Source organism: Fistularia commersonii, chromosome 29 (genome assembly GCF_037954325.1).
Source record: "Fistularia commersonii isolate RoL2024-O1a breed Wild chromosome 29, RoL_Fcom_v1.0, whole genome shotgun sequence".
Classification (NCBI taxonomy): Eukaryota; Metazoa; Chordata; class Actinopteri; order Syngnathiformes; family Fistulariidae; genus Fistularia; species Fistularia commersonii.
Window position 1 is genome coordinate 6,001,293 of NC_141312.1, and position 136,934 is coordinate 6,138,226.

Here is a 136,934-nt window from a genome sequence, read left to right on the forward strand (position 1 = left end):
AGGAGCCAGGAGATGTGTGTTTGTGTGTGTGTGTGTGTGTGTGTGTGTGTGTGTGCGTGTGTGTGTGTATCTGCGTAGAGTAACCTGACCTTTTGTAAAGCTAATTTGAATGCATAACACTTTTCAGATGGGATAAGCCGCGGCTCATGTTTCACCAACACATCAGACTCAAGCGACAGAAATATTCATCTCATCTGCCCCTGGAGATCGCCATGGCAACATATTAGCTTTCTGAGTCACATGTTGATTGGACCGAATTGCATCATCGCGGAATTCAATGTTCACTTCTATGAAATCGTGATCAAATATATCTCCGCTAATGTAGCGGTGTCTCATGTGACGCGAGTCTTGATGGCCTCTGCCGCCACGGGCTGCAGCCCTGCAGGGCTACCGCAGGCTTCCACACAAGGATAGCAAGAGCGAATTGAAAATAGTGTTAAAAAGCAACTGTTAAGATTTCAGGGGCTATTAAGGAATGGTGACTGTGTGTTATAATGTAGTAGAATAAGAATTAAATGTGGAATTATCTCAAATAGAATTTCTACGGACCGGCCTGGTCTCACTTCAGTGGTTCGAAACCTTCTCTTTGGGAAAAACTTCTCTTTGTTTCGCAAACCGAGAGTTTTCTCCTTTCACTTGTTTTTAAGTTGTTTGCGCACTGAGATTCATATTTACTGTTGTGGGATTTTCTTATGCCTCGTCGGCCTTTTGATGGGATTTCCACTTCATTCCTTAAATCTTCAATAAAGAAACAACTGCAAATTCTGTATCCACAATTCAATGTATTATAATCCTGTGAATAATGATGCTAATACCGCTAATGATATGCGCAATGGTAATACATAACATTTTTAAGAAAAGGGGACTTGATACATGATCGTACACCCAGGGGAGTTAATACTCATAAATGCAAATAATTCAGCTTTAAAGTATTTCTTGCACAGTAGGATGTTCATGTCCTTTCCAGCAGTAAACCTGGAACCAAAACATTGTGCTCATCAAAACCAGACACTACAATCTCATTGGTTCCTCAATCACGTTCACGCGCCGCAAATATCATCTTCCTCGTGGGTCTCGTCTCCGAAACAAACAGAAGCCGTCCCTCCGCCTGGGATCTCCACCTTGGCCCCCCCCCCGCCTGCCCAGCCAGCTCTCCGGGACGCCCGGCTTCACCTTTGCATGCAAAACCGAGCCCACAACAGAAGCCTTCGGGTCCACGAACGCTGCAGAGACGCTCCTCCGATTCGGTGCAGTCTCTCCATAACTGCACAAATATCACTTCCCCGGAGTGACACGGAACTCATTAATAGTTTTTTTTTTTTTTTTTTTTTTTTTTTGCGAAATGCACTTCTTTGATCTGTGGTACGGATGAAAGTAACAAACAACAGCGCTCTGGTTTCAGCAGCGACTGACTTCTGGAGGCTTTGGGTTTCCAGAGGATGAGGAGGACACTTAAGACTCGGCTTCACTTCGTGTAATCTGAAAACACGTGTTTTTTTTTAGCGAAGCGGCGATGGAGGCGCCTATCGACTGCCGTGAGTCGTTTTCGGAAAATATTGGAATATCCTGTCCCGCGAAGGGTCTGCGGCAGCAGATGAATAGAAGGCGAGCGTTTCCTCAAGTGCTAACATCTCCCTTGTGGGAAGCAGCGCCGAGCCAGAGACCGCAGAGGGGGGGATCCTCGCCCGGCGCCGGCCAGTAAATCACCTCCCGCACGAGGCACCGGGAAGCTGAAAAACGGAGAATGTGAAGGAGCTCCACCTGCTCTCCTTTTTCACCCTCCATTCTCCACGCGCTGTCCCGCTCACCTCCATCTCCTCCCTTCAATTTCCTCCCTTTTCTCCTGCCCTTTTCTCATTCACAAGCTCAGCCTCCATCCTCTCAACCCCCCCCCCCGTGCTTGGCTTCAACACACACGTCACCTCACACATCCTCCACCACCTCCACCTCCATCCCTCCCCTGGGGATATATGAAAGGAGGTCAGCTTTCTAACAAGGCTCTCATTGCTTTTCCCAGGCAAAATTGGCGGGATGGGTTGTCGAACCCGCTGCGTGCCAAATGGAAATTAAAAAGTAACTAAATATATAACTAAATCCATAAATAATCAAAATGCAAAGTTACTAAACATTTCGGGGAGGGAGTTTAAATATGAATAAGATGCTATTAATAGTTAATATCCCTCCCTGTGTTTTGTGTCTTGCACTTTGAAAAGTCTTAAAACAGAAGGCTATCAGACTCTTTGTGTCTCCAGGGGGGGCGGAAGAACCGGCACGTCATTCCCTTCCATAAATTCCTGTAAGAAAATAAATCTCGCCGTCGTCGGCGCCTCCGCCTCACAGCAAGAAGGTCCCTGGTTCGATTCCAACGGGGTGGAGGGGTGGGATTTCTGCAGATTCGCTGGTTTCCGCCCACAATCCAGACACATGCGATTCGGAGAATCTAAATTGGCCAAACGTGCGAATGAGAGGGTGAACGGTTGCATGTCTTCATATGTGATCCTGTGACGGACTGGCGCTAACGCCGCTAACCGGTAGATACAAGACTCCTCGGGCGCCTGAGATGTGCCATCATCAATAGACCTCAATAGATTGAGATCTATTGAGAGTCTACAGAGGTTTTCTCGGGCTTCTGAAACGACGACAAATACTCCCGCGGAGTCCCTCAACCCCACCGCCTCGCGCCTGGAAACGAGGTTGACACAGCCGTCCAGAACGAATGAATGGATGAGCCGAGTAGGCAGCCATAAAAACCAAGATAAACACTCCCGCAGACTCGGGCGGGCCTGTTATTGTGGATGTTCGGGTGAGACGCTCCCAAGCGACGTGTGATGGACACAATGTGAAAAGTGTCGAGAATATTATCTAGCGCGGCGTTAGCGGTTTAAAGATCACAGAGTCGCCGGGTTGTTTCACGTAATTTGACGAACATCACAAGGGGAGCTTTTTGAAGTGAAATTAAAGGAGAAAGAGATAATGAAAGGGATGCAGATTGAGAACCATTAATACTAATGAGCCAAGTGTAATTAAGCAGCATTGTGCATGTATGTGTGTGTGTGTGTGTGTGTGTGTGCTCATACACACTTGTATCCATTCAGAGGGAAATAAGGAGGCCAGAAGAAGTAACGCTTGAATCCCGACGGCGGGCAAAGGTCTCCTCCTGTGATCCGTTTAATATCCCATAATAAACCCGCTCCCGCATGCGCCAATAATGCTTTCATAAAATCGCTTTTTATTGGTCTCCATCTTTCTCGACGAGGCGCTCGTTACTCGCCGCCGCCTCGTGTCAGAGACAATACTGTGTGAAACAAAGTAAAACCGACACCGGACCCCGAGCGACGCGTCTCCTCATCTGTCGAAAGTTTGTTAATAATAAACAGGGAAGTGTGTGTGTGTGTATTCCCACGTGAATATACACACACACTGAATCTCATAACCTCCACCTGTCATACAGGGAAATACACACGGGTGGTCCGACCTCAATATCACATGGTGTCGACCAATCGTACGAGGCGTGAGGTTTATGTTTACAAGCGAGGGAGAAGTGAAAGACGGGTTAAAATACACACCTCAGCAAAAGTCCTGCTCGCTCTCTCGCCGCCATAACACTCCAAAACATCCGGTCTTCGGGGACAAGTCACGATTTTTCACGAATATGAATGTCGAACCGGAGTCAGGTGACTCAAACACACCGGTCAGTGTGAAAATGGCGCACCTCGCAAAGCTAAGCTCCACGATGTGAGGATCCACGTCAGTCGGACGAATTTTGTGGGCGTAGGAGGAGGATCGGCTGCGGCGACCTGTGGAGGGAGCAGCCGAAAGGTAAAGAGGAAGAAGATCCATATTCTTTTTTTGTCGATCATCTTTTTACAATTAATTCCCAGCCAGCTCGGCAGGGCAATCGTCCAGCCCCCGAGAGAATGGGCTAATTACGCGTGTTAGCCGTAACTACTGTGTTTTCCCTTTGTGAGCAAAATTTAACCTGACTTGAGTGATAACGCCACAATTACATCTAATCCTCTATAAATCACAATCGCGACAATAAATCAGGAGTCGTCATCTCAGGAGATCAACACAGTCTCTCTCGGTATCGGAGGGAGGAGACGCATGAAGGGTGAGGCGTTCAGGGTCGAGCTCACCTTGACTTTGGACAGCCAATCAGGGGCCGGCCTGTCGGCTCATCAGCTCTGTAAAAAAAAAAAAAAAAAAAAAAAAATAGAACACCCCAAACATCCAGGGAAGGAAGGCTCAGATATAATCTCATGTGTCACATCACCAACACACACACACACACACACACACATGTACCTGCAATCTTATTGCCAAACAAAATGCTGACAACCTCTTTTCGGCAGCAAGAGTCGTTCTGCAGGGAAGCGACTCCCAGCCGGCGTCTCGACGTGCGGGTGTCCTTGCCGTTGACGCCGTGCTCGTCAGCGATGCATTCATGCAAGTGCCTTCGCTATTGATTGGGCGACAGAATGATCAAATACCTGCGGGAGTAAAGACTTCTTGTGAACAAGCAGGGGTCAGCTTGTAGTTCTACACAAAGCTTTGCATTCTTAAATGACGCCGCTTGTGTTTTCTTTGATATTTGTCGGCTCCGGTCACGCGGGGGCCTGAGGTACGAGGAATGTGAAGGGCAGCTTGGAAATGTGTGAAATGACGCTGGTGGTGGTGGTGGTGGTGGGGGGGGGGGGGATCGGGCATCAATCACTTGGTCTTTTCATTAGATCAGCCTTAAATGGAGCATGTGAAGAAAGAAGGCACCGGGGTTTTTTCCCCAATTACAATGTTGCCGGTGCCGTGAAAGGAAATAATGAGGGTTCCGTCTGAAGTCTTTCTTTCCGCCCCCCCACCCCACCCCCATTTCTTTTCCCATTTCGTCTGTTTTCGTCTGCCTATTAGCTCCATCATGAAAGAGAGAGCGCGTGAGCGGGAAATGTAATGTGTCGGGGAAGGAAAAACGATGAGACGGCAAAGAGACTGGCCAGGCTGAGTGAATGAGACGTTTGGACGTGGGAATATACAAAACAGCTCTCGTGCCACACACACACACACATACACACGTGTGTTGCATGCATGTTTGTGTTTGTGCGTGTAATGTGATTGCGGACCGCGTCTGTTGGAGGACAAAGGGATCAAGGACACACTTAATATGGAGAGGTGCCCCCCTATTGACATGACAGCTAAACACATGGGAAGAAGGACTCGAGCACCTCAGTGCCTCTCCAACTCTCATTCTGCTTTTCACTCTTCGTCCGCTTAGAACAGAACAAAAACAAATGTCAGCCATGCATTTAGAACACGTCAACTTCTGTAAAATTCCAAATGAAGTCAAAATCACGCCTGTTGGTTGTTAGCGCCGGCGCTATTACATAATTCCTTCAAACTACTTCCTGTATTTCAACCTTAAAAAGCAATGCTTACGAGATATTTTGGACTTGACCTAATTTCTCTATCCTGTCTCTGGTTGTACGGAAGTAACTCGAAGGAAAACGGCCTCATAAATGAAAAGTTAAATATTACCAGAATTGCTGACTGAAGATGCTCGCCATAATCATTTTAAGTGAATTTGAATATTGTCGCCTTCTTAAAATATTTATTTTCCGAGATTTTCAGAAAATGAGCCGAACTCTGAATTAGGACTTGAGTTAGAAAAATAATTTTAGTCAAAAAAAAAAAAAAAAAAAAAAAATCACCTCAACAGTTATTTAAGAAGGTTGAGCGACGCTATGTTGCATTTTTAGACGTGGACACGTGTCACATGACACCATAATCCTCATCCATCCATCCATCCATGAACGTGCCGTAGCTCTGGACTGGAAAAAAAATGAAGCAACGCTCGCCTCACGCCAGCGGGGTCAAAGTTCACGAACGCACTCACATTGACGAGACTCCGGGACGCCGAGTTCTCTCATCGTCCCGCTGAAGGTGAGCGGCGAGTCGGTTCATCATGCGGTTACAGAGAAGGTTATCCATCCCCGAGTGTCATGTATGGATAAAAAATACACGCCTGAGCTGAACTATGGTCTGCGATTACAAAAATGTAATATCTACATGTGTATTATTACTGGACGTTTTATTGCCATTGTACACCCACACAATGGAATTTGAGTGGAAACTGCTTAATATCAGTAAAAGAGCCTTAATGATGATTCTCATCAAATGTGTGTAGTTACAAAGCTTCTTAAACCTACAGAGAACCGTACTTAATTGGAAACCAAACAATCGGGCTTCCTGCGCAATGTGCACGCACAGGCTTGAAGACGTTAACCATAATTAGAGGTTTAGGGTGAATGAAGTGAATGTATTATTGTGAATAATGAAAAGAGGTATCTATTTATTCAAGCAAATATATTCTTCTGTGTTCATTGTGCTAGGTCCCTTCAGCAGGCAAACACACACACATACACACACACACACCAGAGGCATTGTTCGCTAATTACTGACAGGAGGATTCTCGAGGGATAAATGAAAACAGCGAGTTGCCCCTAAGCATCCTGGGACCTGTAGTGCCCCCTGGCATCAACGGACCCGTGCTTCTTCCACTAAATCATCGCCGCAGCAAGTGCATCACATGATCAGAGAGGAAGTAGGCCAAAGCAGAAGGGAACTGCCGGAGAATGAGAGAGGGTATTGTGTATGCATGTGTGTGTGTGTGTGTGTGTGTGTGCACATTTGTTTGACCAAAGCCTTGCCATAGTCTTGGTATTTTTTCCCTACACACATTCACACACTATACACACCTATATGATAGGTAAACTTGGAAAATCTCAGTTGAAGGATTTTAACAACACACACACGCACACACAGAGGGACTAACACATTACATGCTCAAAACTGATACCAATGCCTGTAACTGATTTTAAAACCTTCATTTATCAATCATTTGCGCTTGTTTTTTTCTAAATAAATGCTCCCTTCAAACTGCTTATTCTATTGTCAAAAATATGAAACATACACTGCTTGTTTCCTGTTATTTTAAACTGAGGTCATGTTTAGATTTTAAATGCAGTGTAAAAAAAAAACAACATTTTTTTTTATGTGATTTCACACGGCTCAGTAATGGTGGATGAACTGCATCTGGAAAAGATCCGTGAAACACTGTTGCACAAGGTGTCTCATTAACTCCCCAGTTCTGCTTTCCTCTGCCCTATCGATCGATCCTCACATCCACGACGTCTCCTCACATTTGTGAACAGGTTAAAAAAAAAAAAAAAAAAAAAAAAAATTTGATTTAATATTTGTTGAACGGACAAAGGCAGATGACATGAGGCATAGGACAGTTATTAACACTCACTTCCCCCGAGGTCTGTATATCAAAAAGAACCACCTGCACTTCAAAATAAATAAATCAATCAATAAGAAGTCTGATTAATTGATGATGGGAAGCAAAGGCATCGCACCCGAGCTCATGTGCACGTCCTCCTGCACACGATTGGATCAATTTCTAATTCGACACTGCGGTGCTCTGCATTTTGCTGGCTAACATCACAAGTGTGTGTGTATGTGTGTGTGTGTGTGTATGGCTTTCTTTAACATGGTGGAGAAGGGGGAGAACATGATGTAATGGTTCCGCAGAAGATACAAAGGGTGGATGTATAGAGATCGGCCTCCATTAATGTTATCCCATTGAATATCCAAATGAACGTGTAATATTAAAAAATATTAAAAAAGCGGAAACAGGCAACAAAAATGACGACCATACATGGAAACACGACGTGCACGGCGAGGATACCGGGATTCACCAGGCTGGGTTTGACTTTCGCCCCCAACACTGATGATGAGTGAAAACACTTTAGATTTTATTTTGTATACGCGTGCATGTATGTGTGTATATATATATGTGTGTGTGTGTTCAAGTGTGACGCAGCAGCCCAGTTCTGTTGGCTTTTTCCCTTTTAGTGCTGCATGGATTTGCATCTCATTGACAAAGTTTATCAGCAAAAGGAGCTGCTCTCTCTCACTCTCTTTCTCGATCTCCCCTAAGTTGCACTAAAAGCGCAAACATCAGTCCATTAAAACCAACATGAAAATATGCAGTCGCTCTGCATCAGGTCATAAGCGGAGGAATGAAAAGAAAAGATAAAGTTCTAATTTTGCCTCCTGGTTTTGGCCCTCTGAGGCTGCTTTACACAGCGGGTACCGTGTAACAAGGATCCAAACTTATTCATTCCTAGAAGTTTCTAGCGGATAAAAATATCACACGCACACAAACTTTTACACACACACACACACACACACACACAATGCCCTTGATCCAGACTTTCCGACAGTCAAGTTTACAGCTCGTCATATGAGACGAAAGCAGAGAAAACACCGTGATCAGACATCCAAGGCTTCAATGACCTATTTTAGTTAAGAAACAAGCCTACCGTCTTCAGCATCATCATCATCGATATAGTTTTAGGAAATGGAAATATTTCTGGGATATTATAGGTGCTGTTTATACCAGTTGAGGTTTCCAATAAATATAGTGTGATAAAGTGTTTATCGAATGAATCTTCATATTTAAAGGCACTTGGCAATGGTTTTTGGCGATCTGCCTTTTCTTTGTGCGATGACCTGATGCCAGGTGGTAGACAGATCCCGTTTAAGGATCTGTCCTCACGATTATTTCTCTCACACCGTTTTTCTAACCGTGCAGACACTGTTAGCTTCTGCAAAGAATGTGAGATCAGACTGGAAGGGATGAGCAAAGAGACAAAGTCCCAGATCCCGAGGAAACATTTTCCGTCGCTAACGTAGCAGCTCAGATTTCAGATCCGATGACCCGCTACAAAAGTTTGTAAGGATGGGATGGAAATAGAAATCGGGGTCAAAGCAAATATTGAAAACCTAACTTTTTTTTCCCGAACAAAAGCGGATTTTTCTCTATTTCCTGCATCATTTGGTTGGCAGCAATGATGACAATTTTAAAAATGTTTAATGGATATACTGCCAAGGAAATCTGATGACCTGCGATGTACGATAATAAAACACTAAATGATTATATTTTGGGATGTATGAGGTTGTTCCTCCAGCTATTCAGTGCTGCTTTTTTTTTTTTTAAATCGTCCTCTCGTCTGATTCCACGCTCTGGCTAAAACTCCGAAGTGAGCAATGATCCGGTTTCTTGCCCGTCCTCTCCCTCCCAGCGATTAGACCGAGCTCTCCGGTACAAAAACACCCGGGTCGACGTTCCTCCCCGGACCGCACCCCATAGGAAGCGCTCTCCATGATGTGGATTAATTTGAAAATACCTCTGGACGCGTTCCATCGATTCCCACGCAGGCGTCGAAGGTCGATATCGACATCAGATCTCACCTGAATAAAAAGGTAAATCAGCCTGTTGGTTAAGAAAAGTTCAACTATTCCTGTTGATGATTCCAGACACACACACACACACACACACACTCAGTCAGTCCCCCCACCCCTTAATTACATCGTGAAAAATAACAAGGAACAAGAAAAACTGATGTTCGACGGTTGAACACAAATCACGAAAATGAGCGGATAAACCTCGGTCAACCAGGATTAATTGGGTGAGGATGAGGAGGCACGAGAGGAAATGATGAGATTCCTGTCTTTTTTTTTTTTTTTACTTTCCCCGCTGTTCATTCACTCATTCATTCTTTGCCAAATGTGATGGATACCAAGAAAGCTGGGAGGGGGGGGGGCTCACTTTCATCTGCAGAGGAACAGTTTCACCCGGAGACGATCGATATCTCAGAAGAAGCAATCCAGATCCCTGGAGGAGGAGGAGGAGAAGGAGGAGGGAACGGCTTGGCTTCCTCCCAGGACACAAGTCTCTGCGGGGGGGGGGGAATAAAGAAAAGAGTCCTTTAATTTGAGGTACAATAAAAACACAGGTTTTGTTGGGAGGCGTTAACCTCCCACACACACACACACACACACACACAAACACTAGAGAAAGAGGCTCTCTGGTCTTGATCAGCCCCGGAGAAGGCAATCTTTCCGGAGTTCAAGCATGAACACTTTTCAATCTGATGCTATTCTGACACAGCGACAGGAGCCCCTGGATCCAAGGTAGGGCGGAGGGATCCACGCTCCTCTTCCCCTTATCTCCTTTACTCTTCTTGGAAAATCCTTTTTTGCACGTGGTCATAATCTCATCCAGTGTGTTTGGGAGGCTCCGTCATCGCCATCCAGACAATTTCGGAAGCAGGAGGTGTTTCCTGCGAGCTCCAAGAAGAGGGGTTAGAGACCGGCCAGACACCGAAATGCCACTCCCGAAACATCAATTTAAGCAGAAATGCAGATTTAGCCTGGATTTACACCACAGGCATATCTTGAGATTATCAAACTTCCCACCGTGTGTGTGTAATTAAAAAGAAGCGGGGAGGAAATTCTAGGAGTTTTACTGAAGTCGCGCCGCGCTCCCGTCGTTAGGTTGTTAAGTATAAGGTGATAATCTGAACTGTTTCAGATCGTCTTTTCCTTGCCTCGGGTTTAAGATAATATCAAATGGTTTGATATTATCGCAATTCTGTCAGTCTTTCTGGTGATGTAACACAATCAACAACCAATAGATGAGCTCCAACAAAACCAGAAACAGGAAACCTGGCAGACAAACAATCACCAGAGCAAAAATTCACGGCAGAGATGGTATTTATTGGCGGTAGGGATGAACGGGAAGCGAGGATGTCCCGATCAGTGTGGAGCGTCCATAAAGAGGAGAGGATGGTGGAGCTGTGGGCAGAACGGCCCAGCGGGTGAGATGCCAATCCTCCAATATATCACAAATACTTGGTGGAAACATTGAACGGTGGGAAAATTGCTGAAAGATTCTAGTAGTCTTGTAAACCTGTCAGATTGTAGATTGATATAAAATCGCAGTCTTTGTAGAATCTCAGTCTGAGACAAGGCTGCGACTAAAAACTTGTTTTTTGGATGCCATTCCAAATATTCTGATGTATAGGAAGAATAAATTTGGATGTACAGGTGTTAAAACATTACACCTGACTCAATGAATTGTCCCTGTAAAATCCAGGAGGGATTTCTTCGCCGAAGAGCCCGAGTCGGGGCGTTTGCTGCGAAAGGAGGGGGCGAGTTCCAACCAGAGGTCACTCGGGCCCTGAGACGTATAAATAAAAAATCTCGGTCGCGATTTTTTCAATGGGGTTTTATCCAAGCCTGAATTACAACAGTGACAGCCGGAGGACATCAGCGCACTCCCTGCGATCATTCATGAGGTTATTATTACCAGGCAGAATCCAAATAAGTAAGATTTAGAATCGCATTATTTGGCGGGCATGTCGGCGGCTCCTAATGGATCACAGTGTAGCCGAAAATTAGGGTAAAAGGATTTGCGAGGTAGCACGTCACACAAACACACACACACACAAACACACACACACTATCTTGTCGTGAAAAAAGAAACACTGAAGGATCTGCGTGATTATCACACATTTACCAGCAGTCAGGTGAACGTCATCACCGGCCCCCGACAACTACAACTAAACTAAACAGGAAACAACAGTGGAAATCATATATATATATACAAAATAATTTGTTACCGTGATTACATGTGATATTCTTGTTTTGTTATATTCGCTTACATTTTGATCATTTCATGATGCCACTCCTTGCTTTAGTCCCACAATCTCACACAATTCCTGGTATAAATTCTGCACAGTACAAATATTCATTGAAAGTTGCCGGTGCCCGTTGGGCAAAACAGCAATAAGTGCTTTTTACATCATCGTTGGGCGGATCGTATGCCTGAATTTTTCTGCTATAAAAGTGTGCGAGGAAAAAAAAAAAAAAAAAGAAAAGATAAATGTACATCGTCAAAGGGTTTCTTTGAGCACATGAATTTCAGTTGAAAGGGCCATTCAGTTGCGACATACGGCGATATTTTTCAAAGGGCAATAATATCATATCAAGGCTTAAGTGTTATGATAGTGCAGTGTTTCATGGTTAAACAGCAGTCACGTTGTATCAGCGGTGGAGCAGATTCATTCACCGCCGGCATTTTTCTCCCCCAGAAACCATTAATCTTGGGCCCGCCGCTCCTCGGTCGAGCCTCCAAGTTCATTTTTGACAAGAGCAATAAACTCGCCGCCACCTCCCCCGCCGTCCGTCAGCGGCCCGACGGGCAGACGGCTTTAAGGGCTTCGCCCGTCGACCTCCACGATAAACTGACTTTGATTCCCCGGCATCTGGGAAATCCATAAACGCTGTCAAAACGCGGAAACTCTCCGCTCTCTCGCGGTCACACCTCTGACCTTTTCGTTCCTTCCAGATCTGACCCGACCCCTTTCTAACACAAACAATGTCTTGTTAATGAATGCAATACAAATTGCATATTATGCTAAATAGAGCTATACAGAGTCACGCTAAGTCCTGTGTGACACCGCGACCGCCTGCAGAGGTTGTGCCGGAGCGAATGACCCCTCTGACCCCTGTGTATCCACGCTAGGGAAGCGTCCATTTCCTTAGATCCACGTAATCACATATCTGCTTGCCGTTGCTCAGCTCGACAAACGTCCGACCAATAAAGTTACTTTATGTCACATTTACCGGCACCTCATCATACTTTCCCGCTTTCGGCCGCCGTCTGACTCTCCATCATCCCGCCTGAAGCCCCCGGCCCCCACCTCCCTTCATTACGAAAATGACTTTGGTTTTCCATCTCCCGACACACCGCTCCTCTCCCGCGCCACCTTATCGCCCCGATCTCTGTCAAGAGCCGTTTGTGCGGCGGTTCATCTCAAACCGCCTCGTAATAGCAGCCGTGATTGGACGATTTAAAAAAAAAAAAAAAGGAACCGCCGCGTTCAGGACTTTATTTTCACGGCAGTTGGGAAGGAGGAGGGGATTGAATGAAGACACAACTTGTGCGACACCGGTAGTAAAAGGAAAAAAGTGAAAATAAAAGTCCATATGCAACACTTTTTGCCGTTATTAAACCTCAGGGTTGTAAACAGGTCCGGGTGTTGACATGTTTAGAATTTAAAGTTTCCCTAATTAATAACAACTCAAACTGCACACTGCAGCATGTGTGTTTGGGCAAACTATAGAAGGCCTTAATCAGCAGAAAACGATGAAGTTGTCTCTTTTTCCTCACAGATATCCATTTTGCATAGTGGTGGAAAATACTGTTAATTGGAGCTTGTGAAAAAGAAGATTTTACTCTTTCATTTTGCCAAATATGGGACCACCACCTCGGGAAATGGGGGAAGCATCTTGTTGAAAATGAGCAAGAAATGTGTTTAGGAGAAATGCTTTCAGGAGGGAGAAGCTTCTAATGGCTCATATGGTCAGATTTTCAAAGCCATTTCGCTAAAAGTGAAATTAGAAATTCAATTTGCCAAAGAAGTTAGGGCTCATCCATTAGGGGTTGGGGGCTCCTGCCCACTGACAGGAAGTTTACAAGAACTGATAGAATTGATCACTTACTACAGCATCCTCCATATTGAAGTCACTCATATAAATTGAGATGGATTTACAAAATCACTCCATAAGATCTTTATTTAGTTTTTGTACAGAATCCTGATGTTTTTTTGTTTTTGCAACCAAGGCAATGTGTTTAAGGCACAGCTCAATCTCACACAAGCGGCCAGAATGGCATCGTTTTGCCAAAACATACAAAGCCAGGATTTCACTACATCATCAATAACTCGTGACATTGCGCGCGCGCACACACACACACACACACACACACACACACACACACACACACACACACACACACACACACACACACACACACACACACACACACACACACACACACACACACACACACACACACACACACACACACACACACACACACACACACACACACACACACACACACAAGCGTGCACACACGCATACACAGCAGCTTGACATTATGGACATGCCACTGTAAGCGCTGGTGTTATTGATTCATTTACTACAAAATAACTTGTACAAAACATCACATGCATGAGAAATTGTTAAAAACTTTGCCATAATTTTCTCCCTCTGGGTTCTGACTTTTGTTCTATTCTTTTTGAATACTTAATTTGAATTTGGCAGGACAGTATAATGCATGTTTCTTTGAAACAAGTCCCCCCCTCATAATAATACAATTCACCAATGTGTCAGTAATTTATGACAGAAAGAAATAAATATAGATTTGAAGAAAAAAAAAGAAACTGAAGCATTTGAGCGAAGTGAAATGAAAACACACATTTCCAAATTTGACACAATGTTAATAACACATCTATAACTAATCAGGGTGGCAATAACAAAACCAACAGTTTACAACCATTCACTTGACAGAAACGGAAGAGGATTAGCGAAACTTTTGAAGAAAAAAAAAAACTTTCAGAAAAATAAAGTCTTAGTTGTCTGAGAGGTTTTGCACTGGTTGGCGTCCACGGAACTGCATCATTGCCTTCAAGTTTTATCCTCCTAACTATTTGGGGGCTTTAAAAGCAATTTTCAAGTCCCGTGAAATGAGTATTTATTTCTTAATTTCTTTTCTGGAGGATAAATGGACTTGCGTTCGGAAGCAGTAGGGGGTGCAGGAATAATAGACACTGAAGGTGGAGGTAATGCAATGCTTTGGGGCGGCCACCAAAGCTGCTCTTAAAAAAAAAAAAAAAATACAAAGTCACAGCTGCAGCTCTCACCATATATTTAAAGTAATAAAACTCAAATAGTCTTTTTTTTCAGAATTTCTCTTTTTTAAAAAAAAAAACAAAAAAAAAACGATAGGGCCCTAACCCTCTTCTTTAAAACAGAAGTCAGTCTGATGGGTCACTTAAATTGCTTTTACATTTGACCTCTAAAGTCTCTGTTATTTGACAAAACTGTGGATGCAGATAAACAGAAATGTATTCCAACACTGCCGGAAAAAAAAAAACAAACTTCTATTACGTCATGAGTTCCTCCTCGCCAAAACAGAACTGACAGCTGACTGAAAACTTTGAGGGGGGAAAGAAATACTGAGATTCCACCTGCCGTGACAGTCTCCAACAGCAACCCTGAGACCCGCAGAAGCCGAGAGCCAGAAATAAAAATAAAAACAAAAAACCCTTGGCCTGGAAATTCACTCAGTTGAGTTGCCACGAACCCAATGCTCAGACACATTAGTACAAAAAACCAAAATGAAATGGCGATGCATAACAAAAATGTTCCATAATAAAAACCTCAAGGCACGTCCAAAGTAGAAAATACAACACTCGAAAAGGAAGATCTGGAGCTCAGAACAATTTCTCCAACCCGCTGCCACTGCGGGCCAGCGGCATGAATAAGGCACGTGCTTCTCGGAGAAGGCAGTTTAGAACCCTGGTAACGAAACACAGGGGGGTGAAAACTCCTCAGACACTGGCAAACAGCTGAGACACCATCAGTGTACTTGGCTGCTGCCTGAGAGAGCGATTATTTTCTAGTGTTTAAAACACAACTAGCAGGCAGACGTATCCCGAAGTGAACTGACACGGATCTTCAAAAGTGAGAAGGTCTTCGCTGAAAAAAAAAAAACAAAACACCGAAGCCTCCGTATGAACAAAACCTCCAGGGCTTTTTGCTCGTGTTCCTGAAAGGCATGTTTTTACCCCCTTACATCCAATGATATTGACTGCAAGATTATGTTAATGCACTCATCTGTAACCATGTTTCCCTCATTGACTCGTGAGATGTGACTCCCCAGACACAATCACGCGCTCGCGTTTGACTTCAGAGAGGTGAAGCACCGACATCCTGATGGGCAGTTAAACGAGTGGCAGCTTGCTGTGGAGAGCGAGTCTTTGAAATGGGCATTATGCATGAGTGTGTGTTTGTGTGTGTGTGTGTATCTGATCGTCCTGTCTGTCCATCCAGGTGAAATACAAACCATACAAACATATTTTAATTGTCTAAGACACATCGAGTGGCAAAGCCGACGCTCCCCCTCCACATCTTGGGTGGGCTTTGGGATCACACCTCTTCGAAGAAGGCCATCTGGGACATGTATGCAGAGTTTCGCTGCGTAAAAAGGAAAAAAGGAGAAGGATCAAGTTGTAGTTTATGTTCAAATGTCCATTGTAAATAAAAACATCACAGTTAGGGAGTGAAGGCTCCACCTGTAAACCTCAAGGGTAAGCTTGATCAGTCATAGCAGTGTGGGATTCCTCCACATTTGATCTTGGGAATGACAGAGCCTCCTGAATGATCAACAATTACCTCCTGACCTGCAGTATCTATCTGTGGAACGGTTCAAGTGCTAGCCTCTTTGAAGGTGACAAATTCTTTTTATTTTACTCCTCAAAGTCAGATTCCATGGGCAATACAGAGCCAATGAGGGTGACCAAGTGACGAGTTAAAGGTATCATCACGCAGTGTTTTGATTTGATCCGAAGGTCCAAAATATTTAGTAAATGAATGCATACGGTTTAATTTCAGGTATATGTCAAGGTGCAACATCTGGGGTTTGTGTTCCTCTTACAAAAGATATTCTTTGATAAAAGAAAAAGGTGGGGAAATGATTAATTTAAACCTCCCCCCATCGGAGTTCTGACACGTACGTTGCTGTGAGGGAGGTAGACCGGCTCCTGCACGTATCCCCTGGCCTCGCCGTGGAGGTTGTACACGCCCGCCTGCTGCTGCTGCTCCTCCAGCTTCAGAGACTCGATCTCTGACTTCAACTCCTTCAGCTGGTCCTGCAGGTGTTTGCTCTTCTCCATGTACTCCAGCCTGGGGGGGGCGGGGGAAGATGAGTACTAGTACAAGACCAGAAGTACTTTACATGTTGGGAAATAACCTTTACTTTTGTATCTTTGCGAGGCGTTTAAAGCGGAGCTCACCTCTCTCTCTCGATCTCCATTGACAACCTTTTCATGTCCGAGTCCTTGAAGTCGAGACGAGTGGATGCTGATTCATAAGCCAAATCGGCGGCTTCAGGCGGAGCGGGGGGAGTAGAGTATGCTGCTATGAGCTGGTAAATAAAAATTGGAATAAAATAAGTAAACAGACCCGAGGGGGTGACGTCGAGTCACACTTAAAATGACTATGTGCTGACACACAGTGGCAAAAACCCAGAGCACATTTCCCGTTTTTGGCGGTGATGTCATCAAATGCTGACTGACCTCCCTGCTTTGGATCATTCAAAAGAAAAATCCTGCTAAACCTGCAGAAAAACAGGATTTCACCAATTCTTCCTTCCTGGGGGTTTCTCTCTCGAACTACATATAACTCTCCAGAGTTCTATTTTTGTACAAAAACAGCGACCTGCCATCATCCATTCGTCGTGGAAACCGATATCCACCCACAGACATTTGGGAGCCGTTTTTATCCCAGACGTGACGGGTCACGGCTCCAACTTGCCGTTTGAAGCCTCCTTTGATTCGTAACAGACTCACACTGATATAATGCCAGAAAGAGGAAAAAAAACAGAGCAGCATGAATAATCCCCGCCGATAATGAGGAACTGACCGCTGTCACTTCAGAAGCGTCTCGCATGAAACCAACGTTGTTACCGAAGAGATCTCTTGTACGCCTCCAAAAATAAACGCTGGTCTGTCTTGTCATACTGGTTGCTCGTGTATTTTTTTTCTTAAATTCTGTTCCCATTGTGCAGCAGGGTAAAGGTCCAGACTATGAGCTCTGTCTGTAGATTTTTCTTTTTAACCTGGGTGAATGAGACACTTTAGCCAGGGCCGCTTTGAAACTCATTTTGAATCCGCAACATCATTAGCTGAGTCACTATGCAGAGACTTTGAGGGGATTTCTGGGCGGCCAATTGACTGTTCGACTCTCAGGTCACACGAACACACACGTGTGCTAGCGCACACACACATATAGACACACATGCATTCTGATAATGTCATGCAGCTACAGTCTTGGGAGTCACACGTGGAACATTACATTGCTCACATTTCTTACCAGCCTCTAGAGATTGAAAGGCCATGAATTCTCCCAACCTAAATTGCTCCAAAATGGGGAGATTTATAAGGGCTTCCACATCAGAACCCAACTCTTAAACCCAGGATAATTAGCAGCTGGTAACATTTTTACCAACTAAGAAATGTATTAAGATGTTGAATCTTTTACTGTCTTTGTGCTTTTCCCCTTTTTCTTTTTTACAACTATTCACCATCACTGCGACAACGCAACTGATGAAAATGTATTTCACGGCTGCAGGACCGGCTCCCAACAGGAACGCAAGGCCTCCCTTCAGCGGCCTTCAACTTGTTTTAGACTGATTGATTTAAAAATTTTACCTGACTTTTTAAGCTGTGCACTGCGTGGCACTGAGCTACTTGACTGAGCAGTAAAATGATTACCCTCCAGCTCATAGTCTGAGATCCTCCGATAAGCCTGCGCCTGATATTCCCTGGTCTGGGCTAAAGACCGGGGTTGACAGGCGGCTGCTGTCAGGGCTCCAACTCTGCGGAACTGCTTGCACTAAAAAACCTTGACAAGAAAATTCACAGCCTTCGGTCAAATTGTGTATCGAGAACAATTTCCCTTGTAACGCATTCAGGTTATCATTTCATCAACACTCATTCCACCTGCTCTCTTGAGTTAGTTTGCAGTTCTCAGGTTACATGTGTTTTGTTCATTTCATATGCTAATAATATATGAATGTGTTAACATTACAAGTAAATAGTCAGTATGGTTATTATCACTTACAATAATAATAGGTTTAATCATGTATCTGATAATGAATCGAATATTTTAGAAATGTTAAGGTATTCCATAATTTAAGATGAAGCTGACGTTTTTCTGAACACAAATGAAAAAGCATCAAACCAATCTGAGAAGGAAATGAACAGCGTACAGGATACGTTGTCTTGGTGATCTCGAGCAGCTTCTGTTTGGCCCGTCGCTCCGCGTCCTTGGCCTCGGTCAGGTCCTGTTTCAGGTGATCAGCCTCCTTCAATCTGGAACCAGAGGTACACGTCCTTCAAGGTATTTACAGACATCCTCACCCAGTTTACACTGGCATGTTTCCGAGCGCAACACCAAGCATGAGGTAACCACCCAAAATATTCAATAACTGCATTGATCTTTGACCACCGGTCATTGATCTTGCCCTTCATTCTTCCGATTTTGGGTCTCAAACTATTGAACACCCAAATATGTGTTTCCAGCTATCTATTAGGGTTACGTTGGTACCAACTCCGACTGACATCAGCCGAGAGGTGGGGGTACACCCTGGATCCACTGTCAGTTGATCACATTTAGAGACATTACCAGACACGCTCCTATTCACTGGTTTTTAGTCCTTGCTGCAGCCATGTGCTTATCATCCCCGCAAGGAAAACATCTCTGTTTCCACGGTGAGGCTCCTGGTCTGTTGCCAGGTGTTAGAATGGTGATTTAGTGATGGAGGGTCTGCCAGGGTTTTATTCTGAAAATTGACTGGAGCTTCAACGCACAGCAGATGGACCCGATGGGACAAGACGATACCTCTGGTTGCGCTGTATTGATTTTGTTTCCCCACAAAGTGAAAAGCTAAATCCACGGAGTACGTATGTACTACACTGCACGTACTGTGTGAGGCCCTTAAGATTTAAGGGTTCTATTTTTACGATAAAGTTATTGGTGAAACACGATGGAGACGAGCTGCCGTGGGTTGAAATGTAACGGTAATTCTGAAAAGTTGAAAGTGAACTAAGGTGCGATTAACGCCGGACTTTTAATGAGTTTAGTCACAAAAATTCAAGACCTCCTCTCAGACTGCTCCACCAGCTTTACGGCCAGCTGCTCCGCCTCCCTCATCTTCTGTTCCATCAGCCTTTTCTCCTCCTTGGTCTTCATGGCGGTGACCTCTAATCGCTGCCGCTCCTGCTCAGCTTCAGCAGCCTTGTGGGCCAGCAGCTTTGCTTCTTCCTCGGCAATCTGAGCCTTCTCCGCAAGCAGGTCGGCCGTCTCTTCGGATCGCAGCTAGAGAGAATGCACCAATTCATGAGATTTAAAGCATGACATGACACCCGATACTGATTTTGTTTTGTTTAGCCCCAATCAGCTTCAAATAGCAATATTCTAGATCTGCTTTTACAGGTTGTTTTGTCATTGTGTAGCTACAGGTGTTGCTATCTGTGTCGTGTACAGTCTCTATATATCCATGTCTAGTGGGGGATTAGTGTAAAGGGAACTGTTTACGATTCACAGACATAGAACCTTATAAATGAAAGGCACAGCAGGCGAAGGGGATTATGATGATTTCCACACAAGAAGGAGTATTTCAGTGCAGTTTAACACCAAACGGTATTCATTATTTAACAATATGAGCCCATGGCAAAATATTCAAAGTTTCGAAGACATAAGACAAATTTACTACATCTGTTACGTAACATTTCATTTTAAAATTGCTAGAAATGAATGGGATGAACAGTCTCACTTCGGGAAGAGCCATGTTTTGTGATGGCAGGTTCGAGGTAGGATTATTTGATCGGAGTATATGATGTTGCAGTGAAACAGATGATAAATAACGTTGAAACGTAGACTGAGTATTCAGCCCTCTGCTGGAATTAGGTTGCTGGGAGGGAGCAGCGATTTAATCCCCAAACTGCATATTCTGACTTCCTTTGATTCCATTTTTCAAGCTGCGGAATAAAGTTAATTAATTAATAAGTTCACGAACCATGGCATCTCAGCACTCTCTCTTCGTAGACTTTGAGTCATTTTAAATGAAGTGGTGGGGGTGGGCGCCAGGAAGGAGACACTAAACTTCCCACAACTGACGTAACAGCTGGAAATTGTAACATCTTTGGATTTGACAAATACAGCACTTCACACTATGTGATACTGTAACTGATTTCTTTTGTTTCGTTTTCTTGTTTTGTCGCTGCTGGGTCAAAACAGCCTGACCACTGGGCTGACACTGCATGAATCAATTGTAAGACAAATGCAGTGAGTTACTATTCATGTGGGGATTGCGGACATCGCTACCCTCTCACTTCATTTCCTCTGTGCTCAGAATAACTATGAATGTGGTGGTGATTTTATTACTGTATGTCAATCATGTGCATCTCTAATTCAACACGAATATTCAGGTCAGATTGTATGTTGACTTTTACCTTCATTGGAAGGTTATGTACATGCTGTATTCTGAAAATTTAAGAATGCATCACTGGTGTCTGCAGGTGCTATGGACAGATGCATTCGACTTAAAAATGTACAATCATTTCCATACGTATGAGGATGCGGCTGAGACACCCAGAGCGACCAGAATTCCTCCCACCAGTTTCATGAATTCCTTTGGGAAACACTAGTGTTTCAAACACACTCAAGTTCAATGGAGAACTCTGCTCTTTTGGCGTAACACTCTTTTTTTGAAGATTTGTCAGGAATACAGATCCAGAAACACGGATGCGCACATGCACGTCATTCATCCAAATTCCAAATTTATCTCAACTTTTCAAATTTTCACCTGTAAAAGCTGTAACAAGCATGCTGCTGTATCTTAGAATACAGCAACTCCATGCAAAGACTGCTATTTTCTTGCTAACATAAACATGATTTTGTTCTATCTTTACCTGAAACATTTCTGTGACTGGTAGATAATTGTACTGACAGAATTTTTCCTTTCCAATCTTCCTGTTGTCAAATTTTCTGAAGAACTGTGTTTGAGTCTCCACATGCACATGCGGATCACGCTGTGTTTTTCATTACATTACATTTTAGATGTACTGATAAATAATGTGATGGATTTTGCTGTTCTTCTACCGATGAATGTGTGCTTGTTGTTTTGTTACTTTGCTTTTCATCATGTAAATTGGTTTCTTGGTTTCAAAGTTGTCGTAAACAAAATAAACTGCCCCATAATATAATGGCAGTCGTATATCAAGGATTACTTTCTTGGGATAACACGTTCTAACACAATGTATCTCATATCAGGAATGAAGAGCTCACCAGAGCCTCATTGGCCAGTCGTGCTTCCTCCTGCAATTGGAAAAGCCTACGTTCCATCTCCTCTTTTTGCCGTTCTGCCTCCTCCCTCATCTGTTTTTCCCGTGCCAGGATCTGACGCTCCATCTGAGTATAGAGCAAGAAATCAACACATTACTGTTATATTACAAGTATTTTGGGCAGTTTTCACATTCTAAACATTGCTCAGCTCCTGCAATGTGTCAATATTCTCCTGTCTGAGGCCAGTGTTCCTGAAGATGGCAGACCTTTTTGCGGGCTTTCTCCTCTTTAGCCTGAGCCTTCATCTGCTGCACTTCGATGGAGTCCACCTTCCTTCTTCTCATGAAAAGATCGTGGTTCCCAATGCACAGTTGCAGGATCTGGAGACACGGGTGATACAAACAAGCAAAACATTAAAACATCCTTTTCTAAATTCTGTGATCTTCGAAAAGTAAAGCAGGCAGAGACAAGAATATACCAGTTTGTTGACACGCAGCTGAGACGAGTAGAATTTGAAAACATCTTTCTTCTTGTCAAGGGGCTTGATGGTGAACTGCAAGATATACATCATCTTTACGAACATACTACAAAAAAAAATACATGTTAGATGGCAAAAAATGAAAGCATAGCAAATAAATTAAATATTAAGTAATACCCAGTACATTTTTAGAATAAGAAAAGGGAGAGGAGCTCAAACACAATTTCCTTTCTTTAGTCCCCTGGGTTACTGGGTTTGGGTTTCATGATCTGAAAATCACTAGATGCCCAGACAGTCAGTGATTTTGTCAACATCCATAGCATCTGGTATTTTGCGGGATGAGGTTTCACACTTGAGTCCCATGCTTCAAGAATGCAGAGACAATAGTCTAAATTTCTCACTGTTGTGGAAGACCTAAAGTTCATAGCTTCATAACAGAAAGTAAAGCTTAACTTCATAAGACCAACCATTTTTTTTCCCCCCAATACATGAAAGATAGCCTTTCCAAATTATTGCTGAAAGGTCTGAGGATTCCTGAAGAGCCAGATGGTAAAGTAAAAATAATAAGAGATAACAATGAAGACTGCAAATCAAGCTGTGAATTTGTGACAATTTAAAAAAACAAATGTACTATTCCAAGAAATATCTTGAAAAATTGGTTGGATACCTCTTTTTCACTATAAGAGATGTTGCGGATGCCACTCCATGGAAACGACTTGTTAGGGTTGAGTTTACTGTTGGGACTGTAAATGTGAAGACCCTGAGCGTCCACTCCAAGTAACAGGTCTGTGTCCCTCTTATTTTGCTGGAGTTGGGAAGAAAAAAAATGGTTCTTAGGGCATTACCTTCTGATAATGTCACACACAGTTTTGGGCTTTGCTTTCATCCAAAGGTTATTCAAAGTTGCACAACATCAAGGGACTTCACTAAACTCACAGTGATGGAAAAGTAGCTGACACCATACATCTCAAGGTCCTGAGCAATCTTCAGGTACTCCATCTCAGCCTCATCCCTGTGCGACATAAATAAAACCCAGTATGCATTTATGCCACTTAATCTGCTAAACCTTGAATTACAATTTTATTCATTAAGATGTCAATTTCACTTTACATGCTGGATGTGAGACGCCCTCTAGGATCAGTCCTACCTGGCGATGCCTCTGTGCTCTGCATACCAAGCTGTAATCTTCTCCTCCCACATGTCTGCTGTCATTTGGTATTGCATCAGGACCTGTGATATGTGCACGCATGTGTATGCACGCACACGCACACGTACACGTACACGTACACACACACACACACACACACACACACACACACACACACACACACACACACACACACACACACACACACACACACACACACACACACACACACACACACACACACATTTGTATGCACCGACTTTTTTATATTAACTTACAGAAAGCTGAACTACACTTACTCTTTTTGGTAAAAGCTCATCTTGTGCTAGGAAGCCTGGCTTATGAAAGTTTGGATCATAGTCCCCGTACTGTGAGTTTGAGAAAGAAGGTTGTCAGTCTTGCATGATGCTGGTAGAGTGACCGAAAATAAACAAGATTTCGTGATGCGGGGGTCATACATACTGAAAGAACCTGAAAAGATCATTTATACTAGTATATTGGGTCTAGAGTTTAAATAAAGGAGACAAGAACAGATGCTCTTCTCTCCTTACCTTGGCTTGAACGGCATAGGATGCCAACAACACTGACGCTTCTGGTGAGCAGAAAATCTCCTCATCTAATATTTGTTTCTTCACCTAAACAGGAGTTTGAACACGTGTAAGAACACCATAACACAGATAAAATACTAAAATATCATTCAAAGAGACCCGTACTGCCTATATGTCAAAATGTATTAAAAAAAAAACAGGGTTATCTTGCTCTAGAATATTTTAATCAATATATCTTGTCAGAAAGTGAAGGCCAAATCTGCTGTGGGTGTGTTTTAATATGACTGAGTGCAAATACAGTGTAGGGATGGCGTTTTATAAAAAGCTTTTATGTGACTCAGGTGAACCTCTCAATGTGTATGTAGTGCTTGACACGGATGGTCTGCACTGTGCAAGAAACTTCTCACAAAAAGATTCAACCAACGGTCAAAAATATGGATAAGCTTTGAGAGTACAATGTCAACAGACAGGAAAATCTGAAAAGCAGTCTTTCATTAACTTTGTGATATTTTACAATGTAATAAAATAAGATGGATAACCTGTAAAAAGAAGAGGTGCTGCGTAATTTCTTGAACCAATTCTTCCTCTACTTTCTCTGGAAAGAATTTAGCCAAGAAATGAAATGTTATCGGCGAATCCTTGGGGACCTCCTGATCCAAGACCTGAGTGAAAAGAAGGTAGATGAGATTTCTGTTCAGTGCCTCTCCTGTGACATGCGGTCAACTACAGTCACGCAATGGACTGTAAGCTAGCAGGTGTGCTAGGGAGGTGTTAAAAGCAATGGGTGCTAGCATCACAAGTGTGTCTCAAGGTGTGATGCAGTTTAATATCAGTTGGTTCATTCATCCACTCACCCTCTTCTCTGGCTTCAGCCAAGCGTAGGTGTCTTTTACTGTGTATCTGAGTCCAAAGAACCAAGTCTCTCTCAATCCAACCGTGCGACAGACAAGATCAAACAGGTCTTTGCCCTTCCATTTGACCTGGGAAAATCAGAGGGTACAAAAAAAAATCAAAAGCTATTCAAAGCACGGTTTTCTTCTGTTGCTTCAATTCTGTACGAGTGCAAAATTGTTACTCATTGTCATCAATGAGGGCCTCCAGGAAACATGAACACCTATTAGAATAATGGAAAATAATGAATTCCACTTCAGTGATGCATTCTTCCACTCTTGATGATCTCTCAGGTATTTTTTTTACGTCATTCTCTTTACCTGCTGAATTTAAATTTTTTGGTTTTAAAAAATCTGTAGTTTTGCAAATAATCCAGGAAATAATACTGCAACGTGTTTCTTGTAAAATTCAGCAAGAAATATTGATTATCCACATTGAACAAGTCCACGCTTCAATTTCACGCAGGTTATGTGAAAATGGTGTTCCATTTTCACTTGGGGACGAAAATATAAAGTATCTATTATACAGCTTTACAAGGGGCTGGTCATTGGAGTGATATCTGGTCATTGCTGTGTCACAATCCCTACCTCACAGCTGAACTCCATCTCAGCATCCATGGTGATCACTTTGACTTTAAAAGTCTTTGGCTGCTTCTTTTTTAATCCCAGGATGGACATCTTAGTATGGCTTGCGCTATCAAGGTAACCTGGGAGGAGAGAACAAAGGGGAATGAAGGAGAAAAATCAAAACATGATATTTCGAGTCAGTGGGCGGATTCGACCAGCCACTAAATGTTAGGAAACCGTGATTCCTAAATGCAGCGGTTCATCGTTTACGGGTGCAATTCCAACAGATACATCTTACTCAATTGACTGCCGACAACTAAAAATAAGACGTCTCTGGCAATTTTTCATAAATACACATACATAATCTTGAGATAGACAAAAAGGTAGGTGACCTATAGATGAAGAGAATTTACCAGGAATGACGGTTTCGCACTTCAGATGTCCAGCAAGGTACAAGGGAGGCTGTGGCTTTTTGTAAGGCAATTCGATGCTAAGCTAATGTTATTAGTCAACGTTACGCTGCACTTATGCCACGAAAACCGAACAAAACAAACTATAAAAACTTCGCAACTTTTCCCCGAGCTCCATTATGAAGAAAGGACCCGATTAAGACACAGTTAAAGCTGTTTAACAGGACAGAGAGTCCGGTTTTGCTAAAGTTGTCGACGGCAAGAACATTAGCTCGTTGGTAGCCTCCAGCTGAAGTTGAGGACTTTCCAGAAGCTTTTTGTTTTGACTCTACAGGTGGGAACGGGAACGGCAGCTGCTCGGGATAGAGCCACTGCGCATGCGCACGAATTGGGCGGCCTCAAAGCCGCCCCTCTTAATATGAGGAAACTGTCGGCGTGGGAAGGCTGGTTTGTTTTTAACTCATGCAAGATGTCTACTATTTTACTTCAAGGGCTGTAAAGGCTTTAAATAAGACCGACAGTTTAAAAAAAGCAGAGGTGGGTGCTTTTTTTTTGTTAAGCAGAACAGCAGAGATAAGGACGGGGTGAAACTGCGGTGCCCGTTTCTGTCAGTGTACATTCCCCTCCGTTGGGGATCTCCACGGATCCTCCCTGATCCAGGCGTCCTGGTCTTACTTTAGTCCTGGTAACCTGGTAACCCTTTAGTCCTGGTAATAGTTTTGTCCTCTCTGCTGTGTGCAGGACCGGTGCCGACCCCTCACGACGGCACCGACAAACGACGGACAGAGCTACGAGCCCGATCACGGTGAGGGCACATGGCCGTGAAGCACCATAATAAACCATTCATATACGTTTGTTTCCGGCTTAGAATATTCAACAATTATATATATATATATATCAACGGGCACCGTGAATGAATTCAAAAGCAACAATGGTTCTATATAAGAAGATTTTTTTTCTTTACTCATTTGAGATATCTTAGTCTAACGTGGCCACGGACGGGAACTCACACACTAATGTTGTTTGAATAAAGCATGTATATTCTTATTCAAACACGTAAAAAATGTTGTGTTGTGCATTCATGTTTTCAGGAAATTTCATTTTCATTATTGAACATATTGCAATTTTTCCAGACAGATCAAAACAAGAGTTTACTGTATTGTTACACCTTTCATTTGAATAATAGTAATCTTTACTTCATTAATTAGTTTTTCGAGGCAATATTAATTTTCTGTATTTGACCCATTGTGGATGAACCCCGATCAGTTGTGTATTGTTCCAGGGATCCAGTGTCAAAAGGTTCTGTGGCCCGTACGGGGATCGAACCCGCGACCTTGGCGTTATTAGCACCACGCTCTAACCAACTGAGCTAACCGGCCTGTTTGCGCATGAGAAATTACAGCTTTTTATTTCTTCCTTCCCAGGAGTGGTCACAGTTAGTCAACCTTCTTCATCTCAACCTATTCTCTGGATTCTCCCCTCTCACAAAAAATTACCTTCATATCTTCTCTCACTACGTCCATAAATCTTCTCTTTGGTCTGACTCTAAACATCCAATTTCAACATCCGTCTGCCATTATATTCACTATCCCTCCTCTGAATATGACACGGCCATCTCAGTCTGTCTTCTCTGACCTTCACTCCAAAACATCTAACATCTGCTTTCCCTCTGTTGGACTCATTCCTTGTCCTATCCATCCTGGTCACTCCCAAAGAGAACCTCAACATCTTCATCCCTGCAACCGCCAGCTCCGACTCTTTTCTTTTTGTCAATGTCACTGTTTCTAAACGTTACTGCATCGCCGGTCTCGCCACTGTCTTGCACACCTTTCCTTTCATTCTGGCTGATAGTCTAAATAAACTGCAGGTCCTGGAATAGGGAGTCAGTTTTAAGAACATTTCATCCTTGCCAAGACACCGTCCACAAACCTTTGCATTTATAATAATAATCGGGCCAGGAAGGCGGCACAGTCCTCGATCGATTCGGATAGGGGCTGTGCTGAGCTTGCGTGTTGTCTCTGTGTCCGCGTCGGTTTGTTCTGGGTTCTACGGTTTCCTCACACCATCCAAAAACATGCAGCAGGTTCATTGGAGACCTTTAATTGCCTGATGATAGAAGGGATGGGCTGCAGCCCCCTCCCCGCGTCCCTGAGTGCACGATAAGGGGTATAAATAATGAACGAATGAGTGACCGGCCAGGACTGAGTATGGCTTAGTTTTCAGTAAAACTCCAAGCGGCATTACACTGGCTGATGTGTGAAAGTTATCTTTTTTTTGTCACAGGTTGAGAACGATGTCAGACGTCCAAAAGACATTTGAACACGTGAAAGCCGTCGTTTTGAAAGCTCATCACGGCACCACGTTGGCGGAAAAGATAACCTTTTACGACAGCTGGGCAAACAACTATGATCAGGTGGGGTTGGATATGAGGGATAACACCTCTCCGATATTTTGCCTTAAGGATTTTGCACATTAGCTGAACTCTGACGGCAAAGACTTAGACAGATGGCGTTATTGTGTGGATACAAGATCATTTATTTATGGTTGTTGTCGTTGCTGTTGTGACTCTGAGGAACACTTTCCCCCGACTTGGATTTCTTATATTGAGCGTTATTAATGACCTCTGCTTGAAGGAGGATTCATTTGCTTGATACGAACTCTCTATTGTGTGTTTAACACAGAAAATATCCAAACCTCTTTGCAGTGAGATTATTCCATCAATCTAAATATTACAGGGTATTCCCACCTCCTCTGCAAGCTCACACCACTGACGCCAAACTGCTCTCCTAAAACTCATTTGATCAGGATGTGGCTGTTCTTGAGTACCGCGCGCCGAGCCTGGCTGCAAACAGTGTCCATTCCCACTTTCGGGGTGACCGCGGCGCCGCTGCGGTGCTGGATATCGCCTGTGGCACCGGGCTTGTGGCCAGGCAGGTAAACAACACCTGCACTTACAACATATTTTACGCCTGTGACGTCACATTAAGTGTTTTACCATCAGTAACCAAATAATAGGTAATTATTCAGTTATTCGTTATCTTCAGTCAAAAAATAAGGGATAAAGACGGATGTTTTTATTTGGGGGGTTTGAAGCATAGATAATGGTGATTCCAAGGAATAAAAGTTAATGCTAACATCTATTGATTTGCTTGCTGTGACTGATCCACAAGTACACGTTTCCCTGTTGCACAGATGGAGAAACATGGATTTCGCTGTTTTACGGGTATCGATGGGAGCGAGGGGATGCTGAGGCTGGCCAGAGACACCGGCCTGTACCAGGACCTGAAGCACGCCGTTCTGGGAGAAAACCCGCTGCCTGTCCAGTGGGGTAATTCACTGCTCCATCATTCCTCCAGCATCATCAATCACCGTGATCAGAATCTGATAGACCAATTTTATTCTCTGTTCGTGTTCAGATCAATCGTCATCATCTATCTTTCTAAACATTTCAGTTCTGCTGACTCGATTGACACAGTTAAACCCTTTTTTGTGGTAGATTGTTCAGTTCTTTTAAAAACTGATCACAAAATGGACATTTTAAATAAAATTTATTATCATTATTATCATTATTGTTGTTGTGGTTGAAAAATAACCATGATGGCGTAAATGAGCCAATTCTAATGTGACTGGTTATTTTTATGGCTTCATTTATGCACTTGCCATTTAATCCTTGGTATTTCTTTTTTTTTTTTAAATTAACAAGTTTGGGAATAAATATATGTATGAGATCCCTGCAGGACCTTCTTTAAAACGTGTCTGCTGCTTTTTGCGGGCTGTGGCCGACCAAGAGAAGATAGTAATTACGCTTACGAAGGGTGTAGTGACTGATACACCGCTATTACACGTGTTGTTATTACCTTGCCATGTGTTATTCCTCTGTTTGTAGGGATGCAAAACAGCAAGTGTTATTTTTGCTTTATCAGGTCAAGGAACACTGTGTTTTGCATCTCATGTTTGCACTCTGCCAAACACAGTGGCACAGCGGTTAACCACAAACCCAAGGTACATAATGACCTTAAATTTTTTATGAACCTTTACTCCCTTCAATCTGCTGCGTCACTTAGCATCAGGAGGTGTTTGTTTGTGGGATTATTTGGGATCGACTCACTCGCGCTCCCCTCTCTCCTCACGCAGGTACGTTCGACGTGGTCGTGATCGCCGGGGCGCTGAGTGTCGGTCAGGTTCCGGTCGGCGAGATCAGGGACCTGTGCAGGGCCGCAAAACATGGTGAGATTATTTTAGCTGGCGACCTCGGCTGTGAATGAGCGTTCTCCGTTTTCACTCGCATCCGCGCTGTTTCCCGTTAGGCGGCTACGTTTGTATGACGACCAGATCTAACGCGGAAAACTTAGACTACAAAGTGGCGCTGGAGCGTGAAATAAAGCAGATGGAGGCCGAGGGGCTCTGGTCTTGCGTGGAGGTCACGGAAGTGCAGGACTGGGAGAGAGGAGTCTCCGAGGACGAGGACAGCTACATCACTGGTTGTGTGTTTCTCTGTAAGAAACTTTAACGATGCAGATGTTCCTCTGTACCGAAGTAGAAGACTGGATTATGCAAGAAGATAAATAAATGAATGAATGAATACGTAACTCTTGTCAGCGCCTCATGTGTCTCCGGTGTACCGGACGGTATCTGCCCAACACGTACAGGCACGGAAGGCGCTTATCATGGGAATGAAAATGATGCGCATTGCAAGGCAACACAAGATTAGGATCAATTCTACCTCGGGCGACACAGTCATTATTATGTCTCGTCTATTCAATGTAATTGTGACTCAACTGTCGGCTGACGATTCAGTCATTTCCACAAAATTGTGCCGCTTTCTCATTTTCAAAGTGCAGTATTAATATTGCAATTTGTTTTTGCAGAATGACAAAAATGAATGTGTTGTGTTACGTCTAAACGTGGGAAATCAGTTTTTATGCACATGTAAATCTACAGGTAGAGAGATAAAGATTATATTACAAATCCATTTCCGTTCCCTCACTTTGTCTTTTCTTATTCTCTCTGTCTGACAGACACCGCTTACACAACTCGCACAATCTCACACATGCGTGCACAGGAACAATAGAGCGGGTCTCGGTGATAAAAGGGGTCACGCTCAAGCAGTTGATGCGACACAAACCTAAAGAAGAGGTAACAATGGCAACAACCATTTATCCAGTGAAGCTAGAAGCAAATACAAGAAACAGACAACAATGTGTTGTTAACGTTTTAATGCAGGTCCTCACCGGACAGAAAAGTCATTCTAGTTTGTAATGTTGGATGCTCAAACTAGTAAAGCAGTTTAGTTCAACACAGCGCAGGATGAGAGGCAACCAAACCTGCTTTACCAACCTGAGAGTCATTGACCTTGTGGGATTTTTTCACAAACTACAGAGAAAGTAAACTCTCTTCACCTTGAATCGACCAGCTGAAGAGGGAAAAGGAGGTGATAAATGAATTGAACACTATATGTGTGTGCGTGTGTGTATGTGTGTGGTTGTGTTACAGTACTAAGAGTTTGGCTGCAGATAGATATATGGTATCGTGCAGAAGAAAATAGTGCACATATTGAACAATAAGTCATTTATCTCGTTATGATGCAAATACACAGATATTCTCTGACCTGTTTGAATGTTTGACCGCTTTAAAACTCTCCGAATGATGTGATTGTCAATGGTATTGTTTAAATTGATAAATAATCTATATGTTGAAATGATTCCAGTTCACATCTTCCAACTGTTGGAGTTAATATGTATGTAGCTAAACTGTAGTTACAGTTTGTTGGTTATTCCAACTGAAAAACGTAGAGCAACTTAATCCACACATGGAAGAGAAATACTGCCCTCCAGTGTTTTCACACCATTTTTTGAGCCAAGACAGGAGATACTTATCCATTCATTCACCCATCCAGTCAATCACATGGCTGCGTGTGTTGTTTTTTATTTTATTTATTTTTTTTTAATTTGGTAATCAGCAAAAATGGAATGTGCAATTTTTTCAGATTCTGTATTTGGAAAGCTGTAAATGTGAACAGGAGTTGACGAGAAACCAAAGTTAGAAGCACTTCTAATGTGTTTAAGAATTTTGAGAAAACCTTTATATACGTATACATTTAAAAAAACATAATCACATTCTAATGTATACCGATTATAAAATATCAGACATAATGCAATCTACTGAGCTTAAACCAAACTCTCCAGAATAGATGTCATTTAACCAAATCTGCGCGGACTGAATCCGCTCTGTGTATACAAAACACCTCGCCGCTTGAATTAAATTAGACATTTTAAAAAATATTCACGGCATCACCCGGGATATTACAGGGCCTCCGTTCCAAATGACATTTCCGAGACATCTGACTGAACTCATCCCCGCTGCTCTTGGGGCACAACTGTCACATCCAGCAGCGCTAACTGTCCATCACGCACAAATCTGTCTGACATTCAGACACTCTAATATAATGCTGTTGCCAGTGTATTCCGCAGAGGAGTAAGTAACAACCTTATTACCTTTCTCAGAGTCTATAGGAAGAGTGCGACGTGCCTGAGGGTGACCCCACTTCTAATGCTCGTTAGAGGGATTGCCAAAGTTGCTAAAGGACTGCGTTATTTAAACACACACCCCTGTGTATCCATATGTATGTATGTATATATATACTGTGCAGTGTGCATGTACAAAAAAAAGGATAAAAAACACAAACACTCTCCTTCTCCTATCTGCAAGATATTTAACCCCAAGTTGCTCGTGATGGCCGAGTTAACCCCTTGCATTGCAGCTCTGTCGTCATCGGTGTGTGTGTATGTGTGTGTGTGAACAGGTTACACTTTCTAGTGCAAAGTGCTTTGATACTGCAAGGTGTGAAAGTGTAATATATATTGACCTCAGTTATAATGAACATCATGAATTCACACACAAAGAACAAATAGTTTGCAGTTGGTGCAATTTTTTTATAATTTTTTTTTCAATTTTTTTATTTGCTTGCTTCTTGATTTGTTGTTGAGCTTTTGTATTGCTATAGGAAAAGAGTGCAAATTACAATGACCTTGCTGGTTGAGAGGTTGGTTATTCAGTAATGATATTGTTGTACACATGCAAAGCCAACAGACTTCAGCTTCTAAAGGTTTTGTTATTAAAATATATTGCGTCACACACGATTCCTGTTAAATCGGTCTGAGGACAGATCTAATGCGTCAGTTTTTGCCAAATGAATAAATTTGACCACAAGGTAGCAGTGTTTCCCTGATATGCTCTCACTTCATTCAAAACCCTTCTCAAGTGATGCAGTCCATTATTTAAATGATGTGATTATTGTATGTTATGTTTCTCTGGAAACATCAAAATCAATCCCCTTCCTAACCTTACATAAGGGACTTTGCTTGTTTCATTTTAATACTGTACCCCCTTTTTTATGTCTTTATTTTCTTGAAACTGTCTCAGTCTCTTTGCTATTAAGTAGGAATATTTACTCAACAAGCAGTAGTGGGATCTGATAAGATACTGGTAGTTTCTGATTGAAAATGGTAAGAGAAAAGTGATCGCGCGTGCAGGGAGCAGCAAAACAAAGAGCAAGTATTCCATGACTGCTGAAACTGAATTGGCATTCTTGACACACGCATTGTTGCTCTCAAACACACACATCCCCCTGTGAAGCCACACTCTCTGTCAAACCAGTTTGTCCTGCGTATTTTCCTCGCCACAAGGAACACTGGGTGGGTTAGGGGATCGATGCGCCCTTAAAAATAGGCTTTCAGCTCGTCAAATAAGAACAAAACAAATAACACAGATTAAATAAAGTTGAGTAAAAATGGGAAAACTGTTGAAAATAAGTATTTTATTGAATAGCAAATGCATGGAAACTCACATTCAGATTTAAGTGAATCACATTTCTCGGTCGAAAATTAAAATGTTTGCAGTAAATACATAACAAAAGGGATTATTAAAAAGGAAAAAAACGAGAAAGCGTAGCATATTCCATTTGTGTCCTTCATTTTCCTTAAAGATCGAGGTGAAATGTGCGATGAGAAAGTTTTTGTCTCTGAACAAAACAAAACAGGCACCCAGTTTCTGCCGGTGCGATGCATTGTAGTAACATGTCCATGCATTAGCATGCAGTATAACCCATACTCGTGAGGCTATCCTCCATTAGAAAAGTGCAATTTAGATATGTAAGACTTCACTTCCTTCTTTCCTCAAATTAAAAACATTTCCCAGAAACATGACCTCGGCTATGATGACTCATTTGCGGAAAAAAAAAAAATTTAAATATTTATAACTCATATTTTCACGCATGACCCTTCGTTAGTCTATGTGCTGCAGTTATTTTCATAGATAAGTTTTTGCTGGATTCAAGGACGTGTCCTCGTCAGTAGCCTCGGCTCCGGCAGCTAAAGTCTCTGCCATTTCGGCTCGTTGCAGCTTAGACTTCGTGGATGGAGCTTCGCTTTGGTCCGATTTAGTGGACTCCGGTCTTTTGAGCTGAGACTTTGCTGACGGGGCCCATGATCTCTCTGACTCCTGGCCCAAGTCCTGCTTGGACCAGGGGGGCCTTGAGTCCCTCAACTGGGATTCGGCGGACTCTCCCCCGTGGCTTTGCGACTTCGTCGGCGCAGGCATGGCGGGCTGAGCCTTGGCTGTTGATTTCCTGCTGTAATAATAGGCAGCCTGGCTGTTCCCGTTGGAGGAACGGACCATCAGGTAACGTGCAGAGAGACTTTTCTCCATGTTGTGCGATTTGATGGGGCAGGCCGAGCTGATGAACAAACCCCCTCCGAGAAAGAGCAAAATGGACGACCCCCAGCCAATGTAGAGACAAGCTCCTATCTCCCTCCGCTGCGCGTCGATGGACGCGCTGTAGAACCTCCTCACGACGGCTCCAGCCGTCCACGACGTGGGGATCAGGCACAGGAGTCCCGTGATGATCAACACCACCCCTGCCGTCACGGCCACCTTCCCCTTAGCCCCGGCCCCGTCTCCATCCAACAGTCGAGTGCACTTCCCGCCAACGAAGGCCAGAACGAGGCCGAAACCACCCGTGGCAATGGAGAAGGCCATGAGAGCTCTGGCGGCCTGCAGGTCGGAGCTGAGGGCGAGGAGGGACTCGTAGGGTTTGCACTGAATCTGACCCGTGCTCTGGGCCACGCAGGTCATCCAGATTCCCTCCCAGATGGTCTGGGAGGTGACGATGGTGCTGCCCACAAAGGCGGTGACGCGCCACATCGGCAACACGCAGCTGATGATAACCCCTATCCAGCCCAGGAGACACAAGGCGCTGGCCAGCATCTGCATCCCCATCGAGGCCATCCTGTCTTTGTGGTCAAAACGTCTCCGACGGCTTTTGAAAACGTCCGAGTTGTTTGTTTTCCTCTAGGTCGTCCTTCCCTCCGGGTCCTCTTTACTCTCAGCTTCTGTGATCCCAGGTGTTGGATTTCTCCATTTTTGCAGATTCTTTCAGTGCCTTCTTTTCTTCACACGGTTGCAGCTCCTGTGGCGCGCAGCTGTCTCCACTTCCCCGTCTCGCATCCACTCGTTTTCTCTTGACTCCCAGTCAGTCTCAGTTTGGACGCAGTTCATTTGTTTATTTCAACTCTGTCACCGACCCTCCTACTTTGCAGCGTCGCCTGCTGTTTTTTCCTTCAGCCCCCTCTCCTTCTCTCTCTCTCTCTCTCTCTCTCTCTCACTTCCCTCTAACTACTTCTGTCCCCGGAGAGCGAGAAAGCTGCCTCTACTGTCACCTGGGCCTGGGTGCTACTAGACAGGTGCACAAGCGCCACACCTTCTCTTCAGGGATGCAAAAGGGGAGGAGGCTCACAAAAAAAAAAGAAAAACTAGATTAGTGTAGAGATCAGGTTGGAGAGAGGGAGAAAGAGAGAGAAGTAGCGATGAAACTGCCTGTGACATCATGCATACCCTCATTCATGTAATATAGCTGATGGGCTTTTTCTGGAGGAAGTTAAAAATACATGAAATAATCTCTGCTCCCTTCGTATCTACGGGACTTATATATGAGATGACTTGAATTGACGAAAAGAAAATAAAGATTATGTCTCGTTGGAATGTGTGATACATGTGCGATGGTGTGTTTGACTGTAAAAGAAACACTTATGTTTATGCAGCCATATGTAAGCATGAAGAGTGAGATGAGTCATTGAAGAATGCATTCTACAGCTGAGATAAACCTGTTTTTACACACACACACACACACACACACACACACACACACACACACACACACACACACACACACACACACACACACACACATGCATACACAACCAAACCCTTCTCCACATTGCTCAGAGGGATGCTTCATTTCCATCACTCTTGCCCAGGAGATTAAAACTACCTGAAATATAATTGTTTTTTAGTTTTAGTTTTTTTTTAAAGGATACAAGTTTGACTTTTACAGACAAGACAAACAACAAAGAAACAAACAAACCGCAGGACGGGGGGGAGGAAAGTGACTCATTCAGCGTTGATCGAGTTTTCTTTGATTATGTCGCCAGGCCGGCACATAATTATCCCCCTGTGTGTTTGAAGAGACGTTTGTTCAGCGGCGAGGCCTCATTTATGTCACATAACCTGTTTGCAAGAATTATGTCATGAACACCTGAAAAACCAGAGCTGCCACTCTTTGCCGCGTCTCTCCGCATTTTTATCAGTCTTTTGTTTTCTTTTTGTGAGAAACAGTAGAAAGAACCCCATGAGGAAGAGTCATTTTACATCCCCGATGTTTACCTCTTCAATAGGCAAACATGAAATACTTATTCCTGGGACACGTTGACTGCATAAGCTACATGTATAATAGGTTATTGGAGATAAAAAATATAAGGTGAATGAAAAATATAAAGGCTAAACTTGAATACTTTGCATTAGATTGAAAACATAGCTGACATTGTCATAAAAAAGATGAGCGTTTGGGGAAATCAGTCAACAGGTCGAATAGATAGATAGATAGATAGATAGATAGATAGATAGATAGATAGATAGATAGATAGATAGATAGATAGATAGATAGATAGATAGATAGATAGATAGATAGATAGATAGATAGATAGATAGATAGATAGATAGATAGATAGATAGATAGATAGATATGAACAAGGTGATCTCAGCTTAGCAGTAAGTATAACTGCAGAATGAGATGGATATATGAATAAATACGTGGATAAACATGGATACATGGATGGTTAAATATGTCTAAATGCATATATAAAAACATATGCATACATTTGTATGTACACACACACATATATACATATACACATATATACATATATGTATGAATAGAGAAAGAGAGAGAATGGGACAGATATAATACTGTAGCAAGTCACGAATGTTGGGGTTTATGTTGATGCTTGTTTTCTGTGTCATTTTGGGGTTGCTGTGAATTATGTGTGTGTGGTTTGGGGTGCAATGAATTCTGTTTTTTTTTTTACCTGGAATTGAGCGGGAACATTTAGCTGGATTTCAGGCTTCTGTGGCGTGGCTTTGGCAAACAACAACTATTGGTCATTAAACAGACGTTTTACCGACAGCTGGACGCTTCCCTGACTAAAACACTACAATATAAATGTATAGAGTGAGATAGTCGAGTTAGTTTGAAAGTCGGAGGTGCCTCAGAGCAGCGAAAAAAAAAAACCCTCAACTTAAAGGGGGTAAAATTGTGAATAAGAGCCTTTTCTAAAGATTCTCAAGGTGCAAAATGATCTGCACTCAACATTTATTTTTCAGGATGCCTGAACATCACCCACCTTCATGGGCTAAACGCGGGTCCGTCCCAGACCTGTTTCCAGCTCAGAGTCCAAACGCAGGGCCTGTGGGTCCCAAGAGAGCCGTCCCCACTGTACATCACACCGTACCCGGCTTCATTTCTGCAGGAAGGGGCCGGGGGAGGCAGAGGGAGCCCTGCTGTGCCCACGCTCATGTAACATCTTTGCATCTTCACTCCTCTCTTTGAAGTTCATCGGGAACATTTCGTCAAAAAAATCCTGACGGGAATGAAGCCAACAGGTCGGCGATCGGGAAAAGCAACTTTATATATCTGCCAGCTCACCTTCTACAAAGTCGGCGCGCTTTCCCCAAACCAAGCCAAGAAAGAGCCTGGGGATAAAACAAATGGACAAAGAAGAATAGAGAACCTGGAAGTTTGTTCATTTAAATCACAAGCCTTTTTTTTTTCGTAGGCATCTTATTTCACCAGACTCATTCAAATTGCATGAAATGAATTTAGTGGCTTTCCAGCGAGGTTTTGTTATTCTGCTGGTACATTCTTTTTAAGACATCTTGTTGAATGAGTACATAAATCATCCCCTGAGTGCCTCTCCAGTTTGTCATTGCAGAAGACGCTCCCTGGTTAAAACCAAAACCAACACACCTAATACTTTCTGCTAAATAGAGTTTCTGAAGTTCCCTCGACAAAAATCCTGAAACATTCTCCAAATCTGAGCTCATGCAGGTGCTACATTCAGCCTGCTATCAAACCACTTATTGTTAACTGGGTCCATCTTTTGACTGAAATATAAAAATAATAACCAAAATGGTTTTTACACGTCGATGGACCCACAGAGCAACACGGATCCGGCCTTGGTGAAAAGAATTGAGAGGAAAAAAAATTAGAGCAAGAAAAACAAAACATGAACAAAACCGTCTTTTAATATCTTAAATGGTGACAGAAGAAAACGTGAATGAAAAAAAAAAGTCGAGAATCAAATATCAGTTCAAGTTGGTTAAATATAGAAATATATATCGTTCTGTTCGACCAGTCTAATTCATTCGGGTGACTGATACATGAAAACATAAATGTAAAATAAATCTATGTTTGAGGAATCATCATGAATTAACTAAAACTACGAAAGCATGCCGTCAACCGTAAAATTGAAAATTAGGGAGTTTCTGTTGACACACTCTCAACATCAGAGTGTACAGTAAGTGCACAAAAGTTGTTGTGGGAGAAAAGAAAGGGGCGGCTCTCTGATCTCTGCTGTCTCCACTGTTGCCGTTGAGCACAGTTTTCCAAGCCTTTAGGGTTTCCCTGAAAGATAAAGGCCCCAAAGTGTTTGCCTGTTCATGAATAGCAACTCCCCCGGCAGCCCCGAGTCGATTCCTGTCCGGAGTCGCTCCCGTCGGTTGAAACTGACAGAGTCTGGCTCGCCTTCTTGAAATTTACTGTCAGCGTGTCTGTCAGGAGGTCACTTCGGGCTTGAGACTAAACCCTTTCCCTCTTCTGATATCCGCAGTCTTACAGATCTACAAAATTACAAGTAACTCCTCCGGCAAAGGTTGTGGATGGAGTCTGAGCTGCTCTGAGTGGCGGAGCGGGACCATCAAACATCCTTGATGTGATGGAGAAGAGCTCAGTAGCGGCAGAGCCTGCTGCTGGGTCTGTCCAGCGGCGGGAAGATTTGGGGTCTTCCTGCAAATAAAGGGATTAAAAGCGTTGCAGAGCAGAAGCAGCATTGAGACAGCCTGATATATATATATATATATATATATATATAGAGAGATAGATAGATAGATAGATACACACATGTGTATGTGTGCATATGTATTTCTATACATATTATATCCATTCCATTCTGTATATATATATTTAAAATAGCCATAAGATAGCCATCTCATTCTGTATACATAATATGAATATATATTTATGTACGCCTGCTGATCTGTCACTTTTGGCTAATTATTAATGTGTGTGTATATTCATATATGTATAAGTGTCTATGTGCGTATGTGTGTATGTACACATATGGTTTTCTTTTGTAACCACTTCGTCTCTTTTATTGTTTTTACTTTTGCTGTTTCTTTTGGATTCTTGAGTGCCTTAAATCACATTCATTAATATATATAGATATATATACATTTATGTATCCATCTCACTCAGTAGTTGCTTGTGTCACTGTAAAAATCAAACCTAACCATATTTACCTCAGCATAACTTGTTGTTAATCATTCTTTTCTGTGACAAATTTTGTTCTTTTATACCTTGTGTCTTAGTGTGATGCTATTTCAATGTTCTGTTTATGTGAACGTGTGGTAGTATTGACAATAAAGTTGATGGATTTCATAAAATCAATTGGAAAAAAAATAGAAATAGCTTGTTTCCCATCGGCAGTCTATATTTGTGATGAACTGGCGACCAGACCAGGGAAAATCCTGCCTCCCTAATGACAGCAAGGACAGACCTCCTGAGTGCAGAATAAGTGATACAGATGACGAATGAATAATATTCAAATAAAGTCATTTTGGGACCAATTTTGACAAAAGTTGTATACTGAGATCTCAAAAACAGAATTGACAGATCAGCTAAAGTTACCTTTTTTGGCTCTGCATGTTCTCTTTAGAGGGGAAACCGACATCTGGGCTTTGTCTAAATCCAAACCCTGAATGTTTTCATGCTTTTATACACTTCTGTCTGGGAATGACATAACACAGAGGCATTTTAAAGGGCAGATAGAGTATCCCTGGTAAGTGGTCATAATAAATGATTTTTATCAAAAACATATGTACAACTGTGATCAATGGTTACAAATATGCAACTGCATATATGCACACACACACACACGCATTCAATATAAGAAAAGTTGTGTTTTGCAGCAATACGACTGAGAGGGCAACTAAAACAAAAAACGAGTAACTACAAATTACCAATAGTGGTGATCAAATCTAAAAATAAAATGACTTCAAATTACTTGCAACTGTAACCTAGATATATACAGCAAATGTTAGAAACAATCCTATTTACATCATGAATAAAGCTGCAGATTATGTATATTGTAATTTGCGACGATATTGAATATTTTACATTGAAAAGCAATTTTGACGACACGCATCACAGAGTTCGTCGTGCAACGGATGATACACTCCGCTCATCTTCCTCAGCATCTGTACGTGCTGCACAAGACTCCCCCACCAATGATGAGCAGCGCTCCGGAAACCCAGCCCAAATAAATGGACGGGCCGAGCTCACCTCTCCGCTCCTCGCTGGGCGACGGGCTGTAAAATCCCGTGATGATGCTGTGAGCCGACCAGCTGACGGGTATGACACACAGCAGTCCTGCGATTATAAACACCGCCCCCCCGGCCACACCGACGTTAGCTTTCAACAGCTGCTCGTGGCGAAAGAAGTTGGTGCAGCGTGCTCCGAGCACGGTCAGCCCGATGGCCACCACGCTGACGGCGATGGAGGTGCAGATCAGCGCCCTTGAGGCCTGCAGCTCTGGCGGTAAGGCCAGGACGGAGTCGAAGGCCTTACACTGCGAGTGTCCCGTGCTCTGGATCACGCATTTCATCCATAATCCGTCCCAGAAGACCTGAGAGGTGATGATGTTGGATCCAATGAAGGCCGTCATCTTCCACATGGGCAGGGCGCAGATGAGGATAGTGCCAAGAAATCCAATGATCGCCAAATACCTACAATTTGCGTCTGCATGATTTCAAAAGTCAGAAACAAAGCACAGATCTGGACTTGCCATTAACTCTCCGACGAGTTGTGGTTGTTTTTCCAACGCCGATCTTTCACAAGGAGGTAAACGCAGCAGTGTGGTTTTCCTGTACAGGTGGAAGAAAGAAGAAAAATATGGGAGGGACAGCAAGTTTGAAGATCAGGTTTCTCGCTTGTCCTGATTCCTGCATGATTTGAATGGGGAGGAAGAAGCAGGTGACAAATGCAGTGGAGAATGAAAAGTCGCTCTAGTGAACAGAAAGAATCAAGCACACATTTTGAAAACTGATACATTTTAGTTCAATAAACAGAAATACATAAAACCCTTCAGATCAAGCTGGTGTTTATCTTTAAAACGCTTGGGTGAAATAAGCATCTTGAAAGATGAGCAAAGACAAACACGCACGATGAATCATAACGTCATGCAAAACCTTGGGTTTAGTTTGAGTACAAAACCAAACGAGGGGCCTTGTGTGATTTGGGGAACGATAAAGTTGAAGAATTAAAGTCGAACCAGGCCATGTGGTTTAAATGCTGATGGAGAGCAGGGTCTGTCAGGTCACGTTGAGAGAATGCTTGATTTCAATTGAACCAGAGACACTAAAATATAACAGATGAGACAGCATCTGTGCAGTTAGAAAGTAAACCGCAGATGCATAGGCTTAAATTGCAAGATCAAGTTGCCGGAGCATCATAAAGATGTGCCAAGAAACCCTTGTCGATGGACCTTCAAAAATAAGACCCTCCAATTGATCTACTCAATAAAGAGTGCATGGCAATGGTTTATCCTGCAGGGTAACCTCCCACAGAACCTTGAAGCAAAGAGTCACTGACGGCCCACGAACAGCGATTGATGTATTGCACTAGTTTGCAGAGGACTTTTGGAAAGACAGGAACGAATTGTCAAACTGTTTAAGACTTCGAGCATTTGCTGAAGTCTTAGATTTATGCACAGCCCAGGATAGACAAACTAGATGTGACCGTTTCGGTTTCCACCCTGAGCCCCAAAAGTTTAGCAAAAATTCAGCCCAATCAAAGTTGGCGACAATTTGAAACTGAAAGTTTTGGAGGATGGACTTTGAATTTTAACTCCAGAACAAACTTGGGTTTTGTTGATATAAAACTTTTAATAAAAATCATAAAATCTAAATTAATAAAAACATTTTGGGGTCTAGTTCAGCTTCAGACGTAAGCTCCGCCGCTGGCCGCAGATCTTGGCGCAGAGTACTTGACAGAGTAGATGCCGTCTTTGCGCGACTGGCAGTGGCAGCAGAGAAGCGCGCCGCCGATGATCAACAGCCCAGCGGCGCCCCAGCCGATGAACAGCGATGCGCCGAGTTCACGCCGCTGAGCGTCCGTCACGATGGGGCTGTAGAAATTCCGGATGACCACGTGGGCCGACCAGGAAACCGGGATCAGGCACAGCACGCCACCCACGATGAAGAACACCCCGGCGGCAACGGCCACCCTGCTCTTCGCCAGCTCGTCCTCGATGCAGTTTGTGCACTTGCCCCCGGCCACCGCCAGCAGGAGCCCCATGGCCACAACCAGGATGGAGATGACCACCAGGGCGCGGGCCGCCTGCAGGTCCTGCGGCAGCGCCAGCATGGAGTCGTAGACCTTGCACTGCATCTGGCCGGTGCTCTGCTTCACGCAGTTCATCCACAGGCCCTCCCAGAAGATCTGCGCCGTCACGATGTTGTTCCCGATGAAAGCCGACACCTTCCACATGGGGAGCGCGCAGGTGATGATGTCACCCAGGAAGCCTATGGCTGCCAGGAAGATGCCAAAAATCTGGAGACCTGCAGACGCCATTTTTTGAGTTTCGGGAGAATCTTAGGCAAGGACTTTCTGCGTAACAGTCACTCTCCTGCAGTCTTATGACTCCCCGGAAAGCCTGCCTCTCTCCGGATTGGTCGTTCAGAATTGTCTAGATTGAAAACACCTATGAGCTCTAATTAAGTTCACTTGTGCTAATTACACCTAAGTGACTCCACAGACACACACAAATACAAGCAAACAACAAAACAGATATTCCGTTACTGTATATTTCCAGTGTCAACAATGAAAAGTAAGTTAGTGCATATAAAGATTTATCTCTAGAGCAAAGTGCTTCTTAAAATATTTTTTTTTTTTAGAAAGTAGGCAACCATACAGAGTATTGCTATGATTTATAATTACATGGAAACAATTGCGGGAACTTAATATCAGGCCTTGAAGGTTTCCAAAAGTACTGCTCTTGTATTGCGAATAACTAAATGTAAAAAAAAAAAATCCACATCTATGTGTTTATCATATTATTTGTAACATGCTTTGAATGTACTTTTACACATCCTTCTTCTATGGGTGAGTTTGAGTCAGTTTTGTAAAAAAAAAAAAAAAAAAAAATGACATTGGATTGTTTTGTCTTGAAGTGTCCCATTTGGGGTAATAATACTGTTTTATGTATTTCAGTGGATATGGTTCAAAAACACAGCTTGTCTGGCAATGGTGATTTTAAAAGATAATGTTCAACTACATGTTTTTTTTTTTTCCTCCCTCTGAGAGGCAGAGATAACACAGAGCCACTGTGCCAGGGAGAAACACTGACTATACACACGACATGATTGATGTTTATGTCTCAGCAAAGAAGCCAAAGCCCTCCCCGAGGAGGGGGGCCGCTCATGGTCATCTATGGGTCGTATAAAGGTCCTCGCGGCGGGAGAGCTTGCAGTCGGCCGTCCGGTGACAACCCGAAACGCAAGCAGAAAGCGGAGACGCGAAGGGCGATGGCATCTTTAGGACTGCAAATCCTGGGCGTGGGGCTGGCGGTGCTCGGCTGGATTGGAAACATACTGATCTGCATGCTGCCCATGTGGAAAGTTTCGGCCTTCATCGGGAACAACATCGTGGTGGCCCAGGCCATCTGGGAAGGGCTGTGGATGAACTGTGTGGTGCAGAGCACAGGACAGATGCAGTGCAAGGTGCACGACTCCTTGCTGGCCCTGCCTCCGGACCTGCAGGCCGCCAGGGCCATGGTCGTCATCGCCATCCTGTTCTCCCTGTTCGGCCTGCTGCTCGCCGTGGTCGGGGGGAAGTGCACCACCTGCGTCGGAGACGAAGTGGCCAAAGCCAGAGTGGCCATCGCCGCTGGGGTTTTCTTCATCCTGAGCGGGGCGTTGTGTCTGGTCACAGTCTCCCTGCCCGCCAACACCATCATCAGGGACTTCTACAACCCGATGGTCCCCGACTCCCAGAGAAGGGAGCTGGGCGCGTGTTTGTACATGGGTTGGGGGGCGTCGGGACTGCTTCTGATCGGTGGGGCTCTCCTCTGCTGTTCTTGCCCGTCCGGAGGCGAACGTTACGGCGGCGCCAGATATTCTCCTCCGAAATCCACGACTCCAGGGAAGGAATTTGTCTAAACCGCCGCGGTACACCAAGCAGTCGCTTTTAAACTGCCATCTAGGTCGTGACTAACTTCATTCAACTAACATAATGTGACTATTTTGTTCCTCAACAAACCAACACGTGTGTGACGATAACCGAGTTAATTCATATTATTGTGATTCAGTGTGACTGAATGAGCTCTTGTAATCTCCGATCCTTTGTGTGAAGTCCCTTCAAAAGAGACATCTGTCGATCCAGACGTGTTTGTCGGTTTTAATGTGTTTTGTTTTTTTATTCATCCATGCAATAAATATTTTGTCAACTTTGTCCTTTTTTAACTGGGCCAGCGTTCTATTTGTTCAGCTTGCATCAATGCTCAGACAAATGCTATTTGTTTTACTTGTTTTGATAACATGCTACACAACATTTTTTTTTCGTTTTTTAAAAACGTGAAGTGAACATCCCACAAAAGGTCAAATACACACATCTAATATTTGCTTATAGAAGGAAGAATTAGTATCATATAGCCCACGTTTATGTCAAATTTAAATATTCTTTGAAAATACCGTAAATATTAATTATTTGTAGCATCATCACTTAAGCTAATCTGACTCTGTGGCTAAGTAAAAAAGAAAATAGGGGACCCTGTGGTGAAAAATGGCCGAGGCCTATTATTGTGCCTGTCAGTGTTGTTTCTGTAAACAAAAGGAAAACCGTTAAAAAGGTATAGGATATATCAACCTGACAAGGCTTGGCAGGCAGATGTGCTCACACTAGGCAGGGTAAATATCCATCCCCCTCTGGAGAAAGAAAACAGTTACTTAGCAACGTGTATTCAAGCATACGCAGCGCACCGTTGTCTGCAGTGACAACTTTTTTTTTTTATTCTCTTTTTTTTTTTTTATCAATGGTACAAACTATAAATCACAGTGTGAATACCAAGCTTTCAGCCAGATACAGTAAATCCTCAGGGGACGAGTCCCCTGAATTCCTGCATACATTATCGCAGTTTTCTGGCGATTCATGAAATCTTCATCAAAGTTTAAGATACAAAATTTCATGGGCTTTTTTTCTCTTCTGTCCGGAAATTCGGCTTCGGCCCCTCAAGTTTTTAGCCCATGGACTAAAAGTCTAGAAGTATTATACAGAGAGCACACTGTACTTTTATGAAAATTAATTCATGATCTTTCAGATACATTCATAATCTACAGGTACAGGGGGTTGAAATCACCAGATACAATTCACTTGAAAAAAGACACTGAATCTGCTATAATTTGATGAAACAAAGAATAAGTACATCTCTTTGCAGGCATATAGTGCCTGACGTCTTTTGGGGGGGGTGGCTGTTGCAGAGGAGATCCATCCGAGGAGCAGCAGCCCAGAGGAACCCCAGACGATGCACAGGGCGACTCCGAGTTCCTTTCTCTGCACCGCCAACGACAGGGGGTTATAAAAGTCCCGGATCACCGCGTGAGGCGACCACAAAATCGGGATCGTGACCAGCAGGGCGGCTATGATGAAGATCACGCCCGGTGCAATGTCGGTTTTGGCTTTCAACACCTCATCCTCTAGGCAGTTAGTGCACTTCCCCCCGACCGCCGAAAGTGCAGAACACTCCTACCACCACGGAGATCACCACCACGGCTGTGGCGGCCTGCTGGTCCAGCAGCAGTGCCAGTATGGAGTTGTAAAGCTTGCACTGCATCTAGCCCATAGTCTGAACCACGCAGTTCATGTTTGCCCCGACGAAGGCGGTGAGCCTCCACATGGGCAGTGCGCTGGTGACGATGGTGACAAGCCATCCGATGAAGGCCAGCAACACGTGATCTGAAGGCCCTGAGATGCCATGACCGCGTCCGAGACGCGAGGGTGGCTCTTGCTGAAACGTCTTAAAAAACGCCGGCCGCAGTACACCTCAAAACGCAAAAGATAGTTCTGATCATTCAAACAGGTTTGGGGGTTTCCACCTCTAACATAAGGAAGCGTTTGCAGTGTTTCCAACACTCTGAAAAGACAATTGCCTCCTGATGCGGTTCAAACATATGAGGTGGAGTTTCTGTGCCTCCAGACAAAAGGGGAAAATTGAGACCTGGTATCTACAGCCCTTGCTTTCTCTCTGTTCATTGTCCTCACACACACACACACACACACACACACACACACACACACACACACAAGCTTCCAGATCTCATGCAAGGATTGGAGACACTGAACAATGGCTCAACGTCACACCTGCTGTCTCTCTCTCTCACACACACACACACACACACACACACACACACACACACACACACACACACTTGAACACAGATGGACTCACAGAGGTGAGGCCTGAGCAAACACAAGACCTCACAGTTTCACTTCACTCAGCTCGGGATCAAGAATGGGGATATCCTCAAAGAAATGCAAAAAGTAAACATGCGCTGAACACAGTTGTACGAAAAAAGAAATCTATTTTTCAATCTATTATCAATTTAAGACCAATGAGTGATCCTTTAAACTTAACTGCTTAAAAAGTTATGTGAGGCCTAAAGGGATGAATGCAATTTAAAAAGTGAATGATCAACTCTACCAAACTGATGTAGTTATGCATCAGTGTTTTTTGAATCCCTTTTTGAAGTACACAGATCGTCGCCTTTGGCCAGTAGTTAGAAGACAAATAAGTTTCCAACCCTTGGGACTTTTGGCCACACCCAAACCTGAAAAACCAGAAACATCAGACAATAGATGCCTCTTAGACCATATAGCGGCGTTTTCAAGGTTTGTTTATTTTCTGTTGTATATTAACATTTCTATAAAAACAATGTGTAAAATAAAGCATAATTTCCATTAAAAATTGTGACAAGATTTTGGAGGATTTATTTCAATCCTCAGTTAATTGAACTAAATATAAGAGATAATTGAGAGCCACACTGTGTGTGAAAAATAAAGGCAAGCATGTTTATTAGGTTTTTAAACAAAATATTTATTTACAACTTGTTACAACTGTATGTTGCAAAAAAAAAAAAAACGGCAAACCGAGAAGATTTTCAGAATAAGATTAATATAAGAGGATACTAATTATAAAAAAAATACAATAAAGTAAAAAAAGACAGGCAAACAACCGCTATTTTTGTTTTTATATTCAGGAAGTAAAACTCGAAATGAGTTTCACCCGCTGATAATGCTGTAATTTGAAAGCTCACAGCTCAAGTAGCACCAGTCCATCTGCCTTCAACAACAATAACTGCAGACATTTCAGACGTAGTCCTTGCTCGATGCTGGTGCAGAGGCATCAGATCTTGCAGCTTTGTATCTGGCGGTGTACGAGCCCTCGTCCTTGGGAGGGCAGTTGCAGCACAGCAGCCCTCCGCCGATGATCATCAGAGCTGCAGCCCCCCACCCGATGTAGAGCGCAGCGCCAAGCTCTTTCTTCTGAGCGTTGACCAACATCGGGTTGTAGAAATCTCTGATGACAGAATTGGCCGTCCAGCAGACTGGGATCAGGCAGAGGATCCCGGCTGCGATAAAGACGACGCCGGACGCGACGCCGACCTTTGCCTTGGATGCAGGATCCTTAACACAGTTGGTACATTTCCCGCCAGCCACGGACAGCAGAATCGCCATGATGCCCACCACGATGGCGATGACGGTCAAGGCCCGGGCGGCCTGCAGGTCAGAGCTGAGGGCAAGCATGGAGTCGTAAACCTTACACTGCATCTGGCCGGTGCTCTGGACCACACAGTTCATCCATATTCCCTCCCACGTCGTCTGCGAGGTCACGATGTTGCTGCCGATGAAAGCCGAGACCTTCCACATGGGAAGGGCGCAGACCAGAATGGCGCCAATCCATCCCACGATCCCGAGGGCCGTGCCAAGCATTTGTAGTCCGGTGGACACCATTATTGTAGAGAGGTTAGCCTTTGAGTCACGTCTAATGAAAAGTCTTGAAACGGTGTGTGTTCCCTTCTCCTCTGGCAACCAAACCTGTTATCTCAGTCCCAAAGGGAGGTAAGCCTTCCGGTGCACAGGTGAGTTTTCTAAATGGGGGAGTACTTGCAAGGGAGCTGGTACATATGACCGCCTCCCTGATTGGGGAGTGGCCAGCTCGTCGCTATCATTCCCCAGGTCATACATCCACCTACTTCCAACCACCCACACCTTCTTCACTCAACTCAAAACAAACAGAAAAACTTTAAAAACCGGATTTGCATCAAGCGACGCAGTCAAACGCATTTGAGAACAATACAAGCAAGTCATGAAAGATTTTTTTTCAAGGAACGGAGACTTCATTCTTTTTTTTTTTTTCTCTTTGGCATTACTTTGAGTGGGAAAAAGGTGAATACATGATTGTTTTCTTCAGTGATGACTTAACACGCCGATACCTCAGACCGACTTACCAAATATGGTCTTGGGCCGGCTCTTCGCTTTCTGGCATCTTGTGACGAAATGTTATTGAGCCACGCACAATTTTTAACATTTCAAACATTTCAAACATTTCATGTCATCTTGGTGATTCATAATCAGTGACTCAGTGATCAGGTTATTTATCAATCGAAACTGTGTTTAATGCAAATCATCACAGGATTACAGTTTGTATAGTTTTCTGTCAGATCATTGATCTTACTTTACTCCTGACTTCAATAGCCATGAAAGATTTGCCCAGGGACATTTGAGAGGACACATTTAAATAAAATGAAAAAATATGTCAACAGGTTAGCATGCTAAAAAGATGGTGATAAAAGAGACAACGACACACCAGAATTCAGAACACACTCAAATGATTCACACATCCTGGAGCGGTCTTGGAAAAATCATAAAATCAGCAGTATAGATAATGGACGAATTGATGAATAAATGAATTCCTCTTTTTTAGGAACAGCTGACAAGAAATCAGAAATATGACTGAGTTTTAACTGATATACAAAGATCCGCAGCTGGCTCGATGTGTGGGGTGTGTTTGCGTGGATCGTGACACAAAAAACATCAGCAGTACCGTCAGTATCAGCATAATACTGATAATGATATGATGATAAGAATAATGAAAAAAAAAAAACAATGACAACAACAAAAACAACAATAATTATATTAATGATAATGAAATTATTATAGTTCATTATTGGACACATTTAAAGTTGTCCATCTCAGTGCCGCTGGTTTATTCTTACACCAATGATGATATAAAAAGAATGACATTCTTAAACCAAGGCTAGGCATGAAAAGCGCCAGATGCAGTTCGGCACAGACCAGGGTTTTTTGGAATTGTTTGTCATTTCACACATCAATGTCGGAGAACAGAAGATTTGAATAAGATTTCCTAGAAGCGCACATTTTCTGTGGGAAGGCCGAGGTCGCCTTTGATGAACGCTCTCATCTTCCACCCATTTGAATTCTCCGAATCAAACTGAAGGCTGATTGTACTCGCAAACATATAAGGATTTTGTTGTTCACCCGAATTCATAGCGCAGGATCTTGTTCTTGAACAGAGGAGAGCCAGTGCAAGCGCAGTTAATATGATATACAACCTATCTGACAGGTCCGGCTTCTTTGCTGGGCCAACTTGGGCTTGAAAGTATGCTGTTCTTGGATCTGCCCAAAGGGAGGCAGCAACTTCTATTCTAAAACACATCAAACCAGGTGTGTACGTCCGTGTGTGTGTGTTAACACTCGTCTCATCACAATCAGAATTAATCACAAGGGGCGGTGGAATGCTAGTTTGGTTATTTGCGTGCGGTTCATCACAAAAACCCCGGGTTAGGTTTGGTCAGGGAGATGATGAAGGACGAGGGCTTTGAAAGCATTTGCTTCACTCTGTGTTCAAACAGATCTTAACTGCACTTTTTAATGTGTCCATAAATCTCTAAGCAGCCATTAAATCCAAGGCCCCAACTCTTTCAAGAGACTCATCACTTAGTAACTGAGTGCCCACTGAGTGCCTCGCAAAGCAACAGAGAAGTAGAGCACGCAGAATTCCCCTGCCCTAGTTAGACCGGTGTTGTTTGAAGTGATATAAAGATGCAAATTTAGCACATAACGTGTTGGTAAACATCAGTGGTGTGGAAACATAAACTTTTATGACTGTGATTTGCAGTATCAGGTTCTCTCATGTTAAGAATTCTGTCAAGCTATAATGATAAAAGTCATGTTTACTGAAGAGGGACACCTTCAATATTTCAGTTATTTGTGACCTCCAGTGAAGCTACAGATTAAATGCATGTTCTTGTCTTGGCGAGACCTTTGTTCTGATATATATACATATATACTGCTCAAAAAAATAAAGGGAACACTTGAACAACACAATGTAACTCCAAGTCAATCACACGTCTGTGAAATCATAGTGTCCACTCAGGAAGCAACACAGATTCATTTTGACTTGTTTTAAGGACATTACGTCAAAGTTGGATCAGCCAGGAGTTTGTTTTTAGACTTTAATTTTGAGTGTGATTCCTAATCCAGACCTCCATGGTTGATACAATTGATTTCCATTGATCATTTTTGTGTGATTTTGTTGTCAGCACATTCAACTGTATAAAGAGCAAAGTATTTCATAAGAATATTTCATTCATTTAGATCTAGGATGTGTTTTTTAAGTGTTCCCTTTATTTTTTTGAGCAGTGTATATACTGTAGATCCGTTTATTTACCAGTAGGTCCCAGGTTCTCCTGTTTCCTCCCAGAGTCTAAAAACATGCAGCGGTTCATTGGAAACCCTAAATTGCCCAGACGTGTGAATGAAAGGCCTTGCGTTCGCCTGGTGACCAGTCCGGGGTGAACCCCGCCTCTCGCCGGATGACGTCCGGGAAAGGCCGGGATCCTGGACCCTGCAGCCGCGCAAAGCCAGGAAAATTACGGCATACATGTACACTACTTGAAAAAATAAAGGGAACACTTAAACAACACAATGTCACTCCAAACTGTCCACTTAGGAAGCAACACAGATTCATTCTGACTTGTTTTAAGGACATTACATCAAAGTTGGATCAGTCTGTTGTGTATTTTTCCAAATCCAGACCTCCATGGGTGAATAAATTTCATTTTCATTGATCATTTTTGTGTGATTTTGTTGTCAGCACATTCAACTATGTAAAGTACAAAGTATTTAATAAGAATATTTCATTCATTCAGATGTAGGATGTGTTATTTTAGTGTGTCCTTTATTTTTTTGAGCAGTGCATATACTGTAGATCCGTTTATTTATTTATAAGTTGAAACTGCAACCTGAACAGGGTGACTGAGAGTCAAAAGTTCCTTTCTTTGTAAGACAGAGTTCAATTGACCCAATTACAGATTTCCCATCCTGAGTGGCACAGATTGACGGTTTGTTCGTCAACATGTAAAATTAAAAAAATCCTTTCAGGAAAATTGTGGATTTATTTCAAGTTAAAACTTTAACTGTATTGTTTTTATTGAATTATATTGTACTTAATCTGTTAAAAAAAATCACTGAATGCCAGTGAGTAGCTTTTGTTTCCAGTGAGTAGCTTTTGTTTCCAGTCAAACACAAAATGATATCTGGATTTACTAAGCATTGTATATCATTTAACTTCAGATAATTCTGGCACAGATATGGTCTTGGCTGTTGGCAAATGATCTGTTTCCTTCCTATACTATGATAGGCTACAATTAATAGCATTTTATCAGCTTTTATCTTATCGCATTTGCTGGGTTAACTGTTCCTCTGGCAGACACGCTTGACACATGCATACGCTCATGTTTGCACGCATACAAAACAAAAGTGTGTCAGTGTGATAGCGGTTGTTACACAGTACCTACCTGTATGATGAACCTACAGGGACCATGAAGATGTTTCTGCAGCACTTTTGAGCTCTTTCTGGAGAGTTCATACTGATCAGGATGTCCTTCGCCATTTCTCTTCCATATCACAAAGAAATACCGTCTCTGCCACCGGTACCGCCGGGTGACTGTTAATCTACCAGGTTCCCTTTTCCCAGTTTTGGAGAAGCTTAAAACAATAAACTTTACCTCCAACACCCAACTTGGAATTGGATAAAGTTTGCCATTAACTAGAATTTTACTGTACTATGTGACCCTGTGGTGAAGATACATGGCTCTGCTGTAAAAATGCTCATGTTTTACTCCAGGCTATAAAAATACAACTGAAAACATCAAAACTGATAATCCCAAATGGGGAATAGATAGAGATGTGCACATTGTCTCCTTTGTCCCTTCCTGTCGATCTCAAATATGACCCTCCACTATGCAAACATTGTCTCTCTCTTTCTTTCTTGCTCACACACACACACACACACACACACACACACACACACAGGAAGTGGTCACATACACATGTTTTACACATATTTTACAATGCATGTTTGTTAATCCATTCCAGTTCCCTGTGGTCACCTATCAACCACATAACAAGCTCTGCCCTGGCCACTCATTACCAAGTGAAAGCAATAAAGCTAACGCACACAAGCTACCATGGGCAAAAGGTTAAACCATAAAAAATGCTCTTTATTTGATAAAGTACCAACACACCCTGGTGGACTTCCCCGATTGGCCTGACCAAAAGAGTGATGTCATGTTTGAGGAGGGTCTACCCATCTGGCAATAAAAAGATACCCAGATAAGAGTTGTGAACTCCTTAAGAGCTGCAAATAAGTGGACAACAACATCGGGGCAGGGCGCGCTCAAGGACCGGAGAGCAGCCGTGTGTGACAAGGACCGATTCGAAAGCGGCGGCGTGAGGAGCGGAAGAACCCAGCGGAGGAAGGGGACATAAATCCGAAAAGGGAAGTTTTCTGCCAGATCGCGTTTGATCGGCGAGGGCGACTCCTCGGGTGCACCATGCCGTCTTTCGGACTGGAACTGGCCGGAGTGGCCCTGTCAGTGGTCGGCTGGCTCCTCAGCATAGTGAGCTGCGCTCTTCCCATGTGGAAGGTCTCCGCTTTCATCGGAGCCAACATTGTTACAGCTCAGGTGTACTGGGAGGGCCTGTGGATGAGCTGCGTGGTGCAGAGCACGGGGCAGATGCAGTGTAAAGTCTACGACTCCATGCTCGCGCTACCCGAGGACCTGCAGGCCGCCAGGGCGCTCACCGTCGTCTCCATCATCGTGGGGTCGGTGGCCCTCCTCATTTCTTTAGTGGGCGCCAAGTGCACCAACTGCATCGAGGAAGAGGGGGTCAAGGCCAAAGTGATGGCCGCCTCCGGCGGGGCCTTCATCACAGCGGCTTTGGCACAGCTGGTGCCCGTTTCCTGGTCGGCAAACAGCATCGTGGTCGAATTCTACAGTCCCATCATCCCCGCCGGTCAGAAGATGGAGATCGGGGCAGCTCTGTATTTGGGCTGGGCGGCGGCGGCCTTGCTGCTGGTCGGAGGCGCCATCCTCTGCTGCAGCTGCCCGCCCAAAGAAGAGAAGCCGGCCAGGTACAGCTTGCACCAACAGAGTCGCATCGCGTACACGGCCGCTCCGAGGTCGACGGCCCAAAGCTCCTACAACAGGAGGGACTACGTCTGAGGAGGAAGCCGCGACTCCTGTAGTTTCCCACGTATCCTTCCGCTTCGCGAAACTGAAAGTTTATAATCTTGGCTCATCTACGACGTTCGGACTTTTTATCAATGGATATTCAGGATTGAAATGTTTGGAGTTCTATTTGGATGCTTTTGAAAATGCTATGCGATAGTTTGATGATGCTGTTTACATGTGACTGGAAATTATCAGCAAATTCCTACAAAGTGTAAATGGCTAAATATGGTAAAGGAACATTTGAGAAAACATTTTACATAAAGAGTTTGGCGAGAAGACAACACTTTGTTTTATATTTATTTTCGTGCTTAAATGTTCTTCGTTGTTCATATCAAGTATCACACTATGGAGGAAATAGGGACGCTGTTAAAAATTAGGATTTTGTGCTTCTGTGCAAATGATTTATACATTATATACAGTGTATGGATAACATGAGTGCATTGATTGGGCCACAGCAGTGAAATACACAAAATGGAGCTCACCTGGGGCTTGAAACAAGGTCAAAATGGTGGAGTGGACTGTAAAAAGGATGACAGGAAATCAAGTAAAATCACTGGTTGGAGAAAATTGGCGTATAATTCAAATGCTCATCTGTTTCTGCAGCAGAAATTTGACATTTTCTATATGGTTTTATATGACACTTTTGTTGTTTGAACAGTGTACATTGTGTTTTTGTCAGGTAGCGATGAATGCAGTTTTACAAGAGTAGAGAAGACTTGAATGCTAATAAAGATATTTTCTGATATTTCTAAATACCTGGAATGAGAGAAATGTAATCTTGGAAACAAATAACTGAAAAACGATATCCAAGAATTCAATACACTTAAAATAACAAGCTACTTTATTTATACATCTGGTTTCTACACATCTGACTTTGGATAAGACCTGACATTTCTTTTCATTAGTTTTTATTGATTTTTTTATTTTTAAAAATTCTGTGATTTATGGATGCTGAAAAATCATTTAATAAGTTATTCCTATTCTATAATCATTTGTTACAACTCTGTAGTGCCTATTCAAATTTTTTGAAGGTTTTCAAAATACTTGCTAATATTATTGTCCCTCATCAGGAACTCATAGGAAGATAACATATTATTGTTTGTTATGATAACAAACATTAATATGGAGGAAAGAGCAGTAAAGAAATATACATACAGTGTAAATAGAGAGTCTAGACCAAAATCCCTTCAATATATACTTCTGAATGTTGCACTTGTGCATTTATACTCCTGTAAATTATATTAATTGATGATATTTGCAGTCTGTAAACAATATACGATGATTGTTATTCCTTAAAAAATACGTCATGCGATTCAGTAAATGCTAGGATTTTCTCAGCTGTTTGTGTTTTATATTTCATTAAAACTAAGAGACAACTCTCCCCCTCAGCCGTAATTATATCTTGTTTTTATTTATTGGTGTACAAAATGTATTTATCCTCTCCAAATGATCATTGAAGACCGAGCCACAGACTTCAAAATCTTGAATACAAAGAACTCTGTAATGATAAGTGAGTTCATTCTTTCAAACAATGTTCCTGGACATTCTCCAATTTCCGCTTTAACGCTAATGAATGAACCTTTTTTAACACCCGGATGACGTGTTACATGGTTCACACGTAAATCTACGATGGGTTTCGACGGGGTCAGAATAGAAGACCCCTTCTGCTCGTGGTTTCACTCTTGTTTTGGTAACAACTAGCCGGTCAATGCAGGTTTACAGTTAAAGGGCAGCTTATAGCCTCTGGCTGTTTTGTCATTTGACCGCGGCTGACGTTGCTATAAAAACATAGGTTGGATGATGGAGGCACACGAGAAGGAAAAAAAAAACCATCTTTATTCTTTCGCCTTGCAGTTTGTTTGCGTGCTGTTTGTATTCCCCTGTGTTTTATGGTGCGGGGGCGGGAGGGAGGCATGTGAGGACTCTTTTCAACGTACATTTGTTTATGCATGTTTTGCCAGCCCCTTTCTAACCTTTGGACAAACACCTTGACCAGATGCAGGTCCAGAAGATCATGAGAGTGTGCTTGAGCAATGGGCATGGGTCAGAGGTTTTCCATTGAAAAACTGAAAAGAAGCTCCTTTTTCACTTTCAGAACATTATAGCTGTGTTAGAAAGGACCCTACTATTATTTCTGGTATGTCCCAAACTGTATTATTATTATTATTATTATTGCAACAATACTGTGGTTTAGTGGTTTATATCAGAACTGTCCACCGTGGTTATTTAATCTTAAAACATTATTTACAAGATAAAATAAAGTATTTTCTACCAGCCATTGTTAAAATTTGATCCTGGTATGAATTGTTTTATTCTCTTTGAGTACCTGAATATACTGTACCTTCAGCTCTTTTTTTACTTCCTTTTTAGATGTGGGAGGTCTGAATGAGTTGAAGGTCCAAATAAAACTTCAGATAGTATTTTAACTGATAGCTGTGTTTTGGAAGCATCGACTACCTCTCAATCCAAACAAGTATCATTTGCTTTTGGGCTTTGCTTTATTGTAGCAGTCGGATAGGAATGCATCTGCCCAGTATTTCCATATGTTACTTGCAGCGAGATCTTTGACTGGCTGTAAAACTTACGTATCACTATATCTTGTATACAAAGGCCATCTCGCCCTCTTTGTCCTCACAGAGACACACCCACTGGTTGGCATTCCCTGATAATTTCATTCTCCGTTAGCTCCCCTCCTATGTGTGCACTTCCACAAGGGAAAGTGCATGCAATGCATTTGACATATAACTCCAGTCAATTGAATATTTAGTCAATTATTAAGTGGCAGAAAGCTGTGTGAACTTGTTTTTGCTGTGCTCATGGTATCGATGATCGCCGTGTCGCCGGACGTCTCTGAAATTGAAAAACTCCGAAGAACAGCGAGCAGTTATTAACAGGTCCCTTCAAACTGAAAGTTGATATTCATGCATTTAAAGCGCATCTCAATCCGAATCAATGTAGAGTACAATGCTGATCATTTTCCACTGACCCTCTTCATCATGATACATGAAACCATGCGCTTTTTCAGGTATTATTTGCTTTTGGAAGTTAATATAACCGATACCAAGAAGATGATGCTCTCTGTGTGTCGAAGGTGTCAGAAAAGTTCTCTGGATTTGTATTTGCTCTGGGTGCAGTTATTCTGGTTTTCCGGCAGCGCTTCGGGATTTTTTTTCCTCGTACAGATTTGAAACTGAAGAAGCCGACACCTTTGTGTGTGTGTTTGTGTGTGTATGTGTGCACACACATTTGTACGTGTGTGTGTTTGCATGTGAAACTTTGCTCCCAATGGTTGGTTATATGCATTTTGTAGATTATTCTTTTTTTTTTTTCAACACAATCAGCTGTCTCATTTTCAGTCACCATTGTCCGAAATTCTACTCCCTGCTTTGGTTGTTCAAAAAAAAAGGCAACCATCTCACCCGTCCCCAACCCCCACCCATGACACACACACACACCCTTCCTCCATCACATCCCTCCTTCACCGCCCTGCCTCCAGCTCCCCTCCTCCACTTTATGTACACAGGTGTTTTTTACTCTGTTTTTTCTTCTTTTTTTTCTTTTAGAAGACAGCCTCTCCCTGACATCATCAGGGGGCTCCTCCTCAATCACCTGGGGTATAAAAGACCTGTTTCCGTGGCAGCGTGTCACACACCACACACGCTTACGGGAGCTCAAGCCTCCCGAGGACACCTGAGCACGGGGTGCTTTTCCCGGAAATAAGACGATTTAACGTCCGTCATCTGAGAAACAGCCAGAATGTCGATGGGCATGGAGATTGTGGGCATTGCCCTCGGGGTCCTCGGATTTATAATAGCCATTGTGGCGTGCGCGCTGCCAATGTGGAGAGTGTCAGCCTTCGTGGGAGCTAACATCATCACGGCTCAGACTATCTGGGAGGGTCTGTGGATGAACTGCGTCACCCAGAGCACCGGTCAGATGCAGTGCAAGGTCTACGACTCCATGCTGGCTTTGCCTCAGGAGCTACAGGCCTCCAGAGCGATGATGATTATCGCCATCATACTCGGAGTCCTGGGGGTCATGATCTCCATCGTCGGCGCCAAATGCACCAACTGCATCGAAGAAGAGGCGCCCAAGGCCAAAGTGATGATCATTGCCGGTATCTTCTTCATCCTCGCCGGCCTTTTGGTCCTCATTCCCGTCTCCTGGTCCGCCAGCGTCGTCATTCGTGATTTCTACAGCCCGCTTCTGACCAACGGGCAAAGGAGGGAGCTGGGAGCTTCGCTCTACATCGGTTGGGGAGCTTCTGCGCTGCTGCTGATCGGCGGGGCGATGCTGTGCAGCAGCTGTCCACCCAAAGAGGAGAAGTACAAGCCTCCTCGGATGGCTTACTCTGCGCCTCGCAGCGTCAGCGCAGGCGGAGGATATGACAGAAAAGACTACGTTTGAACCGAGAGCAGAATAACTGTATTTCGTGTGTTGTCCGTAAATGTGTCCCTGTGCGTTCGTTTTTCATTTACTTTGCAAAGATGCATCCCTGAGAGACTCCGAGATGAAGCCATGTGTAAATAGCAACCATTAGCTTTGCTTTGTCTGAAGTGTTCTTTTAGAACAGCTGTTTGTAAAAAAAAAAATAAAAAAAAATTAATCTTGTTCCGATTCAGCTTGCATCCAGTTGAAATATTTATCCCGAATGTTTTGTTAAGCTTGAAAACACAAAAACCGTGTGACGCTTTGTCATTAGCCGTCGCTCATTGCTGGTTTTAAATTTCACTGAAACTTTATGTTAAGATGCCATTTGTGCTCTCACAATGACCGGGAAGACTCAGGTCTCGTTTTACATGGATTTGCCTATGTGATTGGTCGCTCTGCTCTGTATGTGTGTGTGTGTGTGCCTGTGCGTGTGTGCCTGTGCGTGTGTGTGTGTGTGTGTGTGTGTGTGTGTGTGTGTGTGCATTTTGCATAGAATATTTGCCTAGGAGTTTCTGTTAAGACTGAAACTAAAGATGGATCCCCGATTACGGCCCCTGGCAGCAACTTTATCACCTTCCTCACAGTTTCCTTCCACAAGGACACAAAGGAGCCTGTTGGACTGACTATTTTGTGTCAGTGTGCGTTACTGTCATTGATAGTTATTTTTTGTATTTGATTTTTTTTGTCGTATATTTCAAAAAGTCAATATGTGTGTCTGTTTTAAACAGAGCTGCATTGTCATTGTGTCTTTATTTACATTTTGAATCTTTCACATTTGTATATATATGCACTGGCGTTTATAGTTGTCTTTACATGAAACGAAGAGCCAAAGGCATGTGTCTGTGTGTGTGTGTGTTAATGTGTGTTAGTGTGTGTGTGTGTGTGCACGCGCATGTGTGTGTTTTGTAAAACAATGCCTCAAGGGAACGTAACAGCAGCTGCTCTAGGATGTTTGTTTCCCAATCAATAGGATGTTGTTTTCACCCAAGAGGTAGAGCTGTGTACATACGGGCATGTGAAAATGGGAACGTGCCATTGTTTTTTTGATTTTTTTCCAGTAAATAATCAGTCGGTCAATAAAGTCACATTTAATCAATCACATTTGGGCTTTTTTTTATTCATCTTCACTTAGAAAAGGTCACTCTTTGGTGCACTGGATATACAGGAGAGTTGTGAGAAACCAAAACAAACAGGGATCAGCTAAGTCAAACACTGGGTTGGACTGGTATTTTTTGTTCAGCCACTGGCAAACGAAATGTGCAGGTGTTGCAGGCAGGTCGCAGTCTCCTAAGGATTCATCAAATTTGAGTGAAAAAAAGGCATGTTTCGCATTTTATGGGAAGCAAACTGTTCTAAAGTTAAGACTAAAAAAAGACAAACTAGGGTTCAGATTGAAGCACTGCAAAGAGAAAGAGAGGAGATGTTAAAGAATGGTGCCTGCAACTGTGAGGACGGTGAAAAAAAAAGGAATTTTTATGTGTCAACCTTGTGATTTATGTTTGAGTTTTTTTAATTTTTTATATTTTTCAAATACATAACTCATGGTGCGTTAACATGTCAAATATATATCAGGAAAGCAATGCCCAAAGGTGAAGGAAAGAGAAAGAAAACAATCAGAAAAAAGGAAAACATTTGTGAATTATGGGACTTCCTCCCTCTCTTTTCCAAAAAACTATAGAAATAATATAGTAATTTGAGTTGCCACGTGGGCGAGTGCAGATCCAGTTCAAGCACAGTATGCATTTGGATGGAGAAAGATGGAGATGGAAATCCACCACTGGTCATTCTTGGTATAATTTTTTGATTAGCTACACCTTTTTACCAAAATACATAAATGCAGCTTTTTTTTCCAAATATTTTTTTTACTACTTAAACAGTGCGTGTTTTTGTCTGCTTTACATTTTTGACATTTATTGGTCTGTTGTGTAAATACAGGTTGAATAGGGTATCACTGCAAGGGCAATAAAAAACAGATGTGGTTCAGCTGACTTATTGATATGATGCTCATGTCACATGGGGGGCGGGGGGGGGGGGGGGGGGTGAACCATTTAGTCACAGGGTTTTTCAGCCTTATCAGTAGAGAATAGCAGCAAAGGTACTTTATCAGCCCTGAAAGCTCACTGAACCGTTCTTTGTCACCAGGTTTTACCAAGCAGCCACACATGTCTGCCATGTAATCTCAGCAGACCATCGCAGAGGTAGGTCAGTGAGTGGAATTTGACCAATTTATTTGAACTCGACTGTGACTCACTTACCTGTGAGAGCAACGACTCAACAGGACAAACACCCTAAATCGCATTGTAAAAGATATTATTTTCTGTCTTCAGCAGAAAAAAAGGGACAAGGAAACAGAGACGCAAGATTTTTAACTGATTGAGCCAAAAATAGTCAATTACTTAACAAAATGATCAGGCCATTAAAATGAAAGTTTGGGATTTTGCTTTAATTTATCTGATTTAAACACCAAATGAACATGGGCTCACTTGGAAAAAAAACTACAATTTTACATGAGTATTAAAGGGACCCTGTGGAACTTTAAATTGACAGTTCATCCGCTGATCTGCCGTCAGCCATCATGAAGGTTCGTTTAATCCATAACCTTCATGATCCTTGGAGGAAGATGACCTACCCCACCCCAGTCCTCCGCCCGTGGCCTAACAGTGTGTGGCAACCCTGTACTCCAACCTGGAACTCTTTGACTCCCAGCATCTCTATGCAAACTCCATGCAGAAGGCAGTTAGACTGTCTAATTATCGCTCTGTTACACTTAAATGACATCATGTGAATTCGTTGCAGAGCATTATATAAATTCAAGTTATCACTATCACTACTACTACTCAAAGAAATAACAACAATTTATGGAATAAGCAATGCTGTAAGCGATTATAACATGTAAGTATGTCCGACCATCTTAGTTCCGTCAGTCTGACATCTTTATTTTGTGATAGCCGGCAGATCTGGCAACCCAGTGTTAAGAAGAAATGGAAGGGGAAAAAAAGCGTAGCTTCTCCTTTTCAGCCCCATGTGTTAGAGACAGGCCCGTCAAATCCTCTCTTTCCAGAACACGTGAATTTGACAAGTAGCGGGTTTCTCACAAACAAGATGAGGATCAGACAGCAAAGTCCAACAGGATCCTGATAGAGACACTAGAGAGGTTGCAGGTTATCAATGATTATTTTAACCTTGTTGATTGACGCAGTGTCAGCTTGTAAAAGAAAAAATCCTGTCTTAAGACTTGAAATGTCTCATGGTGTGTTTTACATTTATTAATAATATTATTATTCATCAAAAGGGGACTTGTGATGGAACATACTCCAGTATTATCTATAAAGATTTAAATTGAAGATGTATTCTCAGGTTATGCTCCACAAACTGAAGCAGTATCAGATCCTTTTGTCAGTATATACCAGTCACTACTGACAACAGGTCATATTTTCAACTGGAATATAAAAAGAAATCCAAAAGAAAGAAATCCACTTACTTAAGAAAGGGAGACAAATAAGCAAACTATCTTATCATGAGGTTAGAATGATTTTGGAGGGAGCAAGTTGTCCCTGTTTGTCACATGCAACAACTCCGAGAAGCTCTAACGTATCTTGATGTTAAAATTTGAATCTTGAATCTTGAATATTTCTGACTCACCTGACATTCTCCATTTATTTACATATATAAATATATTCATATATCAGTGATGTGCAGTCAGTAGAGGCTAGGGAGGCCGGGCCTCCCCTGTCATCATGGAAGGAAAAAAATGCAAAATGAAAAAATAAATTAAATGGTTATATTTATTCAGGGATTTGTACTATAAAGTTATTTTCCATGTCACTTCCCCATTTTTTGTTTTTTTTTCAAAATCGCCAAAAAATATTCACATTTACCATTCAAATATGAAGAGGAGACGTGAGGTGATGACGCGAGTGCCTCACCAGCCATATATAGATATATCTATCTGTCTATATATATATATATATGTGCGTGTGAGTATATATATATGTGTGTGTGTATATATGTATATATACGTATATCTATATGTGTATAGATATAGATAGATAGATATAGATATAGATATAGATATAGATATAGATATAGATAGATAGATAGATAGATAGATAGATAGATAGATAGATAGATAGATAGATAGATAGATAGATAGATAGATAGATAGATAGATAGATAGAAAGACATGTATAATGTTATATTCTTCATTCTTTATTTTTTTTATATCAACAGTATTGGCTGCTGGCTGGCAAGTTAATTCACTTATTTTCACACCTATAATGTAAGAGAATATACCCAGGATATATATATATATATATAGATCGAAACAGTCACTATATTATCATTAAACCACACCTTAGATGTACCTATTTGCAGATATAAATCATAAAAGAAGGTCATACCATTCTGATAGGATCTATGGGACTACCTGAATGCTTTTCCCAAGAAAGGTATGGTCATTTCAGGGCAAACACAGCAGGTCTTCCGAATTCAAGTTACCATTACCATACATATATATATATATGTCTATATATATATACATATATATATCATATACCCAGGAAAATCCTTACATCATTGGTATCATATTAGTTGCTTCCTCTGTTTTTTTTACCAGATGCATTGCGACAGCGTGTGTGTGTGTGTGTGTGTGTGTGTGTGTGTGTGTGTGTGTGTGTGTGTGTGTGTGTGTGTGTGTATGTGTGTGTGTGTATTGGCATGATTTGTGCAATGTGACAGCGTGTTTGTTTGGTGTGGAAGAGAACAATTTGCACTGAATTCGGAAGACCTGCTGTGTTTGCCCTGAAATGACCATACCTTTCTTGGGAAAAGCATTCAGGTAGTCCCATAGATCCTATCAGAATGGTATGACCTTCTTTTATGATTTATATCTGCAAATGGGTACATCTAAGGTGTGGTTTAATGATAATATAGTGACTGTTTCGATCACCATTTCTCATCATAAAATTAATGACACTAAGACCATATTTCCACTTCCCTATTTGCAGAACTTTGCCATTTGTTTAAACACAAAAGAAAATCCTTATGTTCTGACGGCTACAGGAAATGATAAACTGTGCACCAAAGAGCAAAATAAATGTTTTGCATATACAACATTTAGTCTGGTGATGTTAATCGAAGACATGCAAACTCTACTGTACTGAAACGATCGTTTGTACTCTCTTAGACTGAAAGAAGCTGTTAAACTACACAAATGTCACCGATCAAAGGTTTGTAAGAGTGACAGATGCGGGTCATAGTTTCATTTATGTAAGTCAGCAGGCTGTCCTCTAAAAATCACACTGGTATGTTAAACACTGGCATGACAGCGGAAAGAGCTGGAATAATATATGAATAAATAAATAAAATATCAATAAAATATTGATTGCATTATATCAGAGAAGAACGTTTCACTGCACGTATGTGCAATTTTGATTTATTTTGCAAGAACTTTATTGTTAGCCTACTTATAAGTCCAGTTATCTATGGGGTGCACGATTTGGACTTTTCACACATAGAAGAGGAAGATGGCAGAGAAAAGAATGGTCTTTGTTGCAAAGGCAAGTTATTTATTAATAGTTATTCAAACTTTAGAGGTAATTAATTTTATGAACGAAATGAGGAAGAAACTGAATTAATAGTGGGAAACATGATCCCACAGCATAAGCATTTTTCATTATTTTATTTTGCTGATCTCACAAAGACTGTCCATGTTGTGCATGCTAATTTATGCCCTTATTTTCTTATTACATTTTGAGATACATTTGCAACTTTTGCTCAGGACCAAGGGATTAACAAAAGCAAATATATTTCTCAGTGAGACTTCAAGATATATTTTTACATTATTATTCAAATAAGGTAAAGGGAAAGTATGCAGCATATGGGGTAATGTAGACACGACAAAACATTGTCTTAAATCATTATTCCCATCTGTTTACTGGGAATAGCTGCCTTTCATCATCTTAAAATTGGCTAAATCTGATTGAAAGTTTGAGGGGGAAAACTTAAATGGTTTTAATTTCTCTACTTTCATGGCGCGATTGTCTTTACAGACTGACAAATTTACGTATCATATGAAGGTGAATGATCTTTGAAAACAGAGATTATGACTGCCTCAGCTCTTCAGGTGTGAGGGAGTCATGCTGCAGTTTTCAAGCTGGAAGGGTTTCAAGAAAGCAAACTATTTTAATGCAAAAATACAGAATGTAATGTTTTAAGTTCTTGCTACTCTGTCAATTGGTCACTGGTGTTATTCATTAATCCGGCTTCAGGGCTGAGGGAACTTTGTTAGTACTTTCAGTCAGTCTTGTCTTATATAATTGAGTTTTTAAAGAGTTCATTCCCAGATTTAATTTCTCTCTAAATTGTTATCCAGGGAATGCTCAATTTATCTGGAAATATATCTGCAATGCCCTTTAAAACATCTGAAATAAAGGCAATAAAAGATAAACAAAAGGAAGAATGTTAGTATGTACATCTGTAGTCACATAATGATGATGTGGATTAAACTGGATTAAAAAACAACAAAAAGCAAGACCTATTTTAGATGATAAATGTCCCTTAAATGAAGTATTTGGTGTTTAAGGAGTTAAGGTGTAAAAAATGCAATCTCATTCCCCAGATCCCCTTCTGCTCTATGCTAGCTCTGTACCCACCGGCTCCCCTGGGCCTCTGTCTCACGCCATTGCTATGGTGACAGCTCATGGCGTGCCTCATCCCAACAAACTCGTCTCCCATAGCAATGACTGTTGTGAGACATTGTGGGGAGGGGGAGGCCGGGCTCTCCAAGCCCAAAACTAATGGGGTGGTTTTGTCTCTGCATAGGACAAGAATTAAATTAAATCAGCCGCACAAACAGGGGATGCACGTAAACAAAGCAGACATGATAATAACAACAAATCATGTCAGCAATTAGTTTAATATACATAGGTTAACATAGACCGTTTGTGATAAAGACTATAGGATGGTGTGTGTGTTTTTTTTCTGTTTTTAAAGCAAATAAAACTTAATTTTAAACAACAGGTTTACAGTTTACGTCTAAATTGTACAAGATGATCAAGCTTCTTTCAGCAGTGACATCTTTCTCTGAGGAAATGCGCACCACGTTGTGGCTATTTGTCGCCATCTAGCGGTAGAAAATAAATGAAAATAAATGTTTCTTCACGTCCAGCTCTCCGGAAGCAGTCACGGAAGTGCGATGTATGTCACACGCAGCCACGTATAAACAATTGTATTAATGAAAGAGAGAAAACAGAATGCGTAAATGGAAATGTACTTCTCCCTTGTCCAGTTGAGCCCCGATTTAGAGGACTACCCTATAAACATATATTATGAGAAAATGTGGCATAAACGTTTTATCGGCCAAATGACTGCCCGCTGGTGTCAAATGACTCCATAAATTCTTTATAATCGTAATAAACCCCTGGAACGAATCGTCTGTGCGTCTGACGTCATCACGTACAATCAGCTGTTCGGGGGACTAGCTAAGCCTGCCTCTAGGCGAGCCAACCTCAGTTTCCTCGCCCGCTCTCCCCAACCTTAGCCGCCCCCCCCGCCCCGGTCCTTAGCGGTGGCTTTGAACGCACATGCTGTTAGAAAGCGCGAAAACGTGTCGCCATGAATGCTATTTGCCGCCTAATCCACGGGGGGATGCTAAGAGGCCGGCCGTGGTGCCCGTCTTTCCCCGGGCAGCCGAATGTCGGCTGCCTGGCGGTCCGGACACTCAGCTCATCCAGGTAACCATAGCTAGCTTTGCTGCTAACCTGCTAACTGATGCTACGTCGGCTTCCAGAGCCCCGCCTCGTAGCTAGCTGGATGTGACAACTTCTAGTTTTTGTAATTAAATAGAGAAATAACCCAAGGAAATGGTGTTTTCTTTTATGTTTTGTCACTGGATTTTATTTTCAAATGACTTTCACGCTGCCGGACTGTTGACCTTACTGTTAGGAGAACTAGCAGTCCCCCCTCTACACCACTCACGGCTTCCAAATAGCGGTGGACGGATTTCAAAGATTTGCGTGTCAAGACTCAAACTATTAAAATAACGCACCTATTTAATTGATTGAAACTGCATAGTGATTATTACCGTGCCGCGTCGAGGGCAGCTGAAGCCAGAATTATTTAATGGAAAACTGTGCGTCAAATGAAAAGGTTTTCCTGTCTTTTATTCCTTTGCTTTCCATCAGCAGAACATATGAAGCACCCAAGGAATGAATGCAAACGTTGCAAATGCAAATGTTCTTTACGTTGCTTGATTTAGACTTCTGATATCAGCATTTTGGGAAACATTTAATACGCAAATGAATTTGCCTGTTTGAAGCTGCTGTAAAACAGAGATAGTAGCTTCAGAGTGTCGTCCTTTCTAGATGTTCTTTATTAAGCAGCACCTAGCACAACTCCCGAAAACATGAACCATTAACTTAAAGGATAACTCAATGTACAGGGTTTGTTTTTTTTTTCTGAAATAATTCTGACAATTTTATTGACAATTAATTTAAAATGTTTGATTCGTGATTCTGTGCCACAGTTGTGTTTGTTGTTGTTTTTTTTTTTTTTTTGCATTTTTTTTAATGGTTGTGAATGGTTTTTCTCTTGCATGTACTCTGTCGTTTTTATAATTGAAATTAATAATTTTACAAATATATCACTAAAATAGGCTTCTCAAATTTTTACATTTCCAAATTGACCCGTTGCCATATTTATTCTATCCTGTCCCATGTTGATGAAGAGAAGCTCTGATAGCCAATTTGAATTAAGCATAATTCAATAAAACAGGATGAAAGGTGACGTAATTACTTTTCAGTGTTGACATCTCTGTGTTGACTCTTTCAGAGTGTTTAGGATAAACACTGATCTGGATTTCTTTGATGCTCATGGAATTTTTTTTCTCCTCCCAGCCCAGTCAATTTGTCCTATGACGTCTTCGATGGCAAAGGAGAAAGCACTCCCCTCGTGTTTCTCCACGGCCTCTTCGGCAGCAAATCCAACTTTCATTCAATAGCCAAGTCTCTGGTGCAACGAACAGGCCGAAAGGTAATGCAGTGATGAAAACACGTCACTTGAACTTTTAAGCAGAGGAATAAATACCTTTATTGCCACATTTAGTTAAACATAGAGCACATCAATGAAATTTGACCACTGTATTTAACCCATCATGGTTGCACTATGAGCAGAAGGCAGCTAAGGAACAGCGCCAGGGGAGCAGTTAGGGGTTCAGTGTCTCGCTCAACAACGCTTTGACAGGCTAGGAGGAACCAGGTATTGAACCAGGAATGTTAGGTTCCAAGGACGACCACCCTAAGCCCCTGCACCACGCCACATAAAGGTCACCTTTATGCATTTGACCTTGTTCTTAGAAACCTCAAGGAAAAACCCGCGTGGATGTGGCTGCTCAATCCGAGCTCAGCAAGTTCTATTTTAATAAGCAATACCGATAGTTAATGTGCAGTTTGGCTTGCTTGAACACTCCTCAGTGGCCGTTCTATGTGCCATCACTGGTCTGACCCTGAGTGTGTGCCAAAGAGGAGAAGCAACCATTGAGGCTGCAGCTGCCAAAGGAAGGTTTTGTGCTCTTTCGTCTCGTTTCAAGAGCCCTAACTGTCCTTTGTCCAGTTAGGTGCTGACTGTAGATGCCCGTAACCATGGAAACAGCCCCCACAGTCCAACACTGACCTATGAGGCGATGAGTGGCGATTTGAAACACCTCCTCTCACAGCTGCACATTGAGAAGTGCATCCTAATTGGACACAGCATGGGAGGGAAGACGGCGATGACAACAGCTCTAATGCAGGTCAGAAGTGTTTCGACAAAGTAATTATGACACTGCACTCCGTTCAGTGGGTGTCTCATGATTTTGTTACATTATATTCTTGTGTCCTCAACACTTCTCAACTTTCCTCTGGCCAAACTCAGATGTCCTCTTTCCATTTCATTATTTCCTCTCCTTTTTAACCACAAGCTATTTGTGCGTGTTTGCAGCCTGGTTTGGTGGAACGGCTGGTTGTCGTGGACATCAGTCCGGCACAGACCCACGCGCGAACAAACTTTCAGTCGTACATCCAGGCTCTGCAGGGGGTGAAGATCTCCAGTGACCTCCCACGCTCCACAGCCAGACGGATGGCAGAGGATCAGCTGCGCGGCAGGGTCAAGGTTGGAACCTAACTTCTGATTTCATGGTTTCTGATCACGTGCGCAAACTGCAAGCCAGAATTCTTCATGGCAGTAACTTCTGATAATGATAATTCATACATGGGTATATTGGCCAACCCTTTTTTCAAGCCCTGTGGCCAAACATACTCTGTTTTTGAACCAGTGTAGTAAACAAGCCTGCCCTTTCCCAGGAACACTCTGTACGTCAGTTTCTGCTGACCAACCTGGTGGAGCAAAACGGTCACTATGCTTGGAGAGTCAACTTAGACGCCATCTCAGCTCACCTCAGTGACATCATGAGCTTCCCGAGCTTCAGCGCAGTTTACGAAGGACCCACCCTGTTTCTGGGTGGAGCCAGTTCGGCTTATATAAGGTACGAAACGGCGCAGTCTGTTTTGATCTGACCGGTCGCCTTCTGTCCTCACGCCACCCTTTAACTCATCGGTTCATCTTTTGTTTTTACTGCGGGCCTTCTGTGCCATCCCAGCTCTGAGGATTACCCGGAGATCCAGAGGCTGTTCCCATGCGCTGATATTCAGTACATCCCAGATGCGAGCCACTGGATCCACGCAGACAAACCCTTAGACTTCATCAGCTCCATCATCTCCTTCCTTCAGTCCTAGCCGTTTCCTGCTCTGTGGCGCTGAACTTCGATCGCTCTCTGAAAGACCCTTCGCCAGTGGTTGGCATTTCGGCCTCGGGGAAGGGCATCTTCATTAATACGCTAATATTCAGCAACACTGGACCAAACTCACACCTTGCAAGGGACAGCTTTTTCCTTTTTGATGAATAGCAGTGAAGTGGAATGTAGGTGAACGTTCATTTCTTCAGTCAAGTCACAAAGAATTGACTGATTTTCTGTATGTGCGTTATTGATTTGTAGATCGATAGATAAACAATGGGGAAGGGGAAAAAATCCAGTTTAATACGAAGAGACAACTGTACTAATCCAAAGAAATTTTATTTTGAGACGAGCAGGGAGAGTATAGGGGGCCTCTGGCAAAGTACAATCTTGGAATGTTGAAATGCACCAGCAGTAGCGTTTTATCTAAGTTTAAATAGCACAAGAATAAAATACTAAAATAGTACAGGCTGATTGATGGGGGGGGGTCATACGTACATTTGAAAGTAAAGGTTCGCATGTCACTAAATTGCTGTTATTCTCAATACATCGTGTGCATGAGTAGTTTGAGCGAAACATTTTCGAAGTTTTACAGTCACAGAATCTGTACTTCATTGACCATGTTTCTAGCGAGTACGACTTTTGGTCAATTTTAAAGCGTCGTCATATTTTCATGCTCACTTTAAAACCAGTGCAGTATGTTGCACTTTAAGGCAGCAGCGTTGTGGTTGTGGATCTGGTGAGTTAACAACATAAAGCCAACGCAGTTCCAAAGTGTCAGCAGTAGCGAAGTCCAAACGGTAGGTGTTGGGCATCCCCGCATCGTCGGGCTTTTCATATTTCATCCAGATGCTGCTCTCGGAGTGAAAGTAAAGGAAAAGCGGTTTGTTGACTCCATCCTCTTGCGCAAGGAGTTTTGACGGGCCACGTAACAATCCTTACCAGAGCAAAAAAACACCTATATCTTATGTATGCAGGCTTGGGATTCTATTTCCCATGGCCACTATTCCATATATCCTCAGAACAGAGAGCAGGACTTACAGCTAGGCTGTAGCCTCACAGCTCAGTGATGCCAATTAGCCACGCTAAAATGAAGTGTCTCCACGATCACTTCCCTGAATATCTCAGGTTGCATTAGGATATGCTAATACGCAAACGTGTAATGATATTTACTCCTCTGCTATTCTTTGTTGTCATCTGTCCAGCAAGTAGCCATGTTAGTGTTTATTTTGTGTATGTGTGTGTGTGTTTGGTCAGTACAATCATTGTTTAAATGAACTATTTACTTATCTATATCTTAATTATATTTACAAAATATGGTGCAAAGCTATATGAGAATATATTGGTCACAAATATATGCTGCAGCAAATAATGGATGTTATTATTACAGTGTTATTATAATGGCATGGGCCTTGAGTAGTACAGTCGTGAAACTGCCATACGTCTGAATATGCAGGGTGTTGTAAATGTGTGTGTGCGCCTCTTTTGTCGAGAGCTCCTTTTAACTTACGTATCACAATAAGAGATCCTTTTATTCTTCAATGGCTGAGCGGCAGCTGGGTTGCCGGTCCTGACTTTTCAAATAAGAAAGTTTAAAAAATAGATGGTATTCCTGTCCTTCCGTGAGGGCGAGAAGTTGTTTACTACAATCCGTGTTCGTCTAATATTTGTCTAAATCTAAAGTGTACAAGGCTTGAACCGAGTGACCTTTGAGGTGAATGAGACTCTTGACTGCTGTTTCGACAGTCCGTGGAAAAGTAACGCCCCCCCTGCCCCCAAAAAAAAAAAAAACACAGGATGAGTGTGTTGTTGCACAGAACCAGTCGAATGTTGGTTTCTTTGAGAAGCGCTTAAAGTGAAATGCAAGTCCTGATGAAGGAGCTGTTCTGTTTCAGGGGGGTTAAAAAGAAAAAAAAAGATTACATTACATCAATTACAGAAAAGTGAATTTATTCAGTTGTGGGAAACGTGTGTAAAAAACTGTCTGGATTGTGTGCATTACGGTTGGGTTATAAAATGAGGGGGAAAAAAAAACATGTATAAAAAAGGCTTATTTTTCTGTAATTACGTTTAAGTGAAAACATCTGCAAGTTTAATGTGTTTATCTTCTGATAATCACCTGCTCATTTTCCCTTTAACTGGTCGGGCCCCCCCCCCCCATTTCCCAAAGCAACTTGCTCGCAGTTTTACACATAGAAAGTTAAAAACAAGTAAATATCACTGAAAACCAAATCTTTATATCACACGAGAAGACGTGTATAAATTAGCAGTTTTTAAAAAAAAAAAAAAAAAAACCCTTGCCCGGCTAGTGTGCGAGCCTGCCTTTTCCATATACGTGTGTGTGTGTGTGTGTGTGTGTGTGTGTGTGTGTGTGTGTGTGTGTGTGTGTGTGTGTGTGTGTGTGTGTGTGTGTGTGTGTGTGTGTTGGACGTTCCACCTCAGCAGCGTTATCTTCTGGTGATCGTCTTAACACCTATTAGTGTGCAGGTGCATCAATGAGTGAATTAAACAGTATTTAACATGTAATAAAAGCTGACATTGTACAATAAAATGGGGAATAAACAAGTGACTCGTCTGGATGTGATTAAAGTCTTTGCTGGTATTTCACAAATACATCTCTACTGATAAAGTACAATGAAATTCAAATAGCACAGTCTTTCTGTAACCTCAGTTCTGTCTGAAACGTGGACGACACCTTTCCAAAGGTCCAATTCACGTGATCTCAGTATTTCTATTCATTCATCATCTCTACCGTGTATCCTGCACTGTGTGTCGCGTTGGTCTCTGGAATCTATCCTGTCACTTTTCAAGAGGTGGCATCTACGCTGGACTGGTCACTTAGTCAATCGCTGGAGAGAAACAACCATTTGCGCTCTCATTCACACATATGGGAAATATAGGGTCTCCAATAGACCTGCATGTTTTTATACCGTGGGTGGAAACCAGAGAACATGCAAACTCCACTTTCGGAATCGAATCAAGGACCTTCTGGCCATGAGGCGGAAGCGCTAACCATCGCACCACCCTCCTCTGATATTTTAAGTCCATTAACTTCTCTTCGGGCGACAGTCCCCGGTCTCAGTCCAGCGATACGACCTGGAAACCGTCATCCCTGCCCCATTCCGCTCGGGGCTCCTGTCCCGCGCCCTCCTGGCTTCCCTGACGCCCGGCCTTGCCTCTCAGCTTGTCCATCCAGGTGAACTGCGAGCCTGCAGGGGCCGTGGCGCTCGATGCAGTGGGAGAAGTGGGAGCTCTGGGGATGTAGGTATGGTTGGTGCCGGCTGAGATGGTGACGTTCGGGGAGGTTTGGGGTTTGGGGAAGTTGACCGGCCGCTGAATGGGAGCCTTGTTGTTCCTCCTGAGGAGGCCCATGCGTGAGGGTTTCTTCTGGGCCTGCTCCGCCTGCTGCTGGAGCTGCAGCTGCTGGCTGAGCATCAGCTGCATGTCCTCCTGAACACACACGGGGGGAGCAGCAAGAGGTGAAGCACTGACTTCAGATCAGCAACCACTCATATTCACTGACAAATCTCCAACTGTGTTGAACTTTATGTAGTTATGACACACATTTTTGAGTGCTTTACCGTCAGTGTATGAGCGATATTATAGCAATAACTGTCACTTCTAAACATCTAACAATATCTTGGTTTTATTGTAGCTTTTTCAGCTGCTTTTCACCATGACTGTCCTTTTTAATTGTATATATACACACACACACACACATATATATATATATATATATATATATATATATATATATACATATATACACACATACATATGCATATATAAATATATATACATACATACATATATATAAATATATATATATGCATACATTTACACACACACACGCATATATATATGTATATATATGTGTGTGTGTGTGTGTGTATATATACAATTAAAAAGGACACACACGCATATATATATACATATATATATACACACACGCATATATATATATATATATATATATATATATATGCGTGTGTGTGTGTGTGTGTGCGTGTGTGTGTTTTGGTGTTGTTACTATTTTGTCCTCTATTACAGAGTCACTCAAAGACACAGAGATAGGTAAAAAAAAAAAAACCTGAAAGATTAATCAAAAGACATTTTTGTAACTAAATAATTAAATAAGCAAATATACTTATGTAATTTTGTTCCAGTATCTTTTTATTTGTTAATTTGTTTTATTTATTTATATTTTTATTATACTTTATTAAATCAAATGCAGCAAATTATTATTTTATAACCAATCATGGATAAACTGAATGAATGAGCGGTTGGAAGCCACTTAGAAGCACCAGGGCAGCTGTTTTGAGGCTCGATGTCTTACTCAAAACCTTTTGTATTTGACATTTTTCTGTAGGATTTAATTTATTCTGTAGGGTCAATTAAATATCTATTCTAAATTATTTCTTGACAATTTTGTGATTATATGACAATAAATCATAAGTAGATTTGAAAACACACTCTTACTATTATTTTGAAAACAGGGAAAAAAGTTACAGGTAAAAACAATGATTTATTAAACTTTTTTTGAGATATTAAACAATCTATGTCTGTAACCTTGATCTGGAATTATATCACGCTGCCCTCAGAATGAAAGGTTGGCAGTTAAATCCCCAGTTTGTATGCTGACATTTCCTTGGGCAAGGCACCAAACCTGGAGTTGCTCCCGTTGGACTGGTTAATGCCTTGCACTGCACCTTTCTCCCCGTGTATGTGTGTGTGTGTGTGTGTGTGTGTGTGTGTGTGAAATCTAGGTTGAAAAGTGCAGGGTGTTGGAAGCATTCTTCTAGTCAAGACCATCCCACTCCTCTGAGCGTTTACCTTCCAGGCCTCGAGCTCGAGTGACATCTCCAGCCGTTTCTGCGCCGCCTCCAGGAGCTGGTTGTTCAGCATCATCATTTCGGACTTGCTGCGCAGGAGTTCCGTCTCCATTGCCTTCTTCCTGCGGTTCCACGGAGACCAGAAACAATGTCGCCCACCTCAAAACAGATCCGCATCTTCCATCCCCAATCATTGCTGTTTTCAAGTAGGTCCCCGCGGCGACGGCTCACGTGTGAACTCACTTCTCGATGGCTTCGTCTCTGTCGCGCAAAGCCTGCTGCAGGAGAGCGCCGTCCTCAGACCCTTTTCCAGATTTCACCTCCTAAAACAAAATTCATCAGATTATCTTGATTCGCAGATAATCTGTAATCCGCCATCAGCCAGGCGGCCCGTGGCTTCCTTCGACCTCCCGACCGAAAGACAGGAGATGCCGCAGAGGCTCAGTCATCTGCTAACCTGTCAGGCCGCATAGCAGCGCTCAAAACATCTAGGAGTAGAAATTTTTCCTCTCCGACGCCTGCACAGGTGAATATTTGTGATCAGGACTGTTAAATGAAGAAATAAATAAGAACACACACAAAAGTAAAATACTAATGCATCTAGATATATTACTGCACCATGTGTTGATCTGAAAACATCCACTGGTAAATCATTAATGCCCTTTCTTTCTGTTGAGTATGTGCAGGGTAAACATCTGGAGGGAGAATCAATGCGGACACTCTGTGTGTGTGTGTGTGTGTGTGTGTGTGTGTGTGTGTGTGTGTGTGAGACGCGGGCGAGGCACTCACCTGCTGCGTCAGGTTGATGGCCAGCTTGCGGGCCACATTCTTCAGCTGGGCCAGCGTGTCGTCCAGGCGGTTTTCCCTCAGCGCCAGTTCGGAGCTGCCAGCCTCCTCCTCCGTCAGCGGGCGCAGCAGCCTCAGAATGGACAGGAGCTCCTCTGTCACCTGAGGGCCGCCAAAAAGAACAACGCGCAGCAAAGACAAAAATAAGATCATTTCAACTAATATTGTTAATTGACCATTTGATGTCTTCCTAAAACAGACAGGTAAAAGATAGATGTCGTCTGTGCATTTTTATTTTGTAATATGTTTTATGACTTGTGAGGTTGAAATGCAATTCGAGATTCAAAAATACATTCAAAAATATTGAAAAATAATCTGAAATTGTCATCAAAAATATTCAACGATAAAATGGAGAAAATAAAAAGAATACAATTTTTTTCAAAAATAAAAAGATAATAAACAGATTCGCGGATGTAGTTTAATTCTGCTTGCAAACGTTTTGGTGATTTATGGTCACAGATTAGGTCATATATTAAACAGATAGAAGTTTTTATATGAGTTTTCTGGATTTTTTCAAGGTGATAGTGTTTGGGTTTTGAATTCCTGGTAATCGCCATTGCTTACGGCGTGGTGATGAACCGATTTCCCCGCCCCACTCTGTGTGACCTTTACCCTCTCTTGGTTGCGGCTCCAGCCTGGTCCCACTCCGCCCTCCTGCAATTTGTCCACCTGGGCCTTGAGCTTAATACTCCGTCTGCGGGACAGCTCCACCTCCCTGCGCACCTCTTTAAGCTGAAATAGAAAAAACATCTCAATAAATCGCCTTATATTTATTTATTTTTCTGCTGAGCCGGCGGTTTCGGGCCTCGCCCGCACGCAGAAAACACTAACCTCATCCCTTTTTCGCACGCGCTGTGCAAATAGAAAGTCGGATTCCTGGGTGAAAGAGTAAACAAGAAACCCAGCTGCACAAGGAAGGGAAGTGCTTCGGCTCTCGGAATCAGAGAACCTCGACCCGGGATTCGGGAAAAAGAAGGGCAACGGCTAATGTCGGCACATTTTTGCCTAACGCTTTCCTTCTTTTCTGCGATTGCCGTTCCTGTGTGAAACTGTGAGAGCACTTCCCCCCCGCGAGAGATTTATAGAGCTGGTTATTATCGCACTGTATCTCATTATTTTATTACACTAGGGTTTATTATGCCGAGGGGCCACGGGGAGTGCACGGACATGTCCTCTCCCTCCGCCCTTCGGTTTGTCTTACCGTATCCGAGACGTGTCCCAGCGTCCGCCGTCTGCTGAGCCTGCAGGTGATCAGGTCAGGCAGGTCGTAGTCCCTCTTGAACGTGTTCTCGCTTTCGCCGGCGGGAGCTTTCCCCGTCGCCTCAGATGCCGGCTCACCTGCGCTTTCTTTCTCCTCCGACTTGCAGGAGCTGCTGTCTTCATCCCCCGCCGCCGCCGCCGTTGACGCCGCCTCGTCTTCTTCCTCCTCTTCACCCTCGTCCTTGACGCTCAGATCGGAGCTGGTGCAAGAACTGTCCATGTCAACGCCGGTTCCTTCTTCCGGGCAGTCGGACATGCTGTCCTGCTCGTCTATAGGCTCCTCCAGCTTCTCCTTCACGAAGACAGAGAGCGCCGGCTCCGCGGGCAGCACAGTCTGTCTGTAGGATTTGGTTTTGAGTCTGCTCAGTGACGAGTAGATCTGCTCGCTGGTGGAGAGTCGAGGCTTCATCTTGGCGTTGAGGACGGAGAAAGAGCGAGAGTAGTCCATGATCAGCTCAGGTATCGGGCCGGGACACGATCAATCACAGGGTTTGGAGCCGGAGTATCTGCGACGGAGAATGTGAGAGTGGCAGGCAGAATGTCCTCAAACCTGTTTTTCCTGAACGCCGTCGGGGATCTGACATGATGTGATGTCACGGGGGCCGTGCATCATGTGGCGTGTCTGTGCTTTCTTCCTTCTTTCCAGCCGCTGAGCAAACAAATGACGCACAAAACAAGGCCGAGACTGTTCGGTCTTTGATTTCTTGAAAAATCGCTCCCCTCCCTCCCCCGAAGAAAGTTTTCTGGTTGAAACTATCATATAAAATAAAGGTAGAAAAAGAAAAAAAGAAGTTTCATCAAACTAGAATATGTGGTTTGAGGTTGAGTGAAAAGGTCACATGACGGGTGACTAATGAGGCCCCAATCAAATAAAGCACCTAAGAGGGAAGCTGGAATGTAGAGCTATGCAAAGTCGCTCATCTGGTCATCGATCTATTTTGGAAATGGATACAAAGTCATGCCTCCACCGGCGTTCTGGTGACAAACCTCCTCTGTGCACGAAGGCGAGGCAATGACATTAACCACATCCTGTTGAACTGTTGAATAAAGTGGAGCAGAGCCGATGCTGGAAGTGAATATTTTTATTTCAACGGACAATCATCAGGCCCGATGGTCGTGAGCGACTACCTTGGTGTAACCTTATCATCTTGCGATCGTTCGCCTTGTGAGACGATCGTATTCCTTCGGCCGAACCTCTCGGAGGCGAAGATGCACAAAGGCGTCGGACGAAAAAATGTCGACATTTCTCACATTACAATGAAAGACTGCGGAAGACTGAGAGAATCTCGGTGTGAAGACTGAAAGGGCAGCCAGGGCTGGTGGGGGATTCCCATGATTCATAGCTGCTGCTTGACGGTGGAGAAAAGCATTCGGTTTCCAGCTCCTTGTGATTCATTTATTGCCATCGATGCACCAATGACAGCTCACAGTGGAAATCAACCTCCTGTTTCCTTTACCCAAGTGAACAAGTCAACCACACGTGCCCTCAGTCAGAACCACAGCATTATTTTGTGGCCACAAACAAGGAGGATTATTTTTAAAAGTTTTCTTTTTAGATGCACGTGCATTAACAGTCTTCATGAGTGAGTTTTAAAAAAAAATTCTGATGTCTGCAGGAGAAGCGAAGGGATGTTTGTACAGTTCTCTGAAAACATCTGACGTTGTTCCTGAAATGATCCCTTTACTTTGTCGAATCCCAAGCCGGTGTTGCTAAGATGAAACCGATATGAAATCTTCATTTCCGGGCCGATCAGATCCAGTCGCATCACCTGAGGCGCCGCTTGTTCCGCTGAACATTTTGGTCCTTCGCCTACGATTCCGACTTCCTCTTTAAATCGCTACAACTCGGATTTGTCCTTCTTCTTCCCTTGCTTCTGACGGTGGCCGGAGGCACACCGGAACCCCAAGTTGTCGGAGGCGGAGTCGGGAGTGTTGCCCATCCTGCGGGAAACACAGCCACACGGCCGAGAGTGACAGACCGCCGTGGCGGGGGTTGCGAGGGAAAAAAAAAAAAGAAAAGAAACACACACAACGATTACTGATGGGTGCTCACCTGGTGGTGATTTGTGCCTTGTGGTTAGCGGAACCATCCACTGTATCGATCCACGAGGCGCCGCGCAGGGCGTACATCGGCCGCCCTCCAGGGAAAAGGGTGGACGTCCATTCCCACGTGTTGCCCATCATGTCGAACACTCCTGTCGAAACAATGAGGAAGACTGTGTGCACATCAGGAGACACACACTCATGTTTGCATGTTTGTGCCCCCCATCTGATAGAAAGAGTAAAACTGTGTATGCTAAAAAAAAATTGAAATTAAAAAAAAAAGGTAAAAAGCCAAAACCAATTTGGGATTAGATGTTATTTTGCCGAGCCTTATTGAGATTAAAAGCGTGCAGTACCGTAGCTGTTCTGTGGAGGGAATGCAGTGACAGGAGAGATGCCGTGGTATCCATCCTCCGCCGTGTCTCCGTCAGGAAACGAGCCCTGGATGGTTCGGTGAGAAATTACAATCCGGGTTATTCAGTTGTTCTATCTAGATAGCTGTGTTATTTGGTTAAACCTTTTTTGTAACTAAAGCAGATAAAATGCTTAGAAAGCCTGTGTTTCTTCAGAACAAACTGACCTGCCAAAGGTTGGTTCTGTTGGCCTGATATCTGTTTCCCCACGGGTACGTACGACCTACAACACAAGGGATAAAACAAAACAAAACAATAATATAACAAACCAGTTTTTCAGAATTTTGAATAATATTACATTACATTTGGCAGACACTTTTATCCAAAGCGACTTACAATAGAGGACATAAGGACTGCAAATAACACTTGCAAATACAAGATGCACAAAAAATATACAGAACAGAAAGCTTGGGTTAGTGAGTTTTTTTTTTGTTTGGTTTTTTTTGTTGTTTTTTTTGACAAAGATGTACACAAACGTACACACACACACACACACACACACACACACACACACACACACACACACACACACACACTGCATAGCCTAACTTGGGGCCTAATCTGAACTGGGGCAGCTCAAGCATCAGCGCAGTAAAATATAACAGAAGACACAAAAAAAGAGCAAACTGTTAAAAGTGTGGCTTTTCCATCCAGTTCTACTCTGGTATGTAAGATGTTTGGATATGCTAATACACATATACTACATCTTGAAGAGAATATTGTGATTGTGCCGGTAACGTGATCCATTTGGAGGCGACACCTTGATCAAAAACATTTCCAGTTTCGAATGAAGGCTTATCTTATCTTGCGGTGGTGAGGCAGAGACACAGGCTCACTTTGTTCACACTTTTATTTACCAAAGCTGGAAATGCTTTGTAAATGCTGAGGCGCGGTTTGTGATAATGGTTGGTACCTTGCAGGCCTCCACGTGCGGCCCATTCCCACTCCTCCTCCGTGGGCAGCCTCTTGCCCTTCCACCCGCAGTAAGCCTGAGCGTCGTTCCAGCTCACCTGAACCACCGGGAAGTCCAGTCGCTCCCGGATCCCCGAGCCGGGACCTGCGGGCTGGAAAGCAGAGCGGCTCCAGTGGAAGATGAGCACGATCGCAAATAAAACCAATAAAGATCATAGGTAGATATAAGGGCAAGACATGGCCTCACCTGCCTCCAAAAAACCCTTTCCACAGGCAACCACCATGGAGCAGACTAGAGGGGATAGAACTGGTGTAAATAAAATAGATAGATTTTTCTAGAAAAGTTAAAAAGGCAAAAATGACTATTCCCTGTAACAGGTATATTCATTGCCACATGAATGCAAGAGAAAAGAGAAAATGAGTAACATCTGGGCCAAACACATATTGGTCTCTAAAATCTTAAGACGGCACAAAATAGGGGAACCAATGTAACACTAAATTGTCGTTTGTGAACAAGATAAGCTTTGATGCATAATATATATATTTGTAGTATAAACTAATGGCTTGTAGAGTTATGGCTGTGACATGTTTTTTTAACGTTTATCTACAGCAGTTGTTCGTGTTGCTTATCAGACTTTTGTGCATTGACCGTACCTGTGCAGGTATTGTGAAATTTGTTAGTATGTGCAAAGGGGGTTTTGAATATCTGAATACTTTTCTCTCTGGGGAATGACTGCTCAGGTTCATATTTAGTGACATGCTTAGAAGCTCCGCATTACAATTTGCAATCAATTCTGATGCAGTTTTACAATATGACTATAACAAATACATGTTTGTTTCGATTTCACAACACAACTCAGACCGGCCCGAGGTGCATCTTTGCTGCTTTCACAGCCTCAGCCATTCACATCATGCCCTAACTCTGCCGTCTTTCTTATCCTTGTTGGTCTCAACCCGTACACATCCTGTCTATTTTTGTTCATTTATTTTATTCTCTGTATTGCTATTGTCACTTTATTTATATTGTCGTTTAGCTCTGGTTGACTATTTTTCACCCTTACTGTTCCATTATGTTGTCCATTCTTACCCCTGATGTTATTGCTGTTGTTGATCTCCCTGCTGTCTATTTATTAGTGGATGTCTTGCTATCTTCTGTCTTATAATTGTCTCTCTATTTATATATATATTCATATTTATTTTCATTTTTGACAATATAACTGTTACACTGCTGCGACAAAAGAATGACCCCTATGGGAATCAAAGAAGTTTATCTTTATCTTATTTTTCTTTGCTTGGCCACAGTTAGAGATATAACCTGTACAAGTGGGAAGTGGGGGATTTTATTTTGTATTTTTATGGGATTTACTGACATGCATCATTCGTTCATGGAAATTAGATTTCTTTACCAAGCATGTGGTGCATTGATGATGATTGTTTAGGAAAGTTTACCTCTATTTTCTGGGTGACTTTGCTCTTCAGCTCCTCTGACACAAAGTCTTGAAAGACAAAACTCCAGCCAAACGTCTCCGCTTCGGTTTTGTACTTCAGTGCCCTCACAAACTCTCTGCAAAAACAAACACGAAGTCAATAGCTTTGCTGATCGACACTTACTGATATAGTGAGTGATTCCTACCTGAAGTGGCTGTTTGTTACGGGATATTTGTCTATTCTGAAAGGCTGCAGAGGGACCTCCGTGGTTGGAGACTCCTCGGCTGCAAGAACCAGCTTCCCACCCGGGATGTCCAGCATTTCATCCCCAGCTGCTGCTGCGGGACGACAGCGACACCCGTCAGCTCAACTTATCATCGATCAAATTAAAGCGAAAAGAGTTAAAGATGAGTTCTTACCGGCCACCGCCAGTGCAGACAAGACAGATATCCAATAAACGAGTTTATCATTCATTTCGAAGGGTCCGGGTTTTATTCTAAATACGTTTGATATCACGTACGCGCAGTATAAATACATGTTCACCGGAAAAATAACTTTATAGCTTTCATGCCGGTCCTCGGCGACGGACCTATTTAAGAGTCGGAACGGAAGCGGAAGACGGTCCTTGCTACACTAGTTCCGCGTGGAAACAATGGTTCCGCTTTAATATTTCAATATTAACCTTCTCCAGGCAGATGTTGCAGATTTGCGACAGCCAAATATCAGATTTTTCCTGCAACTCCAACTTAATTTGAGCCTGAGAGGGTTAAAAATGTATCAATTAGTTATTGATTAGTATTACATGAATCTGTCTGGTAGTGTGTAATTAATTAGTAATTAAAATGTATGTACTTGCAGAGACAGTTGAACATGCACTGATTTGTACGTTCGTATGATAGTGTGCGCGGGTGAAAATAAGGGGCAAGAAAGGTAGAAAAAAAAATGGAAATACTGTGGTCAAGGGGTCTAATCAATTGGGGGAAATTAGGGCTTGGAGTTTCTTTCATAAACACAGACATCCATTGGGAACAGCCGTGTTGGTATACAGCAGTCACAAGGGGAAATCCTGTTCATCAATATCACTTCAATGTTTCCAAACCCACTTAAAAATGCAGATGTTTTTACAACTCTTTAATTAAAAAAAGCAAGTCTGATTGTTCATTGGTGAAATTTCATTCACAATACATTACACTAGAAGGTATCAGATATGTTGAGTTTTTGATGTGATGTATTCACCAGTATAATTTCATTAAGGACATATTTAGTGAAATTCTTTAAAAAAAAACTGCCAGCCAGAAAATTGAGATGAATGTGCAAGTGATTCTGCCATGATTGATCAGCCTCATGCTTAATGGATATAATTAAAAGCTGAGTAAACCATTTTTGATATGTGCATATTTCATTTTGAGTAAAAATTCACTTTCCAGAAAATAAAAGTAACCACAACATTCAAGAGCCAAGAAAACTTTTAATGAGCTGAAACAGAACAGAGGCATACGTCAGTGCTTTAACAAAATTTCATAAATAACCAATCATTACATGGGGAGGCGTTGACAATTCCAAGATAGAAAATCATGAGTAGCAACAATGGTTTCTGATGCTGTGATGGATGCTGTGGTATTTCAGCGATAGTCCATCAGCCCGGGCTTCTTCCGAGGGCCAGAGACAGGAATACATTTAACTGATAAACAACGATCCCTGTGCGCGGGACAACTACAGCTTCTAAAGTTGACCTTTAACCTCGAAGAGAGGACATTCCAGCTCGCATGATCTCATCCACCAACAAAATGTTGCTGGCAATCACCGTACTGCAAAGAAATAAAATGTAAGAGAGTTTAGGAAGAGCAATAGGATATTTTCACACATTCTTGTATGCAAGTAAAATCTCACCATGAATGGAGAAGCTGTTTCTTGACGCTGTAATTGTCCCACACACCCGCTTCTCCGGCCACCATGGGCTCTCCTGAGGAAAATAGAGCAAGATTTAGCTTAAATGTAAATTATACTGATCAATTTAGTGGTAAAATACAAATGACTAAAAAAATCAGGGTTGCAAGCAACAGCTCAGTGATGATTTTTTTAAAGTGACCAGGTCTCATTTGCTGAGGTCTCAAATGCTCAGGCAGATTAAAATCTGCCTGAGCATATTCAGTCAGGGTTAATCACACAAATATAATTAACACCCTAACAACAAAAAGCAGCAACCCAAGGTCAACATCACTGAAGTTGTAGTCAATAGCAAATCTACTCATCAATATCAAAGTCTATGAAGGTTAAGGCTGACAACCATTGACATGACAGTGCATGACGGAGATCACGTCATGTTTCAATACATCCACCACAAAGCATACAAGACAGTGGGAGAAAAAGGACTTCATTGACAAAAGTGAAATATCACAGTGATGTGTTTAGCTGAAGTAAGATCCAAAAAGTATATGTTCAGACTTTGATACTTAAATTGGGAAGAGACCTCTTGCGTGTTGCACTAACCTGTGCTGAGGTCCACTCCAACCAGCTGACCGGACTCTTTGTACTCTGTTTGCAACTTTAGCAGAGTCTCCTGTGGGTCGTATCCAGAGTTCTGGGCCAAAACCTGTGAGGAGATACACATAGTAGAATCAACAGCCACAGACAAGCATATGAACTATAGTTCTGCTTGTTTGTCCTGTAAAAAGGTGGAATTTCCACAGCTTTTATTAGCTGTACAACACAGCAAAGCCTTCTCTATGTAGACATTATGGATCCATCACCTTGGGGATGATGAGAAGAGCATCTGCAAAGGCCTGGACACCCAGCTGGGCCCGGCCTTTCACATTAGGCTTGTGTTTCACCAGAGCATCAGCCATGGCCACCTCTAACGCACCTGCACCAGACACTACACTGCCTGCATGGATGACAATGAGGAAATGTCAGTAAACAAACGACAAACCAACGAACAAACAAGGACGCATATTTACTGATAAAACGTATTTGTGTTTTTCTGATCAGTTGAATAACAAAGATAAGACTGATATTCTCAAATGCACAGGAAAAAGCTTGAGTCCCTGTAGCTCAGACTTAGGACCTGAGAAAGAAGCTCATTAGCATCCCCTGGTGTTCATCTTGCAAAAGAGGTTGAAATGTACTAGAGTAGCTGGTGTTGTTTTCATGAGGACGGCTAGATTAGAAATGACTGACGGAATTTAAAGTAAGTTATTTTTCTTCAGGTATGAACTCTTGGATGTAGACTAAAGAGGTGCAACCCCAGAAGCGGCACAAAAGTTAACAGTTACTTTGCATAAATATAGCAAAAGATTAGATAAGAAAATTCAAATCCAATTGGATAGAACAAAATTAAGGTTTTGTGATGTTCAAAACCTGATCCTACTTGAGTTCATTTAACAAATAAGATGCAAATATTCAACACATCAAGCTGCTTTAGTTCAATTGTCTTATAAGCCTTCAACTTAAACTAAAGAGACATTTTGTGAGAACACGAATGCAACAATTTGAAGATTTCATTATTAAACTAAGATTGAGCAGTCGTATTAAATCCGGATTAATTATGTAAATAATGCTACTAATAGCAGGTTACCCCTGAAAACTTCTAATGAAGAGATTACACAGCCTCCATGTCCAGAAGGAAGTGAAATAACATGACTAAAGCTAAAAAGCAAGTGTGACACAACTACTTTTAGATCAGGGGTGGGCAAACTATGGCCCGCAGGCCACATCCGGCCCGTTGGGTCTTTTTTATCCAGCCCGCCAAAGACTGGTACAGAGTTCATACTTGATGTGAATGGTCAATGAATGTGGGAGCTCAAACAGGAGATTATTTCATTTTTGGAGCTACTTGAGAACACTTCAGAATTTTCCTGAGGTGAATGACACAGGCTTTGTGATTTAGCCTTTACTGTGGACACACTGACACGCATGAATGACCTCGACATGAAGCTACAAGGGAAAAACCGGTTTATGCATGAAATGCAAGCAAAGATCAGACCCTTCAAACCCAAACTGGTTTTATTTTGAAAGCAAATGTCAGACGAGTCTATTAACAAATGCTTTTTTTTAAATATGTATCGTACCCGGCCCGTCTGTCAAATTTTAAGCCAATGCGGCCCCTGGGCCAAAAAGTTGGCCCACCCCTGTTTTAGATTAAAATGTATTATTTACATGTATGTATCACATTTGTAAATCAGGACTGTTTGCAATAAAGTCAGCGCAGATTAAGATTTACTAACACCATACTTAAAGTATCTCACCGTCTTCGATGGCATTCTTGACGGCCCGCAGACCATCGCGTACAGCATCTTTGATCTGTGTGAGGGTGTGTTTGTTGGGTCCTTTCACCAGTAGTGTGACGGAGCGGGGGTTCCCACACTTCTCGATGAATGTGTACTTCTCCTCTCCCTTCAAAACGGTATCACAACCAAATAATGAGGCTCTAACATCAACAATGTGGCTAATTTTCAGTATTTACAGATGCCCAGAGCGCTCACCAGCGTGTGTTCGTAGACCAGCCCTGCATTGCCCAAGCATTCTGGTGTGAGGTCATCCACTGAATTCATAGCAATACCACCACAAGCCAAAGTGAGTCTGCCAACAAATTAGCACACACATTAGGCCTTTTAATTTCAGTCTGATTGAGAATCATCATGCAGAATAAAAACAGCGGACTTCTCAGTAACTTTTTTTTAAATGAATGACATTGACTTCCTGGATAAACTGTTTGGTTCCGATCAGCTAGACAAGAGACTGACACTCTGAATAAAGAGGAAAGACTTGTCACTGTGACACAGAAGACAGACCAGACAGAAGAACATGAACATCCCTTGGTGTTTCTTGTGCAACCAAGACTAAATCTACTTTTTAATCAATGGGAAAATGACAAAATAAGATGACTGAAGCCGTTCGTGGGTTGGAGGATGTAGGGGTATTTGCAGTAGTCACATTGTCTGCAGTGCCTTGTTTACTGAATGAAAAATGTATTGAAAAAGCCAAACTTCCTTCTAAATTAGACAAACGCAAAAATACCAACTGGGGAATTCTGAGTCAAGAATGCAGATTAGCATCAATTTTACTATCAGCCTCAATGACTGCTTGACTGAAAGTCTCATTGAAGATTAAAGACATTGTATTGCAAATGACTTAACAGTTTTTATTCCAGGAGTTAATTTCCCTGCACCATAGAAATGTAGAAAAAAAAAAAAAAGAGAACTTGTCATTTCTTACCTCTCCATGTTCCTTCTCTTTGCCCTGCGCAGAGCTACAATGCCTTCCTTGGCAAGGGCGTCTAGAGATAATGGGTCAATACCCTAAACAACAACAAAAAAAAAAACAACTATTCAGAAAGGAGATACATCTTAATAAGATTCTTATTTTGTTTTCATTAATTTAGAACAGTGGTCCCCAACCCCCGATACCAGTGCGCGGATCATCTGGTACCGTTGTTCCACAAAAAGAAAAAATCTTTCTTGGTACAAATTAAGATTTTTTCATTAGACCTCCTGGATCTTCTTTTCAAAAACAACTGTTTCCGCCTTCGCTTTACTGCCGCACTTAATATTGTAATTGCCTAATTTCTGTATTCAGATTAAATACTGTGAACTAACAGAAGTTTTTATTATTGAACACCTGCACCTCTAACTGGTCCGTGGAAACATTTTCCTGCATAAAACTGCACTCTGGTACAAGACAGGCTAGAGACTGCTAATTTAGACAATCTGCACACATGACATTTGACATACAAGAAATTGTGTTCTGATCCGCTGAATACATGTAGGTGAGAGCAGAACTCTCCTAATGCAGAGGTACAGATCAGAGTTTGTCTAGCACAGATGCATGAGACCCAGAGAAGCCACGTTAGCACCCTGGGGTGTTCACTGTGCACCGAGCAAGTCTGATTAAGACTTCATATTTAATCATATGAAATTGGACACTGAAATAAAAATAAAACATGGTAGGGTGGAACGCTGTCCCCTTTGACAGTGTTCTATCAGCATAATGCAGAAAAAGGGCAATGCAATTCTAATTCTGGGTATTTGTATGAAACTGGCAACATGGTGACAATTTAAGACATTTGCACAGCCCTGTCTCTCATCCTCTCTCTAACTGTACACTCTGGTCCCATTAAATATCAATCACAAAGGATTTCAACGGTCTACTGTCTGAAACTCCCTTGTGTGTAGTACCTTCTGGTTGATGACAACGAAGCCCTTCTCCCCATTGGGACACACTTTGTTCTTGAGGGCAATGATCTTCTGCACACGATCTTCTATAAATTTCCTTTCTGCAGCAACAAACTTCTCCCTCTCATCAGCACTCTTGTAGAAGAAGCCAGAGTTGACCTCGGTTTTTTCATATTCCAACGAAACGTTGCAAGTAAGCACAAAGGCATCCTCCACCCGCTTCTTCATGTCTGGATGCCGGGCACCATGATCCAACACCAACCCTCTGATCAGCCTGAGGAACAAAAGGTGGTAGCATTGATGGGTTGGTGATGGACAGATTGTTTTTGAAGCACTTGTCTGTGTTCTAAACTCACTGTGTGTCACAGTCGGTCTTATGTTTCATCTCCATGATTTCCACCATGTAGAGGTCGATTGGCTCATTGGGCTTGGAGATTGCCAAGACAGCATCCACTACAGCCTGTATAGGAGAGGAGAAAAAAAAAAAAGAAAAAAAAAAAGACAATATCAGATCTGTTGTTAAACAACAAATTACAAGATTGACGGCAAAAGTAGTTTGAAAGGACTCACGATAATGAGAAGAAACATTGAAGGCAATCAGAAGATACTGACAAACGCTGGGCTTCATTCATTTATGTCTCACCTCGGTAAGCAGGTCTGCCAGCTCTGCGTGGACCTTGGTCCTGAGGGAGGTGCGGGCCACACTGATGAGAGTTTCTCTGTCCATTTCCTGGGTCACTTTCACCTCCTCCAGAACAGCTAGTGCTTTCTCTTTTGCTGCCTCAAAGCCCTCAGCAATTATCCTGGGATGAAGACCCTACCATATCAAACAGCAAGATACTGTAGAGTACTGGTACATAAACACACCGATGAAGACACACCCAACCGACATTAACAAACGATTATAATGTAAATGATACAATTTCTTTTTAATCTTAAGTAAACAACCTTTCTTACTTACCTCTGACACATAGAGGTCAGCCTGCTTCAGCAATTCACCAATGATGAGAACGTTGGAGGTGGTTCCATCCCCTGTAATATCATCCTGCGCTGTAGCAACCTTAGCAATGAGTGATGCTGTCGGATGCTGAATTTGCTAAGGATTTGAAGAACAATATACATAAGGTGCCAGGATTAATTTTGAACTCTATATTTTGGCATGGTGCGATAATTTTATCTTAAACATTATGCAGCACATTTAAAGTGTGAATTTAGAAGGAATCAGTGTTAGCTGCAAGTGAAAACACATTTAATAGGCTAATGAAACCTGAAATTAATGTGAAATTCTTTTTGTGTAACATAAGAGTAGGACAAGGCAGCTTTACATTACGATCGACAGACTAACTTCCTTACCATCTCGTGTAACAGGACGTTGCCATCTTTGGTCAGCTTGATGTCTCCTGCACCAGACACCAGCCTGCGAATACGCAAAAACAAATATAGTTTACTTTGAACTATGAAAATGCTCTTACAACATGCACCGACGTATAGAATACATAGTTGTCAATCACCCATGTCTCTCACGCAATTTAGCGTCTTCCTGATAATGTTGGCTGTCTAAGGAAGACAGCGGAAGCTACTGTAAATATAAACTTGGGATCCACGGATACACATTCCGTTCAATCATTATTGCAACGCATCTATAATCTATTCTAGTGACAAATCCATGATGACATAAATCCCACAGATCTGAGTCAGAGGCACTTGCAGCACTGTCTGCTAACGGCTATGCTGCTAACTTGGTCTTAGCAACTGACGAGAGGAATCTTGACGATGACTGGGCAGGGCAACGTGCGCCGGGAACCACCGATATCCGTTTTAAAATAGGCCTAAACTCAACTGCAATATCACTAAATGTAATTAGAGAAAGGAAAAAAAAGTTTCACAAAATAATGGGCTTTCTATAGAGTTCGACAGTGACACTTTGAATTCCAAGCTACCAACACGAGGTGGCTAACTTTAGCTTACGTTACTTAGCGAATTAGCAAGTTAGCTTAGCGAGGCGTGTTGCACAAAGGGCTCCGCCGGTACTCACATTTTCATGGTCCCCTTCGGCCCCAGGTTACTCTTCAGTACATCCTGGAGCCCCCGCGCCGCGCTGATGTTAACCGCCAGGGCGGCCTGGGCCCTGGCCACCTCCGCTTTCGGGTTTAGAGCTTTTACGGCAGCCATGGCGAAGCAGCACGACCAGCGAAGCAAACGAAAAAAGTATCGCCGGAAGGAGTCCGCGATGTTCGGGCTGCGTTCAGAGAGGGAGTCGGTTTCCAGAAGGCTCCACACGTGTTGTCGTGCCTCCTTCACTGAACACGTCTGGGCTCGGACATTCCAGTTAGCGAAGGCGTCTACAGATGGGAGATTTGGGGTAAAAGCTTGACAAATACTGAAAGAAACACTCGAGCGTATACATTTTCTTCAGGACAGAATAGACTTTAGTTATTTCAAAACATTTACCTATTGTCTTCACTTGTTTAATAAATCCTTATTTAAGGTGTCTTTCACTTGGCTTTTGTTTAACGACAGAACTACCAATTCAGGTAGCTAAAAGCATGGAGGATTAAGGTATCAAGTGGAAAAATGAAATTAAAAAGGTGTTTGTAATTTTTTAATACAATGTGTAATAAACATCTATAGGTGGACGTTTTTTTCAGGATTTATAATTCAAATGTTGTCAGTGGGAGTAGTTGTTATTTTATAATCTCAGCAAGAAAAAAAATCATCTCTGGATCCGTTTCAAATGTACAAATAAATGAACCTATCAAGATGTCTCTAAATATTGGATATCTTTTAACAAAAATGATCCTGTTATAGATGTAATAGCATTTGAATAAGTGGATAGTACTATGATAAATACATGCAGGAAGACTGTCAACATGTTTTTGTTTAAATGAGTCTGAATAGATTCTACAATTACATACTTACACTGATGCACTGAGTTGTTTTTAAGTAAATCTTTTCTATAAGGACTCATCTGCGAAAAAACTAGCTACTACTGAAAACTGTGTGCCTATAAAAGGCATCAATACAACAGTCTGCTGTTTCACAACCATTTTCTAGGTGTGGAGCTGCAAGTACTTTTCATCTTTGAGTGTCAAGAAAGGCAATTTCAAATAAAATGTAATATTATTAGAATTATCGTTGACTGTAAAAGTACTCAATTCATCCCTCAGAGATGCTCAAGGGATTATTGAGATTTCCCACATACCTAAATGCAGCAGAAATATTGCCCCAGGCTGTTTTATGGCTCTGTCACTAGAACTTGTCTCTGATCACCAGACCATTCTTTGCCCACAGCCAGACCTTTGGTCTGTCACTTGACATTGACTAGTTAGGTTTTACAGAATTTGATCATTTAATAATCACACATCTTCAACAAATTTAACATCGCGTTTACCAAGTTTCTCCTGAATAAAGCTCATGTTTTGCCTGATCCCTTCATTTTAACCTGCTGCAGATGAGAGATTTCATTCAGACTTTTTCAGGGCTGGTTTAGATGGCTGGTTTGTTTTTTATAGTTTTTTAATGCAGCAGAGGGGCAAAGTGCTTTACAGAACCTGTAAAGCACGTTCTATGATAATGTACATCATAGAGGGTCTGTAAAGATTGTGAGCACTTCCCCATTTAAGACATTCAATGAGGTGCAGTTCTAACTCCAAGTACATCTAGTAATTGTGGGATTAACACTGAAAAAAACTTATTTGAATTAAAGTTGGTTGGAAAGGTAATGGGGGGGGTTCAAATACAGTCATTTAAAATAAACAAAACATTTTCCAATTTTCATCAGAAGTTTAATTCAGTATGTACAACTACTCTCATTTAAGTACTGCATTTCACATTCACAATATTAAGATATTGCTCTGCTTCTGTCCAGATAATTCATTTACAGACTCAGTATTGATGAAAAACTGGCTTTGCCCATTAGACACCTATGAAGATCTATAGTCTGACAATTTAAAACCCAATTAATCCCAGTTACAGCAAACAATCACCCAATTACATGATATAGGGGAGAGCCAAAGAAGAAAGTTAACAAATGAAAAGTTTTTGAAGAAAATAAATCACATGAATAATATTATCTCCATCATGAAAGCAAGATGACTTACTGGCATTCCAATGTTGCAAAAAACAACTTAAGAGTTGGTCAGTTGGACAGCGGAGAAACACAGAAGCGGAAACCTCATAACGATATTCATGTATTTAGGCTGATTAGGGAACTGAACAAATCTTAAACAGTTATCATGTTTTAAACACAGTTCCTCTTTTCTGTTTTTGTGTGCTTTTTGCAGGTTTTACATGCTGTATACTCATCCAACCAACCATCTAATTCTGCAACATGCCAATCTGTTGAGTTGGCTAAAGCCACGTAAACAAATGTTAGTTTTCTCCGCTGAACGTGTGTGGCAATAGTATAGACCACTGTCCGTTAGAATTAGCTTCACTAATGATAAAACATGTTTGATTTGTAAACAGTATTTTTCTGACCAAGAACCACAGTATTTTTGCAAACTGAACAAAATCCAACTGACTGTACTGAACAACTGATCATTCTACTTCAGGTTTCAGCATCACCAAGATGAGTTAAGATCCCAAATTGATGCATCCCAAGATGGGATGCATCAACATGGTAAAATGTACCACTCAGTAACACATTCCATCTCTTAGAAAATTACAATAAATTACTGGTTTAGGCTCTGTTTGAAGTATGTCTAATCTGATGAAATTATGTTTGTGGGTTCCAAATCTCAGTTAACATTAACCACCTATTAACTAACAACCTTTGTGATCCAGATTGAGTTGTTTTTAAAAGCCAGCTCTATGCCCGATTTAATGTGTGTTCCTGCTTTGTGGCAGGAGCAACTGGTGTTGCCAGGCCCCATATTTTTGGAGTGTAGGCAGTGATATGAGTTGAATGGGATGGGGGAAACAGCTGTGCGGGGCTTTGGTATAGTTTTGTGATGAAACATATGTTAAGACTTTGCCAGCCCCTGTGACCAGCACTAGAACTGCCAAGAGTTAAGATTTGAAATTTGCAGTACTCGTTGCATGTCAACATTGAACCCCAGATAGCTTTTTCATCATGATTGAAAATCACAACACCTGCCTCTTATGCTTTAATGATAGAGACTAGGAAGGTTTTGTTAATATTGATAATATTTTGACTGTTGAGCAAATTTTTGAATGAGTAACAGTATCTGATGTAACATATACAAGTCTGGTTATCCTCTTAGACCTCATGTGAAATACAACATTCTCGGCTCACACAGGATGGGGTAAAAATGAAAGAAGCAAAAAAGGAAACAAAAGCTAAAAGGAGATGTTGATGTAATGCAGATTTCCCTGGCAGTGTAGGATTCACTCCACATCATTGTGATAGTTGCTGCAGCTGTTGAGTTCGATGAAGTTTCCCCCGGCATGTTGGCAGTTACTTCAAAGGCGAGTTCTTCAGAGGAATCATTATTCTAGATTCCATGTGCTGAATAAGAGGAACTGAAGCGCAAAACAAAAAGATAGCATTAGAATCAGATGCCCGATGTCACCAAAATGTGTGCCCAAAGTTAGTTTCTTTCTTCAAATTTGGAGAGTTTTTATATCCTGGTCAGGAAGTTTATGGGAATGAGACAAGCAGCATACCTGTGTAATAGACAACCTCATCCCAGCCTTCATGCTGCCAGGCTGCATTCCTGATATTTTCTCTTGACTGAAGGTCTTTGTAAGCTGAAACAGACATGCCCTTTTTAAATCGCTATCATACCAAATGTTTTATTAACTGATTTGTTATTTAAAACACAGTGATAGAGTTTGACCATAACATGTGGGAATAAACTTTTACCATGAGTCTATTGTATGAACTGAAAAAGTCCTCACCCCATAAATGGTGAACGGTGTACAAACTTCCAATCTGTGAGAAAAATCCTCCAACTGCCTCTTGGTTCTTCTGGCGTATGTCTATAGCACGGGCCCTGCAGAACACCCGCAGTTGGGTATCACAAACCAAAGCAGCCTGACGTTGAAAAATTGTAACATTAAACCACAGGCACCAATCAGTTGACTTAAAATTATTGATGGGACTCTCATTAACAACCCCAATTCACCCCTTCGAATCAAACTTCTCTGTGGCAGTTTACAAATTATTTTCAGCCTCCCTTCAGATTAACGTGAATGAATTATGCTTAAAATTTATGAACGACGTGCAACATTTCAGGTCATGCTTAAGAGTCGTGCATAGTGTGCCTAAAAAGTACCGTTGACTCATATTCATCTGCTACAATCTGTAAAACCAATAAAAATAGTTGAGAAAGTTTTTCTGTTGCTTTGTTGTGAAAACAACTGTGAATTGGGGCTCACAGGCTCCTTAAACCATCAAAAATTAAATAATGACTTACCAGTAATTCCCCCATTCGATCATTGTCCCTGGCTGCAAGAAAACCAAGAAGGGGGGGAGACATGTGGAAAATAACAGAAAATTATGTACACAGTGTACCTGCATGCTACGACTATACACATTTAGAAGAGAACTAAATAACATATTTACTCTTAGTTGATATGATCGCAGTTCATAAATGTTGGATCCAGGCCGTGGGACAGGTTCATTCCAGAAACTGAACTCCAGCAGCAGCTGGTTTCTACGAGACAGCAGCATTTTCCCCCTTTCTCTTCTGTAGTCCATGAACGCCTATAATGGTGAGAGGAAGAAGTAGAAGAAAAAGAAAAAGAAGAAAGGTAAAACTCTGTAAAACTGCCTGAACATATACCAGGTAAATGTGGTTGGTGGATGTGTGAAATGTTTGCTGGTGTCGGAACAGAAACATTCAAGAGCTGGTTGTGGGGTAAATATTTTTTTGAAAATCCTGTATCAGGAGTTCATTTTGTAGGGATTAAGTCAAAGACAATCTTAAAGGTAGAGAAAACATTTTTCTTTTCATTCAATAAAATTAGCATTAAATATAAACTGCTGTTGTGCTGCTTAAGATGACATCGGTGAATTTCAGGTGCCAATTAGCCAGTAATAACAAAATGAAACACATATGTAATTTACAGAGTAACAACATTGAGGATGGACTCGAGTCAGTCTGAATGTAAAATACCTAGGCTTGCAAAACATCTTAAAATATTATGTCCAAAACCAAGAAAATCACAGGTGAATTTGATCCAACACATGGGTGCAGGAAGAAGCACCATGCCATGCCAAATGTTTTACTGATCTGAAATGATCCCAGCATCTGTTACCTTATTCTGCCTGAGTTTGTTCATGACCTCGGTGAGGGCTGGGTATCCTCCCCGGTATCGCCACAGGTGAACTAGTACAGGAGAAACACAACATTTCTTTGGCTGACATTGTTTCAGTTTTAACAGGTATGTTTGTAAATTTGCTTTCTGCCCTCCAAAATCCAGAACAGACATGATAAAGTTGAATGAATCGATCCATGTGAAATCATGAACATAAAATTATTTTCTACCACTTGAACAAATGAAGTGGTGTTTTGTGGCACACAGTTACTCACAGCTACACACCTATTAAAACAATTAAAAGACTGTTCCAAGCTGGCAGAAAATACATGTCACTATAAACAATGCAGGGCGGGGCTCTTTTTTAACTTCTACTTCATGCAAATGCCAAACGCAGAGGACTGTATGTTAAGCTGGAAAATGTGATGAGCAAAATAATTTTGTTAGCTTCTCCATTGCTTACGTTAGTAGCATGATTAATTATTTTGTTTATGTTGAATCAATGACTCCAGCACTCAAAACTTAATTCTGTCATTTCCAAGTATAATTCCAAAACTGGGTGACTGGTGTTGTTTTTTATTATATTTTATTATGCAATTTCCCCCTTGGGGATCAATAAATAAAGTATTCTGATAATTCTTTTATTGACATTAATGCTGAGTCAACTGAGATTCAGTCAGGTACAATAGAATGTGCCTTTAATCCCACGATGGGTAGATTAAAAAAAAAAACTAGTAAAATGCCTTTGAAAAGCTTTTGGGATTTTACTTTACAAGTTAGTAAGTGACAAGACAGGGCCGGACTAGCCATGGTCTCACCTGCCTGATCCTGCTCTCCATACCATGTGTTCCAGGTGCCCACTAGCTCACAAGGGTATTCGGGGTCAGTGTGAATGGAAGGCAAGACATCCTCACTGAAAAATACATAAAATAAACATAAAGTCTACAAGAGCACAACGTTTCACCTTGTTTGATTGCAAAAACCATCAATATTGAAAAAACACCCCTTACCAAAGTTCATTGTAAGCATCAAGGCACTCAGGCTTTACATTGTGAACTGCAAAGAAACCCAGAACAATCTTGACTTTATACAACACTACTTTACAGAAGTGTGTACTCTTCATGTTAGAATGTCAGTCCTTTTTTAAATGTGAAATTGTACTATCATGTTACATACACTGAATTTTGTACAGATTGTTGTCCTCCTTCTTGGCCAGAAGGTGAGAGTGAGCATCCTTTCTTGGGTCAACCTTTCTCACAAACAGAGATTTGAACCAGCTGTCTTCACGGAAGGCTGAGAGACTTCTAGGGTGAGGAAAAAAAAAAGTTAGACACAAATAGTAAATTTTGAGTACATTTACGGACTTTATTGCTAGAAACAACAGGAGAGGGAGTCAACAGAAGCCATAGGAATGACAAGATTCCCATATTAAACACATGATACTTTGTAAATGCAGTTTCGAATATCTCACAGTCGTTCACATTTTACATAAACTAATCACATCTCTAAGACGAAAGCCAAGATTAAACAGTCAAATTAAAAGTATCATAACACCGTACTGTATCTATTTTTCTTGTTTGCTCGTAATTAGCAGGCCTTCAAGTAATGTCGACTGAGAATATGATTCAAGTCTTGCACTGAACCTGAATGTTGCTTGCATCTATAAAAGTGCGCAACTGTCATTGAAGGTTACAACAATTTTTTTGCCCAAATCGGCTTGTCTTGCCTTCGTCACACACAACACTGAAACTTTGCTTGAGAGTCCAGCAATACAGAGCTTAGGGTTTAATCTTTAATACTGTAACGGAAGGATTAGTCTGAAAGGTTACCCAAGCAGCCCCTCTACACCGCTCATCCCGTTGGCAAAAGCGTGAATACAAAGTGCCACCAAGTGTCAGTGCTGAGTCTGAGGAGTTGTTTTGAGTGCTTGACAACTGAAGTAACCATGACCTGGTACCTGGTTTAACCAATTACTCCGAAAAATCTGTACCTCAACAAATTTTGGATTAGTGCTGTACAATGCTCTTAGCGCAGCTAAGCTATCAACAAGCCCTGCAGCAGCCAGGAATATTGTTTTCGACTGACCAAAACAGCTGCATTTTGACCTTGAAGTTGAGTTACAGATATTTAATAGCGGGTTTACGTTCACTTTCTGTAAGCATGTGACAGAAACACGTAAAAAAAGACACGGCGAAACACTGGGCTTAAATAACGACTGGACTTGTACACGGTACTTCGTAATTTTGTGTGGAAAAACTCACAAGCAGGGTAGGCAAGGTTACGGCTAGGTGGCTAACATTGAATTACAACCCGACGAAACTGGACGCGGCGGATGCTAGCGTCGACAGGCTTAGCTTAGCCCCCTAGCGTACCGGAGTTTGTCATTGATGCTAAACTACAAAATAGTTAACCGTAGTTTAAGTTGCACTCCGACAAACGCGCCGCCCGCTCACATTCACAGGGTTCTAACCTCGTGGTCGCGCCGAGCTGCCCGTTCACTTGAAGTCCGCTTTTCGTGTGTTTGAGGCCGTTACCCACTCTTTGAAGGACTCTGGTCGCCATGTTTCACTGACTAGCCTGCTACCGCTACCCGTGTAGCTACGGCTACAGCCGCAGACCGCTCAGACGCGGCGTTGAGCCGAGATAGCTTATCTCTGATAGGTACCCGAACGGCGACGGGATCTCGTATGGATCTTGCGGAAACGGCAGTGATTTTTCTTATGAGTGAGGAAGAGATCCTCACTCGTGGACTTTCAATTTACACATTATCCGCCTCTCTTTAAAGTAATATTTTGTATATTCATCGCGAAAAATAACTTTGGTGAATGTAAAAATGCCCCGCCTTTCCTTTGTAATGGGACAGTAATTTTATTTTACGTTTCATTACAGTATAATACACTGCAGTACACGACACTATACCAAACACTGCCACGTCTTTCTTGAATAATTTAAAGAAAGTCAAACGTTTTCATATGTACAAAAGTGTAGGTGCACCTGTCATGGGGTATAATTTAGACAGATATACGTGTCCAAATGAAAACCAGTTCTGGCAATCTTTGCTTCCGGGGTAAAAGGTGTTTGCATGTACATGTTGTGATCTGCAAAATAATATTCCGTTGCATAATGAAAGTTAACAAAAATTAAATTTTACTGTGCAAACTCCACAGAAAAACTGATTCCACATCATGTCCTCATTCGATAAACTGGCTTTTCAGTCGTTAAAGTTTTCCTCTGTATTTCTTTCAATTTAATTTAATTTAGTGCATGAAATTATGAGGTTCTGGGTGATGAAACTGAAAATTATTGCCAGGGACGAAAGCATTTACTTGCACTGGAAGACACTGATAGCACAGTGGCAATAATTGTCCGGTTTTCCTACCAACACTCATTTCTATTCTTCCTCCTTTCATATACAACATCAAAAACCAGGAAGCAAAAAATTTAACATGCTGGTATGTTATTGCTTTGTAACATATTAGGACATGAGGAAAAGAAAAACTTTATATTAGCTGATTGATTAGATTGGTCATGACTTTGGTTTGAATGAATGCAGTTGACCATATTTCAATGAACTTCTGTAAACCTCAATATTACACATGACAATACAGAACTGCTGCAGGTCCTCCTGAAAATGCCACCCCAGCCACACCAAGTGTGAATAACAAAGATTTCAGTACTAAGTATTTTTATAAAGTGGTCTATTTGAATCACGACTATACACACATTCATGGATTAATGAAGGAAATTGATTGCAAAATATTAAGCAACTAGGCTTTTTAAATAAATCAAATCCTTTCAAGTCTTTCCAAAAATTCTAATCCTTCAAACATATCAGGGTAATCTTAAAATAATCAGTTTGTGCATTACATTGTGTATTTCAAGTCAATTTTATTTATCAAAAAAGAGACTTGAATCATAGACTTGTCATAATAATACATACACCATAAAAAAAAATCTGTGGTAGCAGAGTAACATTTAAATGCACACAACACAAAATAATTTTTATGAAGATGAAGTGGGAGCCTGCGTGGAAGGGGAAACGGTTTCGTCGGAGGCTGCCGAGATCTTCAGCTCCTGCAGCTTTTCTGACAACGTCGTCTCAGACTCCAGATGAGGCAGGAGGTCAGTCAGAGGCTCCAAAAATTGAGTTCCTGCCACACTTTTCCCTGTAAGCGGGTCAACCACCCGTCCAACTTTATGGACTATCTCAGCCAGTTCGTGCTTCACATGTTTGGACCTGGGTTCTGGTAGAGCTTTCAGAAGGACAATATCTCCCAAGGTGCATTGTTGCAAGGCATCATGTGCAAAGTAGGTCTTCCTCTTGTTGTAGTACTACAAGGGATAAGCAGTATTTGGTACTAGTTATCTTCAAATACATCAACAGTGAAGTGGTTTTAAACAAGTCATGTATTTGACAATATTTGATTGTTTACAAGTGCTTAATTTAAGACATTTTTGTGTAAATGTCTGAGCAAATTGATTATTTTTTTCACTTGTTCAAAATGAAAACACAAACTGATCAGTTGGAAATCAGCAACTAACATGTTCATTAGTATTAAGTTCAAGTAATAATAATTAAAAAAAATCTAATCAGAACGTTATAATGGATTCATAAGACAATGTGGGTAATAAACTGCCAACCTTGAGCAGGTAAGGGTCCAGGACAAGCCTTGTCACCCGCACTTTGGCGGTTTTGAGCATCTTGGTCCCGACCACTCTGCCGATGACCCACTTGGCGTGGACGGACGCCTTCTTTAGCGACATCCTCAGGAACCCCCTGTCATTTTTAATTGCGATACATACAACAGACTTCCATGTCACAACCTCTCATTCTTTGCCAAGTTATCTTTATGAAGCTTCGTTGAACAGATTTTTATGCAGGAAACGAAATATTTTTGACCATTATCGGCGTGATTTAACTCACCGTTAACGGTTGAAATGATCACTTGTAGGTCAGAAACTCTTGGCGAGACATCTACGCCTTCCTGCAGGCGCGTTTTGATTACGTAACTACGGAAGCTGACGAGGGACAAACAGAGCGGACTCATAATTCAGCTAAATTACTGTTTAGAATGGAAAGTTCCTATAAGTTTCAATACAATTGCCCTTTCACTACAATTGAAAGGAATCAACGTTCAAAACTATCTAATTTGACGACTATAATCTCTACCCAATATTATCTACACCTCAAAACACATGTGTATGTGTTGCAACAATGCAAATCGGTTTCCCAATATAGTCAAAAATCAACTTGATGAGTTGAAAGCTATATGGTTTTCTTGTGATGTAATTATGAATTAAATGAAAATTATTCACAATTAATTATAATTTGTTCTTCACTGGTGTCATCAGATGAAATGCTGAAAAGAAATCTATTCGTTTCCTAAAAATGTACATACTTTATGTGAACAAAGTACGAAAGAATGTCCCTCTTTTTCCTTGTATTACATATTGCCTGAAGACATCTCGACAAATAGATATTAAATGTGCCCGATATAACTGCATTAAAATCTTTAGGGTTTTACAGAGCTTTAAAGTTTCTTTAATCGCTCAATTTGTCAATATTAATCTTACAGCCTCACTATCTTTTTGGCAATTATGAGCTTTTTTAAATTTAAAAACGGATCCAATACTAATACTATAAGAAATGTATTTTCTACTTGGGAACTGGTCACAAATAAGTCATTAAATCTGTTCAGAGCATTCTTACATGGCAATTAGTGTCAAGTGATAAGTAGAATAGAATTACCAGAATGTGAGGTCTGATGAGAACAATACAATTGAAAGTGACCAAATATCAAACATTAGTTTTGTAATTACGTTTTTTAATTGTTAACTATCCACTGTATTCTATCAGTGCTGTGAGTCCTTCATAGGATTTTCTTTCTCCCAATTTATTGGATTGGATAATTTTTTTGCCCCTTTTTGCAGCACTCGCTCATTTGCACAACCAGTTACTCTTATTCTGATTTCATTTTTTAATTTGATGAGTGTTCCATATTCGTCCGTTAAGCACCGACAAACCACAGTAAATTCTGAAAAAATACCTGGCGAATAAAGACTTTGTGATTCTGATTCTGATTTACCTTTGCGCTTTAGAGTGATATTATCTTTTTTCGCCAGTAGATGACAGCAGAGAAACGAATCTTCAAAACATGTAGGAAAAGCCCTTAAAATCTTAAGAACAATTGAGCAATTAAACAATTGAACAATGACCTTAAAGCAATTATAAAAGGGAATATTTGACCTAATTGAGGAAACTGTATGGGCCAAAACTTTCAAAAGGTATAACCAGACTCAACAATTTATGAGCGCTCACACTGTGAAGAAAATATGTGGAAAAAGAAGCAGTGGTGCCAAAGCTGCAGAATGACCTTTCTACTTCTTTGCATTTTTTTCTCAATGAAAGGCTTGCTCATATGCGGAGCCATCAAACACAGCATCTGATTTATCTGATAATATTGGTCCTGGGGGATGCTGTCAGTTCATATAGCAGGTTATCTGAGAGCAAACAGGTTGAAACAGTGTGTTATTGGAAAATGACATCCCCTCAGGCATCCTCCATTTGGATTGATGGATGTATTAGATGGGATAACAACATCTCTTTAAACCATTTGAATGTCCACGAAATAACCGATCATAAAATCGTCTTCTCTTGAATAATATGTTCAAAGTGCTTTACATTGGATTCTATTTAACCTTTCAAACAACACACTCACGCCCACGGTGGCATGCAAGGTGTGAACCAGACCATCAGGAATAACTGCAGGAGGGTTCGGTGTCTTGCCCAAGGAAATTTTGGCATGTAAAAAGGAGAGTCCAGGAATTAAACCACCAACCTTTTGATTGGAAGTGCGCCCGCTCTACCAACGGAGCCACAGACACCCCCAAGAACTGAAAAACAACATTACATTCAATCAGATACGGGTGCAAGGATATGTTTTCACATGGCACAAAATCACCAGTCTGTATAAACAGTGGATGGGAATGTTTCTCACATGCATGTGAAATGCGCCTTTGAGAATTTATAAACATGAACTTTTGCTGTAGATATCTTGTGCTCATTTAAGAAAAATGAGCACAAAACACAGAATGTACAGAATACTGAAAATATACTTGGCCTTTAGACTTCTTGGTAATCGCAACACAAACACACACAGAGACATTGGTAAGTAAACAAAACTCAAACAGCCATATTGGGATGCCATGAAAAATACAGTTTTCATTAATAATATATATTCAGTTTGGTTTTGGGTACAAGGCTAAAAACATCCTTTATATATATATGGAGGGAACAGAGATAGAGAAGATCAATATTCTCAAGAGGGCATGGAAACCACTTGTGCCGTGTATGCTAGAAATTTAGCTTGAAAAGAGCTCTTAAGTTTACACAGCATGAGGGTCAGCTGAGGTAAATCTGAAAATAACAAATAAGAGAAAATCTTATTTCTATTGTTGGATTTGGTATCTATGAAAAAGGCATGAATTGAAAAATGAGAACTGGCTCCAAAAAGCATCGTAGCACCTCCTCAAGGTGTGTTGTGACTACTTCATCATCTGCGCAGCACATAGCACAATCCTTACTATTTATAATGATGGAATTTATTACAAATATACATTACCACAAAGCAAAAAGAAGAACTGAAAAAATATTGGACCTTGCATTGGAAGAGAGCAATGAAGTCATTTCAAAATGATAAAATTCATCTGTGCACTGAGACAGATAGAAGACCCCATCAGAGTCAACACACACACACAAATACACACACACATGCAGCCTAGTCCCAGCGTAAGATGTGATTGTGGCTTGGAACTGGCGGCAGACAGACCAGTCTGGTCTTAATCAGAGTCATGTTGTAATAAAGCTCAGGTCTGCATCTCGGTTGCCCATTTAAGGCAGTGTAGCATTGGTACACCTCCGCCAGAATCACAGCGTTACCGGGCTTTTTAGTACAAGAAGACCGAGACCATTCACATTGTACCAACTGTTTTATAGATTACTCTAAGTCTATCTGATGCCAATACAAGGCATTTTGGTTGGAGTGGGATGCAACACAGGTGCTTGCTGACAGTATTTTCTCGCCCTATATTTATACCGCCGCGAAGGGCAAAGCACATGGCAGGGTAAAAATCACCCCATTAGCTCAACGGCAACCCTTATCAAATCTGTGTCTCAGCCCAAAAGGTCAGATGGCACTTATGTCCATATTACAATATTTACCCAGAGATAATCGCCATCAAGGTATTTATATGAGTCGACAGGAGTTATCAGCTCTGAATCACATGAAAATGCTGCAGCTGTGATATAAGACAGGGCTCTGATAGACTGTGTGATCCCACAAGTATGTTTTTTCTGATAACATACTGACCTGTTAATCAGCACGTCCCCTATTCTCAGATTAAAACGCGAGACTGTCGTACGTGTTATCGTTCCCCAGATATGACAGTTTTTTTGAACAGATTAGTCCAGAATGTTTGCGTTCACTTCAACTGAGACTGTCACTGGATTCGAATCAGCCCGCGGGATTTGTGTGTGGTCGTTCTGACAGCTTAACATCGCGGCATTGTTCCGTCGCCCCTTGCCTATCCCCCACAAAACTCAGAGAAGCTCAAACCATTTGAGTCAGAAAATAAAACCTACAAACACCACAAATTTTCTGAGTGAAACACAACTCTTAGCAGATGCACAGCAGTGGTGTAATGCATGTGTATGATAAATAACTGCACAATGAGAAAGAAATAACAGAAGCTCCCCCGGACCGAACAACATAAATCCTTTTGTCTTCGATCACCAGGGATCAACCACATATTCAAAAAAAAAAAAAAGGAATTATACCTATTTAGCTAGACTTCTTATACTATTATTGAAGTATCAGCATGAAATTATGAGAATTTATATATTAAAATCAGTGGATAGGTTGGTGTAGATTTATTAAGATGTCATTTATCAGTGCTAAAACTTTAAGAAATATTATTTGGGAGGATATTTCCAAGATCAGATAATAAAAGTTTTCGTTTCCTCTTTCCTTCTTTCTTCTTTTCGCTTCGATATGGATTGATTTTGAATTTATTATCGACTGATGCAGATGTCCATCCTTGCCGTCGGCATCGTTCAGCTTCTGGCAAGAAGCAAGGAAGGGCACGGCGTGATGCAGAGGAAAAATCTAGACCATGCTACGTGCAGGGTTGATGTGATAGAGACGTGAGTCATGGACTGGCAGACTAATTTGTTTATTTTCACGGCAGATCGGCTGGAGAGTTAATGAAAGTTTTCCCCTTTTGAGCTGCAGCCAAAATTCAAACTGAGCTAAACAAACTAGACGGAGATGCCGTCCTCCATGTCTGACTTTCTGCACCCGTCTCTCTAATCCATTGTTCCCTTCCTTGCTGTTTAAATGTTGGTTTAACCTCAGTTGCTGGTGATTCGTCTTTGACAACAATCGGTGGCACGTGGCGTGTCAGACGCGTTGTCTGGAGAGAGTTCACAAAGCCACAGAGCTGAAACAGCATATTTGCTTCAGTTTCTACTGAACTATGTTTTTGCTATGAAAATCATTGATTCTGATCATTTATAACTGTTCAAAAGTACGATCATGAAATGTAGTGACGACTAACATCAGCATGCTAACACTTTAAAATGTGAAATTTTATGAAACCTGCTGTATTTTTAGTTAACCATGACAGCATGCAACCACTTGCTGCACAGAATACGCCCAAACTAAACTAGTAATGAAAATTAGTTAGTCGTAAACCAAAAGAATGGGCCCACAAGATGAAATGCCAGGGAGCAACTAAAGATAGGTAGATAGATAGATAGATAGATAGATAGATAGATAGATAGATAGATAGATAGATAGATAGATAGATAGATAGATAGATAGATAGATAGATAGATAGATAGATAGATAGATAGATAGATAGATAGATAGCAAACGATAAAAAAATAAAAGTGCCCGTATAGAATATATCAACAACAAAAGTTTGGTTGGTTGATTGGTTTATCAGTTATGTTACAACTCCATTGCATGAAAGGGGGTCTTACTTTGAAAATTAATGTTTACTCTCAGGTGTGGGCTCCAGTCCATGCTAAGACAGACAAGTTTCACAAAAGTAAAAGGGTCACAAATATTTGTATAAAGTCCGAAACGAGTCCTTATTTTTTCGTTTTTTTTCTCATTTTCATGAGCATGTTGACTACAATTTTGACATTATAAAGTAATTTACATTATTTCACTCAAGATTACTATGATAGTGGTTTTGGCTTGCGGTGCAAATCAAATATTTAATCAAATACTCAAAAAGACTGACTTCGGGCCCTGGGAGCCATAAATTTAGTGGGTTTTTGCACTTTTTGGAACAACAATAAACATTAACATGTGCAAACTGCTTTCCAAAAGAAAAGAGGAAAGTGAATGAAAATGGTCATGGTTTCATATCAGCAGCATCTTTGGGGGGTTTCCCCATTATTCACACTGACCTTGCCAGATTTCCAACAAACTCTCTTATAACTCAAGATGACTGAACCAAAGAGGAATGCCAGCGCACTCTCATTGAGTTTTGCAAATTATCTGATGATCTCTGTAGAGATTTTCAGCCTTCTAGAAAATGAAAAAAGTAGTTCTATCATGAAAGCCTATTGATTTATTTAGCCATGAGATTAATGCCAGATTAAGCATGACCTCCTGACACCAGGAATATGTTGCTGATTTTTTAAAAGATAAATTCACAGTATCCCAACAGCTACCTATCAAACGACTGCAAGTCCACTCCACTGAGCATTACCTGTGGCGCAATGATGTAATATTCGTTTCATAAATAGCCCGTCAATTCTCCTGGGTTCACGTCTTAATTTAATATTGGAATGAGCTCAAACTGAACTGGAGTGTCACCGAGCTCCACCCTTCATCGCTGACACTGAGACAACAAATGACATCCCCTGTTTTCCTTGGTTCCAGCACTGAAATACAAAGCGCAGCTGTGTGTTCTCACTCCTGCCTCCGAAAACATTTGTTCTGAGGGTTCATGGGCTAATTTTTGATTTTTGTTTCGCGTTTTTTGACAGCGAGTAAATATGAGGTGAACGTGACACTTTGGTGTTTATGCTGGCGCGCGCCGGGCTTGGTTTGTGTTTGACTGGCACGAGGCTATTACATCAATTTCAATCTCTGCTCCCAATATTACATTATACCTTCAAAATCGCTGGTTGTGCATACAGCCGTGTTCTCATTCTGTCTGCATCCTTTTCTTGATGCATTCGATTCTGACCGCATCGTCTGAACGTTTCAGCGGGAATCGAGGCTCATGAGACCAGGCAATGTTTTTCCAGTCTTGTGTTCGCAACTTTTGGTGAACTCATGCAAATATCAGCCAGGGATTTCTGTTCTTGGTGTTTGTAACCAGGGGTTAAATCCATATCTGTATCCTTTCTGTCATCTCAGACCAGCCTGGTCATTCCCCTCAGACCTCCTGCCATCAACAAGGCATTTTCGCTCATAAAACCTCCGCTCATGGGACGTTTTCTTTTTCGGACATCAGCGGGTCATCTTTTCTCCATGCCCAAATGTATTCCGCTGCAATCGTGTGATTGGCTGATGAGATATTTGTAACAACGAGAAGTCCGAGACGAGGGGTTGATGAGAGTTAATTTTGTGAATTACATATAGTGATATTTTCATATTAAGGGACCTCTGTTTATTTTTGCTGCCTAATGAACACAGCAGGGGAAGAACTGCACTCCTGATATGATTAAATCCTCTCAAAGAGTCAAAAGTTCAAATGAAGATTCAATGCATTTTCTCAGATTTTCCATCCATGTCATCATTAATCAGAATTACACTGATGTGACAATATATAGTACCGAATTTGAGCACACCACTTTAATCAGCTCTGGCAAATATATGGCATATATATATGTGTGTGTGTGTGTGTGTGTGTGTGTGTGTGTGTGTGTGCATATATATTTATATTTGCCATATATTTGCCGTATATATATGTACATATATATGTGTGTGTGTATATATATACATTTATATATATATATATATTTTAACACACACACACACATATATATATAATTAAATCATATATATATATATATATATATATAACCTCTAGGAGCTGAGTATTTTACATACTGGCTGTATCATAGTAAAAACTTCTCCCTTCATTTTCAGCAGCTTCAGCTGTCACCTCCACACATACGCTCTGTTGTTCTCTCTGGTCTCGGCTCTAGTTGCTACGACAAATGTGTCATTTTGCTTGAAAAGATTGCATGCGGACAAAAGCGCGTTTCTTAAGCAGGATGTTTTCCCTGCTCGTAAATCGTGGCTGACTGGGAGGTGTGACAATGACGAAGAGTTACGGCATGTCACCCTGCATGTAGCGACACCGGAGGCATGGCCCGCGCCACATGTTCGACCGCAAACACACACTAACCATCAAAGTAGGTCATAGGTAACAATATGGTATCACTTTGGTTAATGCACTGTAGATTAAACATCCAAGTTGGGAGGGATACAGAGATATTCCCCGGGCAGTGACATCATCCCTCCCCGATTCCGCTGCCAGCCCCCCCGACCTTGTAGGATGACTGCTGTAAGTGAATACTCCCTCCAAATAGAGTAACTTACAATTGGCGTCTATGCAGGTTTTCATAATGGAGGTCTGTGGTTTTGACTTAGGTGATTTCCATACCTGCAGTGAAAAACATATGAAATAATCCAGCCTGAGCTACATGTTGTACTCCTAAGGAGGGCATAGCTTGTTCCCCTGAATCCCACTGCTCTGGCATGCCTCGACAGCGATACGGTTCATATCTATAATTCATAATCAATCATCTAACAACGTGATCTCTTTTTTTGGAGGCAATGTATGTCTTTGTATAGCGCACACTGTGATGTCATGGCCGAGGAGAAAAGAGAGTAGTTTCCCTTAAATATAAACAGTTGGGGAACAAAATAACGACACACAGCAGACAAGGGGCTTGAGAATAATCACAAAACTGTACTCCCGGAAAAATCGAATGTGATCTACCGGTGAATAGATGGGAACAAGAACTATTTCTGTCATCTCAATTAATTTAAAGCTGTTTATCAAATAATCAAAAGCAGTCAATCATAGAACACATTTAAACAATGTCGTGGTACACAGGGACATAGAATCTAGATCTTGATTTCTAGAACTTGCTACTTAGATTGGACCCAACCAGGTAAAAGTCCAGTCAAGGATTTAAAGTCTAGGATGAGACTCGGTTCAATTGTGGGAAGACTCTTTTTGAGTAGAAGTGACATGAAACACGATACACAGTACAACACTCGGCAGTACTACTCATGAGAAAGAGTACAAGATCATCGTGGGATTACACTGTAGAAACAGCGATAGTGCTACAACACTCTATTTCCCACCGTTTTGTGAAGTCATGGTTTTGGCTTCAAGTCTGTTTGCTGCTTCTCAGATAACGTGACAAAGAGACAACTTCAAGCCTCCTGAGTCTGGTCTGCTCTCCAGGAGAAAACCCTACCGTTCACAGAGCTCAAGTGGTGAAATGATCGATTCCCCCCATCGAATAGAAATTGAATATTACAAAGCAAACATTCAAAAGGGACGGCTGTTCATCATCCGGCTTTAAATCGCAGCATCCGATTGTGGGGAAGGAATCCGAGACGACATAAACAAATCTGCATTTAGCTGCTGTTTGGAACTCTTAGAAAATCCACCCATCCAATACTCACACACACACAAACACACACACACACACTCATACAAACACACACGCACAGAAACGCACATTAGAAAAATATGTCACATTACCTCTATTTTATTGATTTCGGAATGATACTAACAATAAACTCATGAATCCCCCTTGGAAACAGTTGCAAAGAGTTAAACAAAAAAAAAAAAAAAAAAAACTAAAACAATGAAGAATATTTAAACTATTAAAAAAAGATTGGCATATTTCTAATTTTAATCAATTCAAATAAAACTATTTAAATGATAATACAGTGTCTCCTCTGTCACAGTTGCACATTACAAGTGACTATACGGTGCACGTAAGACTGTGTGCTGGGTTTCCAGGCGTCCTGTCACCATGATGATTAATGGTGTGGAAACCCAGACTGCTCAGGTTGTCTATAAAAAGATTACCATCATTTCATTCGTTTTTTTTTTTTTTTTTTCTTGCTGGGTTGTTCATAGTTTCAGCATTTAGGTCACAGCTTCAGATGCCAAAACGGTCTCAGATATATTTATATCACGGCTGCTTGGTTGTGTCTGATTCTATGTATGGTCAGGAAGAGAGTACTTATTGAAGGTCCTGGGCCACAAGCAGAGCTCATAAATTGTGCTGCCAGAAGCACGAGTGGCGGTTCGGTCCAACCGTCTCATGTCTTTCCCTCTGCTTCCTGCTCTCCTCCTCCCCCCGCAAAGCCATTAAACTCTGAGATACCGCTTTGGATGTGATCGGGAAATCAAACACTTCACAGACTTCACCTTGGCAGTTACTTGCAACACATACTTGACACACACATCATAGTCTATGACTCTCGGACCGACAAAGATCACCTAATAGGCGCGTTAAGTCATCTGAACAATCACAAATCTTGACTGATAAGAATGGTTATATTTAAAAAGTAATCATTTCTTTCATGACCTCCTTTACTATTCGCTTCCATAGTAACAGACAACCTCTGTCAAAAAAAATTTAAATAACTGATATTGTCTCTATATCGGTCCCGTTACTAAAGGCATCGGCATCACTGGATGTAGTAACTGTGATGACATTTCCTGGTTCATGACCATACTGGGTTTGTGGTGATTCCATTCAAACTGTTTCTTAAATCAAAAAATAAAATATGCAAGTGTTTTAGTGTCACAGAAGCAGATTTTCCAAATAAGTGAGAGAGACTGACTCACTTCTTATTATCATGACGGGAGATGTAAACTTCGGGTAAGTATAGACTGCAAATCTCCACCAATCAATCCAAAAAAAAATGAAATAAAATAAAATAATGGCTTGAAAATATTATTGAAATGCATGTATTTCATTGACAGTTTCTGTGTGCGCGCAACCTCTGCGTCTGCAGTGCTAATGAAAAATGACTTGAGAGCCAGCGCCACCTACTGCTTATCAAAACAAACCGACTGGGCTCTTGAGGCGCGTACGAGCTTGTAACCCTGTTAATAAAAAGGTTATTGTGGTAATAAATCGAGTGAAAACAAAGCTCCTGTTCTCCTACACTTCTGAAACCACATCTTGCTACCAGTGAAGTCAACCTTTAATGACCAATGTGTCATTTTTTACATTGTCTGTTGACACATTTCACCATGATTTTGACTTTCTGTATTTTAACAGTGAGAACTTACTATATTCAAACAGATTCTGCATTTACAAACTGAAGCACAAAAGACAACATTGAGAATCATATTTGACCATGGTTTCTAAGTATTCTAACCATGAAGGTGTACTAGGAATACAAAATGTTACAGAGAGATTTTGTGTGAAAGATATACACAAAACGGACTCATGATATGAAAATCTGGAAAAACATTCTCAGCTCTTTCATATACACAACGGATTTCAAGACAAATCCAAAACACACACCGCGTTCGCAGTGTTTGCCATGAAGTTGTTATGGGTGTGCCTCTCTCCCTCTGCCGAGGCATTGGTGTGTACATTAGGAGCACTGGTAAAAAGTGACATCATCAAAATATTAAAAAAACAAAACAAAATAAAAGTCAGCGTATGAGTGATGTAAAGTCTACTTGGGGATGTAACATATTTTTACTATTTATTTACTGATCTACTCAAATTGTATTAATTTCACAGTGAATTAAAAAAGAAATCGAATTTAATAAACATCAATATAAGGTCATCAAAGGGGCAGTTTAGGACTACTATTAAGGAAAATCATTTAGCAAGGATGGGATCTTTCACCGGTTGCATTAGTGGATGGTTGCAATAATAATATGAAATAAAATGCATGAAAATAAAATGAATTGAGTATTTATTCCTGGATATTTCTTTTGGTCTGTGACAAGTTTAAAAGAAAGATTCTGAGCGCCCCAGATTTGGACGTGTGTCGCTTTCCATACAATCCCAACATTTTCTAATTCTGGGAAATTACACGAGGACAAGATATTTGAAAATAAATTGTGTGAGTTTCTTTAAATATTCCCCATTGTTTCTGGAAGTGTTTCATGAATTGCCTGCTGATAGCACAACCTATCCCGGTCTCCCTGCGTCAGCTGGATGAAGTCATTCCAGATTAGCTGAATATTTTTAATGATGGGTTTATACGGCTGAGTTCATGTTTTGAAAGTTGATACTGCTTTAGGAATATTATACTGTCTAGTTTATTTCTTCAAGGTTAAAGATAATTTCAGGTTTATTATGTCATATGTCAGAAAGAAAGTATTTCTTCTTAATTTTATACTTAGTTGTTCTGGAACCTGCAGGATCCACGTGTTTCTTCAAAACGGCTGCTCGACGACGAAACGGTGCCTTTTTCACTGGATGACGTGCGGATAACCTGCCACCCTGCGGCATTGTCTTCATCGACCTCCTCCCTCCTCTGTGTTCATACTTTGTAAAACAAAAAAAAAAAGATTATGGTCAGGAATCGTACATTAGACTTTCCAGCATGAGTAACTCTTGGCTATCAGATGTCCGTCTGCCTTCTACAGCCTGTAAAAAACAAAAAAAAAATGCTGTATTTGAGAGCAATTTCCTGTAGCTGGTGCAATTAAGTTCTCCCACTACATGAGCAGCACTAAGGGTCACTTGGAAAGTGACCAACAGCGAGGTTTTCAGGTGGTGCGAAAACAGACTGATTGGCATTTTTAGCGTCTGGACAGATGAACAGAGCCAGAGGAGAAAGAAACAAACCAGTCCAAACTAGCTCACAACACATATATAGAAACACAATTGCACCCTGGCTGCTCTTATTACAGACAAGCAAAGCCAAAGAATCCGACCTGCGTGGTCATTACATCACTAAATACATAACCCCCAGAATTACTTTGCGGAAAACCCCACGAGACAACCGATAGATGCGAATGGGGCGCCCGGAGGTCACGCCGGGTTCTGAGCGTGCACGTCAAGAGGTGTAAAATGCGATGTGATCGAGAAAAGACGACGGATGAGTCTCATGTCAAACTACCCCGCCCCGTTCTGATGATGCCACGAGATGATTTCCGTGTCCAAATTGTCTCCATCTGGTTAGCGCGGTCCTGATGTTGTGGCGACGACAGAGATGGACTCATCGTCGGGGTCCTCGGCCGAGTGATCCCACTTTAAACACGAGGCCGAATGACCTCAGACTGCATGGAGGGGATTCTGTCCCGGAGGAGGAAGTGTTAGATTTCAATCTGTTGGGATTCATTGAGCCTCACCCACATGTGACTTCGGACAGACAAGCGTCCCTGGTTATAGCTCTGGTTAAGCCAAATAAAAATGTCTGTCACTGAAACCAGACAAAGCGCAAGACTCCATTTTGCAGTGACAGTTGTTTTTGTGAGATTTTGTACATAGTTAACCGAGAAGAGGATTTAAGTGTTTCTGACAGCACACAATGCAACTGCATCACCAGTTGCCATTCATTTGAAAGGTTTGACATGTGAGACATACAGTCTTCTAATGAAATGAATTTCTATGAATTATTAAATAGTCTTTCTTCTAAATGGCTCTATTCATTGCTCAGTTTAAAAATTAAAAGATCAGTCAGACGGATCTTTTTGGGAGAAAGAATCCTTCTTTGCAAATCCTGGGATTTCTTCTGGGAACAGAACCCCCGGTCGAATCCAACTTGTCTTGAAATCTATCGAAAAAGAGGCCTAAAATACATTTAGTTTTTATAAATACATGGTTCGCATCATTTTGCATATGTTCCAATTCACAATGATGTGGTATAAACTTGTAACATGTAAGTGGGGGGGATTACATCATGTGTGGCAAATGTCCATATGAATGTGTGTGTATGTGTGTGTGTGTGAGTCTGTAGACCCAGAGGATGTTTGATGCATGAAAAGTTGACTGGAATGAAAGTCTTACATAAAACATCTTACAATGACACACACACACACACACACACACACACACACACACACACACTAACACATACTCACACACACTCCATCATCATGATCATTCTCAATCCTTCACCCATGTAAAGACACTTGGCTGTAGCTCTTGAGTCTATGTGCAGTTCTATGACCATTACAGTGGAATTACCTTGTGATTTATGCTGAGTTCACAGGCCTGCTGTGCAGAAATGTGTGTGTGTGTGTGTGTAGGTGTGTGTGTGTGTGACCGCGACATTCTTTTGCATTTACTTTCTGCAGCCCACTTTAGCCAGCTTAAGTGTTAACAGTTGACACAGGACTCCCACAATGTGCTCTAACTTCTCAGGCCTGTCAGCCCTCTTTGCACGGCCTCCCTGTGCAGCTTGTTCCTGTAGCCTTCATGTCTCTCCCTCACCCCCACCCCCGGCTGCACAGTGATGGATAGCTCACTCTGTGTGTTACAGTTCTGCAGTGTTTACGTAAGGCGCCACTCTAGATTCTGTGTTGTTTCAACCCTCCTGGGAGGAGAAGCCGCTCCGCTCTGTGTCAAGAGTCGTTATGAATCATGGGAAGGGGTTTGCCAGTCACAGGCGACATCCCTCTGCGTAACGCGGCACGGCAACGCTGCAGAACGATGCATCGTCCGATGGGTAGAAGATCGTCGCTTTTGCGACTTTACACGTGCAGTCAGAAACAATCAACTTTGGACGCGTTCAAGTCTAAACCCGTCTTGTACAGGATGATAAAAATAAAAATGGACTTTGTCTTTGCCCAAACAAAGTGGCCATCACATCTGTGATTTTTTTTAGTTTTTGTCTGAATTTTAACAGCATCTAAAGGAGGTTTCCCCCCCGGTGAGCACAACGTGTCTCAACCGTAACGTTCATATGCAAAACATGATGCGCGGCGCTATCAAGGTTTTCTGAAAACAATTACGCGAACGTGATAATGAAGCTCGGAGAGCGTGTTTATCGTTCACCAGAAAAGACTCATTACAGCGCATACCTTCATTGATGCTATGTAACCTTTAAAATATGCAGCTCCAAACAACATAACATCCAGTTTATTTTCCCCTGTTATGAAACAAACTCCAACCGTTCAAGAAAAGAACCTTATAACACTTCCGGGAGAAGATACCATAAAACGATAATTCAAAGTTTTGCAGACGCACAAATGCATCTAATTCGGTCAGCATCATGTCACCACTGAAAACCAAAGTGCCAAAGTGGCCTAATCTTTCCGAGCTCATTTTGGAAAAAAAACGGGGTTATCGCTGACTCGGGGCTGAGCTCTTTCGCGCTCAAATGTTTTGCCTTTACATTTTTCAAATCGCGCTTATCATTGTGCCAGACAGAACTGAGAAAACAGTTTCTGCTTGTCCAGCGAGTGACTCTATCTTGGAGACACTCTCTCTCTCGCCTCTCACAGACAAACTGAGACGCAGGGAATAATGAATGACTTAATGATGCAATTATTAGCTTCTATCTTAAGCAGTTTCCCATGTCAACCTCCTTGTGCCTCTTTGAGTTACACAGTTGAATGCACCATGTCACTCATGAGACAAGCCAGTGTTTCTGAAACACACACACACACACACAATCACACATGCATCCGGATCCAGCTGCAACAAACCAAAAAAAATCAATTCCCACCAGAATATGTCACGCAAGCCATTGCCACTGCAATAAACCTTTTGAGTTACTCAAAAAATCTGATTTCAAAATGAACTTTTTTTTTTTTTTTTTTTTTTTAAGGGGGTCGGGGGGGTCTCGCCATATGTTGGTCTGGCTGGCACACGTCTTCCCCTCCCAACTCCTCTTGCTCCGCTCGCTGCCCAGACCGTTAAAGCTACCAGTTTGGAAGGGGGGCCGCGAGCAACGCTCAGGCAACACATGCCATATATAGACAGCAGACGTTAGGTAAATGCTAGGTAGACGTGAGGTGTTCCAAAAAAACGGTATCCCTTGGGGCAGGACTGGGGAGTGCATAAAATGGATTAAGCACGGTTTATGAATGACAAGTATTTCTCCCCAAAAATTGTATATTTTAAGTTTATAAAGCCAGAGTGAAACTTATAACAAGGTAACAGCAACGCCTGCATTTTCCCTGCCCGCTTTGCACAATTCTGTCTCTGAGGTATATTTTTTACCTCAGAGTAAAAATGTTTACTGTTTAAATGTTTAATGTTTACACCTGCATTTAATATATGCAATACTTGTAAACAAACATATTCACTTTGGAAAAAGTCTCTCACTGTTGGAAATGCCCGAGTTTACAGGTTTTACCTGGAACATTTACTTATCTAGCAGGTTTCAGGTTAGTTTTAAGGCAATTGCGCTTCAATGGCGGTTTCCGTTTGACACTCCTTTCACACCGCAATATTTCACAAGGACATATTAAACTTTGTCCTCAGATAGTGATTTACTTAACTTTGAAAATGACATTATAAAAACATGTGCTCTTGATATTCTTAAGAGCATATTCTTAGAGATATTCTTAGTGTGAAAAATGCGACATGACGTGTATGGAGCACAATTTAACTGGATGTTGTATTACGGCTATGAACAAAGAACATGAAAATTGGTCCAAATCAATAGCTACATTATTGAAATGCTCTCATAGATTTTATCATTCAGGCAAAACTGTAACACTACCATATCGATAAGATAATACAGTTTGCGGCATATTTACTTTTAATAATATTGTATAATTTGCTGATAGTGTTTTTTAAGCACACTTAAATAATTCTGTTCGATTCAGGATTTCTGCACCAGGTATAAGCCAAAATAATTTTTCAACATTTATCCAAGGGATTTATCTGCTGGTGAGTTCATAAGATGTGGATATGATTCCACGTATAATTCCTTGGATTACGTGCAAAACTGAACAGTTCTACAGTTTTAGAAACTTCAAATGCTCATAAAGAAAGCTGTGAAAAACATATGCAACTGTGTAAGTGTGACTATACGCATACATTAAGGTTAATCCAAATCTGAATTCACTCAGGATTACCCTTCTTTGAGTAACACATTGTCGTTTTGTCCCCAAACTTTCATGACGGGATTATCTTGGTCTTAACTTCACACCTGTACTGATGACCCAGAGCAGAACACGTGCACGGCTCTGAGCATATACTTTTCATTCCTCCCTTCGTTCTCCAGTCTTCTAATCTTACCCGGGATTATTTCAGTGCATAGCTATGCAGTTAAACTTCAAAACTGAAAATGGAGCATTTTAGGCTTGAAAAAAAAGGGCAATAAAACTACACTTTCGGACCAATTATGGGTGCTCAGGTAGCACTGCCGTCTTCCCTCTCTGCCACACACACACACACACACACACGGTGAAACACAAATATATTGTACCTTTTTGAAAAAGATGTTTTGGCCTGAGCCGAGGGCCGAAAGGGTTTTTTAATGTGATCACACCTCAGAACAATTTAGCACATTCCAGGCTGGTGGACCTCACAGCGGCCTCTGCTGCCGGCTCTGTCAGTTCTAATTCAGAATCTATCATTTCACACTTATATACATGCATCTTACTGATTTTGACTTATACTCCTGCCCACCTCCCACGTTGATGCAAATTATTGGTTCAGTCTCTCGCTAGTGAGGTGAAAGCACTCCGGGGCTTTCTCCTGCCCTCTGTCTCAAAGTGTTTGGGTGCAATTAGCTCATTTTCTTCTTTTGTTTCCGGGAAAAAAAAAAATGAAATAGAAAAATTGTTTTGGATACCCGGCCAGATTCAGACAGGAGTCCGAACGGGCCGGGGCCAGAGCAGTCAGCCCAAACATGGAGAAAAACCCAGTGATGCCACTGATTGGAAACGTTGTTTGATTGTTTCCTAGTATTTCCCTGTATTTTGGTCCTGGATAAGAAAAAAATATAGACCCTGAAAAAAATCAAACAAAAAAAAAATGTATTCTCTTTCTTCCTTTACTTTCTTTTGTATAATTTTCTGTCTCCTCATTCAGGAAAGCGTCACTAATCGGACCAAACTATCTTACTTTAAGGCCAAAGAGATCCACTCACACACTTTTTGACAGAATAGCTTTAATTCACTTATAATTTACCCTGTATAATCTGACATATTTATATATACTCTATAAACATGTATAGTATAGTATAGTATATATATGTATATGTATATGTATATGTATATGTATATGTATATGTATATGTATATATAGAGAGAGTGATATCAGGTGTCCGGAGTAATAGGCAATTATAATTCACAGCCAATTGTAATAGACTCCCTTGTCACCCATACATGCTTTCTCTCTCCTTCACTCAGCCCCCCTCCAGCTTCCATATTCTCTGTTTTTTGGCAGTAGAAGACCAAATAAAAGCACTGCTTGAGGGGGGGGTTACAACAACGTGAGGTGATGCAGTTGCTTTTCTTTCCCTCTCCCCTTTTTTCGGCGTGTCTGCAAACCCATTACACAGTGTCCTGTCTTGCATCCTGTCCCCCTTTTTTTTTTCCTGCTCTCACCAGTTTTCTACCCTCCTTCTTTCCGAAGGCCTTGGTGAACCCTGATAGGCTTGCCGGGGATAAAGCCTGGAGTTTGAGGGGGAAGAGGGACATTTGAGAGCAAGATGGCGAGGGGGACAGTGGGCACGTACCTTCGAGGAGTCCTTCTCCTGGCTCTTTGGAAACCTTCACTGCAAGGAGGTGGGTCCCTTTTTTTTTTCCCCATGCATCTTGCTGTTCAGCAACGCAGCATCTGTGGACCAGGTGTCACATTTAGCTGAAGAGCCGTGTATTAACTTCAATTTTTTTTTTTCTTTATTTAAGATTTGCTATGGTTGCTGAAGTTTTCATGCAAGTAAGAAATGGCTGCAGTAGATTACCGAGGATCACGATGATGGTGACGATGGTTATAACAGCAGCGACAGTCGACATAAAATTAGATTTTTTTGTATGCAGTTTGATTTCGCTTCTTAGAAATGTACAAGAATTTACCCAAAGAATATCGTCCCTATTTTCAACATTGGTCTTTAAGGCAATGAAGATGTGCAAGTTAGAGGTTAAAATGCTTTCCCCTCTGCAAGGTGTCAAACAAAGGTCAAGGTCGTGGCAGGTGTCCTGGTCTGAATGGTGATGCGACTATGGATGATGTAAGATAGAGCTTTTGCTGCAAAAGACTCCCCTCAGGATGAGGAAGAAGGAACAAAACCCATGTCTTTGGAGGTTTTAATGAAATCAGTGATAGATACAAGTGGTTTAACTTTCCACTCACTTCTGACAAAGATGTCGAATAGAAGTAATGGGGTACAACCCCAAATCTCCAAGACTAGGAAGGTAAGCAGGACATAAATACATTAATAAAAAACAAATTCATAGTGAGATAAAATTGCCTGCTCCGTATGACTTCATCAAGCCCAGGTGTATTTTTCACCGTATCCCCTCATCATGGATGATGTCCGACCCACAGGGTGATAGTAAATTTTTTAACAAGACTGCGCTTAATTAAAGGTTTAACTATAAGCATCTGGTCCCGGACGCATCGCTCCAGATCCTGTCTCGTCTCGTCCGTTTGACGCACCGGTTGGCAGGAGGGAAGAGATTCCCCAAACTACCTGTGTAGTATTATCCTGAGATTTGGATACCTCATCCAGAATGATGTGTGATTTAAATATGTTTAACTCTAAGTTGAACCGCAAGCATTGGAGAACTTTTGGGTTTTGTTTCGTTGAAGTGGACTGGGTGTTGCGCTTTGGTCGGTACTGTATATTTTCTAATTCCCCAAAAAACAATTTTTGCAATCCATCAAATGGTTACACTTAAATCAAATAGATTCAGCAGCAAATCCAGATAAACAACACACATATTGGGCAGGGAATTGGTGGTTGACACAAAAAATCCAGCAGCGCTGAGATGTGACATCCGTCTAGAATACCTGATTGATCTTTTATTTTCTTTAATTACCAAATCAAATATACACAATGAATATCACCTTGTTCAAATTCACAACTGAATCCAATGGATATAATGTTGTATGCATGATTTATCATGATTACTATGTTTTAATGAGTGAGTCATTTTCTTGAATACCCTGTACATATATAAAAACCATAGTTCTGTGTTAGTTAAGTTGTATCAATGATATGATATATCATATCATATCACATGGGGAGTCGGCATCCCTCCACTGTGAAGGTTGGCGGCTGGATTCCCCGGCTCCTCCTGTCTGCGTGCCGAAGTGTCCTTTGGCAAAGTAAAGCGTCTTTGAGTACCATGAAAAGCGCTATACAAATCCGATGTATTATTATTATTATTATTATTATTATTAAGACACCAAACAGCGAGTTGTTCCTGAAGCCCCAATCGGTTAGTGAATAGGTGAATGCTGTCTAGCGTAAACTGCTTCATAAGCGCTATATAAGTGCAAACCTTTACCATATCATGTCATGTTATTTCTTTTACGTATTCGGATTTTGCTCTGTCGTGTGTTCAATGTACAAATGAATGACTGATTCGCGACCGGTCTGTTTGATGACAGTGAGCCCAATGATCAAATGGAATAAATGAAATCTTCATTTGATCGCCTCTATACTGAGATTATAACGGAGTTAGTAACTTTGTGATGCCAACTTTGAAAACCTGGCCCATAAACCCTGGGCCATCTTGCCAAAAAGGTGAAAACCCTCCTCTGAATTTCCCGTCCATGTGAGACGTTGATGGTCATTTTTGCTGTATGGTTCCACCTGTCCTGATAATGTTAGAAAAATCAATTATTTCCTCCCCAGAAGTTCAGCAGATGGAGTTTTTAACAGAACAGTTCAATTACTTACTTTGCTCATGCACTCTATATGGCATCACCATGAGATCATTAACTCACATTCTTTAGGAATCCCGAAAGACTTTTTTTTTCACATCAGAACTGTGAGATTTAAAAGAGCATTTCCTTTTATAGTTGCTCACTCCCTCTGTTTCTATTTATGGCTTATTTCTGAAACAGAACATAGGTGCGGAAAAGTGTGTGAAATATGACCAGCGAAGCGTGCTTTATGGGCGAAGGGGTGTTTCTGCGATCGGCCACTTAAGATGGAACAAGACCGATAACTCTTAAACACCAGTATCAATGTATGCTACACATAAGGAACTCCTTTTCTTTCTGCCTGCGCCGCATCTGATCACTGTTTGTGTCACGTCAGTCTTATTATTTGTTCAAGTCAAATCGGTATTACTGACGACAGGGAATAAAAAGTTTATGCCTCATTGGATGCCAATGACTCACAAATTCCGCAGGCTGTGTAGACGATTTAAAATCCAGAATGATGATTTTGCCTTCCATTTTCAAAACTGAGGACTGTTTTTAGATAAATGATAATGTTAACATGACAACTCTAGCTGACCAACAGGGCATCGTTGATAGGTCTTTGGTTCTTAATTGATATATTGGTCAAATTGACATCCAAACCCGATGATGTCAGAAGTTATGCGATCGCCAAAATTTCAATAGCACCAAAGATCTTGATGCCATGTAATTTCACCAAGCAGATATCTCCATGTGAATGTAGAGTCAGAGTCATCTGAATTACTTTCTTCCAACCTGCTTTGTTTACCAGGTGTGTACGTACCAGCTGGTGCAGGGGGAGCTGGAGCCGGAGCTGGCGTAGGGGCTGCTGCGGGTCCTGGTGCCGGATTCGGACCAGGCGGAACCGGACCGGGATTCGGCCCTGGAGGAGTAGGACCGGCAGCCGGTGGTGGCGCAGCAGGCTTTGGACCACAAGCAGGAGGAGGTAAAGTTCTGCAGCCACTGTTAACGCTACAGTATATGACCTTACATAGTAGCCCTGGGGTGGGCAATTATTTTGGTATATTAACAATTTTTGGCATTTTTCTTTCCAACATTAAAATCATTTATGATCATATAAATGTACTGACATCATTTTGTATGTAATCATCCATATAAAATTAACCAAAAGGAAAGAACAAGGAGTGTCTAAATTCAATATTGATTGAAGACACTTATTAAAGTATTCAAAGAAAATAGTTTGGCGGGCCAGATAAAAAAGCAAAACGGGCCAGATGTGGCCCGCGTGCCGTAAAATACAGCACAATATACATATTTAGTCATCTGCTTCATCATCTCCTTGACTTTATTTTTCTATTTGGTTTTAAAATGAAAACAACATCAAAGTTGCAAATCAGGCTGGATGTCTTTGTTATATGTCTCATAAATAATCTTGTTCATTTAAAGCAATAAAGAAACCTGATCAAAATAACGGTTGCTGCTTTCAGTGCTGACATCTGGCCTATTATGGGCATGATATCCATTTTTACTTATCATCGTTCTGATTGCCAAGGTGGTTACGGTGGTCAAGGTCCAGGAGGTGTTGGTCCAGGGGGAGTTGGTCCTGGAGGAGTTGGTCCAGGAGGTGTTGGTCCTGGTGGAGTTGGTCCAGGAGGAGTTGGTCCAGGAGGTGTTGGTCCAGGAGGAGTTGGTCCAGGAGGTGTTGGACCCGGAGGAGTCGGTCTAGGTGGAGTTGGTCCAGGAAGCTTTGGCCCAGGACAAGCTGGATCAGGTGGAGTTGGACCAGCAGGTGTAGGACCCGGTGGGGTCGGCCCAGGAGGAATTGGACCCGGTGGAGTCGGCTCTGGAGGAGTCGGACCGGGAGGCATCGTTCCAGGAGCCTATGGTCCTGGAGGTGGAGGACAAGGGCGTTATGGCGCCGGTAAGAAAAATGTGAGCATTTTATTTTCTGATTTTTTTCATCAAGTCACACACTCACAGTGCATCTTTGTCTTTCCTCCAGGTGGAAAGCCTCCTAAGACAGGTAAGACTTTGCAGTCCATCTACTGCCCTATAGATGGGGTTGAATTTTTGGTGAATTATTGCTGAAGCCCATTTTGAAAGTGTTTTGATGAAAAGAGAAAAACACGAAAAGGCTTCCTGCATAATAACAACGTGCAGTCATCAAAAATGAAAATAAATTTGATTTGTCTTCGACACCCGTTGGTGTCTAGGAGGTGGTTTTGGAGGTCGAGCTGGTATTACTGGAGGTTTTGGACCAGGACAGGGAGGACTGGGGCCAGGGGGAGTTGGCTCGGCTGGTTTTGGACCTGGTGGCGCTGGTCCCGGAGGCTACGGCACCGGGCCTGGAGGATATACGCCGGCAGGTTTCGGACCAGGAAGCACTGGACCAGGAGGACAAGGGGCAGGTGTGGTATATCTAACATCTTTCGGCTCTTACCTTCACAATATGAGGAAGTGCCCTCACGGATCATTTGCCCGCCAAGGCTCCGTAAATATTGTTCCTGTGTTTAGTTTAATGCAGCAAGCTAAGGTTTGCATACATTTACCATTATTTCATTTCCTAATTAACTCAAGGTTATGAGCCATTGTTGAGTTGCCACCCACCCTAATGCACACACATGTACAGCGATAAAGACTAATGCATGAGGAATGGCGGGTCCCTGATAAAGAGCGGAAGTTATCACGTCAGTCACAAAGACTGATTGGCTTTGGAATTTCAGGCCTCTCTGTTTTTCATCCCTCTAACATGCGAGTTGCCTATACAGGGCACGGAATGTTGGTGATAATATCCTAACAATTCTTTGAGGTTAAGCCTCGGCTTTATGTAACCTTTTGAGTTTAAATAGGTCAATGTAAGCACAGGAAATCGACGTGTCACACTTTCCAGTTCGCCGTAAGACGGACCCGACACTTAAATCTCATACAATAGCGCCTACAGAGACTGTTTGTATAGCTGCGCTCCACCCTGAAAAATAAGACACAAACATCATTATTCACCTGTGAAGCAATCGGGGGGGGGGGATGAATATCAAAACATTGGCCTGTAATTACAAGCAAAAATATTTTAAACCCAAGAGCAATCATATGAACAAAGTGACATGCTTGCTATCGGACGCGTCGAGGGAAAATTAGTGGATAATTTGATTGTGTAAATCAATATGAAACGTCAGTTAGAGTGAGTGAGGTGAAATTTTAACTTGATTTGGCAACAGCTTTATAAGAAATTCCCTGACAGATGCTCCAGTTACATCCCTGCATCCTTGTGATTCTTCCACGGCCATACCTTGCATGAGATTTACAAGCTTTTCCATCCTCCCAAGAGCAAGTTAATCCTCATGAGGTTTCTCTTGGGCAGCCATCAGATATGTCTAAAATTACAAAAAGGGTGGAGTTGCCTAGGAACACAAGGAATTCATTAATGTATGATGATGTAGCGTATTGAAGTAACCAGATTTGAAGGAATAATATGGACGACCAAAGTGCTGTTATCCTCTTATCTGCTCATTAGGATACGGCGGCCTTGGAGCGCAGGGTTTGGGTGGAGGCGTACTTGGAACAGGAGGCCTCGGGACTGGCAGCGCTCAGGGAGTTGGACCAGGCTTCGTACCCGGAGGTCTGCAGTTTACATATATCCCTGCTATTTTAGACCCGTGGTTCCCAATACTCGTATGCGGTTCTGTTGCTTTTTCAAGGAATTCATGCATGAATTAAACATTATGGTGCAACTATTGGATCAACTAACCTGCATTTCCTTTGAATTACCTTTCTATGACTTTCATATCGATGTATCTGCTGGTTTTCTCGAATGACCAGATTCAACACACCATACTCCGTGCACAGCTTGAGTTTGGCTAAAAGCTCTGGAAAAGAGAAACTCAAACGCCCACAAAAACGGAACTGCATTATATCACAATGATATGGATGAAAATGATTTAAATATGTTTAAATATTTCATCGCTTCATGGCCACACATAAGCCCATTAGTAATAGTTTTTATTGACCTAGGTGGCTATGGAACAGGTGGTGCTGGTCAGTATCAGAGACCGGGTGGAGCTGGTCCCAAACCTCCTAAAAGAAGTAAGTAATGTTCAGAAATTCACATGACATTGTTTTAATACTCATAATGTGACTGACCTTGGTACTCTGATTTTCTCTGATTTTAGGTGGAGCTGGAACATCACAAATAGGATTTGGGCCAGGTGGAACTGGAGCTGGACTTGGCGGAGTGGGATTTGGGCCTGGAGGAGCTGGGTTCGGGGCTGGTGGTGCAGGGGTTGGACCTGGTGGAGCAGGAGTTGGGCCTGGGGGAGCAGGAATTGGGCCTGGGGGAGCAGGAATTGGATCTTGGGGAGCAGGAACTGGGCCTGGTGGTGTGGGTGTTGGGCTAGGGGGTGCAGGAATTGGGCCTGGGGGAGTAGGCATTTGGCCCGGAGGTGCAGGGATTGGGCCTGGTGGGGCAGGAATTGGGCCTGGAGGTGTGGGACTTGGGCCCGGTGGGACAGGAATTGGACCCGGGGGTGCAGGAATTGGGCCAGGGGGTGCAGGTGTTGGTCCTGGGGGTGCAGGTATTGGGCCTGGTGGGGCAGGAATTGGACCTGGGGGTGCAGGAATTGGGCCTGGAGGTGCGGGACTTGGACCTGGTGGGGCAGGAATAGGGCCTGGTGGAGCAGGAACCGGGCCTGGTGGGGCAAGAATTGGGCCTGGAGGTGCGGGACTTGGACCTGGTGGGGCAGGAATCGGGCCTGGGGGTGCAGGAGTTGGGCCTGGGGGTGCAGGAATCTGGCCTGGTGGGGCAGGAATTGGGCCTGGTGGTGCAGGAATTGGACCTGGGGGCGCAGGACTTGGTCCTGGGGGAGTGGGAATTGGGCCTGGTGGAGTGGGTTTTGGGCCTGGGGGCGCAGGAATTGGGCCTGGGGGTGCAGGAATTGGGCCTGGGGGTGCAGGAATTGGACCTGGGGGCGCAGGAGTTGGTCCTGGGGGAGTAGGAATTGGACCTGGTGGAGTGGGTTATGGGCCGGGTGGGGCAGGAATTGGGCCTGGTGGAGCAGGTATCGGGCCAGGAACCACTGGGCACGGACCAGGAGTGAAGACCAACGGTAAAGCATCCAAGCAAGTCCCAGGTAAATGAAAGAAGGATCAAACCTCCTTCCTTCATGATGATTATTTACAAATGAGGAGTTTGTGGGTCGGCGTTTGAGTCTCACTGTGTGCTGTCACACAGGAGTCGGGGTGCCTGGACTCTATCAAGGAGGATTTGTACCCAGCCAAGGTGCAGTTTATCATCACAACTAATAATTGACTGCGTAGAGTTCAATGTGAAATAAAAAGACTTTCATTCAGAACTTTGAGCGATCTGATATAAAGATAATGTTATCTGTGCATCATGTTCCATAAATATCTGACAGTAGCTTTTAGCTCAGATCTCCTAAAAAGCAGTCTGTCCAACCGATTAAAAGACCGCCAGGATAAACATATCAATTTCAAGGTTGCAGTGACTACAAGCATGAAGTCAACAATTCCAACTCATGTTTCTGGATGTTTTTGAGGGACTGAAAACGTTCACAGGAGGAGCTCCAACAGTTTCTGTGCTGAAGACTTACATTTCTTTTTTTTTCGCACCTGCCGTGCCAAGGGTTTGGAGGCCGTGGAGTTCTCCCGGGAGTAGCCACGGGTTCTGGTGTCGGGCCTCAGACCGGTGTGTTACTCCTCCTCATGTTAATGACGTGGAACATCATTCCTTGGCTTATAGCACACACACCTGAAAATAACAACTGTTGGCTTCGTTTCTCGCAGGGGTTCTCGGCCAGGGTGGATCTGGGCAGGGAACAGGCAGTAGGTGTCAATATGTGCTGATCTCACTGGAATACAAACAAATTTGTTGAACAAATTATCTGCCTATTCGGAGAAGGATGTAAAAATTCACCTCCCTGTCTGCTTTCAGTTTTCAATAACCCCGAAAATTACCATTAATTCAGCGTATTTCTCGCTTTAGATGGCCGTGGACAGCAACTGCCTGGGATATTTCGTGGTTATCCTCTCATAACACCAAAGTCAGGTATAAGGATTATCCTCAAAGTTATTTTATGTATTTGCATGTTGAGCCACATTCTTATTATTTTGATCCCCCAAAAAATGCAATGAAATTTAGATTTATAATTTAAACTTTCAATGGACAGGAAATGGCAAATCAAAGAACCCAGCCAAGGCTGCTGCTAAATATGGTAAACACTGCCTCATTTAAAATATCTTGGAAAAAGAACTAGATGTTTGGCTCATCTTCTTTGTTAATTATAAATGGTTTTCCTTTTTAATCAACAAGGTGGAGCTGGATTTGGAGGTGGAGCTGGAACAGGAGGTGGACCCGGAGCTGTACCTGGATTTGGGGGTGGAATTGGATCCAGCAGTGGGCTCGGGGGATTCGGTAAGTCTGGAGTAAAATTATTTAAGGAATTTTTTACTGCTTTTACCCAAAATGCACCACATCAGGATTCACATCAATAAATGTTTTTCAACTAAGATGAACCCCCAGATGTTCACATTAATGACTCCCATAGGTTGGGGTCCTGGAGCAGCTAAGGGATTTTCACTTGGCTCCTCTTAAACACAATCAAAATATCTCATGTTTGCTCAGGTCAGCCAGGCGGGGCTGGCACAGGTGCAGCTGCGGGCACCGGAACTGGATTACCTGGCTCTGGACTTGGATTTGGTCCTGGTGGTGCTGGCACAGGCGCAACTGGTCCTGGATTTGGTCCTGGAGGTGCCGGCACAGGTGCAACCGGTCCTGGATTTGGTCCTGGGGGTGCCGGTACAGGTGCAACCGGTCCTGGATTTGGTTCTGGAGGTGCCGGCACAGGTGCAACCAGTCCTGGATTTGGTCCTGGGGGTGCTGGTACAGGCAGCGGGGGTCCCGGATTTGGCACTGGTCCTGGAGGAGCAGGTTATGGACCTGGTAGAACAGGATACGGGCCAGGTGGAGCCATAACTGGGTTAGGGGGATCAGGAACAGGAACAGGAGGTATACTACAATTGTGATTAATAATTATTTCAAACTAAAATGGCCTTTATTGGGATACTGATTGATATAATTTGTGTTTTTGTACTTCAGGGTACGATCCCAGTGCCAAAGCTCGTAAATACGGTAAGAAAATTACGTGCATAAAGTGTCTGCAACGCCAATATGGCAATAGCATCATATCATTGTGTTTTTATGAAAATAAAGAAATAATATGTACATTTTCTCAAAGGTATGTTAAGTGGAGCACTTGGAGGTCAAGGAGCAGGTGCTGGTGGAGTTGGACCTGGTGGTGCAGGAGCAGGCTTTGGACCCGGAGGAGGAGTTGGGCCTGGTGGAGCTGGAACAGGCTTTGGACCAGGAAGAGGAGTCGGGCCTGGCGGTGCAGGAACAGGCTTTGGACCAGGAAGAGGAGTCGGGCCTGGCGGTGCAGGAACAGGCTTTGGACCTGGGGCAGGAGTCGGGCCTGGCGGTGCAGGAACAGGCTTTGGACCAGGAAGAGGAGTCGGGCCTGGTGGTGCTGGAACAGGCTTTGGACCAGGAGGAGTTGGGCCCGGTGGAGCTGGCACAGGCTTTGGACCAGGAGCCGGAGTTGGGCCTGGTGGTGCAGGACCGGGCTTTGGACCTGGTGCAGGACTTGGGCCTGGTGGTGCAGGAACAGGCTATGGACCTGGTGCAGGAGTTGGGCCTGGTGGTGCAGGAACAGGCTTTGGACCTGGTGCAGGAGTCGGGCCCGGTGGTGCAGGAGCAGGCTTTGGACCAGGAGCAGGAGTTGGGCCCGGTGGAGCTGGAACAGGCTACGGGCCTGGAGGCAGAGTTGGCTCTGGCGGTGCAGGAACAGGCTTTGGACCAGGAGGACTTGGGCCCGGTGGTGCAGGAACAGGCTTTGGACCTGGTGCAGGAGTTGGGCCTGGTGGTGCAGGAGCAGGCTTTGGACCTGGTGCAGGACTTGGGCCTGGTGGTGCAGGAGCAGGCTTTGGACCTGGTGCAGGACTTGGGCCTGGTGGTGCAGGAGCAGGCTTTGGACCTGGTGCAGGACTTGGGCCTGGCGGTGCCGGTTGGGGACCTGGAGGTAAGAGGAGGTTGTCGGAAACTACATTCAGATAATTGAAACCGAAGGTGTTTGATGACACGAGTGAAACTTTCTCTCACTGATCCCCACAGGTTACGCCGGCGCTAAAGCCCGCAAATATGGTAAGAAATAAAGGCTTAAGCCATTTTATCTGGGTTTTATGTCATATTTGGTCAAAACTATCAACACAAATTAACAATGGAATGTGATATCCAGATTTATTTATATGGGCTACAGACATAGGCATGATACAGGTATTAACATTATCTATACTAATATACCAGATTCTAACATGTTAAAGCTTGTGTGATGAAGGTCAAATGATATTCAACTGTTTTAAGGTTTGCTCGGAGGCACGGGAGGCCCTACTTCTGGACTTGGTGTAGGACCTGGAGCCGGTCTAGGGACAGGTAGAACCCCTGGTTCTGGTTTTGGAACGGGACCCGGGTCTGCTGGCTTTGGACCGGGCCGCGTTGGAGGTTTGTAAAGTGACATGTGGAAAATATACATCACATAAATATGCATGAGCATAAATATTCATTTGAACTATCCAATTATTAGCTTATTTTATTTTACTTGGCTTCCACCCCATAACTTCATGAATAAATATGGTCAGTAGTTTTACAGCGCTATTGCAGTAATGACTGAATAAAATAGTTGAGTACACATTCATCAGCGGTATTACATCTTTTTGGGTGTACACCACCAGGTCTGTGTGGTGTCCAATACTTTTTCCAAAACATAAAAATACAGTTAATTTAGATTTGATTGAAGACCAAAAAAAGGTTCTTCGATGGTTACATAGAGTGTGTGTGTGTGTGTGTGTGTGTGAGGTTCAAAAGAACTATTTTATTTGCTCCAGGGACCGGAGGAGCACTGGGGACCGGGGGAACGGGATACGGACCGGGAGGATACGGCCCCGGTGTTGTGCCCGGAACAAGTTATGGACCGGGTGGAGGCTACGGCACGGGGCCAGGCACCGGATATGGACCAGGTTCAGTCATAGAGAGACATTTTTTCCAAAATCAAACTTGCATTGGATCCGTCTTACCTGAAATTCCTTTGTCACTTGCAGGTTACGGCACTGGATACAAACCTGCTAAATATGGTGCTTATTTTTCATTTAAATGGATATACTATTCACATTTTCATGAAAAAAAAACCATCAATAAACTGATATAATGCTTGTTTAGGGCAAGGTGGTGCAGGTGGGGTACTGGGAGTCGGAACAGTACAAGGTGGTGAGTACATGATTACTTATTTCATCTAAATTATTATCTAAAAATTGTTTAAGAAATATTACATGAACCCAAAAGGCAATTATTATTTTCATGGCTTAGGCAGTCTGTAGAGACTCTCCTTGTTGTGTGTCAGTTTCTATGTTATTTCTATATACAAAAATATGGATATGATTTACATATTTGCATTTATCCTTTACTTTGTCAACCCCTTTTGGCTCTAAATGGACATTGCAGGCTAGAAACAACTCAATAAATGTTCACAAGACATGAATAAGCTTAGACCTTAAAACACTTTATAGCCTTGACTTTGACACTTTATAGTTTTATTTGTATTTCTTATTTTCACCCCCCCCCCCCCCTTTTTTTTCTACTGTTTATACAATTTCCTACTATTATTTATTATTGTTAAGTTTTACTTGAAACTCTGGCACAACAATTTCCTTCGGGATAAATAAAGTTGTTCTTATTCTTATTCTTATTCTTAAATGCACAAATAAGAATTTAAATATATATTTTGTCTTTTTCTGATGAAATTGTTTTAAAAATTGTAATGATAAGAAAAAAAAACATTTTTTTATACAGAAACCTGTGTTGTGTTATATTGCATATATTCTATTTTATTATTTATAATGATATTGTGATTTATCAGGCCACGGATCAGCAGCTGGATCTAAGGCCGCAAAGTTCGGTAAGGCACTTTTGTTGTCGAGTAGATGAAATGGAAGGAAATGAAAATAATGATATTTTACCAGTTTACAACTGCTGGGTTTAACTTTTCTTGGCCTACAGGTCAGCCTGGTGGAGCCGTGCCTGGGGGAGAAGCAGGTCCGGGCACCGGAGCCGGATCAGGCTCAAGCACGACTCTTTCCCTCAATGGTACCACCGGCGGCACTGTTGCTGGGACCACAGCGGGGCCTAGTGGTAAGCTCTGGTTTGTACAAAACTTTGTGCAAAATCTCAAGAAAATATCTTGAGATCAGTAACAAAGATCTCCCTCAGGACGAGGACGGGATGCTGCAGGAGGTACGGCAGCTCCGGCATCAGAAGGTACTTGTATTATGTTTGTAAAAAGTAAGATGCGCAAGAAAGACGTGTCCGTCGTCCAGTTCTCCCGCTGTGTTGGTAAAATGTTCTCGACGTGTCTCTGCAACATGGAGGTGGGCCCGGCGGTGCACAAGTGGGACAGGACAGAAAAGATGACGGAGGTGAGCGTTCAAAATGAACCATAGAAAAAGAGGGGACATCTTATTTCCTTACTTTAACTGCGAGTTTAAGTCCATTTGATACTGTGCCCTCATTCCAGGTGAGGGCGGTACTGGTGTGATAGAAGGATCGGGCGGTTCCGCGGGAGAAGGTCTGTCCAAACCCCCTTGATCCTTGAGAAACTCACCCTCTTATATTCACATTATATACACATTGAGTAAATGGATGAAAAACAGTCATTAAGCCATTCAATCTCAGGCACTACAGATTTCCAACCGATGTGAAACATGCTCACTCACGGTCCAATCCGACATTCAAGGCCACATTTTAGATTTAATTTACTTAAAACTCAAGCGTTTCAGCTGAACTTGTGCATTTGCATTTAAAGGGGTGAACACATGTATACATGAATATGTCACCATTCCAGGAGGCGTGGGCGTGTCGGGCAGGCCAGCCGGTGCCGGGGGGGATGGAGATGGCCTCGGCGGGACAGGGATTCCCATCATCGGAGCGAAACCAGGTACAGGGCTGCCGATTCAGAATAAATGTGAACATTTAGTCGACCGTGCATCTCAGTAACAGACAAACGAAAAGGACGCCTCAATATTAAATCTTCGAGCTGCTGTCTTAGTCGTCCAATATTGATCTCTTTTTTTTTTTTTTTTTAATTATTATGAAAACAGGACTCAATGGTACAGCAGGTCCAGGTCAGTGAGATTCTACACTTTTGTCCCTTTCTGTCAAAACACAAAAGGTTCTACCTGAGTTTAAGTTACTCGTAAAAGTATGATGCATGTTGGGCTTTGGCGCCATTTTGTGGCGGCTTGTAGTCATAATCTGAATTTAAAAGTGCAGGTGAAGAATAAAAATGATTTCATAAAACAGAATTGCCTGTATTTCACCTTCACTGTATTTCTGAGCTACAAATGTTATACAGACATGACTGCAGAGGAATTTTGCTATAAATATTAAAACTTTTGCAATGTTTCTATTATTCTACAGGTTCTGGAGGAGCCACCTCTGGTACGTTCACATTTACTTTACAAGCCCTGACACATTTTAACAGCATGAGTGATCTTAAAAGTATTCAGCTAAATAGCACAGGATGGCACTTCACACTATCAAATCTGCTTTTCATTTTTAAGCATACCACTTTTTTTTTTTTTTTTTTTTTTCATTTTTTTCACGCTTCCACAGCTGTCACTGCTGCACCCACACCTGAGGGTGAGTGCTGTCCGTGCACCTGCTGTGTGTCAGTATTGCATGGCAGTTTGATTATGCCCGACCACTGAAGCTGGGCGATATTTAGAAATTAGACATTTGGAAATTGACATTAAATGAATTTTAAGGGTTTAAAATTAGGTGCCGAAGATGACTGTATGCATGTCTGTTGTTACAGTTGGTGGAGGCGCAGTGCAACCGAGTGGTGAGTAGACCAACATAGAGAGCGATCGGTTATTTTTTTGCTGAATTGCTCTTTTCAATTTAATTTATTTTATTCTATTTTATTCCCTCCAGCTGGTACCGGTGTCAGTGAGTAGACCTGTGTTACTTTTCATTTCCTCCAGATTTCCCGGTAGCACGAAACGTGATATACTATATTTCAAACTACATTTAAAGGGGGAAAAACGTAAATAACGGCTTTATGTTGGTGTTATATAAAATCTTAAAGATAGTAGAAATTGAAATTATTTTACACCAATTTATGTTAGGGAATCAGTTAGATAATGTATAAACATTTCACAAGCTTCGTGGCCCCACAAACCCAACATATTGAATATTTATATCACTGTTTTTTAGCTGTTTAGCTGTTTTTTTACCCGAAAGAACATAAATAAATAAATAACAGTAGTTTATTTATCAATAATGCATGGTATATATTTACTGTTGGATTTATAGCTGAAGTGAAAGATGATATGACAAAAAAATTCTAATATTGAGTTTGTGTAACACCTTGAATATGCAAAGAATGAATGATTATCGACACACTTTCTGCCCTGTTGGATTTTCATTTTCACTTCTCTCTCTCACATTTAGGTGGCGCAGGAGTTCCATCTGCAGGTGATGTTGTTAAGAAGACTATACTTACTTAAACGGGCCTAACTCATTCACAAGCTTTACTAAAAGGTTTGGTTAAATTATGTTTGCAGGTGGGGTTGTAGATCTCTCCAGCGGGTCATTACCCGGGGCTAAACCTCTCAAACCCCCAGGTAAACAAAGTATAATATGACTGTAATTATTTACAATTTAAGCTAAAAAGACTTTTTTCATTGTTGTCAAAATATAGCTGCTGATTCCTTTCTTGAATGATGTCTAGAGCTAAGATAAATTTGTGTTCTGTTCTGTCTGGAGGAGTCCCCAGAGGTGATACCCCAGGTGAAGGAGACGGAGAAGGGGGTCCTGATGGGGAGAGAGACAGAACAGGCGGGGCGGGTGGAAAGCCGGATGGAGCTGGAGGGGCTTCTTTAGGTGCAGGAGGAGTTTCTGGTGGGGTAACGGGAGTGGGAGGAGGTGACGGATCTGCAACTGGCACTGGAGTTGGAGCAGGAGGTGCGGCTGGTGGAGTAGGAGGAACACAAAAACCTGGGACTGCCGGAGCAGGTGTGGGAGGAGGCCCTGGTGGAGTCGGAGGAGGTCCTGGAGGAGTTGGAGGAGGCCCAGGAGGAGTTGGGGCTGGTCCAGGAGGAGTGGGTGGCAGTGCCGGTGGAGTCGGAGGTGGTCCAGGAGGGGTTGGAGGAGGCCCAGGAGGAGCTGGGGGAGGTCCTGGAGGCGTTGGTGGAGGCCCAGGAGGAGTTGGGGGAGGCCCAGGAGGAGTTGGGGGAGGCCCAGGAGGAGTTGGAGGAGGCCCAAGAGGAGTTGGGGGAGGTCCAGGAGGAGTTGGAGGAGGCCCAGGAGGAGTTGGGGGAGGTCCAGGAGGAGTTGGAGGAGGCCCTGGAGGGGTTGGAGGAGGCCCAGGAGGAGTTGGGGTAGGCCCAGGTGGAGTCCCTAAACCTGGAAAAAGTGAGTATTTGTGTGAGAAATGTTGGGAGTACTCAGCCCATTGTAAATACTAGTGAAAGTACTTCTATACTAATGTGCAGAACAAAGATATTACATTTCTTAACTTTGAATTTGAACTTTGAATTTCAACCATCATCCATCACAGGCTATGGAGCTGGTGGCGCTGGGGTTTTGCCCGTCGGAGGTATGACATCCTACTTTGCCATTAAAATGAAAGCCGACACATAGTTGCGAAAGTATTTCCTCCTCCTCAGGTGTTCGGTACCCAACCGGAGCTGGAGCGGGACAAGGAGGGAAAACCGGCAAAGGTTCTGCTCAGTCTAAAGTAATACATCCATGTAGGACTTATGTTACAATGTCAATATTCTCATCCATCTCTCAGCATATGGGGGTCTTGGAGTTGGAGGCCAAGGTGGGGTCTGGCCTGGTGGTTATGGTTCAGGTCCAGGAGGGTTCGGAGCAGGTCCGGGAGGGTTCGGTGCTGGACCCGGAGGATATGGTGTCGGACCCGGGGGATACGGAACTGGACCTGGAGGCTATGGAGGCATCGGTGGTGGTCCTGGGGGCGCCGGGGCCCTGGGAGTCGGAGGGGCCGGATTAGGTGGTGGTGTTGGACCCGGAGGATATGGAGCTGGTGTCGGGACAGGTGGTGAGTATCCATCTATGAAAACGAATTAAAAATTGAAATTAATAAGAAAATATACATAATATACAATTAAATCTCAACTGATTATTAATGTGTGAATATTAACATAATTCATGCACTGTCCATCCAGGTTCAAGATACGGCTCAGGGAAACCATCCAAAAGTAGGACCAGTACTGCAAGTCATTTTAAATAAAAGTAGTTAAGGATATATTCAGCTGTCTAACATGTAAACTCATTTCTCTTTAGGATATGGAGCAGGAGGGGCTGGTGCTGGTGGAGTTGGAGTCGGAGCTGGTCCCTACGGAACCAGACCGGGCATTGGTGATGCTGGTGCTGGGAGATTTGGAGGTGGTTACGGACCAGGTGGCACTGGACCGGGTGGGATTGGGACCGGCTCTGCTGGAACTGGACCGGGTGGCATTGGAACTGGGCCAGGGGGAGCTGGAACGGGAACCGGTGGCGTTGGAACTGGACCAGGTGGTTTTGGGCCAGGCGGCGCTGGGGCTGGACCAGGTGGTTTCGGGCCAGGTGTAGCCGGAGCTGGACCGGGTGGTTTTGGAACAGGAGGCGCTGGGACTGGGCCAGGTGGTTTTGGGCCAGGTGGAGCTGGAGCTGGACCGGGTGGTTTTGGACCAGGTGGTTTTGGTCCAGGTGGCGTTGGAACTGGACCTGGTGGGGTTGGGACAAGGCCAGGAGGCTTTGGGCCAGGTGGGGCCGGAGCTGGACCGGGCGGTTTTGGACCAGGAGGCGCTGGAACTGGACCAGGTGGTTTTGGACCAGGTGGGTTCGGAACTGGGCCGGGGAGTTTTGGACCAGGTGGTGCCGGCACGGGACCAGGCGGAGCAGGTCAAGGTCTAGGAACAAGAAAACCTCCTAAATCCGGTAAGATCAACAACCACATTTTCAGTACTTACATATGATTGATTCTACTAAGGCGTTTTTTTTTCCCCTCCTGCCAGGCTACGGCTCATCGTCTCTGGGTGGTGCAGGCTACGGCCAGGGTGAGCTTGTGACACATTTAAAGACTCAAGGTCTTCGGTCCTTCGTGTTATATTTAGGTTCCAAACTCCAAACCCTGTTTTGTAGGTGCAGGTGTCGGACCTGCGGGCGTCGGACCTGCGGGCACCGGTCCGGGCAGATTTGGAGCAGGAGGCATCGGACCAGGTGGTGCTGGCACTGGAGGATTTGGACCGGGCGGTGCTGGAGCAGGAACAGCTGGCTTCGGACCAGGTGGTGCCGGCACTGGAGGCATCGGGCCTGGTGGCGCTGGGACTGGAGGCTTTGGACCGGGTGGAGCAGGAACTGGAGGCTTTGGGCCGGGCGGGGCCGGGGCAGGGAGCTTCGGTCCAGGTGGGGTAGGACCAGGAGGCTTCGGACCGGGCGGCTTTGGAACTGGAGGCTTCGGACCAGGTGGAGCTGGTGCGGGAACAGCGGGAATTGGTCCAGGTGGAGCTGGAACTGGAGGCTTTGGTCCAGGTGGAGCTGGTGCAGGAAGAGGAGGCTTTGGCCCGGGTGGAGCAGGAACTGGAGGTTTTGGACCGGGTGGAGCAGGAACTGGAGGTTTTGGACCGGGTGGAGCAGGAACTGGAGGCTTCGGACCAGGTGGAGCAGGAACTGGAGGTTTTAGTCCAGGTGGCCAAGCATTAGGAAAAAGAAAACCCAAATCTGGTGAGCAATGATCACGTTCAACACTAATTTACTCATAACTTTGCTTTTACTGATTGAAATGGATTTAAATTTATATTTTTTTTAGAAAGGTTCTTTCTTTGAGATGCTGTGATGTTTGTTTCTTTCTTAAACGTCCGGTGAGGGTTTAGCAGACACATAGACACCCGGCAGCCACTGAACTTCCTGTCTGCTCATGAATCTGGTGTTTTCACAGGTTACGGAGGAGCTGGGCTCGGATCAGGTGAGTTAAGATACGTGCCGTCTACACATGCAGCATGGCGGTGCATTCATACACACACACACACACACACGCATACACAGACTAGCCACTAACTTGGACACCACTGAACTACATTTTTCGGTTTCCCAGCAGGAGTATTGGGAGGAGGTGCCGGAGCTGGTGGTGCCGGAGCCACTAGAACTGGAATGGGTATATTAGGCTACGGGCCCGGCGGTGCTGGTGCTGGACCAGGTGGCTATGGCCCAGGGGGAGCAGGGACGGGGCCAGGAGGTCTTGCACCAGGGGGGACCGGAGGATACGGACCCGGCGGTCAAGCACTGGGGTCACGAAAAGCCTCAAAATCGGGTTATGGCGCGTCACTCGGTGGAACTGGCTATGGACCAGGTAATAACTTGAAATGCTGCAGATTAGCAAATAAATCAAAGGTTGTGATTGTTGTGCATTCAAATTAACTCCTATTTTTGCAATATTTTAAATAAGAAGATAAACCTTGAAATGCCCCTTATAAGGGAGTCTTGATTACTCTATTACTTGGTAGATAGGAGTATTATTTCCAGCCGTTGTTTCTAGTAATAGACACCAAAACTGATGTGTTTACCAGGCGGTGGGGTCGCAGTGTCCCCGGGTGCAGGGACTGGGGGAGTCCTCGGCGGAGCTCAGGGTGAGTTCCTTGTTTCTATGACAAAATGCAATCAAAAAAAGAAATACATTAAATAATTACTAATGAGGATATGAAGGTAGTTGGTGTGAGAGAGGAGGATACAGAGAATAGGGTTAGATAGAGATAGTTGATTCGCTGTGGCGACCCCTGAAGGGAAAAGCCGAAAGAAGAAGAAATTGAATAAATACTAAACACAGCAGCACCTTTACTGCCATCACAAAATATCAATAACAACAACAACAATAATAATAATGTGATCCAGATGAGTTATTAGTGAAGGTAGTGAGTTACTGGCGGAGCAAAAATTGTGCATCATACCTTGTATTTCTATTAAATACTCCCATCTGCATATTTTCCATGTTTTCCTTTTTTTTCTCCTGTAAGTGGCTGACTTCTTCACCTGTAGACCTCTTATCAACTTCTAATTTGTCCAGGTGGAGCAGGAGGAACAAGAGGCATCGGAGGTCCTGCAGGTGCAGGCCAAGGAACAGGAACCGGACTTGGCAGCTTACCGGGTTGGTTTAAACAGAGTGCTGATGCAGTATCGGAGTGCCTTAATATTTAATTACAAACTAAAAACATCATAAAGAAATACGGTTAAATAATCGAAATAGCTGGACGGACGGTACAAGAAATGTAACCATGTGTATACATTGAAGCACATTGTACATATATCTGTCACAGGTGGGGTCGGCCCGGGGTATGGTGGAGTGGCGGGCGGAGGCAGTCAAGGTAACACACACACACACACACACACACACACACACACACACACACACACACACCGCTCTCTCTTTCACCCCTTGCACATTATTTCTGGGGATATAGCAGGTTAAAGGTTACACCTCCAAATACAGTCGAAGTTTCATCTTCATCCTTTTGCTGTTTTTAAACGGCAGAAAATCTTTTAACAACAATAGTCATA

General features: G+C 42.5%; 19 protein-coding genes, 2 non-coding genes and 1 pseudogene across 28 annotated transcripts in view; 9 read left to right on the forward strand and 13 right to left on the reverse strand.

The window, feature by feature from the left end:
• Window positions 1–13,449: 13,449 nt before the first annotated feature.
• nf2b (NF2, moesin-ezrin-radixin like (MERLIN) tumor suppressor b) lies at window positions 13,450–26,161 on the reverse strand. 2 transcript variants are annotated; one of them, XM_086177311.1, is made up of 17 exons: window positions 25,860–26,161; window positions 25,468–25,586; window positions 24,844–24,969; window positions 24,529–24,651; window positions 23,993–24,076; window positions 23,741–23,809; window positions 23,442–23,524; window positions 23,231–23,306; window positions 22,962–23,099; window positions 22,295–22,369; window positions 22,083–22,196; window positions 21,820–21,942; window positions 19,631–19,848; window positions 18,740–18,842; window positions 16,764–16,894; window positions 16,485–16,653; window positions 13,450–15,945 (listed from the first exon to the last, which is right to left on the reverse strand). In XM_086177311.1, the coding sequence occupies exons 2-17, from the start codon at window positions 25,555–25,557 to the stop codon at window positions 15,898–15,900; spliced, it is 1,770 nt and encodes a 589-aa protein (XP_086033437.1). In that variant the 5' UTR covers window positions 25,558–25,586; window positions 25,860–26,161; the 3' UTR covers window positions 13,450–15,897. The 2 variants fall into 2 exon arrangements, with proteins under 2 accessions (XP_086033437.1, XP_086033438.1); XM_086177312.1 differs by having other exon boundaries at window positions 25,839–26,161.
• Window positions 26,162–26,262: 101 nt separating this feature from the next.
• On the forward strand, window positions 26,263–30,767 carry mettl27 (methyltransferase like 27). Of its 2 annotated transcripts, XM_086177076.1 has the most exons (8): window positions 26,263–26,393; window positions 26,598–26,661; window positions 28,140–28,269; window positions 28,662–28,790; window positions 29,049–29,184; window positions 29,780–29,858; window positions 29,991–30,083; window positions 30,164–30,332. In XM_086177076.1, the coding sequence occupies exons 3-8, from the start codon at window positions 28,150–28,152 to the stop codon at window positions 30,192–30,194; spliced, it is 588 nt and encodes a 195-aa protein (XP_086033202.1). In that variant the 5' UTR covers window positions 26,263–26,393; window positions 26,598–26,661; window positions 28,140–28,149; the 3' UTR covers window positions 30,195–30,332. The 2 variants fall into 2 exon arrangements, with proteins under 2 accessions (XP_086033202.1, XP_086033201.1); XM_086177075.1 differs by lacking the exon at window positions 29,780–29,858 and having other exon boundaries at window positions 30,164–30,767.
• trnai-aau (transfer RNA isoleucine (anticodon AAU)) lies at window positions 27,162–27,235 on the reverse strand. Its single transcript has one exon. It is a non-coding gene; the product is annotated as a tRNA-Ile (tRNA).
• A 2,887-nt stretch (window positions 30,768–33,654) lies between the features above and the next one.
• On the reverse strand, window positions 33,655–35,579 carry LOC147216797 (claudin-4-like). The gene has a single exon (XM_086177074.1). It carries the CDS (start codon window positions 35,139–35,141, stop codon window positions 34,164–34,166), a length of 978 nt encoding a protein of 325 aa, XP_086033200.1. The 5' UTR covers window positions 35,142–35,579; the 3' UTR covers window positions 33,655–34,163.
• A 2,803-nt stretch (window positions 35,580–38,382) lies between these two features.
• On the reverse strand, window positions 38,383–41,376 carry LOC147216798 (claudin-like protein ZF-A89). The gene is made up of 2 exons (XM_086176803.1): window positions 40,807–41,376; window positions 38,383–39,252 (listed from the first exon to the last, which is right to left on the reverse strand). The coding sequence occupies exons 1-2, from the start codon at window positions 41,195–41,197 to the stop codon at window positions 39,194–39,196; spliced, it is 450 nt and encodes a 149-aa protein (XP_086032929.1). The 5' UTR covers window positions 41,198–41,376; the 3' UTR covers window positions 38,383–39,193.
• Window positions 41,377–42,462: 1,086 nt separating this feature from the next.
• LOC147216799 (claudin-like protein ZF-A89) lies at window positions 42,463–43,095 on the reverse strand. The gene has a single exon (XM_086176868.1). It carries the CDS (start codon window positions 43,093–43,095, stop codon window positions 42,463–42,465), a length of 633 nt encoding a protein of 210 aa, XP_086032994.1.
• A 912-nt stretch (window positions 43,096–44,007) lies between these two features.
• Window positions 44,008–44,984, forward strand: cldn29 (claudin 29). The gene has a single exon (XM_086177131.1). The coding sequence runs from the start codon at window positions 44,049–44,051 to the stop codon at window positions 44,679–44,681; it is 633 nt and encodes a 210-aa protein (XP_086033257.1). The 5' UTR covers window positions 44,008–44,048; the 3' UTR covers window positions 44,682–44,984.
• An 860-nt stretch (window positions 44,985–45,844) lies between these two features.
• LOC147216801 (claudin-4-like) lies at window positions 45,845–46,494 on the reverse strand (annotated as a pseudogene).
• Window positions 46,495–47,574: 1,080 nt separating this feature from the next.
• Window positions 47,575–48,677, reverse strand: LOC147216802 (claudin-4-like). Its single transcript, XM_086176867.1, has one exon. The coding sequence runs from the start codon at window positions 48,526–48,528 to the stop codon at window positions 47,884–47,886; it is 645 nt and encodes a 214-aa protein (XP_086032993.1). The 5' UTR covers window positions 48,529–48,677; the 3' UTR covers window positions 47,575–47,883.
• Window positions 48,678–53,255: 4,578 nt separating this feature from the next.
• LOC147216803 (claudin-4-like) lies at window positions 53,256–55,703 on the forward strand. Its single transcript, XM_086176840.1, has one exon. The coding sequence runs from the start codon at window positions 53,436–53,438 to the stop codon at window positions 54,105–54,107; it is 672 nt and encodes a 223-aa protein (XP_086032966.1). The 5' UTR covers window positions 53,256–53,435; the 3' UTR covers window positions 54,108–55,703.
• A 423-nt stretch (window positions 55,704–56,126) lies between these two features.
• LOC147216804 (claudin-3-like) lies at window positions 56,127–59,648 on the forward strand. 2 transcript variants are annotated; one of them, XM_086176841.1, is made up of 2 exons: window positions 56,127–56,253; window positions 57,680–59,648. In XM_086176841.1, the coding sequence occupies exon 2, from the start codon at window positions 57,873–57,875 to the stop codon at window positions 58,521–58,523; it is 651 nt and encodes a 216-aa protein (XP_086032967.1). In that variant the 5' UTR covers window positions 56,127–56,253; window positions 57,680–57,872; the 3' UTR covers window positions 58,524–59,648. The 2 variants fall into 2 exon arrangements, with proteins under 2 accessions (XP_086032967.1, XP_086032968.1); XM_086176842.1 differs by having other exon boundaries at window positions 56,138–56,253; window positions 57,683–59,648.
• Window positions 59,649–66,049: 6,401 nt separating this feature from the next.
• Window positions 66,050–71,884, forward strand: abhd11 (abhydrolase domain containing 11). The gene is made up of 6 exons (XM_086176962.1): window positions 66,050–66,280; window positions 67,442–67,577; window positions 68,161–68,334; window positions 68,523–68,693; window positions 68,885–69,066; window positions 69,181–71,884. The coding sequence occupies exons 1-6, from the start codon at window positions 66,162–66,164 to the stop codon at window positions 69,314–69,316; spliced, it is 918 nt and encodes a 305-aa protein (XP_086033088.1). The 5' UTR covers window positions 66,050–66,161; the 3' UTR covers window positions 69,317–71,884.
• A 10-nt stretch (window positions 71,885–71,894) lies between these two features.
• Window positions 71,895–77,027, reverse strand: bicdl2l (bicaudal-D-related protein 2-like). Its single transcript, XM_086176961.1, has 6 exons — window positions 76,195–77,027; window positions 75,606–75,725; window positions 74,937–75,095; window positions 74,391–74,470; window positions 74,149–74,269; window positions 71,895–72,765 (listed from the first exon to the last, which is right to left on the reverse strand). The coding sequence occupies exons 1-6, from the start codon at window positions 76,699–76,701 to the stop codon at window positions 72,394–72,396; spliced, it is 1,359 nt and encodes a 452-aa protein (XP_086033087.1). The 5' UTR covers window positions 76,702–77,027; the 3' UTR covers window positions 71,895–72,393.
• A 300-nt stretch (window positions 77,028–77,327) lies between these two features.
• Window positions 77,328–81,639, reverse strand: sumf2 (sulfatase modifying factor 2). 2 transcript variants are annotated; one of them, XM_086177060.1, is made up of 9 exons: window positions 81,469–81,639; window positions 81,255–81,384; window positions 81,071–81,185; window positions 79,869–79,913; window positions 79,623–79,773; window positions 78,877–78,932; window positions 78,653–78,737; window positions 78,307–78,448; window positions 77,328–78,194 (listed from the first exon to the last, which is right to left on the reverse strand). In XM_086177060.1, exons 1-9 carry the CDS (start codon window positions 81,584–81,586, stop codon window positions 78,092–78,094), a joined length of 945 nt encoding a protein of 314 aa, XP_086033186.1. In that variant the 5' UTR covers window positions 81,587–81,639; the 3' UTR covers window positions 77,328–78,091. The 2 variants fall into 2 exon arrangements, with proteins under 2 accessions (XP_086033186.1, XP_086033185.1); XM_086177059.1 differs by having other exon boundaries at window positions 81,255–81,387.
• An 858-nt stretch (window positions 81,640–82,497) lies between these two features.
• Window positions 82,498–89,516, reverse strand: cct6a (chaperonin containing TCP1, subunit 6A (zeta 1)). The gene is made up of 13 exons (XM_086177077.1): window positions 89,255–89,516; window positions 88,573–88,636; window positions 88,181–88,315; window positions 87,863–88,036; window positions 87,576–87,679; window positions 87,223–87,493; window positions 86,264–86,346; window positions 85,531–85,627; window positions 85,294–85,441; window positions 83,800–83,933; window positions 83,540–83,642; window positions 82,940–83,012; window positions 82,498–82,857 (listed from the first exon to the last, which is right to left on the reverse strand). Exons 1-13 carry the CDS (start codon window positions 89,389–89,391, stop codon window positions 82,785–82,787), a joined length of 1,596 nt encoding a protein of 531 aa, XP_086033203.1. The 5' UTR covers window positions 89,392–89,516; the 3' UTR covers window positions 82,498–82,784.
• LOC147216809 (small nucleolar RNA SNORA22) lies at window positions 86,785–86,921 on the reverse strand. Its single transcript, XR_015109105.1, has one exon. It is a non-coding gene; the product is annotated as a small nucleolar RNA SNORA22 (small nucleolar RNA).
• Window positions 89,517–90,982: 1,466 nt separating the features above from the next.
• On the reverse strand, window positions 90,983–97,090 carry LOC147216810 (protein NipSnap homolog 2-like). Its single transcript, XM_086176921.1, has 10 exons — window positions 96,914–97,090; window positions 95,620–95,747; window positions 95,454–95,499; window positions 95,262–95,356; window positions 94,444–94,514; window positions 93,749–93,889; window positions 93,600–93,631; window positions 93,082–93,176; window positions 92,848–92,931; window positions 90,983–92,703 (listed from the first exon to the last, which is right to left on the reverse strand). The coding sequence occupies exons 1-10, from the start codon at window positions 97,003–97,005 to the stop codon at window positions 92,639–92,641; spliced, it is 849 nt and encodes a 282-aa protein (XP_086033047.1). The 5' UTR covers window positions 97,006–97,090; the 3' UTR covers window positions 90,983–92,638.
• Window positions 97,091–97,328: 238 nt separating this feature from the next.
• mrps17 (mitochondrial ribosomal protein S17) lies at window positions 97,329–99,439 on the reverse strand. The gene is made up of 3 exons (XM_086177064.1): window positions 99,368–99,439; window positions 99,085–99,220; window positions 97,329–98,775 (listed from the first exon to the last, which is right to left on the reverse strand). The coding sequence occupies exons 2-3, from the start codon at window positions 99,205–99,207 to the stop codon at window positions 98,446–98,448; spliced, it is 453 nt and encodes a 150-aa protein (XP_086033190.1). The 5' UTR covers window positions 99,208–99,220; window positions 99,368–99,439; the 3' UTR covers window positions 97,329–98,445.
• Window positions 99,440–121,000: 21,561 nt separating this feature from the next.
• LOC147216812 (uncharacterized) lies at window positions 121,001–123,526 on the forward strand. The gene is made up of 6 exons (XM_086177248.1): window positions 121,001–121,181; window positions 121,263–121,283; window positions 121,474–121,668; window positions 122,772–122,876; window positions 123,269–123,340; window positions 123,427–123,526. The coding sequence occupies exons 1-6, from the start codon at window positions 121,143–121,145 to the stop codon at window positions 123,448–123,450; spliced, it is 456 nt and encodes a 151-aa protein (XP_086033374.1). The 5' UTR covers window positions 121,001–121,142; the 3' UTR covers window positions 123,451–123,526.
• A 4,175-nt stretch (window positions 123,527–127,701) lies between these two features.
• Window positions 127,702–130,390, forward strand: LOC147216813 (uncharacterized). 2 transcript variants are annotated; one of them, XM_086177244.1, is made up of 10 exons: window positions 127,702–127,826; window positions 128,210–128,341; window positions 128,423–128,455; window positions 128,541–128,588; window positions 129,238–129,276; window positions 129,378–129,509; window positions 129,588–129,635; window positions 129,746–129,793; window positions 129,892–129,942; window positions 130,219–130,312. In XM_086177244.1, the coding sequence occupies exons 2-9, from the start codon at window positions 128,291–128,293 to the stop codon at window positions 129,910–129,912; spliced, it is 420 nt and encodes a 139-aa protein (XP_086033370.1). In that variant the 5' UTR covers window positions 127,702–127,826; window positions 128,210–128,290; the 3' UTR covers window positions 129,913–129,942; window positions 130,219–130,312. The 2 variants fall into 2 exon arrangements, with proteins under 2 accessions (XP_086033370.1, XP_086033369.1); XM_086177243.1 differs by lacking the exon at window positions 129,892–129,942 and having other exon boundaries at window positions 130,219–130,390.
• Window positions 130,391–131,863: 1,473 nt separating this feature from the next.
• LOC147216814 (uncharacterized) lies at window positions 131,864–133,792 on the forward strand. The gene is made up of 6 exons (XM_086177242.1): window positions 131,864–132,001; window positions 132,144–132,791; window positions 132,937–132,975; window positions 133,046–133,440; window positions 133,568–133,600; window positions 133,686–133,792. Exons 1-4 carry the CDS (start codon window positions 131,932–131,934, stop codon window positions 133,390–133,392), a joined length of 1,104 nt encoding a protein of 367 aa, XP_086033368.1. The 5' UTR covers window positions 131,864–131,931; the 3' UTR covers window positions 133,393–133,440; window positions 133,568–133,600; window positions 133,686–133,792.
• A 1,528-nt stretch (window positions 133,793–135,320) lies between these two features.
• LOC147216815 (uncharacterized) overlaps window positions 135,321–136,934 on the forward strand; it is a 5,056-nt gene continuing 3,442 nt past the window's right edge. For 2 of the 3 annotated variants that reach the window (XM_086177247.1, XM_086177245.1), the window contains exons 1-5: window positions 135,321–135,348; window positions 135,478–135,732; window positions 135,950–136,009; window positions 136,444–136,524; window positions 136,694–136,741. In XM_086177247.1, coding sequence (XP_086033373.1) covers window positions 135,586–135,732; window positions 135,950–136,009; window positions 136,444–136,524; window positions 136,694–136,741 — 336 coding nt within the window. In that variant the 5' untranslated portion in view covers window positions 135,321–135,348; window positions 135,478–135,585. The remainder of the gene's footprint in view (window positions 135,349–135,477; window positions 135,733–135,949; window positions 136,010–136,443; window positions 136,525–136,693; window positions 136,742–136,934) is intronic. The other variant, XM_086177246.1, reaches the window with a different exon arrangement.

What these genes read in the sequence shown, in the direction of transcription:
- abhd11 (XM_086176962.1), top strand. Translation starts at nt 66,162, where the DNA reads ATGAATGCTATTTGCCGCCTAATCCACGGGGGGATGCTAAGAGGCCGG. An exon ending in TGCAACGAACAGGCCGAAAG is followed by an intron (nt 67,578 to 68,160) that starts GTAATGCAGTGA and finishes TTGTCCAGTTAG; the next exon opens with GTGCTGACTGTAGATGCCCG. An exon ending in AGCTGCGCGGCAGGGTCAAG is followed by an intron (nt 68,694 to 68,884) that starts GTTGGAACCTAA and finishes GCCCTTTCCCAG; the next exon opens with GAACACTCTGTACGTCAGTT.
- LOC147216797 (XM_086177074.1), bottom strand. Translation starts at nt 35,141, where the DNA reads ATGGCCTCGATGGGGATGCAGATGCTGGCCAGCGCCTTGTGTCTCCTG.
- LOC147216802 (XM_086176867.1), bottom strand. Translation starts at nt 48,528, where the DNA reads ATGGTGTCCACCGGACTACAAATGCTTGGCACGGCCCTCGGGATCGTG.
- LOC147216803 (XM_086176840.1), top strand. Translation starts at nt 53,436, where the DNA reads ATGCCGTCTTTCGGACTGGAACTGGCCGGAGTGGCCCTGTCAGTGGTC.
- LOC147216813 (XM_086177243.1), top strand. Translation starts at nt 128,291, where the DNA reads ATGGACCGGGTGGAGGCTACGGCACGGGGCCAGGCACCGGATATGGAC. An exon ending in ATACAAACCTGCTAAATATG is followed by an intron (nt 128,456 to 128,540) that starts GTGCTTATTTTT and finishes ATGCTTGTTTAG; the next exon opens with GGCAAGGTGGTGCAGGTGGG. An exon ending in ATCTAAGGCCGCAAAGTTCG is followed by an intron (nt 129,277 to 129,377) that starts GTAAGGCACTTT and finishes CTTGGCCTACAG; the next exon opens with GTCAGCCTGGTGGAGCCGTG.
- LOC147216799 (XM_086176868.1), bottom strand. Translation starts at nt 43,095, where the DNA reads ATGGCGTCTGCAGGTCTCCAGATTTTTGGCATCTTCCTGGCAGCCATA.
- sumf2 (XM_086177059.1), bottom strand. Translation starts at nt 81,586, where the DNA reads ATGTATTTATACTGCGCGTACGTGATATCAAACGTATTTAGAATAAAA. An exon ending in GTCTGCACTGGCGGTGGCCG is followed by an intron (nt 81,388 to 81,468) that starts GTAAGAACTCAT and finishes GTCGTCCCGCAG; the next exon opens with CAGCAGCTGGGGATGAAATG. An exon ending in AAGGCACAAATCACCACCAG is followed by an intron (nt 78,195 to 78,306) that starts GTGAGCACCCAT and finishes TGTTTCCCGCAG; the next exon opens with GATGGGCAACACTCCCGACT.
- nf2b (XM_086177311.1), bottom strand. Translation starts at nt 25,557, where the DNA reads ATGTCCATCCTGGGATTAAAAAAGAAGCAGCCAAAGACTTTTAAAGTC. An exon ending in GAGCACAGAGGCATCGCCAG is followed by an intron (nt 23,307 to 23,441) that starts GTAGGACTGATC and finishes TATGTCGCACAG; the next exon opens with GGATGAGGCTGAGATGGAGT. An exon ending in TCTACCTCCCTCACAGCAAC is followed by an intron (nt 15,946 to 16,484) that starts GTACGTGTCAGA and finishes CTTTTTACGCAG; the next exon opens with CGAAACTCTGCATACATGTC.
- LOC147216810 (XM_086176921.1), bottom strand. Translation starts at nt 97,005, where the DNA reads ATGGCGACCAGAGTCCTTCAAAGAGTGGGTAACGGCCTCAAACACACG. An exon ending in CAGCTCGGCGCGACCACGAG is followed by an intron (nt 95,748 to 96,913) that starts GTTAGAACCCTG and finishes TCCTCACCCTAG; the next exon opens with AAGTCTCTCAGCCTTCCGTG. An exon ending in TGAGGTTGTCTATTACACAG is followed by an intron (nt 92,704 to 92,847) that starts GTATGCTGCTTG and finishes TTTGCGCTTCAG; the next exon opens with TTCCTCTTATTCAGCACATG.
- mettl27 (XM_086177075.1), top strand. Translation starts at nt 28,150, where the DNA reads ATGTCAGACGTCCAAAAGACATTTGAACACGTGAAAGCCGTCGTTTTG. An exon ending in GGGCAAACAACTATGATCAG is followed by an intron (nt 28,270 to 28,661) that starts GTGGGGTTGGAT and finishes TCATTTGATCAG; the next exon opens with GATGTGGCTGTTCTTGAGTA. An exon ending in CCCGCTGCCTGTCCAGTGGG is followed by an intron (nt 29,185 to 29,990) that starts GTAATTCACTGC and finishes CTCCTCACGCAG; the next exon opens with GTACGTTCGACGTGGTCGTG.
- LOC147216812 (XM_086177248.1), top strand. Translation starts at nt 121,143, where the DNA reads ATGGTCCTGGAGGTGGAGGACAAGGGCGTTATGGCGCCG. An exon ending in ACAAGGGCGTTATGGCGCCG is followed by an intron (nt 121,182 to 121,262) that starts GTAAGAAAAATG and finishes TCTTTCCTCCAG; the next exon opens with GTGGAAAGCCTCCTAAGACA. An exon ending in TCCCAAACCTCCTAAAAGAA is followed by an intron (nt 123,341 to 123,426) that starts GTAAGTAATGTT and finishes CTCTGATTTTAG; the next exon opens with GTGGAGCTGGAACATCACAA.
- cct6a (XM_086177077.1), bottom strand. Translation starts at nt 89,391, where the DNA reads ATGGCTGCCGTAAAAGCTCTAAACCCGAAAGCGGAGGTGGCCAGGGCC. An exon ending in ACGTCCTGTTACACGAGATG is followed by an intron (nt 88,316 to 88,572) that starts GTAAGGAAGTTA and finishes TCAAATCCTTAG; the next exon opens with CAAATTCAGCATCCGACAGC. An exon ending in TCGTTGTCATCAACCAGAAG is followed by an intron (nt 86,347 to 87,222) that starts GTACTACACACA and finishes GTTGTTGTTTAG; the next exon opens with GGTATTGACCCATTATCTCT.
- LOC147216804 (XM_086176841.1), top strand. Translation starts at nt 57,873, where the DNA reads ATGTCGATGGGCATGGAGATTGTGGGCATTGCCCTCGGGGTCCTCGGA.
- mrps17 (XM_086177064.1), bottom strand. Translation starts at nt 99,207, where the DNA reads ATGTCGCTAAAGAAGGCGTCCGTCCACGCCAAGTGGGTCATCGGCAGA. An exon ending in TGGACCCTTACCTGCTCAAG is followed by an intron (nt 98,776 to 99,084) that starts GTTGGCAGTTTA and finishes TATCCCTTGTAG; the next exon opens with TACTACAACAAGAGGAAGAC.
- LOC147216798 (XM_086176803.1), bottom strand. Translation starts at nt 41,197, where the DNA reads ATGTGGAAGATGACGGCCTTCATTGGATCCAACATCATCACCTCTCAG. An exon ending in GCCCAGCGAGGAGCGGAGAG is followed by an intron (nt 39,253 to 40,806) that starts GTGAGCTCGGCC and finishes CTTTATTTGCAG; the next exon opens with GAAGACCCCAAATCTTCCCG.
- bicdl2l (XM_086176961.1), bottom strand. Translation starts at nt 76,701, where the DNA reads ATGGACTACTCTCGCTCTTTCTCCGTCCTCAACGCCAAGATGAAGCCT. An exon ending in AGAGACGAAGCCATCGAGAA is followed by an intron (nt 74,270 to 74,390) that starts GTGAGTTCACAC and finishes GTGGAACCGCAG; the next exon opens with GAAGAAGGCAATGGAGACGG. An exon ending in TCGAGCTCGAGGCCTGGAAG is followed by an intron (nt 72,766 to 74,148) that starts GTAAACGCTCAG and finishes GTGTGTGTTCAG; the next exon opens with GAGGACATGCAGCTGATGCT.
- cldn29 (XM_086177131.1), top strand. Translation starts at nt 44,049, where the DNA reads ATGGCATCTTTAGGACTGCAAATCCTGGGCGTGGGGCTGGCGGTGCTC.
- LOC147216814 (XM_086177242.1), top strand. Translation starts at nt 131,932, where the DNA reads ATGTTTGCAGGTGGGGTTGTAGATCTCTCCAGCGGGTCATTACCCGGG. An exon ending in AGTCCCTAAACCTGGAAAAA is followed by an intron (nt 132,792 to 132,936) that starts GTGAGTATTTGT and finishes CATCCATCACAG; the next exon opens with GCTATGGAGCTGGTGGCGCT. An exon ending in TGGGGTTTTGCCCGTCGGAG is followed by an intron (nt 132,976 to 133,045) that starts GTATGACATCCT and finishes CCTCCTCCTCAG; the next exon opens with GTGTTCGGTACCCAACCGGA.